At 37.2% G+C, this 144,179-nt stretch overlaps 1 protein-coding gene and 1 pseudogene across 6 annotated transcripts; one reads left to right on the forward strand and one right to left on the reverse strand.

Annotated features, from left to right (window-relative positions):
* Positions 1 to 29,270: 29,270 nt before the first annotated feature.
* CPEB2 (cytoplasmic polyadenylation element binding protein 2) lies at positions 29,271 to 100,706 on the reverse strand. Of its 6 annotated transcripts, XM_044226101.1 has the most exons (12): positions 98,983 to 100,706; positions 95,780 to 96,061; positions 94,869 to 94,958; positions 86,887 to 86,977; positions 69,971 to 70,021; positions 60,312 to 60,335; positions 46,566 to 46,736; positions 45,319 to 45,408; positions 40,626 to 40,744; positions 40,235 to 40,349; positions 37,462 to 37,643; positions 29,271 to 32,733 (listed from the first exon to the last, which is right to left on the reverse strand). In XM_044226101.1, the coding sequence occupies exons 1-12, from the start codon at positions 100,669 to 100,671 to the stop codon at positions 32,506 to 32,508; spliced, it is 3,132 nt and encodes a 1,043-aa protein (XP_044082036.1). In that variant the 5' UTR covers positions 100,672 to 100,706; the 3' UTR covers positions 29,271 to 32,505. The 6 variants fall into 6 exon arrangements, with proteins under 6 accessions (XP_044082036.1, XP_044082039.1, XP_044082037.1 ...); XM_044226104.1 differs by lacking the exon at positions 94,869 to 94,958; XM_044226102.1 differs by lacking the exon at positions 60,312 to 60,335.
* Positions 100,707 to 118,194: 17,488 nt separating this feature from the next.
* LOC122889797 lies at positions 118,195 to 118,653 on the forward strand (annotated as a pseudogene).
* The last annotated feature ends 25,526 nt before the right edge of the window (positions 118,654 to 144,179 follow it).

The raw sequence follows: 144,179 nt of genomic DNA on the forward strand, positions 1-144,179 counted from the left end.
TTAATTCTTTCAAAGAACCAGCTCCTAGTTTCATTGATTTGTTCTATTGTTTTTTTTTTTTTCCTATTTCATTGATTTCTGCTCTGACCTTTATTATTTCTCTTCTCCTGCTGGGTTTAGGCTTTCTTTGTTGTTCTTTCCCCAGCTCCTTTAGGTGTAGGGTTATGTTGTGTATTTGAGACCTTTCTTGTTTCTTGAAAAAGGCTTGTACCACTATATATTTTCCTCTCAGGACTGCCTTTGTTGTGTCCCACAGATTTTGAACCATTGTATTTTCATTATCATTTGTTTCCATGATTTTTTTTCAATTCTTCTTTAATTTCCCGGTTGACCCATTCATTCTTTAGAAGTATTCTGTTTAGTCTCCATGTCTTTGGGTTCTTTCCAAACTTCCTCTTGTGGTTGAGTTCTAGCTTCAGAGCATGGTGATCTGAAAATATGCAGGGAATGATCCCAATCTTTTGATACTGGTTGAGACATGATTTAGTACTGAGGATGTGATCTATTCTGGAGAATGTTCCATGTGCACTAGAGAAGAATGTGTATTCTGTTGCTTTGGGATGGAATGTTCTGAATATATCAGTGATGTCCATCTGGTCCAGTGTATCATTTAAGACCTTTATTTCCTTGTTGCTCTTTTGCTTAGATGATCTGTCCATTTCAGTGAGGGGAGTGTTAAAGTCCCCTCCTATTATTGTATTATTGTTGATGTGTTTCTTTGGTTTGGTTATTCGTGGGTTTATATAGTTAGCTGTTCCCATGTTAGGGGCATAGGTATTTAAAATTGTTAGATCTTCCTGTTGGACAGACCCTTTGAGTATGTATAGTGTTCTTCCTCATCTCTCATTATAGTCTTTGGCTTAAAATCTAATTGATCTGATATAAGGATTGCCACCCCAGCTTTCTTCTGATGTCCAGTAGCATTGTAAATTGTTTTCCACTCCCTCACTTTAAATCTGGAGGTGTCTTTGGGTCTAAACTGAGTTTCTTGTAGGCAGCATATTAATGGGTTTGTTTGTTTTCTTATCCATTCTGAAACCCTGTGTCTTTTGATTGGGGCATTTAGCCCATTTACATTCAGGGTAACTATTGAGAGATATGATTTCAGTGCCATTGTATTGCCTGTAAGGTGACTGTTACTTTATATTATGTCTGTTCCTTTTTGATCTACTACTTTTAGGGCCTCTCTTTGCTTGGAGGACCCCTCTCAATATTTCCTATAGAGCTGGTTTGGTGTTTGCAAATTCTTTCAGTTTTTGTTTGTCCTGGAAGCTTTTTATCTCTCCTTCTATTTTCAATGATAACCTAGCTGGATATAGTATTCTTGGCTGCATATTTTTCTCATTTAGTGCTCTGAATATATCATGCCAGTTCTTTATGGCCTGCCAGGTTTCTGTGGATAAATCTGCTGCCAATCAAATATTTTTACCATTGTATGTTACAGACTTCTTGTCCCGGGCTGCTTTCAGGATTTTCTCTTTGTCCCTAAGACTCGTAAATTTTACTATTAGATGATGGGGTGTGGACCTATTCTTATTGATTTTGAGGGGGGGGTTCTCTGCACCTCCTGGATTTTGATGCTTGTTTCCTTTGCCGTATTAGGGAAATCTCTACAATAATTCTCTCCAATATACCTTCTGCTCCCTTCTCTCTTTCTTCTTTTTCTGGAATCCCAATTATTCTAATGTTGTTTCATCTTATGGTATCACTTATCTCTCTAATTCTCCCCTCATTGTCCAGTAGTTGTTTGTCTCTATTTTGCTCAGCTTCTTTATTCTCTGTCATTTGGTCTTTTATATCACTAATTCTTTTTTCTGCCTCATTTATCCTAGCAGTAAGAGCCTCATTTTTGATTGCACCTCATTAATAGTTTTTTTGATTTCAACTTGGTTAGATTTTAGTTTTTATATTTTTCCAGAAAGGGCTTTTATTTCTTTGGACAGGGTTTCTCTAATATCTTCCATGCTTTTTTCAAGCCTGGCTAGAACCTTGAGAATGTGACATATTACCAATCTCTGTATAGATTAGGTCCCTATCCTTCGGTACTGCCTCTTGTTTTTTTGTTTGTTTGTTTGTTTGTTTTGTTTTGTTTTTGTGGTGAGTTTTTCCCGCCTTGTCATTTTGTCCAGACAAGAATAAATGAAGGAGCAAATGAAATACTAAAAGGTTGGCAAAGACCCCAGGAAATGTGCTTTACCCTAATCAGAAGAGACCCCAAATTGTGGAGGGGAGAAAGGAGGTAAAAGAAGTTCAGAAAAAAAAAATTTAAAAAGAAAACAAATAAAGAAAAAATATAAAAAAGAAAAAAATATATATATTTGACTGGTGACTAGAACAGGGCCACCCACTTAATTTGGGGAGTATTTTGGTCTCTTAGAAGAAACTACTTCCCCAAATTTTAAAGAATTAAAAACATATATAAGGGTAAACACAATGAAAGGATGGAATATGACTACAAATATGAAAAAAAATTAATTTCTAACAAAGGAGTTGATAAGGTAAGTTGGTTGGGAGAATAAAGAAAAAGAAAGTGGAGAGAATTTGCTCAGGCTGGGGACTAGATCAAGCCTGGTGCTAGATTTAGGGTGTATTTTGATCTATTAGAAGAAGTTGTACCCCAAACTTTTTAGAAGAAAAAACCCTATGTGTATACAAAAAATAAAGTTAGATACAGTGAAGGATAAAATATGACTAAAATAATGAAGGTTAAAAAAAGATTTTCTTTTTAATGAAAGGTATTGAGATAAACTAGTTCAAAAAAGTTAAAAGAGGAAAGGGTAAACATTAAAAAAATTAGCAGAAGAAAAACAAATTAAAAAAAATTAATTAACTTTGCAAGACTAAAGATTCATGGGGGAGAAAGTCATGAATTCCATGCTTTGCTTTCTCCTCCTCTGGAATTCTGCTGTTCTCCTTGGTAAGTGAGCTTGGACTGGCTGGATTTCTTGTTGATATTCTAGGGAAGGGGCCTGTTGTAGTGATTCTCAAGTGTCTTTGCCCAAGGCGGAATTGCACAGCCCTTACCAGAGGCCAGACTAAGTAATCCACTTGGGTTCGCTTTTGGGAGCTTTTGTTCCCTGAACGCTTTTTGTAGAGTTCCAGAGGCCAGGAATGAAAATGGCAGCCTCCAAATCTCCAGCCTGGAGCAGCCGAGAGCTCGGGGCCCCTCTCTTCAGTGCGCTCTCAGAGAAAAGCGCTCAATCACTCCCGTCTCCCTGGCCTCCAGCTGTGCTCTGAGCTTACCCAGCCTGTGACCAAGTGTCTCTGTCTCTGGCACACAGCTCCACCTGGAGTCTCCAAACCCCACAGATCCCTGAGCTCTTCCAGGTTGGGATCTCCCTGGATCTTGTGGGGACCTCACTCACAGAGCACTGCTGTGCCACAGATTATGGTTCAAGGTAACCCCAAGTTGAGAGCTCCCTCCTTGGCTCTGTCTCTTTAGCTGGCTTCCCCACTCTAATACCTGTAAATTCTGCAACACTCAGACACCCCCCATCCTTCTGTGATCTCGCGGGACTGGAGGTCACACTGTCCCCGGGTGGGCTTCACCCCGGTCTAGCCTCTGGAGCGATGTCCCTCAGTGGAGCAGACTTTTAAAAGTCCTGATTTTGTGCTCTGTTGCTCTGCTGCTTGCTGGGAGCAGGCCCCTTCCCCCGCGGTCTATTTTCCCATCACTTTGGATTCACTTCTCTGCCGGTCCTACCTTTCAGAAAGTGGTTGATTTTCTGTTTCTAGAATTTTTGCTCTTCTTCTCTTTGATCTCCTGTTGGATTTGTAGGTGTTCGTAATGGTTTAATAAGCTATCTAGCTGATCTCCTGCTACCTGATGTCGTCTCAGCCTGCTACTTTTCCGCCATCATGACTCCTCCCACCAGATTTCAAGTGGTTTATTTTGGATGTGATAACAGAGTACAGGGGTGAAGGAAGAGGGCAAATAAAGTCAGGTAGGAAACAAAGTCAATATAAAGAGCTCAGAATTAGTTGCTATGGTGAACAATTCCTGTTTAGTCCCACTAGCTCGGTGGTTGTGAGAACAAAACAATATACCTCAGCATTTTCCACCAGAGGGGAGCAAGGAAGAAGCAACTAACCATTGTCTCCCATCTCCGTTTCCTGATATTGCCCCATGGGTTATTCATTGCCCACATTTATGGTTTCTCATGGATGAGTGCTGAGAGGGCTGTCATAGGTATTAAAGAAGATCTGGGGCAAAAAACGAGTGAAGATCAGCATGCACATGCATGCAGGTACTGTCAGCCTAAAGCAGCTCAAAACCTGCATGGAATTGTTCACCAGAGCAATGGCGGGGGTTAGAGGTGAGGACAAGAATGTGGGAGTTGGTGTACCAAAGCTCTCATAAACTGTGGATGTATTCCTCTGGCTCCCTCCTTGCTTGTTTGATTCACTCTTTCTAAGATTATAGCTCCTATTGGGATCCCAAGAGTGGGATCTGAGCTAATAACTCCATCTCTGAAAGCTCCATTGAGTAGGAGACCTGAGGTGCCAATATAAAACCTGGTTCTGGACTGGGAAATCTAATATATTGCAAAACCATTAGACCCAGAAGACTGGACATCATAAGTGGGAGAAAAACCACAAAGAACATCTACTCAAGATGAATCTGAAAGCAAAATTATAAAGTATGTAATTAAAAAATTAGGAAGAAGGGTTGATTGCCTACAAACTCAATGAACAGAGGAATTAATTCTTGAGAAATTCTAAGTATTAGAGCCATCTTCTAGTAAGGAGTTTAATGATATAGATAAATCCTCAAAACAATAAAGGAAGACACCATATTCATAAAGAAAAAAACCCAAGAAATTATGAAATAAAAACAAATGTATGAACCAAGAACAGAAGGATTTTGAGGGGGAGATGTCTTTTCAAAATAAACTTTGGGTTTAAAGAAGAACCCTAGATTTCTATGGAATGATTGGAAATATAGTTTCCCTTATCCCCCATGCCCAATTTCCTTTATTACTAACATATTATAATAATATGGTACACTTATCAAAATTAATAAACCGATAGTAACACATCATCATTAGGTAAAGTTCATACTTACTCAGATAGCCTTGGTTTTTACCTAATGTTCTTTTTCTGTTTCAGAGTCCCACCCAGGATACCATATTATATGTATTAGTCATGTCTCCTTGGTCCCTCTTGTAGGCAGCACAGTGAGGCTGGAGGCTGAGTCAGAGAATATTAAAAATACAGAAAAACAACAGATTCGAGATGTGGCTCTTAGACACTGAAATGGTACAGGTGGAAGTGGAGCTCCAAACCAGGTGGGCCCAGAGGAGGTATTACCTGCCACAAGCCAAGAACCAAGAACTATTGAAGGGAGTCTCAGTCATTGAAGCTTGTTTTCAATATCCTTAAAATAGAGTTGACTAGAATTCATCTATATAAAAAAGGAATTATACATTGTGACTTAGTGGGATTCCTTCCAGGGATACAGGGTGGTTCAGTATAGAAAAATCAATCAGTATAATCCCTCATAAAACAGTGTAAAGAAAATCACATGATCATGTAAATTGTTGCAGAAAGGCATTTGACAAAATTCAACAGCCACTAATGATAAAAACTCTCAGAAAAATAGGGAAAGAGAAAACTTGCCCAGTTTGAGAAGAATAGTGCCTAGAAGAATACCTAAATTTTTATTTGACTATGTAAGACTGAATAATTTTCCTTTAAGATTAGGAGCAGGTAAAGTATGCCCCCTTTCACCACTCTTGTATGACATAATGCTAGAAGTTTTAGCCAGTGCAATAAGTCAAGAAAAGGAAACAAAGGGTATACATATCAGAAAGAAAGAAATAAAACTGTCCCTAATTGTGGATGACATAACGTTTGTGTAGAAAGTCCCATATTTGCTACAAAAAACCTAGAACCAGTGAGTGAGTTCAACAAGGTCACATGTCACAGGATACACAATAAATATACAAAACCACTTTTATTTCTATGTATTAGCAATTGACACATCAACACCAAAATTAAAAGTACAATTCCAGGGGCACCTGGGTGGCTCAGTTGGTTAAACCTCTCTCAATTTCAGTGTTGTGAGATCATGCCCTGTGTTAGGCTCTGTGCTGGGTGTGGAGCCTGCTTAAGATTCTCTCTCTCCCTCTCCCTCTGCCCCATCTGCTTCTCTGCTTTGTTGGAAAAAAATGTATAATTACATTTACAATTGCTCATTAAAAAGAGAAATACTTATCTGATAAAACCCATGTAGGACTTATATCCTGAAAACTACCAGATGCTGATGAAAGAAACCAAAGAAGTGATAAGTAAATGGAGAGGCATACTGTGTTTAGGGACTATAAGACAACATTGTAAAATGTCTGTTCTTTCGGATTTATATATGTATATAACAATTCCTTTTAAAATCCCAGCAAGATGTTTTGTAGCTATAGACAAAATTATTCTAAAATTTATATGGAAAAGCAAAGGAACTAGATTTACAAATAATTTTGAATAAGAAGAATAAAGTAGGAGGAATCTATCTGATTTTAAGACTTAACATGTATCTATAGTAAACAAGACAATGTGGTATAGGCAGAAGGATAGACACACAGATCAGTGGAACAGAATAGAGAGCCCAGAAATAGACCCAAACAAATATGCCTGACTGATTTTTGACAAAGGTGTAAAATTCAGTGGAGAAAGGTTGGTTTATTAATAAATGGTGCTTGAGCAAGTAGACATCTACAGGCAAAAAAAGAAAATAAATCTAGACCTAAGCGTCATACCTCATATAAAAATTAAATAAAAATAGATCAAAGTCTTAAATGTGCAATGTAAAACAGTAAAAATTTTAGAATAAAAATGGAAAAAATTCTGGGATCTAGGGCTTGACAAAGAGTTTTTAGACTAGACACCAAAAGTACAATCCATAAAAGAAAAAAAAATGAAAAATTTGACTTCATCAAAATTAAAACCTTTCATTCTGAAGGAACCTGCTAAGAGGATAAAAAGACAAGCTACAGAGTGGGAGTAAATATTTGCAAACCACATGGCTTGCAAAGAACTAGTATTCAGAATATACAAACAACTCTCAAAACTCAACAGTAGAAACCATACAATTAGAAAATGGGCAAATGGCATGAAGATATATTTCATGAAAGAGGATAAGTTATAGCAAAAAGGAATATCAAAATATGTTCACGATTGTTCATAAGGAAGTATAAATTAAAACCACAATAATATATTTTTGCACATCTATCAAAATGACTAAAATAAAAAAAATAGTTACAATGCCAAATGCTGATGAAGACAGGGTGAGTGAAACTGGGTCATTTATATATTGCTTGTGGAAATGTAAAACGATATAGCTGCTCTGGGAAACAATTTGGCAGTTAAAAATCAAAACAAAACAAAAAAAACAAAGCATACAACTATCACATAACCCAACAATTATACCCTTGGGCTTTTATCCCAGAAAAAGGAAGACTTACTTTCATACAAAACCCTTAACACAAATCTTGATAGCATCTTTATTTGTAACAGACAAAAATTAAAGCAACCCTTATATATCCCTCAGTGGGTGAATGCTTAAACAAACTACAGTACATCCATATTATGTAATACGACTCAGCAATAAAAAGGAACATACTATTAATGCACATAACAACTTGGATGTATCTTCAAAGGATTATGCTGAGTGAATAAAGCCAATCCCCAAAAGTTACACACTGTATGATTCTGTTTATATAACATTCTTGAAATGGCACAATTACAGAAATGGAGAAGAGATTAGTGGTTACCAGGGCTTAAGGAGGAGACAGAGGCAAGAGGGAAGTGGTTTGAGCTATAAAAGGGCAGGGCAAAGAATCTTCATGGTGATGGAAATGTTCTGTATCTTGACTGTGTCAATGTCAGTATCCTGGTTGTGATATTGTTCTCTAGTTTTGCAAGATGTTGCCATTGGTGGAAACTGGGTACATGGGCTCTCTTAACTGCATGTGCATTTTATAGACACACACACACACAAACACACATATTTATCTCAAAATAAAAAGTGTAACTTAGAAATAAATAAAAATAGAGTTGAAAGTGTTTCTGCTTGGATAGCAGTCTAGCTAATGTTTTTTTCCATCCCAATTGCAGTGTATAATTCTACTCCTGCTTAAATTCCAGTTTCTGCTGTCTAAGAGATATTATATATGAAGCAACACAACTCATGTTATATTGAAATAATTTCCCTATTTACAATTGTGGGTGATCAAACCAGAATCTAACTTAAATGTGAGTGTTCAGTAATTGAGTGCATGTGAAAGTACCAATCACTGTCTGGCACAAAGAGGAGTTTCATTATCATCTGTTGACTTAATGTATTCACAGAGAGTTGAAGGAAGCTACAATCAACCATTAAGATCCCCTCATGAATTAATTTATTATGTCAGTCCCTTTGCAAAATGAGCTCTAGCATTTTGTAGCTGTGTGATGTTGTATGAGTTACTTAACTCCATTTTTTGGTCTCTTCATCCATGAATGGAGATTTTTTTCATAATGAATATAAAGTGCCCAGCTTAGTTCCTTTCACAGAGTAATCGTTTCAGTAAGTGCAATTGTTTATTAATATCATCATCATTATCGTGTTTACAGGAAAACCCAGGAGGGCTAGCTCCAGAAGGAAGGTAGAAAAAGGGGAAGAAGATGGAAGAAGGGTGTCATGGGTTGTGTGGTGTTGAGCCTTGGACAGATTGTGGTTGGGAAGGGGAAGACAAGTGGGAGGAAGCCAGCAAGGACTGGGATGGGAAGACAAAGAGCTAGAAGATACTGGTGAGAAACTTTATTGTCTTTCTATTACTATTCAGCCCAGACTGATTTTGTATTTCAAACCCAGATATTTGAATGGTGTTCCCTTCTCTTCTGCAGCTACTTTGAAGAGAAAATTGCCTGTTTTGAGTTTCCTTTATTTAATCAAATTCATTTACCAAATGTTGAGTACCTACTATGGCCTGGCCTCCTTCTGGGTATTTTATCCCACTGTCATGTAATTTAGAGCTTTGGGAGATGTCTGTTTCAATTTCCACCCTCGACAAAGGGTCTTATTTGTGAAAAGAGACCTGAAGTCTAATCCAATGAAATGAAGCCAGGATAAACAGTGTGGCTTCGAACAGGTACATAAATCCCTAAACACCAGCTTTCTCATCTGTAAAATGGGTAAAAGTACTGTCTTCCCCAGGAGGTTAATGTGAGAGTTAACTCAGCTAATCCTGTAATGCTAGCATGATTTCCAACACAAAGTTACTCTTACTTGAACTTACTAGAACTGACTGGACCTAAGCTTCATCTCAAGTCTTGCACACATGCCTGTGACCACCAAATATCTCCCTCTTTCTTCTTTCTGTATAGTTTTCAGATTGAAATTCAGATATCATTTCCATGTCATAGGGGTTTTGTGGTCTTGTGCCATCTCTTTTATATCTCTGAGGCTGTTTCCTCATCTCGTGGGGAGTATTAATACAGTGTAACAATGAGACGCATGGCCTCTGGAGTCCGGCAGAGCTGCACTCAAACCCTACATGCATCATTTATTAGCTGTATGACCTTGAATAGGTAACTCGGTCTCTGTGCCTCGGTATTATCATATGTAAGTGAGAATAATAATGGTATTTATCTAACTCGATTATTAAAGGAACATAAAATGTAGTGTATGTAAAGCCTTGTGCATAAGCGCTCAAAAATTTCTTTTCTCCTCCTCCTCCTCCTTCTGGTTCAGTGCCTGGCATTCCACTAAAGGTAGCTGTTATGATTACATCCCTTGTTCCCAAGAGCAACATACTTACAAGTGCTACAAGAATATGAAAATTCTGTAAGTGATTACAGAGAAGAATTTACTTCTGCTGCATTTCCAGACTATGTGAGGTCTGTTGTCCCCCACCTACTCAGCGAGCTTAGAGGAAAATGACAAATCTCTAGTATTTATTTCACTATCCCCAGAGCATTTACCATGGTATCCACAAAAGCACAAAATGGGTTCTATTGGAGAAAGTGTGGATGGTAGAACTATAAAAAACAAGAGATAACTCTATAGCCCTTTGAATCACTTCAGACGTGCTCCATTCCCTCCCCACTCCCCATTTGGCTGAACAAATTAAAAAGGATTAACCTTGCTCAAGAACAGTTTCCCAAAGGGTTTTAGCTAGAGAGCTTGATGCTCTGAGCTGGAGAATGCCAACCTACAAACCACCTCTCATGACACAGATATTGTGCAGAGTGGCATTTGCCGAACGGTGAGGAGACAGGCTCATATCTAACAAGTCACCTTGTCTTCTGACCATTTCTTAAATGGTATCAGGGAAGTGCAAATCAAAAGGTGAGGTGAAATAAGTCAATCAGATACCACCTCACACTGGTCAGAATAGCTAAAATGAACAACTTAAGAAGCAATAGATGTCAGTAAAGATGAGGAGAAAGGGGAACTCTCCTACACTGTTGGTGAGAATGCAAGCTGGTGCAGCTACTCTGGAAAACAGTATGGAGGTTCCTCAAAAACCTGAAAATAAAGCTACCCTATGTCCCAACAATTGCATTATTGGGTATTTGCCTCAAAGATGCAAATGTAGTGATCCAAAGGGTCACCTACACACCAGTGTTTAGAGCAGCAATGTCCACAATAGCCAAACTATGGAAAGAGCCCAGATATCCATCGACAGATGAATGGTTAAAGAAGATGTGGTATATATATACAATGGAATGTTACTTAGCCATTAAAAAAAATGAAATCTTGCCGTTTGCAACCACATGAATGGAACTAGAGGTATTATGTGAGGTGAAATAAGTCAATCAGAGCAAGACAATTATCGTATGATCTCACTCTAATGTGGTATTAAAGAAACAAAACAGAGGAGCATAGGGGAAGAAAGAAAAATAAAACAAGATGAAATCAGAGAGGGAGATAAACCATACGAGATTCTTAATCATAGGAACCAAACTGAGGGTTGCTGGAGGGGAGGGAGGTGGAGGGATGGGGAGTAATTGGATGATGGGCATTAAAGAGGGCATGTGATGTAATGAGCACTGGGTATTAAACAAGACTAATGAATCACTGAATGCTACCTCTAAAACTAATAATATATAACATATATTAATTAAATTGAGTTTAAATAAAAAAATTTAAAAAAGAAGCATGTCTCCTTGAGCATCCTGATCTCTATTTTCAAATGACAGCTAAAATCCAGTGAATTTTCTAATTTGTTGTAGAAGAAGGGAGGGTTTTAAAGGGACTTGCTGTGGATTACACTCCATTCTGCAATATGGGTCATTCTTGAATCTCATGTCATCAAAAAGAGCATTATGGAAATAATTACTTCCATAGGAAGAGGAATAATGTACTAAAACATTTCAGACTTACAATAACAAAGGTTTTTTTTTCCTTGTCAGGAATTTTATTTTATTTTTTTTTAAAGATTTTATTATTTATTTGACAGAGAGAGATCACGAATAGGCAGAGAGGCAGGCAGAGAGAGAGAGGAGGAGGAAGCAGGCTCCCTGCTGAGCAGAGAGCCCGATGCGGGACTCGATCCCACGACCCTGAGATCATGACCTGAGCCGAAGGCAGCGGCTTAACCCACTGAGCCACCCAGGCGCCCCCCTTGTCAGGAATTTTAATAATAAAAGTGTTTTTGTAGCTAAAAATATATAGCTATAAAACTTAAACATGACTAAACAAATCTGGCATTTGATACCTTGTAGCCTTTACAAAAAATAATCTCTTTTTCCATTACCATCAGTACTTGTTACACGTCCTCATCATCTGCATTTATTCACTTACCAATTGACAATCACAACTTCTTCTGTGTGCCAGGCACTGCTCTAAATGTTGGGGCTGTGATGGTGCCCAACATAGACACAAGACTTCTTACTTGAGCTCCCTGGAAACAATCAGATTAATATACCGATTCCGGCATGCAATGTGCTGGGAAGAAACCAGACAGGACACCAAAATGGGGTGTGAAGGAGGCGCTCGTGGCAGAATGCACTGACACAGGAGGCCCTCAGTGAGCTGAGATCTAAAGACTGAGAAGAGGTAGAGGAAGAGCATTGCAGGCAGATGGAAGGGCTGATGTCCAGGCCCCCAGAGGATGAGAGCTTGGCACCGTCAAGCTAAGAGACATCCAAACAAGGCAGCTGGGCTGCACATGACCTAGTGTTTCGTGTATAGACAGAGCTGCCCTGACCAACAGGGCTTTAAGCTATCGCAACTCGGTAATGCAAACTGAATCCCCTCCCCCACGGTACACCGTTAGGAAGAGTCACACTGTAGGAGAGATGTCTCAGACACTGGAGCTCCTCCTGGCTCTCAGGTCTTCGGACTCAAGACTGAATTATAACATCGGCTTTGCATGTTCTCCTGCTTGAAGGCATAGCTGTGGGATATCTTAATCTCCATCATTACAGGAGCCAATTCCCATAATAAATCTCCTCTTATATATCTCTATATGTGTTCTTGGCTCTGTCTCTGGAAGATGATTACAGTTGTACTGCTGACAATACGCCTTACTTGGTAAGTTCTCTCTTTAGAGGTTATTGGATAAACAGGTAGGGGCAACATCCAGCTTCACTTCAACTTGAGTAGAAATAGTTTTCAAGGGGCGCCTGGGTAGCTCAGTGAGTTAAGCCACTGCCTTTGGCTCAGGTCATGATCTCAGGATTCTGGGATCGAGCCCCATATTGGGTTGTCTGCTCAGCAGGGAGCCTGCTTTCTCTTCTCTCTGCCTGCCTCTCTGCCAGCTTGTGATTTCTCTCTGTCAAATAAATTAAAAAAAATAGTTTTCAAATGTACCTTAAAACATGATAAGATGCTCAAAGGTGTATTTTCTAAAATTGCACATGTCCGATTGTTTCTAATTAAAATTTACTTTAAGTTTCAAATCAGACAAACTTGTGTTGTTTTATATATTCATAGAGGTCTAGCTTTAAGCTTCAATTATTAGAGCTGTGTCCATAATTGTAAGAATTATAATCTTTTGAATTGTAGTAGAGCTTATTCAGAGATGTCATATTACCTTCTGTACCTTGGTATTTTTACCATATTCCTGCCATTCGGTGTATGATGCCAGGTGCTAAATAATTCCGTTTTTCTTTAATCTCGGGTGAGTAGGGGGGAATGGCAGACCCAAATAGCCAAATAAGAGGGTGGTACTTGGTCTAGAATTCATGTCTCTGAACTATTCTTTCTAATACCTGCCTAACTCCTTCCTTAAAACTGTTCTGATAATTTTCTGGAACATAGCAAGTGGCCACCTAGTTATTAAATGGTGGCCTTTCCAACCAGCCCCACATATCATTGTGGTAAGCACGTCTCATCATCAGTCTTGGATGCTGGGAATATAGCCATCATCACTTCCCATGTGGGTCTCAGTAGTGGGGCAGACACAGGCCATAATGTGTCCACTAAACCAAGGCAAACTTGGGAGGACAAGAAGAGGGGAAAATGGCAGATCCCGGCTTGAGTGGATGTAGGGTGGAGAGAAAGCTAATTCATGGGAGGCTTGCTAGAGGAGGTAGCCATGCAGCCAGATCTTGAAAACCTCCATCATCTGGCAGCTTCAAGATCCAGTTAAATCTCCAACCTCACTGTCTCTCCTGCCCAGTTTTTTGTACCCTAGTGAAGCACAAAGCAGTCTGTTTTGAACTCTTAGCTCACTCCCTTCTCTCCCTGAAATGTCCATCTCACCTCTTTTCTCTTGGTTAAGTCCTAGGTATTCTTCAGAACGAATCTAGCTTTGATCTCTTCCGTTCTTTCGATCATTAGATTGGGTGGCTTAAAGTGCTCTGCGCTCTTGTGGCCCATTATGTATATATCTCATTTACCATGGTATTGAGTTACTAGTCTGTTCCTAGAACTCACCATTAAACACCTTGTCTTCTATCTATAACCTATCTATCTATTTATCATCTATCTGTTGTTGAAACACAGTTACTTGGTTTTCAGGTGTACAATACAGTGATCCAACAAGTCTATACATTATGCTCACCACAAGTGTAGCTACTGTTTGTCACTGCCTAACACCATTAAGGTATCATTGACTATATTCCTTATGCTGTACCTTTCAGTCCTGCGACTAATGTATTCCATAACTGGAAGCCTGTTGCCTGTTTCTCCCACCCCTTTTCACCCATTTTGCCAATCCTCCTCTTCCCTTTTGGAAACAAACAGTTGGTTTGCTTTATTTATAGGTCTGATTCTGCTTTTTCTTTGTTTATTCATTTGTTTCTTTAGATTCCACATATAAGTGAGTTATATGGTCTTTGTCTTTCTCAGTTCAATTTGTTTTACTGAGCACAAAACTCTCTAGGTCTATCCATAACACCTTCAGAATGGCTAAAATAAAACTTAAAAAAAAAAAAAAGGACAAGAAATCACAAGTGTTGGTGAGGATGTGGAGAGAAAGGAACCCTCACACCCTGTGAGTGGGGATGCTAACTCGTCCAGCCACTGTGGAAAAAAGTATGGAGTTTCTTCAGAAAATTAAAAATAGAAATACCCTATGATCCAATAATTCCAGTACTGAGTATTCATCTTAAGAAAATACCAATTCAAAAAGATGTATGCACCCTATGTTTATTGTAGCATTATTTATAATAGCCAAGATATGGAGGCTACCTAAGTGTCCATCAATAGATGATGAGTGGTTAAGGAAGATGTGGTGTATGTAATACTTGTCTTATTCATCTTCTCATGCCCCTGTTTATGTATCTGTCTACCTAACTTCATATCTACTATTAAGTGCTTGATAAATGCTTCCAAATCCAACTGTAACTTCATGTCAAAACTCTTCTAAAAATACTGCAAGCTTGATTAATGTGGCCCGGAGTGAAGTTTAACTTTACTCCAGACGTGGTTGGAAAACTCTACCTTGCTAACCTCTGAATATAGTGTCCCACACAGCTCTCATTTCCTGGGAATGGGCTGCAGCATGTCGTTTTAACAGCTTTTGCTGATGTGGCTATTGCTTCAGTCACTGACATTTCACGTGTCGTGTCCCTTCCTCCCACACTTTCAGATAACACATTCTCTGGCCTGTTCTGTCTTCTGAAAGACTGAAGAGATGAAAGTGTTCAGGTAGATCGAGGGCTACTATAGAATCTAAAGCAGTTAAGTAAGAAGTAGTTTTAGCAGTTGTACTTTTGAAAATGCAAGCTTAACAACAATCGACTGTGTGGTACTGACATGAGGACAGACATATAGATCAATGGATCAGAGTGAAAGTCCAAAAACAGACCCTTTATTTTTGGTAAAGATGCCAAGGTAATTCCATTGGAAAAGATAGTCCAACAAATAGTACTGGGCTAATCAGATTCCTGTAGGAAAAAAATTAACTACAAACACCCTATTTAAATACTAACTTAAATTGATCATATACCTAAATGTAAGAACTAAAACTATTAAACTCTAGAAGACACCATAAGTAAAAGTCTTTGTGATACTCACTGGATAAGGCAAACATTTCTTTTTTTTTTAAATTTATTTATTTTTCCAATTTATTTATTTTCAGAAAAACAGTATTCATTATTTTTTCACCACACCCAGTGCTCCATGCAAGCCGTGCCCTCTATAATACCCACCACCTGGTACCCGAACCTCCCACCCCCCCGCCACTTCAAACCCCTCAGACTGTTTTTCAGAGTCCATAGTCTCTCATGGTTCACCTCCCCTTCCAATTTACCCAAATTCCCTACTCCTCTCTAACGCCCCTTGTCCTCCATGCTATTGGTTATGCTCCACAAATAAGTGAAACCATATGATAATTGACTCTCTCTGCTTGACTGATTTCACTCAGCATAATCTCTTCCAGTCCCGTCCATGTTGCTACAAAAGTTGGGTATTCGTCCTTTCTGATGGAGGCATAATACTCCATAGTGTATATGGACCACATCTTCCTTATCCATTCATCCGTTGAAGGGCATCTTGGTTCTTTCCATAGTTTGGCGACTGTGGCCATTGCTGCTATAAACATTGGGGAACAGATGGCCCTTCTTTTCACGACATCTGTATCTTTGGGGTAAATACCCAGGAGTGCAATTGCAGGGTCATAGGGAAGCTCTATTTTTAATTTCTTGAGGAATCTCCACACTGTTCTCCAAAGAGGCTGCACCAACTTGCATTCCCACCAACAGTGAAAGAGGGTTCCCCTTTCTCCACATCCTCTCCAACACATGTTGTTTCCTGTTTTGTTAATTTTGGCCATTCTAACTGGTGTAAGGTGATATCTCAATGTGGTTTTAATTTGAATCTCCCTGAGGGCTAATGATGATGAGCATTTTTTCATGTGTCTGATAGCCATTTGTATTTCTTGATTGGAGAAGTGTCTGTTCATATCTTCTGCCCATTTTTTGATGTGTTTGTCTGTTTCGTGTGGGTTGAGTTTGAGGAGTTCATTATAGATCCTGGATATCAACCTTTTGTCTGTACTGTCATTTGCAAATATCTTCTCCCATTCCGTGGGTTGCCTCTTTGTTTTTTTGACTGTTTCCTTTGCTGTGCAGAAGCTTTTGATTAAAACGCTTCAAAGTATAGGGATAGAGGGAACATTCCTGAACCTCATCAAATCTATCTATGAAAGACCCACAGCAAATATCATCCTCAATGGGAAAAAGCTTGCAGCCTTCCCATTGAGATCAGGAACAAGACAAGGATGCCCACTTTCACCACTCTTGTTCAACATAGTATTAGAAGTCCTAGCAACAGCAATCAGACAACAGAGAGAAATAAAAGGTATCCAAATAGGTAATGAAGAAGTCAAACTCTCTCTCTTCACAGATGACATGATTGTTTATATGGAAAACCCAAAAGACTCCACCCCCAAACTACTAGAACTCATACAGCAATTCAGCAACGTGGCAGGATACAAAGTCAATGTGCAGAAATCAGTGGCTTTCTTATACACTAACAATGAAAATACAGAAAGGGAAATTAGAGAATCGATTCCATTTACTATAGCACCAAGAACCATAAGATACCTGGGAATAAACCTAACTAAAGAGGTAAAGGATCTGTACTTGAGGAACTATAGAACACTCATGAAAGAAATTGAAGAAGACACAAAAAGATGGAAGACCATTCCATGCTCTTGGATCGGAAGAATAAACATTGTTAAAATGTCTATACTGCCTAGAGCAATCTATACTTTTAATGCCATTCCGATCAAAATTCCACCGGCATTCTTCAAAGAGCTGGAGCAAATAATCCTAAAATTTGTATGGAATCAGAAGAGACCCCGAATCGCTAAGGAAATGTTGAAAAACAAAAATAAAGCTGGCGGCATCACCTTACCTGATTTCAAGCTTTATTACAAAGCTGTGATCACCAAGACAGCATGGTACTGGCATAAAAACAGACACATAGACCAGTGGAACAGAGTAGAGAGCCCTGATATGGACCTTCAACTCTATGGTCAATTAATCTTCGACAAAACAGGAAAAAATATACAGTGGAAAAAAGACAGTCTCTTCAATAAATGGTGCTGGGAAAACTGGACAGCTATATGTAGAAGAATGAAACTCGACCATTCTCTTACACCGTACACAAAGATCAACTCAAAATGGATAAAAGACCTCAACGTGAGACAGGAATCTATCAGAATCTTAGAGGAGAACATAGGCAGTAATCTCTTTGATAACAGCCACAGCAACTTCTTTCAAGATACGTCTCCAAAGGCAAAGGAAACAAAAGCGAAAATAAACTTCTGGGACTTCATCAAAATCAAAAGCTTCTGCACAGCAAAGGCAAACATTTCTTTAACAAAACACCAAATACAGAAACTCCAAGTAGAAAAAAAGATAAATTAGATTTCATTAAGATTAAAAATGGTTGCTCTTTGAAAGACATAGTTAAGAACACAAGAAGGCAAGCCACAGACTGGGAGGAAATTTTTCCTCAACGTATGTTCAACAAAGGGCTTATGTTCAGAATGTATGTGGAACTCTCATCACTCAAACAAAACAAAACAAAACAAAACAAAACCTCATGCATACCCCCTCCTGCAAAAAACAAACAAAACCAAAACTAGACACATGGAACTTAGACACTTCACAAAAGGAGATATTGGAATGGCCAATTAGCACATGAAAAATGCTCAGCATCACCAGTTATCAATACACATTGGACCAGATGGACCTCATAGATATATACAGAACATTCCACCCTAAAACAGCAGAATACTCATTCTTCTCAAGTGCACACGGAACCTTCTCCAGAATAGACCACATACTGGGTCACAAATCAGGACTCAACCGATACCAAAAGACTGAGATTATTCCCTGCATATTCTCAGATCACAATGCTTTGAAACTGGAGCTCAATCACAAGGAAAAGTTCCGAAGGAACTCAAACACCTGGAAGCTAAAGACCACCTTGCTTAAGAATGCTTGGATTAACCAGGAGATCAAAGAAGAACTGAAACAATTCATGGAAACCAATGAGAATGAAGACACTTTGGTCCAAAACCTATGGGATACAGCAAAGGCGGTCCTAAGGGGAAAATATATAGCCATCCAAGCCTTGCTCAAAAAAATTGAAAAATCCAGAACACACCAGCTGTCTCTACACCTTAAAGAACTGGAGGATCAACAACAAATCAAACCAACTCCACACATAAGAAGGGAAATCATCAAGATTAGAGCTGGGATCAATGAGGGAGAAACCAGAGATACAGTAGAACGTATCAATGAAACTAGAAGCTGGTTTTTTGAAAGAATCAATAAGATTGATAAGCCACTGGCTACACTAATCCGAAAGAAAAGAGAGAAATCCCAAATTCATAAAATTATGAATGAAAAGGGAGAGATCACAACTAACGCCAAGGAAGTAGAAACAATCATCAGAAGTTATTATGAACAGTTATATGCCAATAAGCTTAGCAACCTAGATGAAATGGATGCATTCCTGGAAAAATATAAACTACCAAAATTGAACCAGGAAGAAATCGACAACCTGAATAGACCGATATCTAATAACAAGATTGAATCAGTGATCAAAAACCTCCCAAAAAACAAGAGCCCAGGACCTGACGGATTCCCTGGGGAATTCTACCAAACCAGTTATCAATAAAATGCAAATAAAAACCATAGTGGCTCAGTCGGTTAAGTGTCAGACTCTTGGTTTTGACTCAGGTCATGGTCTCATGGGCCTTGAGATCAAGCCCTGCCTTGGGCTCCTAGCTTGGCAGGAAGTCTGCTTGAGATTCTCTCCCTCTGCCCCTCCTCCTGCTTATGCATGCTCTTTCTCTCAAATAAATGAATCTTAAAAAATGAACAACTAAACAAACAAAAAACCATAATGATATAGTACTTCTCATCCACTAGAATGACCAATTAAACGATCAGCAATGCAAAACGTTGGTGAGAATGTGAAGCAGTTAGAACTGTCTCACAGATGCAAAATGGTATAGGCACTTCAGAAAATAATATAACAATGCCTTATAAAGTTATCTGTTTGTTATATGACCGAGCAATTTTCACTTTTGCATAGGCATACATGTGAGAGAAATGGAAATATATATTAACAAAAATGTGTGGACATTGTTCATAATAGCCAAAAATTGAAAGAAACCCAAATGTCCCTCACCCAATGAATGGGTAAACAAATCATGTACCATGGAGTACTAATCTGCAATAAAAGGGGAATGACATATGCAGTAACATGGATCAATCTCAATAACCTAATTCTAAGTGAAAGAGTCAAGTGCAGACTATTATGTACTGTATGCTTCCAATGACATGAAATTCTAGCAAAGGCAAAACTGTGGTCAGAGAAAGTAGAAGTGGTTGCTGGAGGGCAGAGATAAGGCAGAGCGAGTAGGACAAGTTTAATGACTTAAAGGAACTTTTTAGAGCAGGGGAAATGTTCTGTGTCCTTATTGTAATGGTAATCACAATTATATGCAAGTATCAAAATTCATCAAGCTGTACTTTGAAAACTTGTGAACTGTATAATACCTTTATAAGAGAGAGAAAAGAGAAAATGATACAAACTAATGCTTACTGGGAAAATTTATCATTAGGGGAAGAGATAAAATATTAATGTACAAAATATGGGAAGGGAAAGTAGAGGCAATCTTGTAACAGAATGTAGCAGTGTGATCTCAAATGTTCTACCTTCCTGGGATATCTGCAAACCAAACCTGGCAACAGCATGACTCTTGCATGACCTCCTGTCTGAAGGAGTGTGTATTTCTCAAGAATAGTAGGTAGTGAATGGTTTGTCATCTGATAGAGAGGGTTAGAAATATTCACAATGCCAAGATTAATACTAACCAATTGTTTCATTCAAATAAAAACAATGTTTTATACTGATACTTAACAGGAGATGGCACTTAGTGAAATTCCGTTGTATACAAATACACCTTTCTTTATAAGATTGAGGTCAAGAAAAGACATACATAGGACCAGTTGGATTTGGTCTTTGGGGATGTGCTGTACATGATATTTCTCAAGTGCACCAAGAATAATGAGCTTTTCAATACATTTGTTGAATGGTTCCTACCATTGGTTAAATCAAGTATTTCATATGACTGACAATAGTAATAAAAGGACTAAAGGAGATATTTTAATCCTTGAAATTCATAAGTGTAGGTAATTCTCAGTGGCAGGTACCTTTGAATGGGCTGGAAATTGGTACTGGATGCTGGTTATAAATGATAAAAATATATGTTGCCCATAGTCTAGAACAGGGATTGGTGCACTGTTTTTGTGAAGGGCTAAATAGTGTGTGGCCATGTGGTCTCTGTTGCAACTATTCAACTCTACTGTTGTTGCGTGACAGTAGCCATAGACAATACGTGCATGTATTCCAGCAAAACTTTGTGAAAATAGACAGTGGGCTGGTTTTGGTCCATGAACTGCAGCTTGCTCATCCTGGTCTTGAGGGATGATAAGCATTAAATGCATCAATATGTATTAGGCACATCATCATATAGTGCCATAAGTGTCTTGAGAGCAAAGAACAGGTCATCATGCTAGAGAAAAATGAGGTACAAGGAAATTAGCTCCTGACCAGGTGGAAGGGCGCCAACAAAATAACATATGGTACAATATATCTTCTCAACCCCAAAATTGTTAGTAAAGTCTACATTAATCCAGAAATCCTTATGCTAAGGGGATTTCTTATGGAAACCAGTGGCTGAGCTCAGTAGTGCACCCTGGTTGATATGTGGTTGACTTTGAAACAACACAAATGGAGGAAATGGCAAGGAGGCCCCCAGCTGACATTGGGGTTCCATATTAGGTAGGCAGGGAATAAAAGGGGACTACTTTGTTAGAGATACTCCTATGTTGTAATATCTTATAATATCTAAAAAAAATTAATATCTAAAGGTAATGTAATATCTAAAAAAAAAAAAAAAAGAGCATGACAAATATTGTCTTTTTGAGGCATTTTCAAATGGATTTCCCAGCACTGAGGACAGCGCAAACTCTGTGATAAGGACTCTGAAGATATCTCTAGAGAGACCCCAAATCATTTTAGTTAGCTCACAATGATATCTCACTACACAGGGTTTGTGCACACACAACTCTAGATGTGAAAGGATCAACATATAAAGTTTTTGGAAGACTGTATAGAAGAATATCAACCTGATTTTAGGGTAAGGGCACATTGAAAACAGTGACCACATTAGGCTACATAGAAATTAAGAACATCTATTCATTAGAGAGTGAAAAGGTCAACCATGGAAATAAGAGGATATATTCAAGACATACCACTGACAACAAAGGGCTCATGTCCAGAATTATGCTCCTACAAATCAGTAGGAAAAAGAAAATAGAAAAATAGGTGAGAAACTTAAGAGCACTTCAGAAAAGAAGACATCTGAATGGCCAATAATCACTTAAATAATAAATGTGTTCAATCCTATCAGTAATCCAGGAAGAGAAAACTACCCCAAGATTGGCAATAAAATAAAAGTCTAGACTAGGATGTGGATAATCAGAGCTTACATAAATTGCTAGTGAGTGTATAAACTGGTATAACCACTTTAGAAAACAGCATTATTTAGTATGTGGAAGCTTGCATACAGAAAATAGCATTATTTAGTATGTGGAAGCTTGCATATCCTATGACCCAAGAAATCCACTCTTGGGTAATAGTCTCTTGAAATGGCGCACTTGCACCCAAGGAAGTATTGTAGTATTTACAGTAGCACCTTTCACAATATCCAAAACCTTAATCTAAATGCCAGTCAACAATGTTACATATTTATACCATAAAATACTGCCTAACAATGGGATTGCCTGGATGGCTTACTCAGTTGAGCCTCTTTGACTTGATTTCAGCTCAGGTTATGATCTCAGGGTTGTGAGATGGAGCCCTGTGTTGGGCTCCATGCTGGGAGTGGTGTCTGTTTAAGGTTCTCTCACTTTCCTCTTCCTCTGACTTTCCCCTCCCTCTCTAAAAATAAAATAAATAAATAAATGAATAAATAAATAAATAAATAATGATGTGACTGAAAATGGCAGCTACAGACAACACAGGTATATTTTATGCAAAATAATGTAGAGCAAAAGCAGATACATAAATACGTAGTTACGATTCCCTTTATTAATAGTTTAAAAACTATACTGTCTTGGCACTCATGCTTGGATGGTAATACTAAGCAGAAATATGAAAGCTTGGAAAGGGTTTACATCAGAGAGGATGGGAAGGATGTTTATGCCTGAGAAGACACAGAAGGGTTTCTGGATACTGTCAATTTTCTTTCCTTTAATTTTTTCTTTTATTATAGTAAAATATACACAACACAAAATGTACCATCTTAACCATTTTTAAGTGTACAGTTCAGTGGCATTAAATAAGTCCACACTGCTGTGCAACCATCACCATTATCCATCTGTAGAACTTTCTTCGTTGTTCCCAGCTGACCGTCTGTACTCAATAAATAGTAACTCCCATTTCCCTCTGTCCTTAGCACCTGGCAATCATTCATTCATTCTACTCCTGTCTCTGTGAATTTGATTACTCTGGGTACCTCACCTGATGAAATCATAAAGTCTGTCCTTTGCAAAGGGTTATTTCAATTAGCATACTGCCTTCAAGATTCATTCATGTTGTAGCACATTTAAGAATCTCCTACCTTTTCAGGCTGAATGATACCCCCCTGTATGTATCTACCACATTTTGTTTACCCATTCATCTAACAGCAGACATTTGGGCTGTTTCCACTCTTTTGCTACTGTGAATAATGCTGTGATGAACAAGAATGTACAAATACCTGAGTCCCTGCTTTCAACAATTTTCTATTTTCCTGACAAAAGTTTTAAAATTATTCATAGTGCCAATTAATGCTTAACTCATTTTCTATGTGTACATTACATTTCATAAGGATTTTAGAAAAAATCCTATAGATCTGGAATTCAGTTACCATGGAAACTCACTTTCTGTTTTTGCCTTTCTTCCTGTGATCCTCTCTCTCTTGTCCTTTCTATGAAGCAAGCAGTGCTTTCTTGCCTGTTTAAAAATAAACCTTCTAGTAAGGTATGAAACCTACAGAAAATTGTACAAGTAATAAACATTAATGTGACAAATTATTCACAAAATGAACAGTATGGTTTGAGTGTATGTGTTAGGAACACGAAGGGTGTGTGCTTGGAAACAAAATAATGTACATTTCAGGACATCAACAAAGTCATTTATTTATTTATTTATTTATTTATAATGAACTAATTAATTAACTTATTATCATCTACCTAAGGAGGTCAACAAAGCTTTAAACTGAAAGATAGCTACTTAGATCTAAGGAGGTAAATAACATGATACTGTAAAGCATTAATACCTGGAGTTTAAAGTGTTTGCCTCTCAGGATTGAGTATTGGGGTAAAAAAGTATGGGGGCAATATGTTATTGTTTTCATGATTTATATATTTGACTTTTTTTTAAAAAAAGATTTTATTTACTTAATTGACAGACAGAGATCACAAGCAGGCAGAGAGGCAGGCAGAGAGAGAGAAGGGGAAGCAGGCTCCCCGCTGAGCAGAGAGCCCAATGTGGGGCTTGATCCCAGGACCCTGAGATCATGACCTAAGCCGAAGGCAAAGGCAGAGGCTTAACCCACTGAGTGACCCAGGCACCCCTATATATTTTACTTTTAAAAATATATTTGTATTATCTATTGCCATTTGAGAAATAATTTCCTATTTACAATAAGTTAATCAACATCTATAATCTATCCTCCTCCACTCTAAACAAGACTTTTGTCATCATTTCAAATGTTCATCTAGGTTTTTCTGTGTCTTGGTTAAATACCTTAACTTTTAGTATGATCTTGATATCATGTTTTAAAACATGTTTCTACTATTCGGACTTAATTTTGAGTTGTGGTAAGCTTTTTGGCCACATTTTATTTCCTAGCTAAAAATTAGACTGGTATCTTTACCCACAACAGCATCTGCTATCCCATGTTACAATTTTGACACCAGTTATACACTTTTCTAACACACCACCAAGCAATTCTCTGACTCCTGAGGGATGTCCTACAGTTTAACCCAATTCAAACACTATCTACTTGGAAATAGCATCAGATGCCAGAGATTAAGGATTGAGCTGGACAAGACTGCCCACCTCCTCTCATTTCAGACATCAAAGTCCAGGCTGTCACCTGTGCTTCTATTTTTTTTCTTCATTTTATTTATTTTCAGAAAAACATTCATTATTTTTTCACCACACCCAGTGCTCCATGCAAGCCGTGCCCTCTATAATACCCACCACCTGGTACCCCAACCTCCCACCCCCCTGCCACTTCAAACCCCTCAGATTGTTTTTCAGAGTCCATAGTCTCTCATGGCTCACCTCCCCTTCCAATTTACCCAAATTCCCTACTCCTCTCTAACGCCCCTTGTCCTCCATGCTATTGGTTATGCTCCACAAATAAGTGAAACCATATGATAATTGACTCTCTCTGCTTGACTGATTTCACTCAGCATAATCTCTTCCAGTCCCGTCCATGTTGCTACAAAAGTTGGGTTTTCATCCTTTCTGATGGAGGCATAATACTCCATAGTGTATATGGACCACATCTTCCTTATCCATTCATCCGTTGAAGGGCATCTTGGTTCTTTCCATAGTTTGGCGACTGTGGCCATTGCTGCTATAAACATTGGGGAACAGATGGCCCTTCTTTTCACGACATCTGTATCTTTGGGGTAAATACCCAGGAGTGCAATTGCAAGGTCATAGGGAAGCTCTATTTTTAATTTCTTGAGGAATCTCCACACTGTTCTCCAAAGAGGCTGCACCAACTTGCATTCCCACCAACAGTGTAAGAGGGTTCCCCTTTCTCCACATCCTCTCCAACACATGTTGTTTCCTGTTTTGTTAATTTTGGCCATTCTAACTGGTGTAAGGTGATATCTCAAACTACAAACTACTAGAACTCATACAGCAATTCAGCAACGTGGCAGGATACAAAGTCAATGTGCAGAAATCAGTGGCTTTCTTATACACTAACAATGAAAATACAGAAAGGGAAATTAGAGAATCGATTCCATTTACTATAGCACCAAGAACCATAAGATACCTGGGAATAAACCTAACTAAAGAGGTAAAGGATCTGTACTTGAGGAACTATAGAACACTCATGAAAGAAATTGAAGAAGACACAAAAAGATGGAAGACCATTCCATGCTCTTGGATCGGAAGAATAAACATTGTTAAAATGTCTATACTGCCTAGAGCAATCTATACTTTTAATGCCATTCCGATCAAAATTCCACCGGCATTCTTCAAAGAGCTGGAGCAAATAATCCTAAAATTTGTATGGAATCAGAAGAGACCCCGAATCGCTAAGGAAATGTTGAAAAACAAAAATAAAGCTGGCGGCATCACCTTACCTGATTTCAAGCTTTATTACAAAGCTGTGATCACCAAGACAGCATGGTACTGGCATAAAAACAGACACATAGACCAGTGGAACAGAGTAGAGAGCCCAGATATGGACCCTCAACTCTATGGTCAATTAATCTTTGACAAAACAGGAAAAAATATACAGTAGAAAAAAGACAGTCTCTTCAATAAATGGTGCTGGGAAAACTGGACAGCTATATGTAGAAGAATGAAACTCGACCATTCTCTTACACCGTACACAAAGATCAACTCAAAATGGATAAAAGACCTCCATGTAAGACAGGAATCCATCAGAATCCTAGAGGAGAACATAGGCAGTAACCTCTTTGATATCAGCCACAGCAACTTCTTTCAAGATACGTCTCCAAAGGCAAAGGAGACAAAAGCGAAAATAAACTTCTGGGACTTCATCAAAATCAAAAGCTTCTGGGGTGCCTGGGTGGCTCAGTGGGTTAAGCCGCTGCCTTTGGCTCAGGTCATGATCTCAGGGTCCTGGGATCGAGTCCCGCATCAGGCTCTCTGCTCAGCAGGGAGCCTGCTTCCTCCTCTCTCTCTCTCTGCCTGCCTCTCTGCCTACTTGTGATCTCTCTCTCTGTCACATAAATAAATAAAATCTTTAGAAAAAAAAAATCAAAAGCTTCTGCACAGCAAAGGAAACAGTGAACAAAACAAAGAGGCAACCCACAGAATGGGAGAAGATATTTGCAAATGACAGTACAGACAAAAGGTTGATATCCAGGATCTATAATGAACTCCTCAAACTCAACCCACACGAAACAGACAAACACATCAAAAAATGGGCAGAAGATATGAACAGACACTTCTCCAATCAAGACATACAAATGGCTATCAGACACATGAAAAAATGCTCATCATCATTAGCCCTCAGGGAGATTCAAATTAAAACCACATTGAGATATCACCTTACACCAGTTAGAATGTCACCTGTGCTTCTGACTGGCTATCGATAGACTGGAGGTCCCACAACCTCCTCCCTGGGTTTGACTAATTATGGATTTATTATAAAAGGTTATAACCTATAGAGATGGAAGAGATGCATAGGGCAAGATATAGGGAAAGGGTGTAGAGCTGCCATGCCACTTCTGAACTGAGCTACTGTCCCCAAATTAGGGGACACCACATGGTCACCAAGCTGGCAGTTCCCTGAACCCTGTCCTTCTAGGTTTTTATGGAAGTTTCATACGACTTGGTGTGACCGATTAACTCACTGGCCACTGGAGATCTATTCAATCTCCAGCCCCAGGCTCCTTCCCAGAGGTGGTGGAACAGGTGGAACTGAAAAGTTCTACCCTCCAATCACATGGTTGTTTCCCAACCCTTGGGTGTTTCCCAAAAGTCACCTCCTTAACCAACTCAGGTGTGACTGAAGAGTTTGTTATGAAAATCAGGACCTCTTTATCACTCTTATCACCTAGGAAATTCCAAGGATTTTTAGGAGCTCTGTGCCAGAAATAGAACAAACACCAAATATATGTTATAAATTACAGTATCAGTATGTCTTCCTGTTGCTGGGATATTTTGCTGTTATTTCTTCTTTTTGGTGGAAAAGATCTTCAAGTAATTTTCTGAGAAATGGTTTGTAAGTGCTCAGGTATGAGTTCTTTTAATTCTTTGTTCATACAAAAATTCCAAGTGCTAACCCTTATGAGAAATTCTTAAGTAAAATCATTTCAAAGACATGAAATTACTTCAGCAGTCTTTCCCCTTGCCCTAGATACATATTTACTATGGTCTACTTTATATTACACTGAATTTGAATTAGCCTGATTTTTCACCTCAAGGGCTACAAAATGGCCTGGCAACCAAAGATCCAGCATTGTTAGTGTACAACACTTGGTAGGCATTCAAATTTTATTCTTTTCTTAAATAACAAGGGGATAAGGGGCACAGGAAGATAAATAATCTTTATGTCAGTGGCTGGGGAGTGAAGACAATGAGAGATTCCTACGTCTTAAAAGATAGGCCAGGATGCAGAAGAGGCTCTTCATTTTTGTTATGGAAGATTTATTGGGCAAAAAAGGAAGTGAGTTTCCAAATAGAAAAATGGTAGCATATGTCAAGATGCAGGCATGCGGAGATGCATAATTTGCTTGGAGGACATGGGTGACAGTGACAGGCTCTGAGGTGCTGCTAATGTCAAGATTAGCCCATTTAAGGAGTTTCTGTGATGTCTTATAGAATATGGAGAGATACTAAGTTTTCCCCTCTCTGGGATACCTATGTCTGCAAAGGTAAAGGAGAAAAATTGACTGCAATCAGTGATTTTAAAAATACTTTCTAAAAAAAGGAACACCCCCCCCCACTGCACACAAGTTTAAGAATTCTAGCGTTTTTAAAGTTAAAAGGAGAGCTGTTTTAGCCATCAGTAGGATGAAGAACTTATCCTGTACCTCTTCTCCTTTTTTGTCAATAATGTGGCCATTGAAGAAATGATAGGCTGTGCTGAAAATAAGTAGAAAAATGACAAGTGACTTCCAACCAGAGGGTGTCTGAAGAAGCATCCTGGAAACTGCACTTACAGCAAATCAGTAACAGGGTTTCATTGTTTGAATGCAGCATCAGTTTAAATATGATAAACACTGATGATCGGGGATGATTGCAACACCACACTAGAATTTCTATGGAATATATGTCAGGGATAAGGGTGAAGGTGGGGAGGACAACTGATGCTAGGTATGTTTGGCACCAAAATACTGAGAAACACTGGGCTACTGGTCCCTGCCAGGGTTTCCTCTCCTGACACTTATCTACAGGGGGCCCTGGTCTGCATGACATATTCATGTCACAATGCTCCCTCAATAAGAGTTTAGAGGCATCAATGAGTATTTTTGTAGATCTGAAGAATAAGATTCCACAACTATGCCAATAACTTAATAGTTTATTAGTCAGTCAACAATATTACAAATATTTAAAAATTACTTAATATAAATAGTTGGCAGCAAACTATTCCATTACAGAGTTAAATTACCAGTACAACAGACAGACTGGAGATTTAGACATCTGGAAGATAACAATAAAATAAACTAAAATATTTTAACGAAAAAATTTAAGCTGAAGGCGTTTACCTAGTGTCCATAAAAGCATGGGTTCTCTTTTTATTTAGAAAAAAATAAAAAAAGGCTTTAACACCCCATTAGGAATATAAAATAAAATCAACTGAAAATATTAATTTGCATATCAAAGAACCATTTATAATTACAATCCAAACACTCCATAAACCACTTGTGCGATTCTATACAGAAACTGGGAATTAGAAACTAGTTGCTTTAATATTACAAAGATTTCAGCTCCAAAAATAATTCAACATAAAATAAACTTTAGCAATTAGTGTCATAAAATTATATATTTCCACATAAAAATACAAAATAATATTAATGACAAGAATATGAAAAATTATTCCAAGTATTTTACTACTATTAAAATAAAATAAAACCCAAAAAAACAAAATAGAAATATGCATGAAAAAAGTCTCTCCTTTTGTTAGCAAAACACTATCCAAAATAACTACAATCATTTACATCAGTACAAAGATTTCTGGATTTAAAAAATAGTTGCAATGACAAAAGGGGTATCTTTTCTGACAGTAAAAAATGACACTGTGGATAAAATCTGCAAAATATGCAATGAAAAAAATAAATTTGCATTAAAAAGGTTTACACTGTTATTTTTTTTTATACAAACATTAGAAACAGTATTGCACATCACAACACAGAATCGAGGTTAGTCAGCCTTCCAAAATGTGTTATATTCAAGTTTTGTAGCATCTTTGAGGAGAGGCTCTGTGCAGCCAGATGCAACAGGGATAAATATCAAGTGTTTTCCATACACAAATATATAAATGCTAAATGTTTCCTTCTTAACAAAAAGTGTGGATTTTTAAAGTTTTTTTTTTTTTCCTCCACAGTCATACTTTTGGGCAGCAATATGAACATTTAGGGAACACAAGTGAAGAAGCTTTGAAAATACAAAAATACAATCAAAATAATTTTCTACAAAAATAGTAAAATAAATATGATCTGTAAATTTAAAAAAAAAAAAAAAACTCCAATACAGTGTTCAACAGTTAGGAAATAAGAATGTAGTACATAAAAGGCAAAAAAAAAAAAAAAAAAGAGGTAGGGGTGAGGTGGGGAGGGAACAAAAGATTAGACTGACAAGCTTTAACTATAACAGAAATGAAGGTAAAGCAAACCATACATTTCTGCCATTTTTACCCGTGGCAAAAAGGGGGTTCTGTTTCATTTCCCTTCATTCCCAATATTTATTCCTGTTTAAGAAGGGAAAGTGATTTTCAACATCTCCAATTATTTTTATCATAAAATTTATTTTAGTGTTCATTATTTAATACATGAAAAGGCTCTTCAATTTTAAACATTAAGCAGAAATTATGAAAATAAAGTTAAAAAATCTGCGAAATTAAATATCTAAATAATTAACATTGCAAAACTACTGATTTCTTTTCTAAATTCCAAAAATTGAGGTATAGCAAAGGAGATGTCATCAGTCAAAAAAAGTGTGCCATAAAATAGCTGACTGTTGGAAAAATCTCTCACAGAGATATAAAAATAGTGCATAACAAATGTCAAATGGATCAAGGTTGGCAGGGTTAAGGTTAGAAAAGAATACTCCAAAAATCTGGAGGATCATGGTTAAGTAACAAATAGGGAACATCGACAAATAAATTAGTAAAAAGCTCTTCTGAAAACAGCATCAACTTTAAACATTAAAAACTTGAACCACAACCACAATAAAACAGCAGAGTTAGACATGAACCACATATTTTTACAGTACAAAAAAGCACACCAGAGACAACCAATATTAAGATCAACACTTTGCTCACGTGAAGGATTGTCCCAAGGGGTTGCTATAAGGCAACACCCTTGTAATTTTCTCTCTTTAGAATCAAGAACCTTAGCTCTGCATTTTTAAAAAACATCTACCATTGTTGGGTGCTTTGCTTTGATTGCAGAGTAACTTTTACACTAAAATATAAGGGCTAGTTGCATTAAAAATGCTCTAAAGAGAAAAAATATCACGAATGATATTCTAATAGTGTTCAGTACCAAGAGAAACTCATTAACTATTGCATGTTTCCATGCTACTTTCTCAAAAAAACTGCAAGCAAAGTCATTACCAAAATTCCTTCATCAAAATCTAAAAAAAAAAAAAAAGCAATTCTTAACCGTTAATAACAATGTTCCATGCAACAGTGACCCCAGTTTAGACAGAAGACCCCAATATACATAGGTCAAACACATAAGCAAGTTTAAGCCAGATTTCACCATTGTCTTCAAGGTAAAATTGAATTTTATGCAACTAGCCATCTGTATATTTCCCCATCTCCATTTTGACTTTACTTAGGTTTACTAAAGTTTTGCATTCTTCTATAAAGTTCGTTTGTTTAGATATGGGTTTCCTGTGGGTCTTACATTTGGTGACTGGTTAGCAGTGTGCTGGCCATCTTTGGTTTATAAAGGATGTCTTAACCGTGAACTATCAAAGGGGCTAAAATCAACCTTCTTTAAAATTCTAGTATTTTTCTTTTACTCAATCTTTTATCTATACTATATCACTGCACATTAATTAGAACCGCACATCACAAAATTGCACAGGGATTACAAATATTACATCCAGTCTGCATAAAATCGAATTCCACTACCGACCAGATCACAAAATGGCTGCACTCTCTAATCTAAAACTAATTTGCATATTGTACACATGTAGGACAAATTTTTTAACTTGAAGTCACAATAATGCATGCAAGTTTGCTTTTTTTAAACAAATTTTATAATTTGTTCATGCTACCTAGATTCAAGAGAGCTTTTTTGAACATTTGCAATACCTCACCTCTTGTTAGTTAATAATTCTAGTGCATGCATAAGGTGTATACAGGTAAGTAAACATGCATTTTTTTTCACATTCTAAAACTATGGCAGTTTAGGCCATATTGTGCTGCCTGCATTTTATCTGCAATGCAGTGTGTCTCTAACGTTTTCAATCCCGTATTAATAGGTGGCATTTACACATAACACCTATATAGCAGCAAAGCTAATACAGCTTGTGATTAAAAATGTTTAAAAATAGCTAATAAATCAGATTATCTTGAGGTATTATTTCTTGCAAGTCAAAATGGAGAGCAAAAAAATCAACCCTAATTTTTAGTTTATGTATACACTGAAAATAGCAACAATAAAAATAAGCATTTGTAGCAGACATATTCCATCTTCACTATTATTTTGCTACCTTTGGTAAATTACTGGGGCAGATCTTGAAGTTAAAAACCCACGTTTAGAAATAAGTGCACGCTTCACCCACTATATAGCAGCAGACTGTTTGCCCCTACGCAAAACATTCTCATATCTAATTTTAACTTTACATATAAAAATAACTTGGAGAAAATACAAAAAAACATTTTATTTTAACATGAAAATATCACAAAAATTAGTAAGCCTGAGATGTAGGGTTTTGGTGAAAAACAAGAGGCTTGTAGTGTTTTGGCTGCTGATAAAGATGCATGTATTGGTAGCTGGGGTGAAAGCAGAAGAATGCACTTATTTCTTCCGCATGTCGCGTCTTCAGACACAGTAAGCCACATGCACCCTTTCTTTCCTTGTTACACAGAGGCCGGTGTGCTATTCTTAGTTCCAGCGGAAGTGGATCTGACGTGGGCGATCAGCACCTTCCTTTACCAATGGCTTATGGAACTCACGTCCTGCACGAGAGTGGATATTTGCCCAACAAAACTCACAGTAATACTGCAGGCAAGTGACATTGGCACAGAAAAAGGGAGCAAATTTTCCACCACAGCGTGCGCCCTGGCATTCATCACACATCTGGTCATCTAGCACATATGGCTTTACCTCCACCTGGAAAGAGAGAGGAAAAAAGTCTTCCATTAAGTCTGCTTCAGAAATCATTTTAGTAAATTTAATGTTCAGGGTGTTCTCGAGGAAAGGACCAGCATTAAACACCGAGAAAGTAGGCAGTTTCCTAGTGAAATAGCTTTACCATGTAGTAGGTTATAAAACAAAAACAAAAGCAAAAACAAAAACCAACAACAAAGTCATTCTCTTCTGGCACTAATCATCTTTTTCTAAGATGTTTCATGTTCATAAGTGATCATGTGATTAAACGAGCACTTAGTTTTAGTTTGGTAATTTTATTTTATTTTGATATATTTTCTTCCAAGGACTATAAACTGAGCGGTATTTACTGTATTTTTCAATGGCAGAAAATACTTTTAAAAACTATACATCTAACTGATTTGTAAAACATTCTACCTTTACCTTCCGTGAAGTAACATCTTTAAAACACCTGTGTGTTAATATTTTGGAGGCAGGGTGATTATGAGTAAAAAAAGAGAAGGGCATGGAAGACAAATGGTTTTTATACCTTTTCCCCTTCATTCCAGTAGCACCTGAGAGATGGCCCAAACCCCAACAACCACTGATTATGTACCTGCTTATAACTACTTGGTGCACACATACCAGAACTGTGGATAATCTTATTAAAGGCGTATCTAGACTTCTGTGAATTTATGAGATACAAAGTCAAAGAGGCCCACTGAGAAGGCCTGACTCAGAAGACCTCAGACCCCAGTCAGCTGTGAGGGCTAATTTAAACCTCAGTTTCCAGGTTTGTAAATTGAGAAGAATCCTAGAATCGCTTCACAGTGCTGTGAGGATTAGATTATGCAGTAAAAGCGTCTAAGGCAGTGCTTGGCACACAGCAGAGACTCTAAGCCAGTACTGCCTACTAATAATAACTATGAATGGAGGGCTACTACCTTTGTCTGACTTAATGTGCCAGGCAGCCCAAGACTTCAGGCTTTCCTGAAGAGAGGGAAAACTGAATGTTTAAAAGGTTTGGTTAGAGATAAAGAAGTGTTTGCCAAAGGTAAACAAATAACAAGCCAACAATTTCTATCTGAATGTATTAACACTTGCATGTGTGCAGAAAATGCACATATAAGGGTATTTTCTGAAGCATTATTTTTCACAAGAGCAACAGCGAATAGGGAAAGACCTAAAAGGTGATGAAAAGGACTATAAAACAAACATCTGATAGAAAGATAATGAAATTAAGTTGTTGTTTATATTTGCATTTCACTGATTAGGGCTGGATAAGCATTCTATGTACATTGAACATTTGGCTTTTCTGAATAGTCTGTATCTTTTGAATATTTTCCCAATGGAGGTTTTTTTTTTTTTTTTTTCCAAGTGAATCCTCTTTGCCAGTTAAGGATTTTTAACCTTTTTTCCATTGGCCTTTGATTTTTTTAAAGGATCTTTGACACTCGGTCTAAAATTTTTATGCTCAATCTTTATTTTTTAGTTTTTTTCTATTATGGATCCTATCTTGATTGCCAGTCTATTTCTGATTCATTATCTTCATTATAATATTATGTAACTTAAAACTAACTATACACACACACACATAGATATAACTACATAATATTGTTATAATAATATATAATAACTATAATCAAAGAAATTACCAAAGAATACCTCAAAGTGCCATGAGAATTACTGAATTTCATTTTACTAGATGATAATCAAAATGAGCACAAGGAAAGTGTCTGTTCAATACTTACTTAGTAAGAGGATCTAGCAGAATATCTAGCACAAAGTAGAAACTATCTGAATAAATATGGTACATTTACATATGTTTTCTTGATTATATCTCTTGTCTCTACTGTAATTAAAGACAGTGTCTGTGTGGTTTACTTCATTTCCATAATACCTCATAAAATTCTTGGTGCTTAGGAGTTACTGAATGTAAAACTGCTGAATTAAATTTCAAAATGCAATGATTTCAATTATTTGTATTTCAAACTTCTAGATATTATTTTATGAAGCTAATCTAATTACCTTCAAAATCACAGACTTTAAAGATAGTAAACTGGATTTTAAACTTATGATTTTAGAATATTCTGATTATTTCTGATTAATAACCTCTAAAAACGAGCTCTTGTATGTGTGAAAAGGTGCTCGGAGTTTCATTAATTCTGTGCCTATTCTTACTTTCCATTATGATGTCCCTCCCTAATTTCACTTCAGAGAACCTATCTGGAATACTCTGCCACCTGGATTCACAACTAATGAAATAATTCATATTTAATTATCCAACTTGAACTTCAACACAACTCCCTTCAGTAAGTACCAGAAGGCACAGTGAGTATTATTACTCATGGAGTAACATACAAAATTACAATGAATTACACTTTTGTGGTGATGGTGTTTCCCAGTTTTTGGGGAGATAGGAATTAAACCTCAAAGAGCTCATGAGCCAAAAGATCAAGTTGAGTGAACAATTTCAATCCTTCCCAAATCTCTGGGTTATCAGTTATAAATTTAAAATTAATCAGTTGTTATGGTTTAATAACTACATTCATACTAGAGACATGAAAGGTATAAAGATCAATTGCGTGTGTGTGTGCGCATGAGCAAGCTCAAATTCTTTAATTCTTTTCTTTTTTTTTTTAAAGATTTTAAGTAATCTCTACACCAAACATGGGGTTTGAACTCATAACCCCAAGATCAAGAGTTGCATTCTGAACCAGCCAGACAGCCCTCAAATTATTTCAGATATAGTTCAAAATATACCTTAAGCAGCTCAGATCTTAAAAATTAAACTTTTCTCTCAGGCACTGTAATGCCTTTTTAAGAAGGCATGCATGTGTTTCTGAATTCACTTGCTGTGCATCTGAATTGCTCTTTAGGAATCCATATTCTGCCCCAAATAACTGGTCCTTCACTATCATTTTGGAAACAAGAATGAGGCAGGACACTGCAAGGATGTTTTCCCTATGCTCCTGCATGCTAAATAACTATAATTATATACAATGTACGTAATCTCCTCAGTTGACTAGATCACTTCTTTGCAAAAGTCAGGGTTAGACTAGATACATGGTCTCAATCATGGCTGCACATTAGAATCGCCTGGGAGCTTTACAAATTTCGGCTGCCCCTGAACAGTTGTAACAAAATCTCTGGGGTCGGGGAATGGGGGAACCCAGCTGTCAACATTTTTCTAAATTCCCAGGTGACTTTATTCTGCAGCTGAGGGTGAAAACCACTGGACTACAGGAACTCCAGTTCAACAAATTTTCCTGCATGGTGTAATTAAAGCAGACACCTTCCACTTAGATGGTGAGACTGTGTGTGTTGCAAAAGTTTAAGTAACAATGCAAAAAAAATCACTCTGCTTGTATGAACTGAACCTATGCTGTACTTTTTTTGGTTTGTTTTCTATATGGGATGGCTTGGTAATTAAACTATTGACTACTTTTAGAGTCCACAATTAGTCAATCCATACTCCTAAACCAGCTCCACTGCCTCCAAAATAGTCTTTTAACATATACAGACAGCCTCAGAGAAGAAACTTCAAGAAACTGTTACACTGGGGAAAAAAAATACTCAAGTTATATCTTTTAATTTGGATATACAAAAAGTTAAATTACCTCTAATGCTTAGCATATCTCATCTGTAATACAATGCAAACATGATTATTTTAAAATATTGCTTAGCTGTATATATGCACTATGAGCAAATTTTAGTATGAAATAGATTTGCAATTGAACAACTGAGTTTGGGTCACTCCTTTTCCCTATTTTCAATGGTAATCAGTACTAGGAATTATTCAATGGGGTGGCTTTTAGTTAATGAATATTCATAGGACTTCCTAAAAATTTTTACTGTGATTACCTATACAATGCAACTGAAGAGTAAATGTTTTAAAGTTTAGGATAATTATTTTGTGTGTTTAATTGTTTTTGTATATTTATCATTTTGTATACTTAGGGAAATATACAGTATTTTTATTTTAAATTTAATGATAAAAGATAAAAACACTTAAATAACAGTGCCAAACTTTAAATGCTTCTACATATGAGAATTCATTTAATCCTCAAAACAATTGTGAAAAAGATACTATTATTGCTTTCCATTTGATAAATGGGGAAAAAGAGGCATACTGAGGGTTAATTTCTTGAGGATTACAGAGCACATGGTGGACATAGCATCCTGGGCATGCTGGCTCCAGGGTACAGGCTCCCTCTGAGCAGGGAGCCTGATGAGGGGCTCAATCCCAGGACCCTGGGATCATGACCTAAGCTAAAGGCAGACACTTAACGGACTGAGCCACCCAGGTACACCCAGGGTACAACTCTTGAAAGAAGCCCTGCTTCTATGGTTAGAAAGGTGTTAAAACCTTACTGGTGGATTTTTAAATAAACAACAACCACCAAAAACCCCACAACCTGATGTGCTTTTACAATGACATTTAAATTTTGTATACTGTATCTGAAGTTCAAAGTATGGGGAACGCCATTGGGCTCTTTGCTCAGTAGGGAACCTGCCTCTCCCTCTGCCTGCTCCCCTCTCTCTGACAAATAAATAAATAAAATCTTTTAAAAAAAGTTCAAAGTATGTTCAATAATTTTACATTTCAGTGGTATTTTGATATAGTACTCTTTAAGATTTAAAGATGTATAAAAAAATAGAGTGAATTATATTGTCAACTTGGTAGGATAGTAAGCTCTGGATCAGCACCTTATTATAGGATGTTAAATGCTTTCCCAATATGCAACTTACGCGTTTATCAATATCCCCATGCTGAAGCTGAACAAACCGAGCACTGATGGCAGCAATATAGCTCTGCTGATTGGAGAAAGCAACTCGACCAGCACCTTTTGGGTATTTTAGCTCAGGATCTGTATCAATTCCTGCATAACAAACTCCACCATACAGCCGGTCCATGATCATAGCAAGTTCCACTTGAAAAGGAAAAGAAATTCACATCAAATGTGAGAGAACACAGTAAATCAACAGTTTTTAAATAACTTTTTTAAAAAGGGAAAGTCAATAGGATAAATAGTTTTACGCTGTTTTCTTCCATCCAAGTACTAACCAGGTCCGACCCTGCTTAGCTTCCGAGATCAGACGAGATCAGGCGCGTTAAGGGTGGTATGGCCGTAGACTACGCTGTTTTCTAAATCCAATCCTTTCACCTGCATATTGGACCCAATATGCTCTCACTACAGAATTACTTGGCAATTCTCCTCTCTCCTTTATCATCAGTTTTTCCCTCTACACAGGATCATTCCCAATCTTAACAAAACAAAACAAAACAAAACAAAACAAAACACAAAACCCAAAACAAAACTCTTAATTCTGTTTTTCTCCCTCTCAGTGACTGCTTAATTTCTATATTCTTCCTTTACAGCCAAATTGTTACATTTTTTTTCTTCTACTACCTCATCCTTCTCTTCCCATTTCTTGTTCAACCTTTATAACTAGACTTTCATCCCTTGTTAACTCTATGTTAATTGCTCATGCCACTGTCAAGTACAATGGTCAATCTACCTGGAAGCAGTACGGGAACATACGTTAACGTCTACTTTCTGAATCTGGCTTTCAGGAAACATTTTTCTACTAATTTTCATCCGACTTCACAATTCCTTAGTCTTCCTTGTTGGTTCCTCTTCAACTCCTTGACTTTTCGATGTCAGAGTACTCTAAGTTTCAGTCGTGGATTTCTCTTTATACCTGTGGGCTATGGTGACTTTATCCCATGTCATGGCTTAAATACCATCTATCTGTCTTCATGTCCTAAATTCCTGTCTCCAGCCTCGGCCTCTTCTCTGGACATCGAAGTCATTGATACAACCACCAGGAGATGGTCAACTGGAGTTGTTGTCCTGGACAACTCATACTGACATTTAATAGACCTTCACCACCTAGTTTGAAATGACACTCCTGATCTTCCACCATCCCATTAAATCTGCTCCAATGAGTTTTTGCTAACTCAGCTGGTAAGCAATAGAAAAGATAAAGTTCCTAAGATTCTTGGCTTCAATCCTTTCTATTTTCTGTTTTCCCCACTACATATGCAATCCTATGAACCTGATTTTCTAGACCTATCTAAAATCCAATCTCCTCACCTCCATCAACTAACATCCTATTCCAAAGTCTCATTATTTTTCATCTGGATCATGGCAATAGCCTTAACTCTTTGTTTCTGATTTACTGTCGAAACAGTAGCAAGGCCCCTCAGAACAGTAGCAAGAGTAATTCTTAGATATCAGATATAAATGGCATAACTAAAATTTCTACTTTGGAGCTCAAAATGGTACCACAAAGTTGCTTTCAAAATCAAGACCACAATTTCTCTTCTCCAGGGTTCTTTATCACAGTAGAAGGTGTGACTATCTACATAGTGGCTTAAGACTAAAAGCTGAGATTCAGTCTTTGAGGTTACCTCATAAATTGTCTGGGACATGTGTTTATTTTGCTCTCTCACCACTGCTACCTCCAATCTAAGCTCATGTTATCTTTCTCCTGCCCTGCAAGAATGGGCTCCTAAAAGGGTCTACTCATATCTACTCAACCCAGCTGCCTCCAAAATATGTCATTAGCTACAGTTATCTAAAACTCTTCATTGGTTTCCCCTTGCTCTGAGGATAAATACTGAATTAGCTTATCAGACAGATTTGTATGGTCTGACCCCTATTCACTTTTTCTATGCCTTTTTGTGTCTCTCTCCTCACTTCTTAGACCCTTAGTCAGCCACTCTGGAATTCTTTCAGTTCCTCCAATGCCCTCCGCTTCCCTCCACTAAAGATCTTTGAATATGCTCTTCCCTTTGTCGGAAAACACACTCCTCACAACCCTCCTGCCACCTCAACTCTATTCCTTCTGCTGTGTCAGCTCAAATGCAAGGATTTCTAAATATCAGACTACACCACATTCCCGTGATGTTCTTCTACTCTCTGTAGTCTTTCTTTGTAGCAGTTATATTCTGTAAGTATTTATACATGTGAATGGTTCTTTTAATGTATGTCCTATACTGACTGGAAAAGGATGTTCTCAGTGGTGGAAGGTACTAACACACTTCACAGGGCACAGGGAATCATAAAACATGCTTGTACAGTGGGCATACAGGTCTGTAATTATGTTCCTAGATAACATTTCTGGTAAATCTCTGGTTTCTTGTTATTGATGAACAGAAGTTTATTACTTATCAAAGCACTATTTAAAAAAACAAAACGTACTTCTTCAAATATCAGAGTCTACCAACATAAAATAAACAGACCCAAAATTCTTTTTAGAAGTCAGAAGTATTTGGATCCTTCTTATAGAGTCTGCTTGAAGTTAATTATTAATATTGATAGATGAGTGTCTACTTCTCCATTTACTTGACAATTTTAAGAATACTTCTCAGAATTCTGTAGCAAACAACTCTTGGAGCATAAAGAATCTGCCCTTTGCCCACCCAACAGTACATAACAGCTCAGAAAAGTTTACTGAATTCATTCATATTTAATTTTTATTTTAAAGAAGCAACATTTGTTAACATTCTACTTACCAGCCCTTAATGGCCTAGGAACACCCCCAACAAAAATTGTTTTTCGAGGATCCAAAGGCTGAGAACCATCCATCACAAAATCACTATCACTTAAGTTCCAAGGACGGATCTGAACCTAGAAAGAAAATCACATCACTGTAATTGGTCTTATTCTCTTGACAGCTAATGCTACTTTGTGCCGGTTAACAGTGGTCCTTTTATTTTTCAAAATTTTGTACAGCTGGATTTGAAAATACATTATTTTTTTAAGCTAGATACTATAAGTTATTGGGATTTTTAAAAACTGAACTCTTAACCTGGTATTTTAACTTTTTTTATCATTAATTACTTCAAACCAGTTTTTGGAAAACTCGTATTTGTAGCTTAAAGTTCACATACAGTATTTACTTACTGGTTTGTCCTTAATGGTGGGACTGGAAACACACAGATAGAGTTTTCCATCTTCTTCAATACAAGCATCAATTAGTGCTTGAACTGAGCTCTCTTCTTGAAAGAGAAGGAATGCATAGCCTGTAATAACCATTAAAAATGAGGCAATATTGCAAAGGAAGTGATTTCACCCCAAATTTCAATATTATTTAGAAAACACATGCTTTTGCAAAAGAAAAAAAAATTAACTATCAGAGAGAACCAGAATTATTAGACTTTCTATAGGAGAGCACAATATCCTATGGAATACACACAAAAACAGATACTCATTAATTAGCTATCTTATATAGAGTGCTTTCTATCCAGTGCTGTGCTAAAAGCTTTACATAAATTATTTCATTTGATTCCCACAGCAAGTCTCTAAGACATTATTCCCATTTTATAGAAGAAAAACCTGAGGTATCCAGCATCAAGTCAGTCATATGAACAAGCAGTTGGTGGAGTAATTTCAAACCCAGGAGAGCTCCCAAGGTCTCCCAAGATACTGTCTTCTTCAAGAACTTGGCAGGACTAACCCCTCGATTATATTAGAAGGTTTCTAAAGAGGCCCTCAGGGTAAGACATGTTCTGGTGCACAGTTTGGGCTAGAACACACTTGGAAAGGCGTAAGAATTTCCCTAAGGAAGGGAAATAACTACAAGTCAGCATGTCAACTTCAAATTTGTACTAAGAAAACTGCCTTAAGGAGGCTGGAGCAAAATGGGTCCTCCAGCATGGGTCAGGACCTTAAAATCAAACTCTCTACTGGGATAAACCGTGGAACACTTCAAGTAGTCTGGAGACTATGTTTGGACTTTGGAACTAAACTCTTGCTTATTAGATGCCTGTACCTTTGGGAGATACACCTTTCCTCCTCTCTTTGTGATAACAGACCGTCATTCTTCAAGCAGAACAGACTTCGGTATAAAAAGAAGGTATCAAAATTTATACTGGAAGTTCACCATTACATGATTATTCCTAGAAGCTGATAATTAATTGACCCAAATACACCCCTTTCTTTGATGAGATTTCTATGCAAACAAACCTAGAGAACTATAATCTGGTTCTAATATGAAGAAGTCATCAAGCAGGCCATGCACATCTATCTATTCCATTAGACAATGGTAAATGTGAGATCATGTTTTACACAAAAATCAAAACACATAGATTTATTGCCAACAATGGCTGTAATTGCCACAAAGGTCTGATGTGACACAAAAGTGCTTCATTTTAAATTATAATTCCTGATTGCATAAATAAGCCATGAAATCAACCTATGCAACAGAAACTTTCTAAGGTATGATTATGCAAGATTAAAAAAACACATTGCAGACATTTCCAACTGCTAGAAATAATTTAAATATGCTTGAAAAAATAAAAAAATGAAAACTTGTTTTAAGTGAAGGCTTTAGTTTTGACACAAGTTAAAGATTTGTAAGTTGTAACTCTTTTGTAATAACTGAGAGGCTATAAGACCAATTTACAAAATATTTTAAATTCAGCAAATTTAATGTTATTTGTGATATTAATTTTTGATATTAATGTTTTAATTTTGGTTAGTTTTAAAGTGATACTTTACATTCAATATTTTTTTTTTAATATTTTGAGAGAAAGAGAGAGAGAGAGCACATGAGGAGGAGGGTGGTAGGAGGGATAAGCAGGCTCCCACTGAGCAGGGAGCCTGACATAGGGCTTGCATCCCAGGATCCTGAGATCATGACTTGAGGCGAAGGCAGACGCTTAACCAATTGAGCCACCCAGGTACCTCTACATTCAATATTCCTACTATTAATGATTTGTGTAATTATTAGGTAAGAAATGTTTGTATCACACAACTAATTAAGCAACATGGCAGGTAAATTACGATCTAGCTAAGGCAAACCATTAAATATTAAAATACTCTTACCAAAAACATACTGTACAGCAAACTAATACTCACATAGGGTGAACCTCATTCACTGTAAAAGAAACATATGTACACATGTGGCTCCATCTCCAAGGTCTCATGTCGCTGCCTTAATTACAAGGCAGCTTCACTAACTGGATGCTTTGTGCATCAGTGTTTCCAAACCATGGAAGATGAATTACAACAATGTCAAAACTGCTTAAAAGGACAAGGTTTGGAAACACTGGTCTTTGGCAATGACAATTAATTATGATTGTACCCCAAACTACGATTTGCCGGTGCCGCTTTATTCAGGTCTTTTTGCTTTGTTTTCAGTTTGAGAAAATAAACTAACCATTACCACAAAAACCACAATGACACCAACAATGGCAACAACAGCAACAAAGACAGCAACTATTCTGTTTGATTAAATTTGTGCCAACACATCTTTCTAGGCTTAGAGTCCATCATCCTGTTACATGAACAAGAGGCTCAGGCAAAAAATGTGTACCTGTCTCCACACAAACCAATTCTCATTCCTTTCTAAAACTGTATTTCAGTTCCTCCCTGGAACTCTGTTTGACTCCTTTATGTCTCTGGATTACAAAATACCTTCAGATTTCGTTCAGAACTTCTCAGTGAACCTTCCCCACCTACTTCAGGTTAAAGAAGCTTCTATTCTATAGTATTTATAGGTGTTTTTATCATGTGTTAGTCAGTTATTATTCTGTGCATTACCAAGAGTACAAAGATGAGTAAATGCAGAGTATTACAGACTATGGGAAGAATTGGATTTTAGCAAAATCATCACGGATTTATAGAGTTGTAAAAATGTAACATTGTAGCTGTGAAAAGGGCTATGAGAGAGTGGAACAGTGCCAGGAGAGCCTACAATGGGAGTATGAGAACCATTAGGGGCATCCTGAAAGTATCCTGTGAGCAACCAATGTTTGAACTGAGACAAATGAGGATATGTGGATGAAGACACATCAGAAGGGCATTAGGGCCAGTGAGAATATCATACATAAGAGCCCTAAGGCAGGAGAGAGCAAAGCCGGTTTTTGGAACCAGAAGTGAACAAGAAGTAATAGGGGCAGAAGAAACCAGAGAGGTGGGGGAGGTTGGGCAGGGCAAACCCATTTTTACCTTTATTCTAACTGAAAGAAACCATTGAAGGGTTTTAAGCAGATGGTCAAGAGATAGCAGTATCAGATGAGTTTTCAGAGAGATTACTCTGGCTATACTGTGGGGGAAAAACTGGAGAGAGGCAGAGGTATGGACGGACTAGTCACATTCCTGAAGTGGACCAGGATACTGGTAACTTAGGCAGGAATATTAGAAACTAACTGACATTTTTACTGACCATTCAAAAACTTTACAAGAAGCTAAAAGAGTGAAGCATTAGACAACAGATTAAAACTCAGTTTAAAACTCAGCAACAAATTAAAGCTCAGCAAGAGATTAAAACTCAGACGAACAAATGAATGTCTATATCTATATGGAGCTTATTTTCTCTCTAAACTAAGTATCAGGACGTCCAAGACCAGTAAACTCTAAATTTGGGCGAAAATTTAGAGTACATGAAGAAAGGTCCATAGCTTTAATCAGACTTTCATAGAGATCTGGGATTCAGAATCCCTGCTCAAAAGATGTTCTTGAGTCCATAAATCTAAGATCTAAAGGTATAAAACAGAAACCACTGGGTTATTTCATTTCTCTAAAATCTACATGAACTAGTAATGGAGGTACTAGAATTCTCAGTGACAAATAAGTGAGATATCCCATATAATGATCAGAAATCTTTAATTAGTTTTTGTATACCAATAACTATTCTAACATGTTTCCTTTCCCAGAGCCCAAATCAGACCATTAAATAGATCTACTGGAGTCTTTTTTCCAGGTTTGAAAATTTGCTCAGCCATGAGAATAACAGGGTTTTTGTTTTACTAAAATTTCATTTCAATGATGTTCAAAGAAAAGCTTTAGCTTTTTAAACCTCCCCCTTTTTATTCCCTTTAGAGAATCTGCCATTAGCAACCTGACTGGATTCACGTTTAATTCTCTCCACTCACCTCCCCTGCTCATTGTGGGCAAGGGGAACTTACCTCCTCTCCCCACTAATGGTGGCCTTGCTTTTGGTCAGATGAATGATAGTGATTTGTTATTCTTGTGATATGGTGACAAGCCATAGTGGGTATCCTAGCAGTGAGTTACCAGCACAACTAGGTATCTTCTTCACATCTGATCTCTCTATATAATGGGGTTTGGACCAGTCACTTTCTCCTCTAGCTAAATTAACCCACAAAGTAAATATTACTCTGCTGTTATCTGTTATTGTTTGGAACACTTATGCAAGTCTGGCAATATTCATACTATTCATGCATTTATATTTTTCTCTCACTTCAAATAGTTCTTAATTTCATTGCATAGAGGGACACTTTTTTTACACATTGGTACCCAAGTTACTTAGAAGGATGCTTCAAACTGAAAACAAAACCTCAAAACATTCATTGATTTGAGTGTTTGAAATCACTGTCAAACCATTACAGAGAAAGCACAGCTAGTGTCTAATGGCTCCTGACTGGGTTAAAGTGAAACTACGATAGCCCTCAGATCCATTCTTGTCACTTGATGCATGTTACCAGCCTTCACAAATTACTCTATTAGTTTTTATACAAAGGTGTGATGATATGCAATTCTAAAAGAAAAGAAAACACAAAGTAATTGGTACTGTCTTATTTGCTCTCATAAAACTGATTCCCTAGAAAATATTAACAATAAAAACTCTTACCTTTTGGTGGAAAATAGGACTTGCTTTCTGCTTTATGAGGCCAATCTACTACCAAAGGCCCAAATCTTCTGAAGCTAGCAGTTATTTCATCTTAAAAAAGTACAATAATACACAATAGGAATTAGTTTTAATACTTCATTAAAAAAACCCATATTTTATAAGTTAAAGATTTAATATTTAAAAGTACCAAGTACTCTTAAGATAAACATGAAAACTGAAAACACGTCTAATATCCTTACTGACAGAATATATGAAACAGATATTTTAGCCAAAAGAAATTAATAAATTTAAGTAGCACGCTGACCAGAGGAATCAATTTAGTGTGAGTTTTAAAATTTTACCTAATGTTGTGTAGATACTAAAGGACTGATATACCAAATCATAAATATTATTGGCTTGAAAAACATGCAAACATTATTTCAAGTTAAATAGAGAGACAATTACTGCTTGATAAATAAAATCTCATAGGGAAAGAACAGGTCTGTTAGAACAAGACACAAAGAATTATCTTACTCATTAAGGTCTGACACATACCAGGTAGCTTCACTGAAACAAATACAGGTCAAATACAATGATATGCTCTAGGTTATTTTTTCGTATGCAAACCTTATTAAACTAACACTTAGGACAGGTTTCTGAATATTCGAATAATTTAAAAATTTCTCAAAGTGTAGCAAAATCCTCTTAGTTGTGAATAAGAGTGGCAGGCTTCCCACAACGGTACAGACATTGGACAGTTTCGTATTTTTAATCTTTACCTTGAATTATTTTCTTTTGTTATTATTACAAATGGTGATTTTTACATCTGTTCAGCTTTTAGATAACCTGAATTTCCTGTTTATGTTCTGTTTCCATTACCCTTTTGGGCTTTATTACCTCTTTCTTACCTATTTCTAACAGCCTATTTATCCTCAGGGAAATTAAACTTCTGATTGTCATGCACTGCAGGCATTTTATTTTGTGTATTTTGGTAATATGAAAGATTTTAAGTTTTATTAGAAAAACTTTCTGTATGATAATCTTATTTACAAAAAAATACAATAAAGATATGCATTTTAACATATAACAATTTTTTAACTGTTTAATTACCTATTTCATATTTCAACAGGTGACAAAATATTTAGACAGAGATGGATATCTATCCTGACTGAAAATCTCAAGGTAAAAAATTCCATACCCCCATGCACATTTTATTTTAGGGTTTTTTTGTTTGTTTGTTTTGTTTGAAGCTCAAATTATCACCCTACCTTCATCAATATCTGGAGGAAGACCACCAACAAAAACTTTTCGAGAGAAGCGTTCTATTCGTTCTCCATTTTGATGAGCTGAGTAACATGTGGGTGAATTTAAAACACCAACTTGATCATTATGACCATCATCAAGCAGACCATCATCTATTGGAAAGAGGGAAGAACGACCTAAAATATAAGAACAAATATAACTTGAATCTCAGGTATAATGATAAAGTTGGGCATTAAAACAGCAATGACAAATTCAAAGGTTTAAAACATGAAGGTGACACAGACATAAAAAAAATAGGGGAAATTCAGATAGTTTAAGCTTTTAATTACTGGGATTCAATAGAGAAGCAGTCTGAAGAATGACTTAGAAATAAATGTAGTCATATGACAACAATTATACTGCAAACAAACACTGGATCATTTCAATGTTTTATGGAAAGCAGTAAGAATCTGATGTATGGGGACAGTTTAAACTGGATGTGTAACAGAAGAAACCTTTGAGAAATTGGTGGCAAAAGGGAAATGGCACAGACTAAATAGATAAAAGCACATAATAAAAAGCCACTTGCAGACCACAGTTAAGTAAGGACAAAGGCAACAAATAAGACTTGCATATAAGGCTTTGAATTAATTGATTACACATGCAGATGGGGCGTCTTCAAATGTGCAAAACAGAAAAAGGCATCCCCCTCCAGGACTTTGGTGCCCATCTGAGCTCACCCTTCAAGGGTGCAACCCTTTGTCCAGGGCACGTCCTATATAATTCTCTGCAGCAATCCTCATGCTATACTCCATGGGGATCGAAAAAATAAAATGACCTAATAAAATATAGTACCCTGCTCTCAGAGAATGTACATTTAGAAAAGATAAGATCTATACATATAACTATGGCACATATCCCTAAAGAAAGCTTTAAAATACTTCAGAAGAATTTTGTTGGAGGAAGGGAGTAGGCTGGCTAATAAACAGGTAATTTCCCAAGTGAGACTGAATGACAATTGTGGTAAAAAGGGAAAGCTAGTGGCATTTACTCAGTGCATTAGGAGGGTAAGATATTTCCAAATAGAAATATTTATTAGAATATGGTTTTGAGTACATTTTCCAAGTAGAAGGAGAAACATAAGAGAAAAGAAGAAAATATGAATTTAAGAAATAGGGAGTAGTCAAAATTGACTACTACATGTTGGAAATAAGGAGAGTACAAGTAATAAAACAGCTTTGAGGCTAGTCAAAATACTTAGCTTTGAATGCCAGGCTAAAGGAGATGTTTTATTTAGTGTATGGTTAAAACAAAAAACTGGATTCAGGGGCTCAAGCAAGATAATTTTACTGGTGCTTTGGGAAGACTTATAGCAAATGGGGTTAAAGTGATAAGAAATGAGCAGATCAGGAAGGATGGACAGGGAGATAACTATAGCAGTAAAGAGTAGATAGATATCTGGGAAACAAAAGAGAAAACTGGAAAGGAGGAACTAAAAGAATTAGAACATGAATGATAAGAACCATTAACTAAATGTAAGGACAGTAAAGACCAAAAAATAGTATACAAAAGGGTAGATATGGAAGGAAACAATCAACAAAACAAGAAATATAACTCCCATCCCTTTGGAATGGGAGAGGACATTTGCAAATGACACTGACATTCTGATAAAGAGTTAATATCCAAAATATGTAAAGAACTTATAAAACTGAATACACAAAAAAACAATCCAGTTAAAAAATTGGCAGGACACCCAAACAGACATTTTCCAAAGAAGACGTACAGCTGGCTAACAGACACATGAAAAGTTACTTATCATCACTTGTCAGGGAAATGCAAATCAAAACTACAATAGATTATCACCTCACATAGTCAGAAAGGCTAAAATTAACAACTCAAGAAAGGACAGGTGTCAGCAAGGATACAGAAAAGGGGAACCCTCTTACACTGTTGGTGGGAATGCAAAAGGGTGCAGCCACTCTGGAAAACAGTATGGAGGATCCTCAAAAAGTTAAAAAAAAAAATTTAAAAATAAAACTATCCTATGAGCCAGTAATTACAGTACTGGGTATTTGCCCAAAGGATACAAAAACACTGATTCAAAGGGATACATGCACCCTGATGTTTATAGAATTATCCATAATAGCCAAATCATGGAAAAAGCCTGAATGTTCATCAACTGATGAATGGATAAAGATGCTGTATATCTACGTACAATGGAGTATTATTCAGCCATCATGAAGAATGAAACCTTGCCATTTGCAATGATGTGGATCGAGCTAGAGAGTATTATGCTAAATGAAGTTAGTCAGACAAAGACAAATACCATATGACTTCGCTCATGTGTGGAATTTAAGAAACAAAACAGATGTAAAGCTGCATAGGCTGAGAGGATGTTCAGAATTAAATGTAAGGGAGGAGATTGCAAATTGAGTGGAGAAAGGTAATAAGCCACATTTCTGAGCGTCAACTTTATAGAAATGGTATTTGAAGGTTCTCTGTAATATCACTGAAGACAACTCCAGAGAGAAATGATGAGGTAGCTCCTTGGTAAACTTACAAGGAAGTAACGGAACATTCAAGGAGCTCAAGAAAGGAGTGGTAAGAAAAGTATAAGAGAAGCCAAAACATTATTGCCAACACAGTGCCAAAGCAAAATGTAATAAAAGATAAAAAAAGGAGCCATGCAGTAACAGTGTGAGATGTTAAGGTAATCATTTTAAAAACATGTTCAAGGACATGCACGATCTTTGAAAGTAAGCAATTTTAGGAAAGTTGGATGGGATTCATGCTACATGTAGAGTTTTATAATTACACCAAAAGATGACTCTTTAGAAGTTTATTAGAAAAGGTAAAAGAGAAAATAAGGATGCAGAGAAATTGTTCTTCTTTCAAGATGGAATGAAAGGTTTTTTGTTTTTTTTTTTTGTTTGTTTTGTTTTTGGATGAGGAGACAATGCATAGAATCTATAGCATGTGCCTATTCAACATGAAAATGTCATCAATACATCATCTTAAAAAAATATGACACATAATGATACAAGTGATATAAACAAAGACAGTGTGAAATGTGATGGCCTGCAGAAGAAAACTGGGGTTGGGATGTGAAGGAAGGGTGTTATATGCTTGTGAACTGTAGGTAGCTGGACACTGGAAGTAAGTATTTAAAGTTTTTAGCACCAAAAACAGGGAGGAAGATCCAATTTGTATAGGAATAAAGAATTATTATACAGATTCAAATTCAATTTAAATAAGATGTTCTGAAAGATGTCCATGTTCACTGCTATCAGAAATAAGGACCAATGTAAAACAAGTCAACAGTAGTGTGATTAACTGAAAGAAAGCCCTTCAAAAGTATTTTATCTAACTATTTAACAAAATAAACCTTATCAAGATCCATTACAAATAATATTGTGTATAAGTGGTTCAACTTCTAAAGTTGGACTTTAATAATTCTATATTTTAAAAGGAATAATATGAGGCAGAAAACATGCATATTAGCTAGTTTTTAACAGAAAAATTACAAATCCAAATTTTATACTTATTTCAGACATGTCAATACATTTGAAATTATTTCACTTTCAAGTGCCCTAACACACATGTGAATTTAGCAATTCCATGAATATAATAAAAAGTCTTTCTAACAGACTTTTATCTTGAGCAAAATTATAGATCATAAATATTTAGGGTCTAAATAGAAATACCAAATGCAGTAACAAAGGAAATCATTACCTAAGAGAGGTGACCCAAAAAGGTTTAAACTTTTTGTATTAACTATAGTACTATATGCATATTCATAATATAACTACATTTTAACAATTCTATATTACTAACTATAACAGTTTTAACTATAATAAATTATAGTTAATAAAATAACTACCGAAAATCTATAATGTATATCTAAAATCTAGTAAGCGGAGCTCAGCCGAACAAAGGATGTGTAATACAAAGTCTAAGAAATAAGAAACATCACACTCTGGACATACTAACAAGAATTTTCATTACTAGGGACACCTGGGTGGCTCAGTTGGTTAAGCATCTACCTTTCTCTCAGGTCATGATCCCTGAGTCCTGGGATCCAGCCCAGCATCTGGCTCCCTGCTCAGTGGGGAGCCTGCTTCTTCCTCTCCCTCTGACACTCCCCACCCCTGCTTATGCTCTCTACCTCTCTGTCAAATAAATAAATAAATAAATAAATGAATAAAAATCTTAAAGTTTTTGCAGGATGCTTGGGTGGCTCACAGTTAAGAATCTGCCTTCAGCTCAGGTCATGATCCCAGGACCCTGGCATTGAGTCCCACATCAGGCTCCTTGCTCAGTGGGGAACCTGCTTCTCCCTCCTCCCGCTTGCCTGTCGCTCACCCTTGCTCTCTTGGATAAATACATAAATAAAATCTTAAAAAATTTTTTTTCATGACCACTTTCGAGAAGCCATATAAACTATGGAATTGAGTAGTATTTAAAAGAGAAGTTAACTGAGTATATATCAACAAAAATATCACTTTTTATCTTGCCAATTATCTTTCCCTATAACCTAAATTAATATGACTATAAAAGGAGAACCACTAAATAATGACATCTTTCATGTGTAGTACAGTTTAAACATGCTTTGTAAGAATGATACACCAAATATTTAGTGCCTGAAAACGACTGGCAATAAAGGTAAAGTTATATATGTGGGGAGAAATAAAATTTGATTATAAGAGTATATGGACTAAACTACAACAGTTTTCAACCAAAATTAAAGTACCTTTCTCTTTTTTTTTTTTTTTTTTGCACAGAAACTAAGGATGTATTTTCAGGTTTTTATACTTCAAAAGACTGAAGCGGAATGATAATGAAAACAGTATAGAATTTGTGGGAGGTAGCAAAAGCTATATACTTAGAGGAAAATTTCCTTACTTAGAGAAAAAGCTATAGTTTTAAATTATATTTAAACTATTAGAAAAACATATTAGAAAAGAAGAAATGCTTAGATAATCCTCGTTTTTGCCACGAAAAGATAGGAAAAGAATAGCAAATTAAATACAAAGAGAGTTGGATGAAGGAAATAAAAAACTATAATCAATGACATACAAAATATAGACTAAGATGAAAGCAAATCAACAAAGCCAAAAATGGCTCTTCAAAAACTTATAAAATTGACATACCTCTAAGCAAAGTTTATTAAGAAAAAAAAAAAGAAAACTCAATTTACCAATACTAAGTATGGAAAAAGGGACATCAACCAACACAGAGCCTATGTACATAAAAGACTACACTTCCTAACTAGTTTTGCAAGAACATTACAAGAAAAGAATACTATCAACATCCCTTAGGAACATAGGAGGCAGAAATCTTAAAGAAAATCCTGATATATTGATTCTAGAAATACACACAAATGGAAAACACATCATGATTGAATGGAGTTCAACCCCAGGAATATAAGATTGAGTCAGTAAAGTGTGCCACTCTTCATCTTGGTGTTGGGAACTTGAGCCGAATGTTCGATGTAGAGCTTACTAAAACAAATAAATGGAAAAATATATAAATAAGAATATACTGATAGAAGATTAAAATTCCGCTTTGCTGGTTTGCACTTGATAAAAAAATATAAGCAAAAAATAAATTACTGTAATTCACATTAAGAAACAGAAACAGAATTATCACACAATCATTTCCATGGATGTCGGAAATGCATCTGATAAAGTTCAACAGCTATTCATGATTAAAAACGTTCAGCATACTAGAAATAGGCAAGAATTTCCACAATCTGATAAAGAGCATTAAAAACCCAGATAGTTTTCAATGATAAACTATCAAAATGCTGTCCCCCTGAGGTTTGGAAGAATGTTCACTATTTCTATTCAAACTATACTGGAGGTAGAACTAGTACAGTAAGATGAGAAAAACAAAGTGTCAAGTACTCACAAGGCAAAAATAAAACTGTCTCTGCTAAGAACATGATTTTATATGAAAAATTCAAAAGACTCAAACTACTAAAAATAAGTGCATGTAGCTAGGAGACAAATACAAAGTCTACTTAAAAAAAATGACTTATTGGGGCACCTGGGTGGCTCAGTGGGTTAGGGCCTCTGCCTTCGGCTCGGGTCGTGATCCCAGGGTTCTGGGATCGAGCCCCATATCGGGCTCTCTGCTTAGCGGGCAGCCTGCTTCCCCCTCTCTCTCTGCCTGCCTCTCTGCCTACCTGTGATCTCTGTCTGTCAAATAAATAAATAAAATCTTTAAAAACAAACAAACAAACAAAAAAACCCCGACTTATTTCTAGATGATAGTACTAACTGGGAAAAAGTTTAAAATAATGCCATTCCCTATATCATCAAAACTCATCAAATCCTAGGAATGAATTAAACAAGAGAGATGCAAGATCTTTACACTGAAAACAAAAATTTGCTGAGAAATTCTACAAGACTAAATAGAGAAGAATCAACATGTGAGATGTACATTCTCTCCAAATTAACTATGAATTTAATACAAGTCATTCAAAATCCAAGCACATTTTGTCTTCTAAAAATTTAAAGGAAATTCTGAAATGTGTGATAAATCAAAGGATTCAGTTTTAAAAAATCATATAAAAGAATAAAGTCAGAATTATACAACCAGATTTCTAGACTTATCAGTTAGCTATGATTATTAAGAATGTACCACTGATTTTAAAAATACACAAATACCTAACTGAAACAAAATAAGAGTCCAGGAAGAGACCCACAAATTTACAATCACTTAATGTTTTCGAAGGTTATAAGCGCAGTTCATTGTGGAAAGGGATATTTTTTTTCCGGTAAATGGTGATGGCCCAATGGAAATCCAGCTGGAGGGGTGATAAAAAGGAACCTTGATCCCTACTCTCACATTTAAGACTTAAATGTGAAAGATAAAACAACAAAGATGCTAGAATTTCTTCATGATGTTTGGGGATAGGCAGATAGGCACTAATAAAAAAAGTAAACAACTGGACTTCCATCAGAATTAAATTCTTAGCTGCTTATCAAAAGAGTAAAGTGAAAAGCAAGCAACAAAATACATAAAGAACTCTCTTAAATGAAACGGACAAAAGACTTGTACTGAATTAAAAATGGACAGAAGAATTGTACTGAAAGAATATAATGGATGGCTATAAGCATATGAAAAGGTGTTCAACATTACCCTTAGTTATCAGGAAGATGAAATTAGAACAATAATGAAATGTCACTTTTATGCCTATCAGGATGGGTAAAATAAAAAAGCTTAACAATACAAAGTCAGTTTTATACTCAACTTGAGTATAAAACTGGCAAACTAGTTGGTAATTTATAATAAAGTTAAACATGCATTCCATTAACTAGCAATTCCACTCTTAGCTATACATCTAAGAGAAATGACTGCTTATGCACAACACACACACACAGAAAAGAAAAAGGGAATAAAAATGTTTATGGTAGTTTTTATTTATAACAGGTTCCAAATGCAGTCAACTCAAATGTCTGTCCGTCCATATTTGGGAAAGGGACAAACTGTGGTATTATCTACACAATGAATCCATTCACTAATAAAAAATAAGTAACTACTGATAGTAATTACCCTTCTATACAATCTTACATCTTACAATTTCCCTTTGAGATTGAAATCTGTTAGTAGTTAAAAATAATTTTTCAAATGTTTTCTTCTTTTAAAAGAAGAACTAGATATGGTTGTTCTGAATTGTTTTTTTTTTTCTCTAGATAAATAATCTTAAAGGTGAGATTTCCATGCTGTTAAAACCAGCAACAACGGACGCTGATTAACAAGCCCTACATTTAAAAAAGAATTTTAAACTATAATTATAGTTGCATTGTTTGAAGGGTTAAGGTTTTTTTCCCCTCCTGTTTTTTGAAATCATCACTTGATCTTGACATCAAACACCTCATTTATATTCTTTGGCTATTGTTAAGAAAATCTTGACTCAAAATTCTTGACCATACTACAACATAACAAGAATGAACCATTATACAGAAATCCTACTTCAGTTATTCTAACTTAAAATGTATATACATCCATATTTGTTTGCAATATGTATGTGTAAATATACATATATTTATAACACATGCATTATATAAACATGAAAATTAATACAATGTAATACAAGATTAGGTATAACCAAGATGAGAGCAAGATTCTAACTAGGAGTTCTTTAAGAGATTTACAAAGAATGTGATAGTTTTAGATAGAAAAATGTGGAGAAGAAAAAAAAGAGGACACTCTTTATAGGTAGAAAAACACCTGCTTAAGCAAAAGTACAGAAACATTCCAAAGGCCATATCAAGGTAAAATATAGAAAACTGGAGACATTCTTTTAACTATGTGCTCAAAAGCCCTACTTAAAAATGGAAGTAAAATATCTTATAGTAAGTTAGTCACCTAAAATGCACAATAAAAATTTTAAAGTTAGGGGTGCCTGGGTGGCTCAGTGGGTTAAAGCCTCTGCCTTCGGCTCAGGTCATGATCCCAGGGTCCTGGGATCGAGCCCCGCATCGGGCTCTCTGCTCAGCAGGGAGCCTGCTTCCTCCTCCCTCTCTCTCTGCCTGCCTCTCTGCCTACTTGTGATCTCTGTCAAATAAAATAAATAAAAATCTTTAAAAAAATTTAAAGTTAAATAGTTACAATAAAGCTCATAAAGGGAGTAATAAGAGATGAATGAGAAATGAAGGAGATGAAAAAAAAAAAAAAAGAATAAATGAAGATTGCCCAATCACTGACAATGAAAGAGTCTAAGATGGCTTCCACATTACCAGGGCTCTTTTATCAGGTAACCAAAATCCTTAGAGTAAGAAACACAGCCACTACCATACACACAGCTTACCGATATGAGCCTTGTTTGTTATGGACAATTAAGATTCAAGTTACTCATTTCAAAATATTTTAATAAAGTGGATTAGAGAATTGAAACTTTTCTATATTCCCATTAAAAATGTTTACTCCACGCAATAATAAAAAAGTTACATGATGAGCTTCCTAAACTGAAGAAGGGCAATGAGCAGGCTGCTTGCATGACAGGATGGTTGGCCCCAACACCTGGTTTCCTGGTGTTGGGCAGGGATGTACTACACACATGCCTGCAGTCAGAGGGGGTTTGTAAGCAATTACTAACTTTACTTTGGTGGCTATGTTAATTGTCCAAATCACAGCTATACTAACTTTTCAGATTTTGACTTTATTTTGGAAGCTCAAACTAAAAAAAATTCTCACACATCCAAAGGAGGAGGCAAGAAAGGAAAACATTTATACAAAGTTAGGCAATTTACAATTTGAATCTAAGCATAGGTCTTTGATCTCAATATGTTATCCTGTGCTTTCATTTACAAACTGTTATTCTAAAAATAAAAAAAAAACTATATAAATTAAGGATGAATATGAATATTCTTCCCATCTTCTAAGATCCTAGCAGTCACTCTATTGGGGTAGAAAAATCTACCAATGTGATGGCACGATTTTTATTTAGTATGAAAGAATCAAAGAAAACCTATTAAAACAATAGAGCCAGATCCAACACTGAACTCTCTTAAGCTCCAACTGTTTAATCAGACAGAATCACTGAGAAGGCACGCTTTTCCTAAAGAACTAAGGAAGAAGCTATAAGGTACTCTGACCACCTAAAAATATTTTGCCCCAATAACAGGCAGACAGGATGGATAAGACATTTAATTTTAATAATCAATTATAGCCTAGTATGTCTCTGTAAATTACTTTCTAGATATATTTGACAAGTTCACTGAAAAAAAAAATTTTTTTTTAAAGATACTGATATGGCTGGGTATAGGTGTAGAGTAGGTAGTTGGCCCCTTCAGGGAGGAGAGGTAAACAAATTTTTTCTGTAAAGGGACAGACAGTAAATATTTTAGATTTTGTAGGCCACACTGTTGTATACACTGTTGTAACTACTAAACTCTGCCATCACTGTAGCTCCAAAGCAACCAGACAAAAAGTGAATGGGCATCTCTGTGTTCTAATAAAACATTGTTTATAGTTTAGAAGTTAGCCTGCAGGCCAGTTTGCTAACCTCTGTCTTCCAGTATTACTCTGGCTTTTTTTTTTTTTCCATGCTTTGGAGATTTTACCCATTCTCTGACAGTTATCCAAAGTATTTATCAAAGATAAAGAATTTCAGCCTTGATTTCATCATAAAAGGATTTGATAGTGGTGATACTTCGGGGTCATACCCTTAATCTGACTACTTCACAAGACTTAGAGTCAAACAAATTTGAATCAAATCTAAGCAAATCAGAAAATCCTGGGTCAATTTTAAAGCAATATATGGTGTAATGTATTACTAATAATTCCTTGTTTATTACAGTGCATAAATCTGAATGGCTACACAGTATAAATACATCCAAACTCTCTAATTGAACTTCCATAATTTCATTCCCTTTAAAATCATTTCTCCTATTTCATTCCCCATACAATCTATTAACTCAAGCTTTGGGATTACCTGCTAGAACAGATTGGATTGTGATGTTTAGTCCTATCAACTAAAATAGGCTCTATTTCTATTACTTAAAATATCCTATATATTTTTATTCCTTTGGGAGCATAGTAGCCCTTGAATCCTTTACTACAGGGATAGATTGCAATGTAAAAATATTTGAAGTGTAGAGATAGAATTTAAATTACATTTCATACCTCCCTTCAAACTCCCACCTTAATCCAACCCCCGATCAGTGTGTTTACTCTTAGAATAGAATGGAAGAAATGTTGGACAAGAAATACAAAAGACAGTTTTCCATATATTAAAGTCAGCTCCCCATATGAGTCTTCCTTCTTCCTAATCCTGGTCCCCAGGCAGCTCTGGAGTAGAACTTTTTATGGCTCCCAGGGTACAGAGATACATAGGACTTGGGGGCAGGTCCCAAATGAAAAAGAAATACTTGCTCTTTCTTAATTACTTCCAATATAATTCAATTTTGACTATTCCTAAAGTATATTTTATATATTAATATCTAGAGCCAGGTTGATTTAAAGTTGTTCTTGACATTAAGAAAATTAAAATATACAAAGTCATTTTGGTAGTAATTTGGCTTGACTGTAGTCAACTGGGAAATCTTTTAAATGAAAACAGCTCTTCTATGTCCGAGTTTAAAGGTGAGTCAAAGGTGGCAAGTAAGAACAAATAGTTCTTCCTAAACTGCTCTACAAAGTAAATATCTTGTGAAAATAATGCTGTTCACCCACCACTGCACTGGTAAAGAGCAATGTTTTATTTTTGGTAAGAATTATATTAACTCATTGTGACACAACCCACATGAGCAGTAGATCTGATATGTATCTGACTTTTCTTTTTTTTTTTTTAAGAAAAGAAAAATGATTAAGTAAAACTAATTAATGCAGTTCCTTTGATGGACCAAATATTAAACACGAAGCCCATATGGGGGGTATATCTTGGTAGTTAAAAGGTTATCAGTGTGATAATGATATTGTATCTAGCTTAGAAAAGGGAAAAAATGAGTAGAAAATAGGAAGAGAGCCAGGCTACTTCTAGTCCTTTATGAGTCATTCCTTTGGTATGTGTGTGGGATTCTTTTTTCTTTTCTTTTCTTTTCTCTTTTTCTTTCATTCCTTCCTTCTTTCTTTCTTTTTAATGTTTTATTACTGTGTCAAAGTACTTTAAAATTCAAATTAAAACCTGTCAATAGGTATTCCTAGTGGGTATACTTTTCATCTGGCCATCAAAATTGAAATTTTAAAAGAAGATTATGATTATTCACAGAGGACCAACTAAAAAATTACTAATGCCATATAATCTGAAAGGAAAATTCAGGCATTACCCCTTCTTAAGTCAAGTAAGTGTGATGACTATCAGTTCTATCCTAAAGAAAGCTTCTCCAGAAGCCTTAAACCATGTGAGTCTTCTTTTTTCCAAAGCTGGCAAGGAGATCTGAAGTAGTATATTTCTATCCTCTGCGAGCCATAAAGAATAGTAGTAAGTTCTTATCTGAAAGCAGAAAACTTTGCTTTTTCTTAGTATCATAATCATAGTCTATAATTACTGAATTGAGATAAAAGAAGATAAACAACAACATGACTTCTGATACCGTGCCCTTAAGAACTTCCTAGATCATAATATTTATGGTAGAGTATGCCAAATTAAACATAAATTACTAAGGTTAAAAGATGATAAGTGTATAGAAGGAAAAGATCCTTAATTAAATTGCTCTAGAGTTTCAAAAATACCTAAAAATCACAGCTTGATAAGTGGGGTTTTTTCCAAAAGAATTGAAGCTCCGTATTAAAATAGCACAGTGACACAAGACAGTCGTAGATATGAAAATAGGTATTAAAATTCTAAACTTTCCTCCTCTTCTCAGTTGCTAACAACCTTTAGAAGGTAACATAGCTTTAGTTTTCTGAGTTTTGAGTTTCTATATCCTGTAATATTTTAGTTAGAAAAGTAAAGAACCAAGAGATTCAGTCAAGCATTTGAAGAAACCAGGTTCCAAAAATGAAGTTAAATTCAGACAATGTGAAATACAAAACTGGACACAGTACTTAAGAATATATAATACGGGCGCCTGGGTGGCTCAGTCCTTAAGCATCTGCCTTTGGCTCTGGTCATGATCCCAGAGTCTTGGGATCCAGCCCACAGTCCGGTTCCCTGCTCAGCGGGGAGCCTACTTCTCCCTCTCCCACTCCCCCTGCTTCTGTTCCCTCTCTCACTGTCTCTGTGTCATATAAATAAGTAAAATCTTTATATTAAAAAAAGAACATATAATATTTATTTCTCTCATCAGTGATAGCAGAAAGTTTTAGCTTGCTTTCACAGTGCACATACTCATGACTACGTGAAAAGAAACTGAAGCACTGGCACATATTTATAAAATTTATCAAAAGGCACTATTACTACTGTCTATCCTCCATGGCTTAAAAAAGAGATTTTAGGGGTCAAGGAAAATCCTTTTTTATTCACTTTGGTACTTACAACAGCTATTTAAAATATCATGATCATTGCAAAGTTAGAGGATAATCTAGTGGTATAAAATTACTTTTGCTTCTTCTCATACCATCTACTTTGCTCCCTCCCAATCTGCACATGAGAAAGAAAATCCAAGTTTAAAACACAGAACATGTCAGCTGCTGTCCGAAGAGGTTTAGTAGTCTATTCTCTCACAGTCATCGTTTTGTCGTCAAGATAGCAAGAACCCAGAGTGGAAGAATGGTGCAGGAGAGAGAGAGAGTGTGTGTGTGTGTGTGTGTGTGTGTGTGTGTGAATGAGTGTGTGAATCTGCCTACATGGTGTAGTGAGAGGGAGAAGGAAAGCATTATATTCTTAGAAGACACAGAGAAATATTAGCAACATGATTTCTATACAACAGTGTTAACAACAGCCTGTTTGTTTGGTATGTACTTTTAACTGGGTCAGACATAAAACTAATAAACTAGAGTTATAAATTAAATACCAAAGACAACCAGTTACAGATTTAGAGAACGGAAAAATCATATTGCATTGTCACCTTCACTAGTATTTATTAAAGATATTTCTCAGGCAAACTATAAATAGTAGATTTTAAAAGGTATAAAAATTACTTTAAACAGTTAAAATCTGGGCAGTTTAAAAGGAAGACATTTATTAAGAACCGTATTAGTATGAAAATGTGCTTTTAAAGGTTAAGAGATTTAGGATTCAAAACTGAAAAGTGCGCAAATCAAAATGTAACTTTTCTGTGAGTTTTCAGACAGTGCATAAAAAATCTAGGCTAATTATAGTGTTGATCAGTAAAACCCAATTAAAAACAGTTATACCATAGCAAACAGAAATGAATTACCTCGTCTTCGCCCATAACTCCTTGCTGCATGTAAACAAAGGACAAATTGTAAAATGTCAGAACTAAAAACAAGCCCACCCATACAAATATTTGTGATCTGAAAAGCTAAGTGGGCATCTTGTAATCAGCACGATTTTGTTTTAAGAGCTAGGACAATGTCACTGTATAATATCTGTATGGTGTTTTATGATTTACAAAGCATATATATATATATATAACTGTACAAAAAATAAACAGGAAATAAATCATCTATTTTCATGCTCAAATTCATGAATATTTCTTTCATTTGATCAGGACAGTAATATGTAACACCTTAAGTTAAATGGCATCCCAAATAATGAATGGAAACAACCAGAATTAAATATTTATTTTCCTAATTATAAAGAATGATATAGCAGATACAGTCCAGCAAATAGCTATTCAAACCCAATTCACATTATACCAAACCTGTGTGAAAAGTATTGGAAGACACAGAAGAATGAGAAGCTATAACAAAGTTAAACTGATACTGTGAAGCCTACAGAGCTTAGATAGAACGTAAACAAATCAATCCATGTTCAAACTTGCTTAGTTGAAGAAATGACTAATGATACACTATAGCTAACAATGCTCTCAATCCTTTTGGTACATTTTATAATCACTAAGTGTTTATATCTCTATCCCCGAGGTAAGAGGGATTCAGCCACAAATTATTATTATCATCATCATAGAATAGCACATTTGTTAAATACTGTAAAAATATAAAGCAGAAAGGCATTTCAATCTACATTATTAATTTACATAATTCCTTAGAGAAAAAATACTGCAATTTATTCTCCATAAGAAACTACCAGTTTGATAAAATCCACAACATACTTTTAAATAACCCCTTCCCCCCAAAATCTGAGTATACAATGAGTATTTTTACCCTGGAATCGGGATAATCAAAGCAATAAACCAAAATAAAAAATGACTATTAAAATTAAGGTCTTAACCCAAGTTTCATGAATTTTTTAGGCTTGGGAAACTTTCTTTCTGAATAAATCTCAAATCAAAATATATATTGAAAGTCAAGAGAAATACAGTTTCCTCCAAAGTATAAAGCAAAGATCAAGAGAAAACACTTCACATTAAATACATTCTATTATAGAACTTATACAAAATATAAGCCTTTAACACAAAGAAGTATGTCCACAGGTGAGAATATAGGATTAATTACTAAGCTTATAGTAACAGTGGGAAAAACAAACTTGTCAATCCTTAGTCATTTACACTTCAAGAAAAAAGTCAAATACAAGGCTTACATCCGTCTTTTGTTAAAAAAAACAACAACAACAACAACTTCATTTGCATCTCTCTCTCTCTGTTTTTATTCAGCTAGAACTACTGTAGATAGAACCTTTTTGGGAGCTCCAATTAATTCACAGCCTAGAAGGTGAACTGACCTATACATTAGTTTATATGTAAGCTTACATGTGCGTTTATGTGTAAATTCAGCTTACTTACTGTATCATACAAGTAATATATTGTTTATATTATTTATAGCTTATCTAACCTATATATTAGTTTAGGGGAAGGGTAGGGGTGGAAGTAACATTTTTGCTGTGGAAGTCTTCTAAGACTTAAAAAAGCCTTAAAAATATCAGGGTCTCAAGAGATTATACCTACAATTATAATTTCTCAATTTGACTATCAGGTGTCGTGATGTTTTTTTGGAGTGTATAATCTTGGGTGGGAGCTATATGTAGAAGAATGAAACTCGACCATTCTCTTACACCGTACACAAAGATCAACTCAAAATGGATAAAAGACCTCAACGTGAGACAGGAATCTATCAGAATCTTAGAGGAGAACATAGGCAGTAATCTCTTCGATATCAGCCACAGCAACTTCTTTCAAGATACGTCTCCAAAGGCAAAGGAAACAAAAGCGAAAATAAACTTCTGGGACTTCATCAAAATCAAAAGCTTCTGCACATCAAAGGAAACAGTCAAAAAAACAAAGAGGCAACCCACGGAATGGGAGAAGATATTTGCAAATGACAGTACAGACAAAAGGTTGATATCCAGGATCTATAATGAACTCCTCAAACTCAACCCACACGAAACAGACAAACACATCAAAAAATGGGCAGAAGATATGAACAGACACTTCTCCAATCAAGAAATACAAATGGCTATCAGACACATGAAAAAATGCTCATCATCATTAGCCCTCAGGGAGATTCAAATTAAAACCACATTGAGATATCACCTTACACCAGTTAGAATGGCCAAAATTAACAAAACAGGAAACAACATGTGTTGGAGAGGATGTGGAGAAAGGGGAACCCTCTTACACTGTTGGTGGGAATGCAAGTTGGTGCAGCCTCTTTGGAGAACAGTGTGGAGATTCCTCAAGAAATTAAAAATAGAGCTTCCCTACGACCCTGCAATTGCACTCCTGGGTATTTACCCCAAAGATACAGATGTCGTGAAAAGAAGGGCCATCTCTACCCCAATGTTTATAGCAGCAATGGCCACAGTCGCCAAACTATGGAAAGAACCAAGATGCCCTTCAACGGATGAGTGGATAAGGAAGATGTGGTCCATATACACTATGGAGTATTATGCCTCCATCAGAAAGGACGAATATCCAACTTTTGTAGCAACATGGACGGGACTGGAAGAGATTATGCTGAGTGAAATCAGTCAAGCAGAGAGAGTCAATTATCATATGGTTTCACTTATTTGTGGAGCATAACCAATAGCATGGAGGACAAGGGGCGTTAGAGAGTAGTAGGGAATTTGGGTAAATTGGAAGGGGAGGTGAACCATGAGAGACTATGGACTCTGAAAAACAATCTGAGGGGCTTGAAGTGGCGGGGGGGTGGGAGGTTGGGGTACCAGGTGGTGGGTATTATAGAGGGCACGGCTTGCATGGAGCACTGGGTGTGGTGAAAAAATAATGAATACTGTTTTTCTGAAAATAAATAAATTGGGGAAAAAAAAAATATCAGGGTCTCAAAGAGATGCGAGATCGACTGTGGAAAATCTAATAGAAATTTTAAAAGAGATAACAAGACCAGACCACAGAAGAATCAATTCACTCTCAAGTCTTGACAGTTGCATTAGGTGTGGAAATGGTCAATAGGCCCCAAACAGTCACAGCACCTGTCTGAGGAGTCAGGCTTCCTACTTATCTCTAGGCATGATGTAAATGGTATTAATCCAGTAAAAATTTGGTTAATGGGATCTCATTCATGGGTATAAAAGGTGGATCATTTATAAAGCAAATAAAACTATTCCCATCAAGTTTAAAGTCAAATTATGAATTGTAATGAAGTCATAATATGTCAAATAATTCTTGACGTATTGAAAAAATTAAATACCTCATAACCAGTTTATACTCTTAACTGTTATATTCTTTGCTGAGGCTTTTCAATGCTAAAATAGTAAAAAATGTACAAATGTTCATAACATCTTAGGTTTCATCTCATTCCTATGCTTGAAACACATTATTTAGAAAACTTCTCCGACTATCTCATACCTGAGGAATTTTAGAATCCTGTAAAGAGCTATTCTACTTATTTTTTGGACAACTCTCAAATTCCAAATCCCTACATTACCAAAAATAGACTGACTGAAGATGAAGCTAAACCATGTGAAACATTTCTCATCCCCTGTCATGGAAATAACCAATCTGCTACCATTACACTAAACAATGGCATGTATACTCACTTTCCTACCAGTGTTCTTATGGAAATTTCTGGAGTAGGTTCCTCTATAATTCTGATTCAGCATTAAGAAAGGTCCCCAGTGGCGCCTGGGTCGCTCAGTCCTTAGGTGTCTACCTTCAGCTCAGGTCATGATCCCAGGGTCCTGGGTTCGAGCTCTGCATTGGGTTCCCTACTCAGCAGGGGGCCTCATTCTCCCTCTCCCGCTCCCCCTGCTTGCGTTTCCCCCCCTCAAATAAATAAATAAAATCTTCAAAAAAAAATTAAAAAAAAAAAAGAAAAACCCCCAGTAAGAAAAGAAAATCATTAACTTATGTTTTAATTAAAGAAGACTTATTGTTTTAAAAGATTTTATTTATTTGACACAGAGAGAGAGAGAGAGATCACAAGTAGGCAGAGAGGTATGTAGAGAGAGAAGGGGGAGCAGGCTCCCCACTGAGTAGAGTGCTCAATGCGGGACTCTATCCCAGGACCCTGAGATCATGACCCAAGCTGAAGGTAGAGGCTTAATTAACCCTCTGAGCCACCCAGGAACCCCAAAGAAGACTTCTTTAAACAATATGCCCCTCCAAACTCAATTTAGAATATGACTAAGAAAAAAAAATGAGCAATTTTTGTGTAAAAACTGTATTTAGAATATTAAATTTCAGGTACCTAAGTTTTATAAAGCATTTTACAAAAGTACAAGTCACTCAAAAGGAATTGGCTATTAAAGAAACATATGTAAATATATATATGTGTGTGTGTACATATATTTGCTTGTTAGATTCTATGTATTTTTCTTCATGGAGATAATAAGAAGGCTGTGAAAAAAGATGTTTTCCATACAAGTGACTTTATAATTAATTTGGTCCTGGGTTATCAATAATCTTATTTAGGTTCTAACCCATAAAAATGAAATAGGATTCTGACATCCTTTTTGGCATCTTTGTGTCCTTATATATTGCCTCTTAGCTACAGCTGTGGTACATGAATTACTGCAGATGGAGGAAGAGATGGGTAAACATACTAAATTAGCTGGAAATACTTAGGTTAAAGTTCTCTTGGTGTGAAACTAAAGAAATTCTTATTTCTTGCCCTGTGAAGCCAAAACCAGGGAGAGAAATACACCCCAAATCATAGTCCTTTTCAAGATCCAAAATAAATCAATTATCTAGTCCACTTACATCCATCAGCATAAAAAAGAACTGATTACGTACTCAAGTTTACTATTATGTGTATGACTTAATACAGTACATTTAGAATATCTGCCCTCAGAAACACAATTTCATTTCTGAGTAAATTTTCTTAGTTAAAAGATACACAAACCTTCTTTCCTCCCAAAAAGCAAGCAACCTCTTGATTACAAACATGGCTGTATGTGGTTAATCACAGCAAATTTAAATTTCAAACTAACTTGAATCACCCCATACTTCTGCTGTTCTTCTTTTGAAAAACTGTATGTTCTAATAAACATATAAGCTATTTTTCCTTGGGAGAGGGGTGAGAGGAAACACAACATGATGCAAACAGAAAGAAATACTCGAATGAGACATCATTTTTAATTGGTCCTTACCACTATGAAAAACAGGGTTTTTTTTTTTTTTTCTTTAAATTATTTATTTGAGAGAGAGAGAGAGAGAACAAGCAGGGGGGTAAAGAGGAAGAGGGACAAGCAGACTCCCCACTGAGCATGGAGTCCGATATGGGGCTGGATCCCAGGACCCTGGGATCATGACCCGAGCCAAAGGCAAATGCTTAACCGATTAAGCTGCCCAGTGCCCCAACAGGGTGGTTTTTTTATGTTGTTCTTTCTTATTGATAATAAAATACACGAGATTTATACACTTACAAATATAAACACTCGGGCTATCATTCTAACTTCAGATAGTATTTAACTTTTGTCTTTTAGACAGTCTACTCATTCCTACACAATGTGACTTCCCTAAAATGCTTCTGGGTGTTAAATTTGGACTCTTTACAATATTATTCAAGAGTGGTGGTCTCCACCAGTCAATTCAACTTGATTTCTAGTTAGACTGAGGAACATGATGTGTTCAGGAGCCTACCTGCAGTTATATTTCTACAGCATTTTTTACTGTTATTTTTTTTCTATCAACTTCATGAGACATACAGATGTGGGATTATACCTCTTTTTCTCTAAATTAACAGAGGCTCAAAAGTTTTACCTGGTCTGACCTACTTCATCACCTTTACCCCATTACCTGTTTATTTCTTAAAGAAATATTTCAAAGTTTAACTGTAATGGCAATTTACCAGGAAGATAGAATCATGAAGCTTTACATTTGCCTTATCTGCATAACAACTGTACTACTATTTATGTATTATTCTTTATTAAATGGACTGAAGCCTAGCACGTAGTAATAGCTTAGTAATGTCACAGATTTCTGCCAGTTCTGTGTTTTCTAAGGAATGATCTTAAATTGCAGTAGTCATGCATTTATTTTAAATATGTATTTGTGTGCCACTAAAGTCATTTTGGGTACCACAAGGGACATGTGCACCATACTTTAGGAAACACTGCCTAAGAGAGTCATTTTGCTTTTGACACAAATTTTGTTCCTATTATAGCTCCTTCCAAGTGGTTCTGGTTTGGTTTCCTGCAATAATATAAAACAAACCTTCTTTGGTCACTATATATAACTTCCTTCACTTGAAAATATTGGTTACATCTTTTAATTTTATATTCTCCAACACTTTCCTCTATTCATGGGACATGAATGTATTCTTTCAAAATCATTTTGTCACCTTTCATCATTACCCACTGCCACAGCTGTTCTAAACACTTTTCATGAATGAATTTCTTCACATCTCAAAACAATCCCCCTGATGCAGGAAGCATTTTTATCTACTTCTAACATAAAGAACTGAGTTAAACTGAAGTTAGGCAAACTGTCCAAGGTCACATAGCTAGTAATAGCAAAGCTAGATAATCTAGCTCCAGAGCCTGTAGTACAAACTATGGTTTTTTCTTTCTCTTTAAGTTCAGTTACCCAACATATAGTACATTTTTAGTTTTTGATGGTGTTCAATGATTCATTAGTTGTATATAATACCCAGTGCTCATTAGATCACATGGCCAACTACTGTTAACTATTGCTAAACCACCAAAAAAAAAAAATACTGATCTATAATTTATTACCAAATATTGATTTTCAAAGTCAATAATATTTGCTATGCTTGTTGGTTAAGTAATACAACTTACTTAATCAATTGCTAATAGTGAGTTTCAATCTGTAAACATATTAAAAAATAATAATTTAAAAAGTCTATGTAATGAGATGCTGTAATATCTGTCATCAATAATATTTGATAATAACAGTACAGGTGAGGGCTTGGTATCAATATCACTTAATTCCCATTTTTCCCAGGGAGATAATATGTTATGAATATAGTTAAATTACAAGAATTTGTAAAAGCAGCTCAAGGAAAATTTCCCCTTACTATTTATTGCCATTTGCCTATTTCTCTCTTCAATAACTTAGATGTCTATCAAAAAATTACTTAAATCCTTAATATTCAAATACCTCCTTACCCTATAAATATACCCAATGTCCTGATTCCTGCTTCCCCCGTAACAATGATCCCAAATGAGCAAAATACTTTTTTTTTCTCTTGGATCAAACTGTCCTTACTGACCTAAACATATTTTGATGTCCTAATTTCATTATCTTTTCTCTCCCCTAGTCCCTTGCCAGAAAAAGTTCAGAATATCCAGGACAGCTTACTGTATCGAGTATGTAATGTGGCCCCAGAGTGGCAGGCTATGAAGAGTGCTCACATAGTGAAAAAGCAGATTTATCCACAAGATTCAACTCCTGCCTAAAATAAAATATTCTTATGTCTACTATGTGATGAAAGTCTTCTAACCTAACATCTAGGTTGTTTAAAAAGGCTTTTCTCAAGTGATAGAACCAATTAATTTAATAATATTTAGTTTAACCATGGGGCACCTCAGTTAGGTGTCTGACTCTTGGTTTTAGCTCAGGTCATGATCTCAGGGCCCTGGGATGAGCCCTGGATGGTGCTCCTGCTCAGTAGGGGGTCTGCTTGTCCCTCTCCGTCTGCCCTCCCCCCACAGCTCATGCTCTCTCTCTCTCAGAGGTAAATAAATAAAACATTTAAAATAATAATAATAATAATGTTATTATTATTCAGTGTAGCCGAAAGTGTAAGTTATAAAAATAGTGCAGCTTCTAAGTTCTTTGCTCGAATATAACTGATGTCTTCTATTGTGATTACAATATACTTCTGAATCGCCCTAGTGTACTATGCATAAAGAAAACTCAGAACATCTGTGAATGATCTAACAAACTGTCTCATACAACAGCACCTTCTTAACATGGATCTTAACAGAGTATGGATCTTAACAGAGTATGAGAAATATACATATTCTATTTTTTCCACTGAATTGCCTCTTTTAAAAGTTATAATAGAAATGTGAATGATCTTTATCACATAGACTGTCCCAAAAGAAAATTATTTAAGGAAGTGAGGATAAACATATAGTTTATTGTTACCTAAACCCACTTTACTTTATGAATCAGGTCATGAAGATAAAAATTACAACCCATTTTCAGTTTGCAAATTCAATTTCAACACTGTAAGTTTTCATAACAGATTTAGAGACCAGCTACTGAAATGGCATGTTTTTTTTAAATTCCACGGTAGAAAGAAGTTGACTGAAGAAGTACTGGAATGCAATTTCTAGTTAAATCTTTCTGGTCAAAGTCTATGTAAGCACTATAATTCGCTGAATTCATGCATGTGGCCTGCTGGACTGTTGAAAGGTCTCGCCCAGACATGGCCTCAGCCTAGAAAGCACAGTCAGATCCCAGAACCCTTGACAATTCAACCTCTAACCATCCTTTAAGATCCTAACATATAACCCAGTGCTTAGACTAAGCTGGCATGTGGTGGGCAATGTAATACGTAACAATCCAATTTTAAATGAACCAATCAATTACATCACCAGACACTTTGCTTCTTCAGCTTTTCTCTCATTCCAAAATCCTATCTCCCTTGACAATCTCCCAGGTAGCCTGGACTTTATTCCCACTTTCCTGTCACTATAGTCTTTACTTAGTATTAGTTCACACAGTTTAGCTTTACACTGGCCTTTTTTTTTTAGACTTTGTTCCCTAACTTCACTGCCATCTGTTCTCAACAAAGCTTTAGTTAAAATAGAAGAGCCAAGCCATTCTAATTATATAATTATGTACTTTAAAGTACTATCTCTACTCTTCCTTCTTCCTACTTCCCTCTCTTTATCCACCCTCTTATTTAAAAATACCTTTGTGAAGGATATTTTCATCCTCCATGTCTACTCCCACAGTCATGGATGTGCTAAGTACTGTGATTCTGAATACAGTGTTTGTCCAACAGAAAGAAAACAAAATTTAATGAAACTTAATTTACCCTGTTTCAGATTCTGGTGAAGTTCGTAGTGTAAACTTTCTAGTTAGAATAAATTAAGTCAGTGTGAGCACCATATTTGCAAAGAATCACTAGTATATTCACTCCTTGGTTAACATAAGCACCAGTACTATACTAAGTAACAAGTTCTATGTACTTTGCAAACATCATCTCATTTAATTCTCATAATAAACCCTAAGATTGTTATTCCCATTTAATAGAAGGGAAACTAAGGTTCACAGAACTTACTGAACAAGGTCTCACCATAAACTAGAAAGCCAGTATTCAGACTCAGGACTCTGTCCAAAGTCTGTGATCAACAAATTAAATCACACTGTCACAAATACACTACAATGACTGCTCTGACAGCCAGAAAACATTCAAACTCATAATTCTGCTTTCTGCACAGAAACTATAGCAGTTATAATTTATTCTTATACTTATAAAATAATTAACTTCTGTGTATGGGGAAGGTATAGAGAACCATGTACTCAACATATTTTTTTATAAGAGTCAAATTGGAAAAATAAAATGTTTTTATAAAACTTACCATTTAACATCAACAGATTATCAGTTCCTGGATGTGGATAGCTCAATCGACCTTTAAAAAGACAAGAAAGGAAAGTTTGAAGATTATGGAGCTATTTGAAAAAGCAGAAAAAGGCAAGAGGGATAGGGAGGAAATTACTGACAACAGTGTATTTCTTAAATTAAAAAAAAAAGGAATTTCTTAACTCAAAACATATTAACCCAAATCATCTTTGAAATATGAAACCAAAACACAAAACACCTAACCTTAGTTCCATCATAAGAGCACAATGTGACTTAGGAGCAATGCCTAGAGAATAAAGCCTATTTGTTTTTTGAGATGTAAAAACAATGTAGGTATCCAAGCTTAAAAAAGGATGTAAACATTTTTTAATATTTTCAAAACTGTTTAAAATTCTCTCCACAGCTTTCTTTGTCCAAAAATAAAATCTGAAGAAAAGGAATTTATATTCCTAACCAAAAGACAACCAAAATATTAAAATAAAAAAATGAGCACCAAAACTCATCACAACTTGCCATTAATTCAGTATGATTTTATATATAGTTGTATTTAAATAAGGATGTTTGTGGGCACCTGGGTGGCTCCGTTGGTTAAGCAACTGCCTTCGGCTCAGGTCATGATCTTGGGATTTCGGGATTGAGTCCCACATCAGTCTCCCAGCTCCACGAGGAGTCTGCTTCTCCTTCTGATCTTCCCTGCCCCTCATGCTCTCTCTCACTGTCCCTCTCTCAAATAAATAAATAAAAATCTTAAAAAAAATAAATAAGGATGTTTGATGAAAATGTCTTCAACATACTATTACAAGTGACATTGCAAATTTAACCTGTTCAGTTTATAACTAATCCAAAACAATTTTTTTTAAAGATTTTGTTTATTTATTTGACAAACAGAGATCACAAGTAAGCAGAAAAGCAGGCAGAGAGAGGAAGGGAAGCAGGGTCCCTGCTGAGCAGAGAGCCCGATGGGGGTTCGATCCCAGGATCCTGGGATCATGACCTGAGCCGAAGGCAGAGGCTTAACCCACTGAGCCACCCAGGTGCCCCAATCTAAAAAATTTTTAAAAAAGTAAAATATTAAAGCTTAAGAGCACAGTAGCCTAGTAGTGTTTCCTTTGAGCCATTCTTCATTCAAGAGTTTTGCACTCAATACATACAGAAATGATAGCAGTACTGCAGACTGCTATGGAAAGTAGAAAAGGCAAGTCTGAACATACTATGAGGCTCATTCAGCATTTCTACATCATAGTGCTTGTTTGACTGTATGCCAACATCGAGGATCATCATTATTTTTAGCCCATTAAAATAGAAGACTTTCCTCTAATGCCTGAATCTCTGATGGACTCTTAGAAAGGTCCATTAAAATCTATTGAGAAAACAAATAAAATTAAATGTCTGTGCGATGGCACATCAGTAGCTTTCAGAACAGCCCTTTAAAGACTCTGACAGTTTGGGATGAGATGCTACCAGAATAGTGACCGATAAATATCCGAATGAATCTGACGTGATTAATAAGGAGTACAGATTCACCGCCATCTACCTTGACCACCTCAGCAAGCACTCGAAACTGTAAAGTCCTGTATTACACCCAAACATCCCATACAAAATACAGACTGTCTGTTGGGGTTTGTTTAAATTATGAAGCTAAAAGATTCAGTCATCTACCAGTGAAGGAGCTAATCCAATTCTGACATTAAAATACATACATACACACACACACACACACACACTTCATCTGGGCTCTAATTAAACTGTGGCAGATTCAGACTCAATGTGGTGAAACAAAACAAATGCTACTGTTCTTTAAAAGACAAGTGACCACCTCTTATTTACTCCTGAATTTCATGCAGCATAACCTCAGTTAAATGAATAAAGTCGTCATACTCTAAAAACATGAAAGTAAGTTTTTTGTTGTAATACTTTAGTATGCAGTGAGAAAGAAGGCAGCATGTACAAAAGGTACAAGATACAAAGAGGGAGAAAGCAGACTTTTTCTAAACAGGACTTGAACAGCACAGAGCATTACTTTGTCTGAACTATCCAGCTTATTTTGGAAATATGCCTATTTCTAAACATCTTGCTGCAGATGACCAAATTTAGAGAGCAATTTAAGGCCATGAAAAAGTACTGTTATTTTTGACTTGAGATTGAAAATTAAGAACCCTATGAAAGTGGTAGCCTGTATTGCTATATCCACTCTAACAAGTTCATTAAGTCTTATATACCTACAGTGTGTAGGATGCTGAGGACACAACTATGTGTCTGCTTATGATGTGGTACGAAAGACAGGAACAACTTCAACACAATCTGCCAAGTGTTAAAAGAATCACGTACAGTATGCTATATAAAAAACAGAGGCGCATTTAACCAATGAGGGACTAAGGCAAGACCTTCTAGAGAAGTAAACTGAGCAAAGCCTTAAGCCTGGCTCTGTTTCAAAAGACACTCAACTTTCAACTGCCATGTATTTATCCTCCAACAGGTTGAGTGCTTGCTTTACCTATCCCAAGATACAAGTAAGAAGGCATTTTCATTGCTTATAGCCTTTTGACTTCCTGGCTCTGAATGGGCTTAAAAGGCATACCTTATGTATAAAATTCACAAGGTAGATACCTTTTTGCAGGATGTACATTTGTATATATGTTCCAAAATATAGTTCTCCAAATAAGAAAATCTCTCAATATAACTAATCAAATACTCCAAAACGAAATAAGCAAACTCAGATTCACTTTTCAATTATCCAATCCATTTTCCTCTACCATAGCAAAATATCAGTATATCTTAAGTAACTTTTACAGTTCATTTTACCTGGGACAGTACTAAAATTACTATCACTAAGAACATGGTAATTTATAGAAATAACTAAAATTTGAGAGCTTACTCTGTGCTAAGAGCTTTTCTAAGTTCTTTACAACCAATTATTTAACCCTTACAGCAATCGTGTGAATTAGGTACTATTATCTTCTATGACATAAAAGGTTACAAAATTCACTCAAGGTTACATGGTTGGCACACAGCACTGGTAAGACATGATCCCTGGGCAGAGTGGCTCCATGCTCCTAATCACGATCTTGTAATGACTTCCTAGTTGATAAAATAATACAGAGGAAGGTATGTATGGTTGGTCATAGGGCAAATTGTTATCCTAAATCCATTAAAAGTATTCAGAGAGTGACTATGTAGTGTATGATAACTTATCCTTTAACACAGAAAAAAAATCACATTGCTGTAAAACCAGTTTCTCCCTATTATCTAAAAACCCTGTGGAACAGAGACTGCCAGTTGTACACTAACTGCTGTACATGTCAATAATAGGAACCCCAAATTCTACCGAGGCTCAGGGATGCCCAGAGTTAAAAAACTACATTTTCCAGACTCCCTTGTAGTTAAAGCAAGCCATGAGAGTAAGACCTAGCCAATGGGATGTAAAACAAAACTGGTGTATACTGTTTTTAGGAAGTATCCCTAAAAGGGAAGATCTTCCCTTCCCTTTCCTTTTTTTTTTCTGCCTGCTGGGATGCAGATGTGTTGACTAACCTGAATCAGCAATACTCATTATGAAGCTGCAGCTGGGTGGTTAAGGACAGCCGAACACAAAGACAGGTGCTTAGATGCAAGAACTTCACGCTACTTCTATGGGTGTTAACATTTTTGTAAGAGAAAGAGACTATCTTGTTTAAGCTACTTATGTGCTTTCTGTTGTCTCAGAAGAACCTACCCTTACAAATAAAGCCCTCTAGTCTAAATTTATGCAAATTGAATTTTAGATAACCAAGTTATTATTTATTATTGTGAAAATATGATATAATAATTTCATGATGGCTTTAATATATCTATTAATTAATGAATATCTCCTACTCTTAGCACTTCTTTCACATTGATACTATGAAACTTAAAAATAGATACTTTTGGAAAATATATATTTATTCTTAGGTGTCAGTGAGTAACTACAGGACCTATGCTATCTTAAAATTTGTCTTGTTAGTCTACTATGGTTTTAATTATCTGTATAATATATAAATAAGAGGCAATTCATGTTGGCCATTTAAAATGTATATTCAAAAAAATACAGAAATATGACAACTGCATCCAATTTATCACTTATATAGATGAATTACCATTACTAAAACATAAAGCAAAGCATTATTTAAAGACATGCAGTAACTTAAGCCAGCATTAAAGACTATTTCATATATATTTAAGTTCCTTCTCCAAATTACCTACCTACTCTCAATTAAAAAACTTAGAAAATAGAGATGATAAAATAATACACCACTTCTCTTAGGATTTAAACATACTTTCACAACTGGAGAAATGCGAATTAGAAAGGATAAAATGAAGCAACCACTTCTTAACATCTCTTAATGTTTATGTAGGCTCCAGTTGAAAGCCCAGTAACAAGTGAGCTCTAGTACCCTCTTTGCTAAAGCATTATATTTCCCTTTCCAGATACCATATACTCTTGGTTTGTTCTCACTAGCTACTCCTGAAATCCTCTTTGCTATGTCTTCCTCCTCAACTTTTAAACACCAAGGGCCAGTATTCACTAATGGGACTTCTCTTTCTACACCGCCTCCCTCAGTGATGTTATGTACTACCAAAGCTTCATACATCATTATCTAAGCAGATGACTCCCACAATTATATCTCCAACTGCAACCTTTCACCCCATACTTTTCCAGACTAGCATAGAGCACTGTCTTCCTTCCATATGGATGCTCATCCCCAAACCCTGGCTTACCTCTACACTTCATTCTATGTAATCTGTGTACAAATCCATCAACAAATCCTGACTGCTCTATTATAAACACAGACCTGGATTTTACTGCTCTTCATCAGCTCCTTCTTGGTTTCCCAAGCCCACATCATTCTTATCTCTTCACAGAGTACTAGAATAGCCTGACAGTCTAGTCTCCATTCAGCAGACCCTATGATACCTTTAAAATCTAAATGAGTTCATGTACTTCTATTGCTCAGAATACTCCCATGCTGGCCCCTCATCCTCTATTATTCTAACCACACTGGCCTCTCAGCTATTACTCAAACTTGCCAGGCATATTCCCATTCCAGGATCTATTTCTTCTTCTATTTAAAATGCATTTGCCCAGATATGATCAAAGCTATACCTCTCCCTTCATTCAGGTGTTTTAAAAGATGCCGTCAGAGAACATTTTAAAATAGCAGCTTCTTTCGCTATCCCTTGACACTGTATTTTTTTTCTTCGTAGCACTGGCTCTTTTTGTCTCCATCCTTCATTGAAACTGAAGATCCATAAGGAGAGGACTTCATCTTTTTTATTCTCTACTGTATCTCTAACATCTAAAACAAAGTCTAGTACATAACAGGCCCTTAAGTATTTGTTAAATGGTTGAATGAAATATCTTATTGTATTATGTAACCCATGAGCTCAGTCAAAAGCTTAGTACTAAGTATGTGTTTGTAGGTGGGGCATGGAAGGATGTTCTCTCAGTAAATGGAAAAATTATACAATTAAGTTTTTATTAGTTTATTTTTCTAAACTCTTTAAGAATGAGGAGCGGGAGAAAGATAAGTCTTGCTTTTTGCTCCGTCAAGATAGACTTCTCCCTTCTCCACAAATTAATTTTCTTTAAAGAATACATCTAAAACATGACCTCCAAAGTTCCAATATTCACAGTTAATGATGCCAACTCATTCCTCATCAGTGATGATAAAATTACTAAAGAACAATGTCACGCATTCTGCCAACTCCTTTTAACAACAAAAAAATTAAATCACATATTAGAATCATAAAGATACTAGGGTAGAATTAATATTAAACCAAATAATGAGAGGCAGTATGGTACAAAGGTTAAAGCACAAACTCAAGAGTCCAACCATTTAGTAGCACTGAAACTTGGACAATTATTGTTAGTAAGCCACCAGAGTCACCCAACTGTAAAATAAGAGTAACTATCTACATCTTAGCTGTGAGAATGACATATATTAATACCTACATATAGAATCCTCAGGCCAATGTTTGGCATGTATCAAGTATTCAATATGTGTATATATGTGTGTGTTTATTATACACATGAACAAGTTATACAAATGAAAATATCAAATATTTCCTTCTTACATGCTTTAAATATAAAGCACTATTTCCACTAGTTTAGTCATCTCTTCTAATATTTCTTCATTTTCTACATTTTACCTGTATTTCCAAATCTAGTTAGAAAGAAAATGGTTCACAGAAGTCTGGTAAAATCCACTTAGAATGTGGTCATTACCAACCTTGAATAACTCCAATCTCTGTTCAGATCCAAGGGGCAGGACAGTCATTCCTGACCTCATTCCCAAATCTCAATGCATGCCTCATAAAAGCCTAAGAATAAGATCATACAAATGCAGAAAAGACCCTTAGATCCAAAGTACCAGATCCCAGGAGAGCAAAAGAATCATTCCTTAATAAAAGACACCAATCTAAGTGAGTTTTCAGGAAAATTAATCTAGTTAACTCTTAAAGCAGGGTCCCAACATAAATTTTTTTTACTGAATTATTTACAACCTTTAAAACTTTTATCGAATCAATACTAGAAAACATATAAGGAACACTAAGGGATACAAAGTATCAAAAACTTGTTTCAAGTGAAGTATAACTGCAAAAGATTGACAACAACAAAAGCCTAAACTTAAATCATTAATCATGTGCTAAGATAATGTATCACCATAAAGTTATTATAATAAAACAATTAAGATATATGTAATTAATATTAAAATCAAGTTGAACTAACTAATGGTTGCAAAACTTTAAATTGTGACACTTTCATAAATGAGAATAATATTAAGAATAACAAATGGGCAATCAAGCATTGCCAGTGGCAGTATAAAGTGGCATAAAACTTGAAGTTTTATGTTAAACTTAAAGTTGGCAATATATGTCTCTAGAGCATCAAAAACAAACATATTAAGTATATTTTTGGAAATAAAAACAGAAAAAACTCACTGATTTTTATTTAAAAATTTGAAATACCTAAATTTCCAATTATAGGGGAATGGTTACACAAACTACTTTAAATGCATATAAATACCTTTTTAAAAAGTCCTAAATAAATACTGATGAAGAGTAAGAACTACTACAGAAAAATGTTTAATCGTTCAACCAATAATTTATTTGGCCCTTTCTATTTTTTTGGCACTGTAATTAATGCTGTTTCAAGATAAAGCAAAAACAGAGGTGTTCATGGCTCCCATGACACAGTATCATGTGAGAGATATGTACACTGAAAAAAAGGGACTGAATCAAGTATGAGCAAGGTTCCATTTAAAAAGGAGTATGGTTAACAATCTTTTACAGAGTAATCCACTAATGATTATAGAGTGTTAGGGAGGCTTCACTAAAGAAATAGGTAGACTAGGGATTACAGAGATTTCCAAAAGAACATGGTGGTCTGAATGCATGTGTGCATCTTTGTTTCTTTCTGAAGCCCCTAAAATGACAGTACAGAAGTTTTAGAGGCATAACTTCATCAGGACAAAAACAATGAGACAGGATCACAGAAGAATTGTCAATAAATTTTTGGAAACTGTGAACATGAATGGTTGAGTGGTCACCTGCCTTTGTAACCAGAAATCACTGACAACACTGAAACCTCAATTGGTGTGAATATGGGAAAACTACCCAGAAACAAGCTGTTTACTGTAACAGATAGCTGGAAAGATTCAGAAATAAGAAGCTCTAGTTCTCACTGACAGTAGATGTGCAGTAGAGAATTAGAGAAACACACAGACCCCCTCTTCGGCTTTCCTAAGGCAGCTAGAAATCAGGTCTCTAACTCCTAGGCAGAAGAATGGAAGACATATATCCAGTGTTCATGTCCTGAACCCAAAGAAAAGACCTAAATACAGACTTGGTGACAGTATTACCTTGTTGGCTTATAGCAATGCTTATTAGTTTATAAACCCCAGCTACATACACAGAGCTTCCAATCACCATTTTTGTGTCTTATCTTTAAAAATGAACAGACAGGAAAGGATCATAATAAGATATTTGATGAACACCTCCAGCAGGAGTAGAAGAACAAAACCAAACAAAAAGAAAAGAGGAACTCAGAAGTATAAACAATACAAGGAAATGGAAAAATAATCTTCAGAAACTACAATATAGTGTTCAAGGACAAGCATACCAGAGAAATCTATGAAAAGTTCTGTGAGTTTTTTTTAAAGAGGGTCTTAGAAGTTCTTCAGAGAAAACTTTTGAAATGCAAAACAACAAAAGGGCTGAAGAATAATAAATGAGGAAATGTCTTCAAAAGCAAAACAAAAGATAAAACAATGAGAAACAGGAAAGCTGAGGAATATAGGAAGTTTACAGGAACAGTAATTCTTTAAAGAGAAATACTAAAAATAGAACGGAAGAAATTATCAAAAATACCAAAAATGTCCAAGTACTGAAAGAAACGAATCTCCAAATTAAAACGATCCAAAGACTGGGGTGCCTGGGTGGCTCAGTGGGTTAAGCTTCTGCCTTTGGCTCAGGTCACGAACTCAGGGTTCTGGGATCCAGTCCCGCATCAGCTCTGCTAAGCAGGGAGTCTGCTTCCCCTCCATCCCCTGTCTGCCTCTCTGTCTCCTTGTGAGTTCTCTCTCTGTCAAATAAATAAATTAAATATTTAAAAAGAAAATAAAAAGACCCAATGAGGGGTGCCTGGTGGCTCAGTGGGTTAAGCATCTGCCTTCGCTCAAGTCATGATCCTAGGGTCCTGGATGGAGCCCCAGGTCCATGGGCTTCCTGCTCAGCAGGGAGCTGCTTCTCACTTGTCCTCTGCCCCTCCCAGCCTTGTGTGCCTGCTCTTACTCTCAAATTAAAAAAAAAAAAAAAAACAGGGAGACAAACCATAAGTGACTCTTAATCTCACAAAACAAACTGTGGGTTGCTGGGGGGAGGGGGGTTGGGAGAAGGGGGTGGGGTTATGGACATTGGGGAGGGTATGTGCTTTGGTGAGTGCTGTGAAGTGTGTAAACCTGGCGATTCACAGACCTGTACCCCTGGGGATAAAAATATATGTTTATAAAAAATAAAAAAATTAAAAAAAAAAAAAACTTAAAAAAGAAAAAAAAAAGACCCAATGGATGTGCAGTGAAGGAAATAAAAAAATGGAAGGAAGGAAGAAAGAAACAAAGGCAGGCAGTCTCCCTCCCCTGCACACTGAACGATCCAGATATCATTATTATGAAATTTCAGAAACACAGACATGAAAATATTTTAAAAGCTTCCAGAAAGAAAGACAAAAAATTTAAAAACACAAAATAAGGCAGTCAGTCATACTTAAGAATGGTAATACACTTATAGTAACCATGTAAGATAAAAGACAATGAGGTCACATTTTCAATATTCTCGCTCAATTACCAATATATAGCTCCACATCAGCCTATCATCTTACATAGTACAATAAACATATTTTTATAGATAAGAGATATAAAATGTATGTCCCACCAGAAGGAATACTGTAAAAAAGGCCCAATAAAACAAAAGTATAGAGCATTAAAAAAAGGCTATGGAGATCATGACAGGGATTCCAGAGGAAAAAGGAACTCCTAGTGTTATGAAGTCCCACAGTGACAGTTATGAAAGGCTGCAAGATGGATGCCTTCAATGGCAGGAAAATTAAGAAAATAAAATCAATCTAAGATTATTTGAGGCTTTCAGATATATTGAAAGAAGCTTCAAGGTTCTATTGATAAAGTTTGGGATGAATTAGTGACAAGTACTTTGATAACAAAGCAATCAAACCAAAAGAGACAATTATTAATTCCAGGAGAAAGATATAAGGGGGAAAAAGTTACATTATGATCAAAACATATGAGGTTCATCTATAAGTATTTGCACTGTCATCCCAATATACCTCCTAATTTAAACCAAAATGGTCCATAATCATTTTGAGAGGACGGAGCAGGGTTAAGTGTTGGGGGATGGGTAAGCCAAAGTACAGAGTCAACAAATAATACCTAAATTGTAGGAGATTTATAAACCTAAGCCTATTATTTACAAATAATTACAGGAAGCATCCATTAAAAAAAAAGTTGAAAGTAGCCACCTCTAAGGAATGGGAATCTGTAGCAAATAGAGAAAAGACGACGACTTCTACTTTTCGTTATATAAGCCTTATGGTACTATTTGACTTTTTAACCTAGGTACCTGTATTTTTTAAACCAATTTTTAAAAAAATTAACCAGGTTTGAGGACTGATAAGGATTTGATTATTGCAAGTAGTTTAAGTTTATATGTAGAAAACGAAAAGAGTAGAAAAATTATATACCAAATTATCAAACATGGTTATTTTGGTTTGTGGAAATAACTGATGATTGAAAAAAATTTTTTCCAGTTTTCCCAGATTTTCTTTAACAAACATGTATTACTTTTTTGTAATAAGAAAGCGAACATTTAAAAAAGATAAAGTCCTATACTCTGGAGGGAAAACCTTCGCTAGAGAGTCTCAGATGCCCTTCAAATACTATAAGCAATTAAAATCCATAAGCCCAATTATCTCAAGTACTCACTTTTATCATGACAAATTCTATATAAAATATATTTCTTGTATTGTTTCCAATTTAAAAGTAAAGTTATAAGCCCATAATAAAGTCCTAATGAAGATTTGTGGTAAAAACATGCTTTTAGTAAACCCGTATATGCTCTGAATAAATAACTCTAATTTTTAGAAAAATGCACTGTGGTTTCCGATGGGTTTTAGTTTAAAAACAAAACAAAACAAAACTGCAGCTCGTTGTAACTCAAATTGTTTAAATAATCAAAACTGCCTGGAAGAAATAACAACTCAATTATGTTTTCAAATTTAATAATACTGTTGCTAATTATATAAAAATAATATTGTTGCTAATTACCTACTGTTGCAACTACCTGAGAAGAAATATAAATAAAACTTAAAACTCTCTTTTCAGGATGCCAAAATCAAGTAAGTTTTCTAAAACAAGAACTTTTACAAACACATTTTCACAATTTCCTTCTTAATCTGCAGGCATTCTCACTGACTACAAAGATAGAATCTTGAAAATTATACTTTCCATAAGATGAATTAAATCCTGAGTAGCTGGAGGATAAAATATTATGATTATCAGGCATATGACAATAGTGATCATCTTAAAGTCAAAATAATTTAACAAAATGTACACAGTTTCTATATAAATGATTTATTTCAAAGTTGTTAATGACTTTTTTCTTATTTATCAAAGATCTGTGGTCTACATGAAAACTAAAAGGCACGGGGAAAGAATATGTAAATTTGACTCCTTTTTAGAATAAAAGGAAAGATTTTCTTTAAAGACTGAAAGGACATACAGCAATCCCTCACCTTTTTTTGAAGATATTTTGTTATACATGATTTTCATTTATACTTTCTAGCACTTATGAAAATTCTGACTATAGGAAACACAAGTGGGCTGACAAAAAATAAAATCAGTTCTGAGAGATGCATTCCTCTCTCTACCAGAGGATCAGTGAGGTCAGTGTATGAGGAACTTAAGAAAATAGACATAACTGCTTGGGCATATATACTACTGGTGTAAGTTTTATTTTGCTTTGTTGTATTTTAATATCATTAAAGCTTTTACAAGTTTTCATAGTCATTGATCTCTTTGATCTTGTTCCCCTATTCCGGAGTTTCTCCAAGTGTGCTATTTATACAACCTGGAGTGCACAGTCTCTTGGAGTAGGGTCCTGAAACCTGCCTAATAAATACGCTCTTAGAGTTTCAGAATTTCTGCCCAGCTTGAAAGTTAAGTTCTAAAATGTAAATTCTCACACCACAGACTTTTAGAAATATATACAAGTTACTCTGTGACTTTGTACTTCAAATTTACATTAAGGCCAGCTGAAGAAAATCAGAGGGAAATGAACAATAGAAGAAAAGAGGCAAGAATTTATTTGATACTACGGCAACCACTTATTGCGTAACACAGAAGTAATTCCTTATTTTCTCAGAACTTATCTTCCTTAAAATAGCAGAGATTCTACTTCAGGAGTCTTGGAAAACAAAAGTTTACCAGTCAATAAAAAATGATGCTGAACACACAAAAATACACGGTAAACAAAAAGTTTTAAAGGCATCCACTTTTAAACATGTATCGGCATAAGATCATATTCAATCCATTTACCTGAATTCCTTTAGATTGTTCAGGGAACATTGGTAAAGTCATTGTGACTTGCTAAAACAGATCTTTCTAAGAACTCTTACATCACGGTATTTCTACAGTTTTCAATTTTTTTTTTTGTTGAAATTAAATGTTTTTGTTTACTCTTATACTTTTGGGGGGTATGCAATTTTTGGTAAAAATGCTTACACAGTAAGACCTTTTTGCAAATTGCTGAGGGCAGGGAGGGAAGAGAGTTTAACAATAATCACTGTCTTGTTCTTTTGCTTAAAGCACAATGAACTGACCCACACATACATAAAAAGATCACAGATCATTTAACATAGGTATTCAAACACAAAACTGCAGTATCACAAAGCATGATTTACTTTAACCATAAAAGAATACATATTTGTTCTTCCTTTGAAAGGAAAAATATTTGCCAAGAATGAAGACAGTCATCAGAAAACAGGATGTTAATGTCAAGAAACCACTGCAAAATGAATAAAACTGATCAGTATGATTAATACTAAGAAAAGCATAGACTGGTGTGTTAGTGTTCCTGATCTGGAGCAAAAGATGGCACGTGTTCCCTAAGGCTGGCTGAACAGTTACATCCCATCAGCATTGGGCAGCCCTCAAGCTATGCCAGGACTTGTTTGCTTTCAGTTCCTCCAAAGTGACAAGCTCTTCCATGATCCCTGGCCCCTCTGTCTAGTTGACACTTTCCCCCAATATTTTTCATCTTTGTGCTGGCTGTTCAAGCTTCAGGTCTTAGCTTACTTTACTCCACAGATAAATTAAGTATTTCCCTCCCCTTACATATTACCTCCCCAAGCACCTTATCATCTCACTCCACAGCATTTCTAACACTCTGTGGTTAGAGGCATGGATTTTACATATATAGATATTATGTAAGTATATTACATGTATGTATGTATATTATACATATGATAAGGTCCCTCTTTCCCTAGCAGGCTATAAATCCCACAAGAACAGAGACTATGTATGTTTTACACAATTACAGCGCCAAGGTCTTGGACCCTGCCTGGTATAAAAGCAGACACACTTAGTGGAAGAAGTGCATCCAGAACTCCCATCTTTGTCTGCTGTCTCTTCACACCTGTAGAGCCACAATGACATAAGACCCTTCCTACCTGCTATGTTAAACCACAAAACCTTAACATCAAACAATGGAGGTTCCCTACTGACCTGTAAAAATCACTTGAGGGTGGGAAAATGGAAACAAGCTGTAGAGAAGTATTTGGGGCTGCAGTGTGGTTGGGAGGACCCTTTGTTAGTTCTATCAGTCAATTCTCAGGCCAGTAACTTGCCAGACTTCCTTGGGATTCCAGAGAGCAGCTTCACTGCTTTCCTTGCAGCTGACACTAAATCTTACCTTGAGTAGTTTTTTCCAATGCAAATTTATAGTTTCTGCCTTTCATCTCTGTGGAAGCCAGCCTCCATGTTGGCCTCAATGACTGATACTTGCCTCCCAGTATTCACATTTCTGGAGTAGCAGAACCCTCCCCAGCTGAGCAGGGATGGCCTATGTAGCTATTAGGATGTCATGGAAATCATGGTATGAAACTTCTGAAGCTAGGTCATAGAAGACATTGGGACATTCACTTTGAGCTTTATCTTTGCTCTGGGGGATCCAGCAAATACACTGTGAGGACACTCCAGAAGTACCATGGAAGGGTCCACATGGTGAGCAACTGAGTTCTCCTGCCAATGGTCTGGGTTAATTTGCCAGCCACATGAGTGAGCCACCCTGGAAAAGGAACTCCCAGCCCCATTCAAGGCTCCACATGACTGCTACCTCATAAGATGCTTAGCCAGAACCAAGCAACTAATTTAACTCCCAAATTCTAACCTACAGAAATCATGTGAGATAATAAATGTTTATTGTTGTTTTAAGCTGCTAAACTTAGGGGTAACTTGTTATACAAATTATACATAATACATAACAATATAAACTCTCATCACTTAAATTCCTGTGGAAAATATTCTATATGAAAATTTTCTAGAAACTTTAATCATTAATAGAAAGGGAAAGAAGAAATTAAAAAAATTTACCCTAAACTCCCTTTTTCCTTTCCCTTAGGTCCCATAAGGAAGACAAAGCAAATGGCAGACTCTCTGAAAACATTTAAAAAGGATAAAATAAGATTCATTCCTTTTTTTCTTTCCGAAAAAAAGAAAAGAAAAGGACTTTTCTTGCATTAAACAGAAGACAGAATTTTCTGAAAAGAATGAAAAGATGAGACAGAAGAGATGGGACAGAGGCTGAAGTGCTGTCCTGAAGATGAGGAATGGAGAAACGCAGAAAGTTCAGAGATTGGCTGCTTCTGTTTTGTCACAACCTCGCTTTAAGCAGAGTTTACTGAGGTCCCTCCCAAAGAAAATAGGCAATGATCAGAATATGAGGAGGAAGATATACAATAGGATATCCTAGAAGGCAGTGAAGTCTGTACTAATAAAGAAAAATATGTAGCAGCACTTGGGTTTCAGGATCACTTTAAATAAGTTTATGATGGCAATATGCAGAAGTCTTATTTCTATTTCTATGTAGAGAAGATGCCTCAATTTTTAAATTTTTTTTTCTCTTTTAATTCCCTCCCATAGTTAAGTGTGGAACGTAAGATACTGCAATTAGAAACAGAGGTTTGGGGGCGCCTCGGTGGCTAAGTGGGTTAAAGCCTCTGACTTCAGGTAGGGTCATGGTGCCAGGGTCCTGGGATTGAGCCCCCGCTTCGACTCTGTGCTCAGGAGGGAGCCTGCTTCCCTTCCTCTCTCTCTGGCCTATATACCTAATTTTGATCTCTGTCTGTCAAATAAATAAAATAAAATAAAATAAAATAAAATAAAAAGAAAGAAAGAAACAGATTTGTTACCATAATTCCAAAAGGTGGTACTGACCACATTTTCTCCCTTCCCATGGCCAAAGATAATTTTCCTAACAAAAGAGTTCTGAATACATTTGAGATTTTTTTTTTTAATTATTAAATTCCTCTTAGCCTTAGGCTGTTGCCATTTTCTTTTCAAAGTCTTCTAGGTTTCCCTCCAGTTTTATTATAACACAGACTTTAGAAAAAAAGAAAACCTGAGATAATTCTCCAGCAGAGAATGTTTTCTCTTAACATCTTCAAAAGACCTTTTTAAAGGACTAGGAGAAACAACAATGAGAAATGTTTCATTATTCACTGGTAACAGTTAATAATGACTTTATCTTGGAGAAGAATTTCTAAGAGTTTTCTTTCTAGATAGGCCAAAGAAATAAATAGATAAACTTATTTGTAATCATAAACTGCTGGATTCTATTATTAAACAGAGGATCTAACTAGAACTGTCAGAGCAACAAGACCCCAGTATACAGATACTAAAAAATTTGGATTGGTTTTGATTAGAAGCCCCCCAGATCCCCACAAAAACCCAAAGTATAATAGTCTTTATTAGTTTGTTAACAGTGTGTGGCAATGGTAATTCTCCCAATCACTAACTCTTGAGCTTTTCAAGCTCCTTAAAAATAAAGGAATTACAAAAGACAGGAAATGGCTTTATAAACAAAATCCAGAAACACAACAAAATGTTTAGGTATCTGATCAGTATTGCCAACACAGCCTCAAGAAACCACCTTGCTTTGGCGCGCCTGGGTGGCTCAGTGGGTAAAGCCTCTGCCTTTGGCTTGGGTCAAGATCCCAGGATTTGGGATGGAGCCCCGCATTGTGCTCTCTGCTCAGCAGGGAGCCTGCTTCCTCCTCTCTCTCCCTCCCTCTCTCTCTCTCTTTCTGCCTACCTCTCTGTCTACTTGCAATCTCTGTCAAATAAATAAAATCTTAAAAAAAAAAAAAAGAAGAAGAAGAAGAAGAAGAAGATACTACCTTGCTGCCAACACTTAAGTTCTATAATTTTAGGCTAAATCTTTCAAGGGAATTCTTACTTGGCTTTATAGAACTAAAAATGTGGAAAAAATTACCAAGTAGCCTATGGTTTTGATTCACTGAGAGATGCTGAGCCAGAACCAACCAGTTAAGCTGCTCCTGAGTTCCTGACCCACAGAACTGTGTGAAGTAATAAATGTTTGTTGTTATTTTAAGCTGCTAAATTTTGGGATAACTTATTATGCAGCAATCTCTTATCACCCAAGTAAGTGCACAGTTTGCCAGATTTTCGCCATGAATATAAAAGGCAACGGGATATATTATACAAAAAAATATAAAATAATTAGTAACATGCAATATACAAATGAAAACATGTATGTTAATGAAATATTGTCAGATACAGTTAACAATAAGACTGATCGGTGGAGCTGATTATTTTTCCTAATCTGCCTCAAGTTTTATGAAACCCTCAGAGAAGCTACTACAAAAGATCCCCCTTTAAAGACCTATGACAGTAGAAGAAAACTGGGGAAAAGAAGTTAACTCAGAGCAGTTATAGGTTGGAATCACTGCAAATTGTATTCAGGTATTATAAGGATTTTTTAAAAAAATTCTATATTTGGTAGAGTTCTAGAAAAGTGACTATACCAAACACTTAGATCCTCCAGAAAACTGCAAAATATCTCTAAATAGTGGCTTTTTCTTAGATAACAAGTCAAGAGACCCGGGCTTACATTTCTCTCTGCATAAATCAGCATAAATCTAAATAAGCTACAAAGGAAAAAGTAGGACATTTCACAAAGGTTTTTATTAACAGACATAATAGAATCTTATAGATGACATAGGTGCTACTTAGTGCTAAAAACATATAAACAAAGGTGAGATAAACACAATTCAGTGCATGATATAAGAAATTAAAAAAAGTCACCTACCCTTAAGAGGATCATGTTCTGCTCTCATAATATCAATAAGGGAATTCTCCAAAGAGTGCATGTTCAAACTGTCATACATTCTACTTCGATCCTAGAAGAGAAAAAAAAAAAAAGACTCAATATGATGTATACAGCTATTTTAAAAACTGGTGATAAATATACCATCTAAACCTCCTTACATAAAATAGGACATCTGATTAATATAATATTACTAATCACTTACATTCCAAGATAATACCAGTAACTAAGGATCCCATGAGTTATTCTATCTCTTGTACTGGAGAATATTCCATTTACTATATTCATCTCAAAAAAACACACATCAAGAGTAATCTTATTTCACTGGAAGTATTAATAGAGTAAAATAATTTCTATTGTTACCTCAACTTATAAAGATTGCCGAAATGTTATACACAAAGCGTTTTTAGTTGTTATTTAACTTCTAAGCTTTTCTCATATGTCTAGGAAGACACCAGCATTTAAAAAATAAATAGTTCAGGGGAAAGGAATTAATCCCATCATGGCACCATACTTTAAATATCTATCAAACAGTGTACATTACTTGACCAGTCAGAATTTCACAATAATACATAAACATCCTATACAGTTTTGATATTTCAAAAGCATGAACTACTATCAGAACAAAGACTAACACCTCGAATACTTATATCCAAATCTTGCTCCCTGAAGTCCTCACATATTGGTCTCTGCATTTCTAAATCTTCTTTTCCTCCACACCCTGCAAAGAAGGCAGGGATGGAGGGAAGAGAGTGGAAAGTAGTCTCATCTCAACAAGTTTCCTACCTCAAGTTCCAGAACAAAGTCTTTTTGTAGATGGAGGTCTTGTTTGCTGTATGTTAAATCTGTCAATCTACTTACCAGAAGGAATTTGATTCTTTAATGCCTATTAATTTATACTGTTTTTCTGCCCAACACATCCTCAATGTACTTGAACAAATACACATGGGGAACTACCACAGCAAGCTCTGGCCCAGGCCCCTTAAATCATCAAAATGTCAGTGATGACTCCCACCCACTTAAATGTGTGTTGGTGTTTGTACAAGTATTTGTACATGAAAGAGAGGAAGGGCAGGCCATTTCTAACTCTCAAAAAATGTTTGATACTTAAAAAGAAAATGGAAGAGCAAGAAAAATGGGGGAAAATGGTCTCCACAGAAATCATAATTAGGCACTTCTTAGCCCAAGTCTGTGAACTTCAAGAATGACCATGAAATCTCCGAGATTATATATAATATTCTGTATGTGTGTGTACACATTTTTTTTTTTTCCTGAAGAAAAGGGCTTCATCAGTTTTCCATAGGAGTCCATAATCCAGAGACGATTCAGAGTCAGTCTTTTAGGAAGCTAAAGAAAAACACAAAAAGCTTTTCCTGAAAATATGTTGTTTTATTTGCTCCATCAAACAGAGTAAATGAATCAGGGCTGTGAGCTTTTAAAGCCAGGGGGCCAGAATCAGTGTTGTAGACTAAACAAATTGTTGTTGGAATTTAGAAGTGTGTAAAGTAATACTAAAATGGTGGACTGCTAGACCAGTTGCTCTTACTCCAGCTTTATCACCATACAGCTGTATTGGTACTCCTTACTTTATTTTTACATCACTAACAATGACTTTGCTTGGTGGGGGAGGCACAGAGAATCACTGAACTAGAATAGTGGTTCTTTCACTTGAACATGCTTCAGAATCATCTGGAAGGGTTGCCAAACACACAGATCGCTGGAACCCAGATTTCTGGGACTCTGTTCAGAGTCTGAAATTCAGCAGGTTGAGAGTGGCCCCTGAAAATCTGTATTTACAATAGGTTCCCAGGTGATACTTAAGATATCTAGTCCAGCGATAATACTTTAAGAAGTGCAGAGCCTCTTGATCTTGAGTAAGCTACTAAACCTTTATAGGCTCTGTTCCATCTTCTCGAAAAGAAAAAAAAACTGTTTCAGACTAGACAATGCCTAAATTCCACCTTAAAAATACAGAAAAGCAAAAGACTCAAAGTACTAGGTAATAAATGAAATAAAACTGGAAGAGAAGACAGCATGGCCCTTGGGCAAAAATGACATACAATTTTAGTAATTCAAATATTTCCATTTCAGTGCTTCTACTATATTATGTTCGTAACTAATTTGTTGATTTTCCTGCCTTACTAACTAAACTAAGTTAATTAGAAGTAGGGACCTTCTAATTATGGAATATAGCTAGCTCTCAAATGTTTATTGAATGAGTAGTACTTTATCTCTACTATAAAAACTTTGCAAATTTTTTTTTTTACCTAAAAAAAAGTTAGAGTTGAGCTCTGTGAGGGCAAAGACATTTTAGGACCATTATGTCTTCTTAGAATTCTCCATGGAATAGGTACTTAGATGTTAACTGACAAAACTAAGGCAAGATATATTAAAACATATTTAAAATATGATTAAAAAATGTAAGCTATCATGATAAAAATTATATATATAATTAACTAAAAAAAACCCTCAGGTACTACAGGTTCTAAGATATATTAGAAATACTTTATATTCTATTTACCTTAAATTCTTGCAAAGAAAACATGCATGGTTCAGGGGTATCTTCTCAGGCTGCTGTTTTTTGAATGGAATCAGACTATACCCCATCACAGTGGACCTATGAACTTAATTAATGGTAAGTATTACCATTATACTTAACATAGCGTAACATAACAAATGATGTTATGATGTTTCTCATGCCTTTTTTTTTTCCTGTTCACACACTAATTCCATTCAAGTAGTGTGATCTTGCTTTAGAGCAAAATTTAAAGTAAAATTAATGAAGTAACTCCATATTTAAAGCAATATTTAAGCTAAGAAGGGAAATATATAAGCAAGCTATTCAATAAATATTGGTGACCACTAGGTAACCAAGAGACAGTGGTTATTCAAAAAATCTGCATGTATATATAGCTTTAGCTTTAATATCTACATCCAACTCATGAAGTGATGCCCACTTCCTAAGGCCCCTTATTTTCCCTTGTATTTCAAGACTCTCATCATGAATCGCACTCCTGCTTTAGCAAAGAAAATAACATTAAGCTCTTATAAAACTATAAGCTTACTTATACTTGGGGAGCATCAGCTATATCCCACATGATTTCTAAAGCACTGAACACAAAATAGCCTTAAGCAGGCAAACAGCGCATGACAACTCAAAATGACTTTCTAGATTTAATGAAACCCTATAGGCTCATTTTCAAAAGGTATAGATAATTCCACTGAATAAAGTATGGGGATTAGAACACAACTTCTGGGAAAAAAACAACAACAAAGCAAATCTGATTACAAAACAAATAAGGCTATTAGAAAAATTTGTCTTCACACAAACTGCCACTGGTTTAAAAACTAAATGTAAATCCTATAACTATTTTAAGGTAAACATAAGCACACCAAACTGATTAGCACACATATGGAAAATCATTGCAATGTAACTTATATCTATTACTACATGACTATTTGAAAACAGCCAAGATGTTTCACAAAAGTAAGAATCTCTGTGAGGTAATTTACCCCAATCTATTTAAAATATGAAAATTATCTGGCAAAGAATCAACTTAAATGGGTTTTCAGAAACTGAGATTACAGAATCCCACAGCAGTGAGCAGGCAAAATTGAAGAAAACATTTTCGGGAAAACTATAATCTATTATAATATTTTATTACTTTCATAAACCCAGACATTTGCCATAAAGACTTAGAGAAGCAACAATACAGTCCTAGAAAGACTGAAAATGCAGAAAGAACAAAGTAATCCTAAAGAAGGAACTTAAAAAAAGATTAGACATGCTAAAAAATAAAGAGGTCAAGAATATTAAAATTAGTACAACAAAAAGAACTTGAGCTTAATTAAAATAGGACTTTTCAATGGGATGTTATATTTTTACTTTGATATATTCAAAACTCTCATTTCAAAAGGAGTGATCAAACAGAACATTTTCCTCTTGAAAATGAAATATCCACCTAAAGAAAAGGGAGATGGATTATAGGAAAACCCTATACTGTCATATTTAAAGATATATCAGATGCTTTAACAAATATCCTTCTAAGTAGAAAGGTCAGCTTTTGTTGCAGTGTTGTGTTGAGTTTTCCAATTTTTGCTTTAAAATAACAAAGTTGTACAAACTCACTGTATTGTCCTCAATCTTCAGTAAATACTGATTTTACATTCTTGATGACATACTGCTACTGCACTCTACTGAATTAGCAGCAGATGACATGCTACTGTCTTACTGCACAATGTCTTCGGTCTCCTACTCCCTCTTACCAGTCTCTGGTTGTTCCACACAGACACCCCTTCTTCATTCGAATGGACTTGCACCTTCTCAAAGGCAAAGAACAGAATTTCTCTCCATATGTCCCCAGGATAATTAAAACACTACCATATACATAACGAACACACATTTTTTTTGAAACTTCCTTTATTAATCTGAACCTTGACAAAGTGCTATGACAGTGACTCTGAACAAAAATTAAAAAAAAAAATTTTAAAGGCCTGAAATACCTAAAGCTATACTAGTATCCACAGGATTAAATGGAAAGGCAAGTAGAAAATATGTGTATAAGAATGTATCAAGTACAGTTAAAGAACTGAATGCAGGATACGAAACTTAAAAAGCATCCATTACCTAAGCAGGTACAAAAGAACCCATTCTTTCTCATTTTCAGTAAGTGTTAACAGTTTGTTGGCTACCAATGCCCCTTGAGGTACATCTCATTTAAGAACCACAATTTAAGGAGTGCTCTATTAAATGAAAAATTAGATTTGGTCTGCTACTATATATTGTTTTTTGTGTAAAGTGAATAAAGACACCAAATAATGTATTTTTCTGAGAGGCCCTCATTATTATCATCTATCATGTTCTCATATAACAGTCTATATATCAAAGACTGGTGGGACATATCGTCAATTAATTCAAGGTAGTTTATGTGACATGCTCAAGAACTTCCACAGGAACAAAAATCTACAATTGAATATATTGATAATCTCTTAGCTAGAGGACAGGCCAACATCCATCTTATAAGGCTTCACAGCTATATTACACCTTTAAAGGCATTTTGTTGCTTTGTTTACAGAAAACTGATGTACCATACATAAACCTGTAAGTAATAATCTTAGCTACCAGTATATTTATTTTTTTTATTTAAAATATTCACTTTTTGATTTAAAATATTCAAGTATTAATGAATATATTAGAATCCCAATAGCTAATTGAAAATTCAATTTTAAGGCAATTAGAATTCATATATTGGAGTATGACTTCTTGCAGGGGTAACTACCTACCAGCATTTTAAAGAAAAGTACTCCTAGTTTTAAAGAAATTAACATAAATACCTAAAAATTCATTTTAAAGTCAGAAACGTGACTTTACCTTGAATTACTTTTGTTTTTAAAAGTTTTGAATTTGGAGCTTTTCCATAAGAAGATAATTATTTGAAGTAAGGAAATGCCAATCAAAAATTTTATATGTAACTGAGTAAAACCAATCTGCAAAACTATTTCTTTCCTATTTGCTGAATGTTAACTACATGTCCAGTTCTTGGGTATAGGTAAGGCCTCAAGTATCCAAGTATAGGAACTAAGACTCCAGTTCTAGAATTTAATATATTTTTTATGCCTAATCAATTTGAAACTAAAAGAAATAAAAAGTTAAATGTTTTAAAATAATGTATTTTTTAACTGAGATATGTTAGTATTAAAATGTTCTATATAATGAAAAAGAAAAGTCAGAATGAAAATATTGCCCCAGATAATTTTAACTTTGCCAAATAGTGAGGAACTATCCAGTGGTTTGAGACACCAATTGAAGTTTGTAGCTGTTGCTGTATTTTTAAGAACCTCAACTTCAAATACCTCAACCTTTTATAGAAAGACAGAAATACAAAACAAATTTTGTATTGTAGGTACCCTTAAAGTCCTCAAAAGAAAGAAACACATTGATTTTAAGACCATTTGGGAGGTCATACACTATCCCTTGACTGCCTCAATCCAATTCCCTCCCTTTCTCCCCAATAAACCAGAACCTTTGTATTCTAAAACTAAAGTGTGTGTGTATGGGGGGTGGGGGTGGTGTGCACAGGGAGGAAAAGAAATGGCCAAAATAGATCAGAGAAAGTATAAAAGCTGGCTAGAAAGACCTTTCATGATCTAGTTCAAGGTTCTCCTTTTATAGATAAGGAAACTATGACCCAAAGACATGAAAGCCCATAGACTGTATCCTCAGATGTCGTAAGGGCTGAGAAAAGGGAAGAAGGTTCAGGTTTCAGACCTCTTTCCTCTAGTTCAGTTCACTTCCCACTATCTTTTTCTTCACCACGCTCTTCAACTTCATCAAATCACACCTCTGGTGCAAGGGACCAAAGGGAATGCCAATATCTCAGCAGTTAGCCAAAAAAAAAAAAAAAAAAAATTACCTTTAAACACCTAAATCCTTTTATATAAAATAAATTTACCTAAAACAGGTAAGAACAGAGTGGCTTTGACTGAAATCTAATTAGGAGCGCTAGAGACCCTCATCTTATAGCAGCCCAGGGGCTGACTTCCCTTTCATTATCACCTCTATCTACTCTCTAGCCCTCCACTAACTGAAACCATCTCAATAACCACATTTCTCAACATATGACCCCTCTCAACATTGTCCCCGTATGACAGCTAATCTGTCTTCTCTCTTCTCCATAGTTAAATATCCCTCATGTGTCCTCTTGCTTCTTTCTTGCCCATGCTCTTCAAATAATTGTCTTTTCCTCTCTAGAAACACATCCCTTGCCACCTTCAAAATGATTATCATAATTTTCCTCTTCTAAAATACCATCTCCTAGACATTTACGTATTCAATTTGAACAATATAAAAGTGCTACCATAAAAATGTCACTAATATGGCCTAACTAGGCCAGAGTGGAGAAGAGCATAGAAATAGATGGATAGCTAACTTAAATTATTAATAAAACAATAAGTCACAAATTACATGAGATAACTACTTATTTCTATGTGGCAATCCTGGTAGGACCATTTTGGTAAAGAATTAGGACTTGTCTAAAATAACTGCTAATAATAGATTACTGAAGTTAATGCTAATGCTCCAGGTTTGAAAGCTATTGACAAACATATTATTAATCTATTTATAGAGTCCTTACTTGTAAAATCATCTCATGTTGATAAATTAACTAAGGAAGAGCCTTAGCTAAAGATAACATAGCTCCATTCAGTAGGCTCCCACAATGTCAATTCTATGCTCATTCAAGCTTCAGCTCTGCAGTAAAGAATCCTCATGTAGGACTGAGTTTTCTACTTGTCCTGTAATAATTCTCATCACCGGTACCCAGTATGAATTCAAATTTAGTCTGCAGGAAAAGAGATAGCATTTTGTAACCACAAAGGGCTTAAAGGAAATTTAAGACCGATTCCTAGCTTTTTGATTTAGGGTTTTTCTATAGGAAACATTATTTGGAAGAAGGTAAGTATACAACAGTGGTAACAAATTTTAAAATAAAAAAATATTATTCATGAAGTTTTTCTTAAAGATAAAATAATTGAAGCCAGGACCTCTTTAGAAATATACCTCAAGACAAATGTAGATTTTGTGACAAAAATTTACTAAAAAATTCTGTAAAACACTGATGAAATGTAAAATTGAATATATGATTTTGTCCCCAACTGAAAATAATTCTGAAAGATAAAATCTGTTAAGTTTGACTGATGTTTAAAGTCAGGTGCTCTTGGGTATATAATTCCTTTTTCCAAAAACAAATTCTGTTTTGGAAATATAAGATAGTTATGAATTACTTATAAATTTGAAAATGAAGCATTTTATATTAAATAAGTGACCTTTTAAAAATAAATTGCTTTAATGTTCTTTGACATATACTTAAAAAGGTATATCTGGAAAGTAAATAATAAATCTTACTCATAATATAAACACTAAACTCCTAGTCATAATCCTGAAAAATATACACTGTGCAGCCTACCTGGTCTATTCTGGATGTTCCGGCTGCAGTGCACCAACTATCTTGGAGTGAATCTGAGCCCCAAGCTGGTAACTGCAAACTAGATCTCACCTTCAATAGCATAGAAGTTTTCATCAGAAATAAGCAGTTCTCTTCCCCACAACCACCCACAAAAAAAAAAAAAAAAAGGTAAGAAAGAAAACAAAAAACAATCAAGTTCCTTCTATCTTGTATCTTTAGTCCTTTAAAAGTCTTAGGGGGACAAAAACCTCATTTTAAATAATTATAGGGACCTTTATTAGCTAGAATATCTGTAAAACATTAAAAGATCTGAAAAAAAAAAAGGTCTAATCATCATAACTATTAGGCCACATTTAGAAAAAAAATAGTCACTGAACCAGGGAGGACAAATTTTAAGTTGATGCAAAAAGCCCTAATATTATTTTGCCATAATCCCAGCTGTACTAAGCATATTCTAATATATATATATACACACACACACACACACACACACACACACACACACATACACACACACACAGCTGATGACAGTCAAATCTATGCACAATTACTTAACATTTTAGTTTAGCTATACTGGAGAAGAAATTCATTTTGGTGGCCTATTAAAGATAAATAAATTAAGGCATTCTTGAGCTGCCAATTAAAAGCTTCAACATATATTTAAGAAATACAGCAGGTTTTTCTAGATTTTATGAAGCTTCTTTTCTACTGTATGTTTAGAGAATTTTTTTAGTCTCAATTTTCTCTACATAAATACTTTATCCTTTGTCAATTAAATTATATGCTTAAAAATAAAAGCTTTTTAATGTTTTAATCTGTTACTTTTACCACACTACCACCACCACCACCACCCAATTTCTTACTTTGAATAATAAACATTAGAAATAAGACCATTTACATACCATTCTTACCTGTAAGGGTAAGAGTGTATTACTATTGTTGTCTGTTCTGAACACATTATCTTCAATCCAAGATTTTGGAGTCAGTGATGGAGTAGAGCGAGTAAATTTCGGTGGTGCTATGACATTACCAGAAAATGGTTTCTTCAATGGAGATATCTGATTCATAGTTCCTGGAATTCCCATGTTTCCAGTTCTACGATGATCTCTGCCATGCATTGCTCCCCAGGACATACTTCCAGTGCCCCAGCCACTGCTCTGATGGTTGCTCCAAGGAGATTGTTTCAGAAGAGGCTGAGAAAAACACATCTGTTTAAATTACAGGCATTTAAAGAGTTTATAATTCAAACTCAAATTTAGGCCCACGCTAAGAATATATATAATCTTAAAATCTCTAAAGGCAACAGAATCTATCTTAACAGGTTATAAAAGTAGTAGGTTTGAGATCTTGCTATATAAAAACACATTCATTTAATGCGAGGTGAGTTTTCATTCTCTAGCCCACTTTAAATTATAATGAACCAAGCAGATATTTCATGACAATTATTAAAATAGAACCATGCAATTACTTTTCTTCCCTTTCAGAATCGTATATGTAAGAAGAAAAAAAAAATACTTGAAAATTGAAATTAACTTTGAAGATTCCTAAAGATGTAACCTACATTGTGATCGCAAAACAACCATATTCTGCTAGGCATACAACCAAAAATATGGTCCTTAATTAATAAAGGTATGAGTAATGACAAGAATAAAATATTTAGACTTTATGATTCCAAAACAAATTGCACCACTGCGACAGTAGATAATGGTAACATTTGGTGGTGTTTTCTTGCATGAACTAAAAACGCCTTTTAGTATAGGGACAGTATAGAAAATAGGTCTTCTTTATATTGTTTATTTAACTTTCAATGTATTTTATTCCAACTTTAATGTACTTTCTTTTAAAGTGTTTTTATTGTTTTTTAACTTAATTATCCATGAACAGTTGAGCAATTATCGGATGTCACCCATAGGTGGATCCACTGAGATATACTAAAAATAAACAACTATATGCTTTGATTATTCTGGTAGAGATCTTAACACAAATCTCCATTTGGTTCATTCATTTTCAAAAGTAATTTATACTCCAAACTAGAACCTATGACAAAAAAAAGCTGAGAACCCACCAAGAGGCAATTACTGTAAGTTTTTGAAAAGTATTATTTTCTAGCAATTACGTTATCAGTAAGCTTATAGCTAACATTTAGCTAAAGGAATTATGGACTATGCAGTTGCTGTAAGTAAATAAGCTTGTAGAAGTATACTTAAAATAAAACTTCCTTCTTAGAAGGTGAAAAAAAAAAAAGAACTTGATCTATAGTACCTATTTAAAAAATGCCAATACAATCATGAATATACACTGCCCCCTCCATATAGTTCAAAGGTATAGCTCAGGGACCATGAACAAATCACTTCATTCCTGAGGGGCCTTACTTTCCTTATTGGTACAGTAATCAAGTTCTCTTCCAGTGATCTAAAATTCCGTATGACAGCTATGTGACCTCTTAAACCTCACTGTAAGAACCATCTTTTGACAAGAAGCAGATTATAGTTAAATATGAATCATGGTATACTGTCTTCTAATGTTCCATATCATGGCTCTAAGAATATAAAACTATCTATAAATAATTTTCTGTGGCAAGCTTCCAGTTTAAAAAATTAAGACCCTGACACACAAAAGATAACTAACTGCTCGAGATTATGGAAATCATAGGAAAGTGGAATATTATTTCAAAATTCCGTATTTTTAATCCTCATAGGCCACGTTCTCGTTTCTCCGGGAGACACCAGTGATTTAAAATAAAAACTGTTAACTGTTACTCCGGTTGATTTAAATAAACTCTTAACTGTTACTTTGGTTAGATAGTATTCACCTTTTAAAAGGTTAGCCCTTGAAAACTTTAACTGGTCACAATGGAAAAAGTTATAGGAGTAAGCAGGCACTGGTGAAGGTCCAATTTTGCTCCTCTCTCAAACCTTAATCACGAAAATGACCTTAAACACATTAATCACTACAATAAATGTTGACTCGATCAAAAAAGAACAACAAAATACTCTTTCAGTGTCCATTAACCAGCCCAGCGGTCATTCAAACATTGTATTGAGAAGATAACAAAACAAGAGCTTGAATCAGAAAGGACCCGGATGAATAAAAAAAAACAAAAACAAAAACAAAAACAAAAAAACCTGCCCGGTGTCATTTCGTAATTGCACTACCCACTTAAAATATACACACCTCAAATTCAAGAAAAGGTAAGGCCACCCCCCCCAAAAGGGGAGTCCTCTCTTCGAGGTATATAACACGAACCCCGGATTCAAGTTTAGTTTTGTCTTTAAAAGCCACCAAATATTCCTAACACAAGAAGAGGCGCAGAAACTAACCCAATCTCCCCAATTTCGGAGCGTCTCGGCTGTAACCAAGTCAGCCCCCGCGGGCAGGCTCCTCTCTCCACTCGTCTGACAGCTCGGGACCGAGCCCGCGGCGCTGCTGCCTGGGCTCTCCCGATCCTCGGCCCTCGGCCCGCGCAGCTGCGCGGCGGGCAGGGCGTCCCGGCCGGTTGTCGCGGCCGGCCACCCCCTCCCCAGCCAGACCTTGCGCCGGCCGGTGCAGAATGAAACAGACTTTAAGCCCTTCCGTCCATCCCCTCATTGGACGTCCGGGAAGAGTCACCGGCTCCCCACACGAACCGTCTGCGGTGATCATGTTCCTCCTTCCCAAGTTCGTTTCCCACGGCCGCTCGTCGGAGGCTGCCACCGGAGCCCGCGGGCCCCTCGTCCCCCGCCCGTCCTCGCCTCGTCTCCCGGGCTTGCGGATCGAGAACCGCGGCCCTCTGGGTCAGGGGCGCCCGCTGCGAGGGACCGCCGAGCGGGCGCGCCAGTCCGTCGCCTCCGCCGCCCTGGGTCCGGGCGCCATTCGGCCCCTACCCCAACCCCCACCGCCGCTCCGGGCGTTCGAGGGGGCGCCCGGCCGGGGCGACTTCCAGCGTGAGCCCCTTACCCGAGCCTCGTAGCCCACGGTGGCCACTGCCCGCCCGCCCGCCGGGGACTGGTGTCCGAGTCCTGTCACCCGTCTCCGTCCCCCGACCCCCGCCACCAGTCCCACTCTCGCATGGGCGAGTAGCCCTCGTCGTCCCCGTCCCGGCCCCGCGGCGCAGCCGGGCCGCCGTCCGCCGTACCTGGTGGTGGTTGTAGGAGTTCCTCTGCTGCAGGAAGGCGGCAGCCGCCGCCTGGTGCTGCTGCTGGAGCTGCGGGCTGACGGGAGACCTCCGGCTCTGCGGCTGCTGCGGCGCCGCGGGCGGCGGGGGCTGCTGCTGAGGTAAATTCATGGCGGGCGGCGGCGGCGGGGGCACGGCGGCAGCCGAGAAGGGGCCGCCGAACCCGCTGCCGCCGCCGCCGCCGCCACCGCCGCTCGCCGGCACGCTGAGTCCCGCGCAGCCGTGCGGGGACACGGGCGAGAAGCTCGGGAAGAAGGCCGGGTTCATGGACGACGGCAGCCCGGGGTAGAAGCCGTTCTCTGAATCGGGGCTGGGCGGCGGCATGGCGCTGAGCGAGCCGCCGCCGCCGCCGCCGCCGCCGCCACCCGGGGTGGCGGCCGAAGAGCCGGGCTGCTGCGGCTGCGGCTGCGGCGGCTGCTGGGGCGGAGGCGGCTGCTGCTGCTGGGGCGGCGGCGGCTGTTGGGGTTGGGGCGGCGGCGGCGAAGCGGTCTGCACCGACCAGGGGGTGCCGAAGCCGGGCAGTGGCGGCGGCGACGCGGAGCCGCCTCCCCCTCCGCCTCCGGGGGGCCCCCCGCCCCCGCCGCCGCCCGGGTGCGGAAGGTCCGGGCTCTGCAGGCTGCTGAAGGCGCCCGCGCCGAGCGCCCCGCCGGGCAGGAGGTTACTGGGACTGTTGAGCAGAGGGTGGTTGGGGGACTCCATGGAGCCCGGCGCGGGGTTCACCGGCGGCGTCGAGGGGGCCAAGCCCGCATTGGGGGGCTCGGTGGCGCTGCCCTCGCCCGCGGCCGGGGTCTTGCGAGGGCTGCCCGCGCCTCCGTGGCGGCGCCGCGGGGCTGCGGGCGGCGAGGGCTGGAGCTGCGGGAGCGGGGGCAGATCGGCCGGGAGCTGCCGCTGGGCGAAATCCTGCGGCGGGAGGTGCTGCGGGTGCGGTACGCTGAATTGCTGCTGCTGCTGTGGCTGCTGGCGCTGGGCGAGCTGCGCCGGCTGGAGGAGCGGGCCGGGCGGTGGCGGCGGCGGTGGCGGCGGACTGAACCGGCCGGGGCAGTGGAGCGGCGGCGGCGGCTTCGAGTCCGGAGGGTGGGGAAGGTGGGGAGGGCTGAACTCTTTCCTCTTCTGGCAGCTCAGCTGCTGCTGCTGCCGCTTACTGAAGTCCTGCGGGGAGGAGGTGCGGCAGCAGCAGCAGGAGGAGGCGGAGGAGGAGGAGGGGTGGTGCAGACTCGGTTTGAAGTCCTGGGAGGGGAGGAGGTGGGTCACACCCGCGTTCGTGCCGCCGCCGGGGTGGTGGTTGGGGAGTTTCTCCGCGGCCGCCGCCCCCGAGAGCGGCCGCGCCGGCTGCTGTGTCAGCCCCAGCAGCAGCTCATCCTGCATGGTCTGCTGATGCGCCAGGAACGGGGAGGAAGAGGAAGCGGCAGCGGCTGAGCTGCCCGCGCCGCCGCAGCCGAGGATAGGAAAGGGGGAGGCGGCCTCCGAGATGCCGGTGACAGGCAACGGCGGCGGCGAGAGCGGGCCGAAGGGCGTGGCGGAGGACTGCGGGGCGGCGGCCGTGGCGGGCCCCACGGCGTAGGGATTGTACGTCCCGCTGCTGAATAGTGACCCAGGGCTGCTGCTTCGGAGCGGGGCGGTCTGCAACACCCCAAACCCGAAGTCCCTCATTTATCAGGCCGGCGGCAGCGGGAGGAGACGCACCCCGTCCGCTGCCCCGCCTAGGAAGCTGCCGAATCTGGGGCGGCACTGCCGTGGTGGAAAAAGGGGGAGTCAGTGAGAGGGACACCGTGACTGAGCCAGGGGCACCTACTTCGGCCCCTCCAGCCCTCGCGGCAATCACCGCCGCCTCCCGAGTCCGGCTCGGGCACCGCCACCGCCGCTGCCGCCGCCGCCGCCCTCCCGGCTTAAGAACTCCGGAACGTGCGTCAGCGCCACCTCACAATCGCACCGCCCCCCCGCGGTGCGTCCCGGCACGCGCGGGCGCGAGGCCGCCGCGCCCCCGCTGCCCCGCCCCCGCCCCGCCCCGCCCCTCATTAATATGCAGACTTGGCCCGGGCGCGCTTGTTCTCCCAGGAGGGAGGGGGAGCGCGGGAGCGAGCGGCGTGTCTCCTCGGGCCCCTTCGGCATCTAGGGAAAAGGAGAGGTCTGTGGCTGCAGTGGGCAGCTGACTCCGGTCTAGGAGCCCGCCGCGCGCGCGCACTAGGGCGAGCGCGCGCGGGCGGCGCCGACCGTTTCTGGGCAACGGCCCCTCCCGGCGCGGGTTCTGCGCAGAGGCTGCCCTGGGTCGCACGCGCTCCGTCCCGCCCCCGTCGCCCTCGCGGCCCCGCCTCCTTCCTGTCACCCCGATCCCTCCCTCGGTCACATGAGACTTGGCCACTGGTACGCGAGCTTGTTGGGGCTGTGGTGCCCCGCGTGGGAAACTGAGGCGGGGAACCCGACTGGGATTGGCTTCCAGTCACCGCGGTCGCGTGGAGGCCTACACTTTGCGAGCGCAGCCGGGACAGTGGCCCTTCCCGCCCTTCGGGGCTCAGCCCGGTGGTCCTTAGACCAGTAGGTCCTGTGGGCGCTGCCGGCCTTGCAGACCGCTGAGCGGCTCTCTCCACACCTCGTGCCCCACACGTCCCCTACTTGGAGCTCTCGTCGTCGCCCCAGAAAGCGCCTTCTCAGGCTTGTTTTTAGCTTCTCATGCGGCATGCTGTTTGGACCTTCTGCAGCCGCTGGAACGTATTTTCTGCAGGGCAAACATGAAGCCTGGCTGTACACCAAACGTTTTCACTTGGGCAATGAGGAGCAAAGTCCCAGGAACTTAACCGGGCTCCGTGTGGCTGTCTACACACATAAATGCGTATAATAGGTTAGGAGGCGAACTCCCATGGTAACCCTGGGCCAAGTCTTCGTATTTCATAAAACCATTTAATGTGCCATCATCAGGACTGCTGTGTGTAGGACTTCAGCCCGCCATATTTGCTCTGACTCTTCCGTCCCTGCCTCCCCCCTCTAACCCCACTTCCAGGGAGACTCAAATTTAAGCATTTCCTAAGCCTTTATGAGTTTTTAAGGGAGATTTCTCACATCAGGGAAAAAAGGAGGTTCTGACTCAGCAACAGACTTGTTGAGGCTTGCAAAATGGAAGGGGAGGGAGCTTTCCATGGTGGAGCTCCTGTTGGAAGCAATAAAAGAGGAACTAATCCTGTGTATTTCCTTTTCTAAAGAAGCATTTAACATAGAGAAAAAAAATTGTGCGAGGATCTAGATAAAGAATGACAGAATGATCCTGTTTTGCAATTTTAACTTTTTCTTGGCACTTAGAGAAGTGAAACTATTGAAATAATCCCAGAATAGAGACCAACCCCAAAAGCAATAGATGGGATGTCCAGACTACTTGATTTTTAAAAAATTTTTTAGTTGAGATATAATTGACCTAAAAGTATTGGTTTTAGGTGTTCAACATAATGATTTGATATATCTATATGTTGAGAAGTAATTATCAAAGTAAGTCTAGTTAACACCTGGATACCACCACACATTAGTTACGATTTTTTTCTTTTGAGACTCTACTTGATTGTAATCTACAACTGGACTAAGATTAAATAGTGTTCTAGATTATAAATGCACACTCCTACTGATGTAGGCAGAGTGTACATTTTCATGAGTTCTCATTCTCTATTCAATTTCTACTTTTGTTACTTCAGTGTTTCAAATTTACATAAATTGGAATAAGCAAGCTAGAAAGAGCATCATTGCAGAAGGAAAATATGTTTCATGTATTACCTTTATGTCTGATATATGAACTACATGATGTCTGTCTAAAGAACTACATTTGATACTGCCTTTACAATATGAGAAGAAAGTATTCTTAAAAAACTCAAAACGGTTCAGAAATTAGGTGTATAGAAAACTGGTTTGAGTTAATAATCTCAAAACAATTTTTAATAATCAGGCAAAATATAGAACTGGAGAAGTACTTTTATTATTTTAAATTACAGTGTCTAGAAAATAACTTGAGCTCATTACAATTAAAAATGCAAATGGCCATTTCCACAGTACCTATTGACATATTCTTAACGTTTATTCATTAATGTGTTTTACAGGGAAAAACTACTTCACAATTAAAGACTTTAAGATTGTCTTAAAAATGAACACATTTTTTTTTTTCCTAAGTGAAGTTATATTTGGAATCATCTGCAGATCCAACAACAAATCTTGAAACAGGAAGAAAATGTAGGCATGAAAATTAGCTCAATCATCCACTAAAATTGCACTTAGTGTAATGTATGGAGGAAAGAGAGCATACATTTACAAGCCAAATGCTGCCATTCTGGGCTAAAGTTTGAATAAAAACAAGATTTCTTGGTGTTCTAATACTTGTTTGTTTTGGAGGATTTAGAGATCTCCAAAAGCAGAGAAAAGCCATCATGCTTAGTGTTATGTAATAAGGTCAAATTTCATTTTAAGTACACCAAATTCCAAAATCTACCTGTCAGTCCCCTGCTCACCACTTTAACACCTCAGAGTGTTGTGAGGACCTCATTTTTTTTTTTTTTTTTTTTAATAGAGAAGACAGTTACATCCTGAAATCTCTGTCTTTTAATTTGGTGAGCATGCCATCTTTGAAAATATTCAAACGGAAAGGTTTCCTATTGTGGAGGTGGAGGTGAGTAAGAGGGGAGGGATTATGGTCCTCTAGCTGCTCCAATGCCAAAATCTTATGCGGCTATATTCTTTGTTGACCATATGATCACTCAGTCCCTGACCTTATTTGACAGTCTCTTGTTCATTTCCTACTATTCTCCTGGGCCAATGTTTTAAAAAATATTTTCGCTACAACCTAGGACACACACATATACCTGTGCACCTGAAATAAAGCTTTAAGCAATTCTTACTTTTTATACATGCAATAACTCTATTTTTAAATTCTAGGTACTGTGTTAAATCTCTAAATTGATCTCAAATCACTAAGTTGATTTTAAGTCCCATGATTAGGCTATGAGCTGAAATTTATTAACAGAGTCCTGGAAGACTATTTCACACCTTCTTTTCTATCTCAAAGCCTCCTGACACCATCTCTCCTCCCCTCATTTTCATCTGACCTGGCTTTCTATTTCCCTGAGAAAATAGAAGCTGGTTTAGGAGAGCTTCCACAGGTCCTCAACTGTACCCTTTCCCAGTCACTGTGCATTTGTTCTTACACACCTTCTTCCCTCCTGCTACGCAGAGGGCCACCTAGACTCCACACTCTCATTTAAGGCTATCCCCTCCACTGATGCACCAGAGCCTTCCCACACCTGCTCAGGACATGGCTTCATAGACATCCCAGTCTCCTAGCTATCCCACATTTAACATGTCTAATATTGAACCCCCCCCCATCTTGGTAAATGGCACTCCATTGTTATAGTTGCTCAGGCCAAAATAAAAATAATGATAATAATAATAATAAGATCACCCTTGATTTTTATTTTTCTTACACCATATTCAAACCATTATTGCATGTTAATTGTCCTACCTTTGTATTGTATCCAGAATCCAGCTATATCTCACCACACCCACCACAAGCCAACCAGACCAGGCCAGGCCGACGTAATCTCTCTCTGTTGCTCTCACCGCCTAACTAGCTTCCCAGCCTCTGATCTTGTCTACCTACAACCTATTCACACAGCAGCCAAAAGGCTCCTTTCATTTTTAAAAAAAATAATATATATATATGTGTATATATAAAATTATATATATACATTTATGTTGTGTTAGTCAGCATACAGAACTTCATTAGTTTTTGATGTAGTGGTCCATGATTCATTGTTTATATATATCACCCAGTGCTCCTTTCAATACGTACCCTCCTTAATACCTTTCAAAATGGAAGACAGATCATGTCAACTTCCCTGACTAAATACTTCTTTTCCTAGAATAACAGCCAAGACATTTTCAGTAACCAAATGGTTATTCACGATTGCCTCCTGCCTTTAGTAACCCCTCTTACCATTTCTACTCACAATAGAATCCTTATTTCTTTGACATACCAGGCCAACTCAGCCTCAGGTCTTTGTCTTTGTGATTCTCACTGCCTGGAATACTTATCCCCTAAATACCAGCAGAGCTTGCTCTCATATTTTTCGTGTGTCTGTCTCATTTCTTTCAGGTGTCTTCTCAAGCTCATTTTCCCAGTGATATCTTCCCCAACCACCATTATAAAATAGCAACTCCTTCCTTCACTCCAGCCTCCCTATTACTCGAAAGTGGTTTGATTCCCCCCCACCCCAATCTGCCACTCTGTGTACTTACATTGTTTATCTGTCCTCCCTGTTAGATGGCAAATCCCATGAGGAAAGGTACATTGTCTTGTTCACTGCTGCAACTTCCACAGCTAGAACGATCCTGGCACACAATAGGCACCCAAGAGTTGTAAAATTGAATGTGCTGCTCCACAAATGAATAACAGCTTTAGAAAATAATAGCTCTAAGTATACTATAGTAACTTGAGGGTCTTTATTTGTTGGCAAGTGTTACCCAAACACCACCCATGCTGCTAGGAATTATAAGCAAGGCAAGATAGTTCCAGGAATTGACAGGGTATGTGTGTGAGGACACACAGATAGGGCAGCTCAGGGGATAGATAAACCTGGACTCCAGGAGGCAAGACTTCTGTTTTAGGAGCCTAGAGGATTCCAGGCTTTAGAGACTGGGATTTTGAGGAAGGAGACTGAAACGCAAGGGTTCATCACAGGAACTTGAGCAAAACAAAATGGCCATGAGGCCTACTTGATGCTGAACTGTCAAGTTGCTGGTTGCCTACTGCTGCTCGGCCTGTAAATGGAAAAGGGTTAGTCTTCATTCGAGGCTCATTGGCCTGGCTTTGAGTTGTGGGAAAGAGTAGAAATTAAGACCCATACTGACCTTTTCCAACTTCAAGTTGTTTTATTGACACATCCCCCAGAGTACCACTATCTTTAATACTTCTGGTTCTTTTTCTACTTTTCCACTCTTCCCTTCATGCTGTCCTCTATTGCTTTCCTTCTTTTTACATATTCCTTACATGTTGTAGTTCCTTATGCTTATATTCCTGGTCCTCTTCTCTACTTCTGTATACTCTTTCTAGGTGACTTTATCCACTATCATGTTTTCAAATATCATCTATATGATAATGTCTAACCAATCTCTGTCTAGCCCAGAGGCTGAATTCATATTTCCAGCTGCCTCTTAGTCAGCTTGACCTGGATGTCCCTCAAACACATGAATTCAATATGTCCATACCAGAATTTATTTCCCCCCAGACCCACTCTTCTTTTGCTCCTTATCTGGGTTGATAGTGTCATTATACAAGTTGCTCCAGCTGGAGACATGAGTCATCCTCTTTCTTCTCTCTTACCCCCCAAAAACAATTGGTCACTGTACTCTGTCAGTTCTGTTGTAGAAATACTGCTCAAAAGTTGTCCCCTCAGTCCATTCCTCTACCTGTGCCTTAGCTCTCAATCTTTGCTCTATCCTGCCCTTGTGCAGAGCCTCTTAGCCAGGTTTCCTACCAGTTCCTCTTCTGAATCTCTTCCCTTTAAAGGTGTCAAAAAATAACTATAATCCCATCACACTTCTAGGTCAATAAGGACCTCCCTAGCTTCTACAGTATCACATCCAAACTTGCGAGTGAATAGGACCTTCAAAAGTTATTTGCAACTTGCCCTTTTGCTTTTATTACCTGTCACTCCTCATAGTACCCAATCCTCTGGATCAGACATGTCTTTTCATAGCTCAGTTCCTTTGACCATGATGTGTCTACTTTCTGGAATGCCTCTTACCTGTTTTCATCAGCTAATGCTTCCTTACCATTCAAAACAGAGTTCCAGTGCCATAGCCTTTCTTGGCTCTCCCTGGACAGTGACTTAAACCCTCTTCTACATTCTCTCACAACTTTGTTGTAATTTTTTTTTATTAGAACACTTGTCACATGGACAATGATTATCTATTCTCCTTGGCTATCTGCCCTTTTAGACTCTGAGTTGCTCTAGGTCACACACTTTTCCTTGTATCTCTGCATACTTTTGCCTGCCATTTTACCTGAAACACAAGAGCTCAGTAAATGTTTGTGGATTAATGAATTGCCCAGTGAATGCTGTAGGAAGGAAAGATGAAAAGGAGAACAGAGAAAGAAGGAAAGAAGGGAAGGAGAGAAGAAAAAAGCAAAGGAAAAAAATGTCTCCAAAGCATACTTATAAGGAGATATACCATTCTCTAGAGATCATAATATTAGTGACTTATGTTCGCTTGAGGAAGAAAAAGAAAACAGATAATAACAACAAACAACAAAATTTCATTCCCCTTCCTATTGTTTTCTTTCTGAAAACACCATTCTGGCTGTTATGCTATCCAAGGATGAGTCTACTGACAAAGGAAAATATCTAGAATCTCCCTGCTGCTGATGTATAGACTCCAAACATAGAAGGTCTTCACATTTTTTGACACACTTTGTGGAGCCTGAGACATTTGTCATCTAACTACAGTACTCCCACTTGGGAAAGGAGCCATCAACCTCTGCAGTAAATCCTGCCACATGCTCATTGGCACACAGACTGACTTAATGGTTCTATCAATTCTTGACTTATATTTTTAGGTATAGTCACCTTGACTAGATTATAAATCATTGGAGGCAGTGGCTATATCTTACATATTCCTTTCTTTTCCTAGTTCTTCTTGATTCATTTATGTACCCAGAAACTATTGAGTGTCTGCTATGTGTCAGACACTGTACTAGACCCCGGAGATACAACCATAAGCAAAATCAAAGACATATGCACTATTCCATGGTATCACAGAGGCTGTTGATACAGCTATGATAATTCCTGGCCCTAATTGTCTAGACAGAGTCATAAACAGTGAGATTCTAGGCCGAAACTGACCTACTAAATTGGAGTCCTACATGCTGCACCATAGCCTTGCTGGACTGACTGGTCATGGGTGGAGCCCCAGGATGAATATGAATATTGAGCTAAGGCAAATTCAGCTGAAAGGCAGAAGAAATCACATGCTGAAACACATTGTAATCCTAGTTGGAAAAGATTTTCACTTTTTATCTCCTTACCTTGTCACAGTATACTTGGTGACTAGATAAAGCAAATAATATTCCTATTTTAGAGTTGGAAAACCAAAGCCCAGAAATAAAGTAATTTGCTTCCTGTAGTTTGCAGAGCCTGGGCTTAAAGCCGCCATCTCCTCATTGCTCAGTTTGCTGCTCCATTAGCTGTCCCTTGGGCTGTCACCTGAGATATGCAACATGTCTGAGCCACATGGACGGCCCTAAGAACAATGGTTGTTACTTCTACTAAAGCGTAAGGGTTGGAAAGTGTAATGCTTTAAAAGTTTTCAGAAACACCTTGCTAAATGAATAACAATTGACAGTAGTGATCTCAGAATGAAAGCATTTTTGTTTTCCAAATACATAGCCCACAAAAACTCAGAAATTCTTCTCAAATGTGCATACTAATTTTTCTCTTGTTAGAATAATAAGGCCTGGCAGTATATATTGGATATATTGCATTTGATTCTTTTCTTTCGTTCTGGAAAGCTAACTCCTTCACTTGAGAAATTATTCTCTGCAAAACAAAGTGGAGAAGCATTTTGACTAAATATTGAATATTTAAACTTCATGTAGATGAAGAATATTACATCTATCAAATTTGATCTTAATATTTTTAGAATCTTAGAAAGATTAAAAGTTTAAATTTTTTTGGCAACTCTGAATGTTTGGTAACAAAGAAAAATCATAAAGTTTATTTTGTGCCAGGCATTATTACTTCCCTTTTTATACAAAGATTAAGTATAAAGGCAATGTCTAGATAAGATTCAAGGTAGATATTTAATATTAGCCTAGGTAAGTGCTTCATTCTTACTGTTATCTATTCACTTTTACTCTGCTCCAGGTGGGACTGTAGGAGTTTATGTCATCTTATATCCAAAATTCATGTATAAGTATAGGCCATTGTATTAAATTTGCAGAACATAACCTATAGCAAGAAGAAAAGTAGACCTCAATTTTCGATAGAAAATATGAAAATAAAAAATTTTAGAAAGTTTTCCTAAGTACATGAACCATATATATAAATACTAATGTTTTTTAGGCCCACAGTTGATCCATATTTCTCTCACTTCAGAAGACAGGGAAGAGGGATATGCTGGACACATAGGGGCTCTTGAGTCAGAGACCTGGCTTTCAGTCCCAACTCCCTCTGTCACTGTGTAACTTTAGCAGTACAGTTTTGGAGACATTAGTTTTCTCTTCTTTGTGAAAGTGAAGGGCGCAACAACCATCATCTGTGAAGTGTGGGTTGTGAAGTGATTAGTAGTATTTTAAGCAGAGAGTCTTCTATAATGTTTGGAACAGAATAGTTTTTTTTTTTTTAAACGATTATTTATTTACTTGACAGACAGTTATCACAAGTAGGCAGAGAGGCAGCCAGAGAGAGAGGAGGAAGCAGGCTCCCTGCTGAGCAGAGAGCCTGATGCGGGGCTCAATCCCAGGACCCTGGGATCATGACCTGAGCCGAAAGCAGAGACTTTACCCACTGCGCCACCCAGGTGTCCCCAGAATAGATGTTTAGATAAAGGAACAAAAACTTTTGGCTATTATATGCCTTGCAACTTAAAGAAAAGAGTAGACTCAAAGGCCAGATAGAAGAACTCAGTGGTGGTCCTAGGGTGGGGGGTGTAACAAAAGCAAAACCAAAACAAAACAGAAAGGTTATCCAAAACATGCACATAAATGATGGTAATGGCTTTATCCCTAAGGAAGACAATGGATGTAAACAGGGCATACTCTAGCTTAAGGACAGAACTGAATTTCAGTATCCATTCTGATACCTACAATTTAGAGTTTATTAACCCGGGCAGGTTAACCATTCTCAGTCTCACTTTTCTCCTCTGGTATGCAATACAGGGAGCTGTGCACCAAAAATACCCAATGCTTCTAAGAGCACTGGTCTTCAAAGATAAATCTAGATCATCTTGGTCCCATAGATACATAATATGAGCCCCAAATGCAAGCTGTATATGTAATGTGAAATTTTCTAGTAGCCACATCTAAAAAAAGAAAATGAGGCAGGTAAATTTAACTCGAGTAATATATTTTAACTCAACACATGCAAAATGTTATTAGTTTGTCATGTGATTGATATAAAAATAATAATTATTTTTTCTGGATCAATTGAGATGATTGTGGTTTCTGTGTTTTTTTCTGTAAATATAATGTAATACGTTAATCTCCAGATGTTAGACCAATCTTGCATTTCTGAGAAAAATCCCTCTTGCTTATGCTATTAAATATATAAATCTGGATTTGGATTGCTGGTATTTTGTTGAGGACATTTTCATCTATATTCATAGAGGATATTGGTCTGTAGTTTTCTTGTGATGTCTTTGGTTTTAGTATCCAGGTAATATTGATTTCATAGAATTAGTTGCGAAATGTTCCTTCTTCTAATTTTTTGTAAGAGGAATATGTGAAGGATTGGTATTAATTCTTCTTAAAATCTATAGAATTCACCAGTAAAGCCATCCAGGCCCAGACTTCTTTGTGGGAAGTTTTAAAATTGCTAATTCAATCTCTTTGTTATAGGTATATTCAGATTTTTTATTTTTCTTCTGTTTCAGTTGTCTGTGTCTATCTGGAAATGTATCCATTTCATCTAGGTTTAATGTGTTGGCATGCAATTGTCCATAATATTCCCTTACAATCTTTTTTATTTATCTGAGGTTGATTTCCAGATCCTCTCTTTTATTCCTGATTTTAGTAACTTGAGTCCTTTATTTTTTTCTTTGTCAGCCTAGCTAAAGATCACTTTGTTGATTTTTTTCAAAGAGCTAACTTGGTTTCATTGGTGTTCATTATTATTTCTATTCCCTGTTTTATTTTTTTGTTCTCTAAATCTTTATTACCTTCTTCTTTCTGCTTGCTTTGGTTTTAGTTTATGCTTCTTTGGTTTACTATTGGATTGGATTACTGATTTGAGATACTTATTTTTTTATAAATACAAGCATTATAGCTCTTCCCCTCTGATTACTGCTTTAGTTGAGTCTCAAATTGTGGGATGTTGTGTTTGTTTTAATTTATCTCAAATTATTTTGTAACTTACCTCATGATTTCTTCTTTGATCTAGTTGCTGTTTAGATGCATTTTGTTTAATTTTTATATATCTATGAATTCTCAAATTTCCTTCTGTTATTATGACTTTAATTTCATTCTATTGTGGACAAAGAACATAGTTTGTATGATTGCATGCTTTTAAATTTATTGAGATTTGTGTTATGGCTTCCTAACATAAAGTCCATCCTTGAGGATGTTCCACATGTACTTGAGAAAAGATCTACTTTCGTGTTGTTGACTGGAGTCTCCTATAGATATGTGTTACATTTAGTTGGTTTATAGTGTTCAAGTTTTCTATTTCCTTGTTGATCTTGTGCCAAGTTGTTCTATCCAGTACTGAAAGTGGGTTATTGAAGTTTCCAAATATCACTGTTGAGTTATCTATTTCTCCCTTTAATTTATGTATCTTATTTCATGTTTTGGAGGACTCTGTTGTTAGGTGCATTTGTTTATAATTGTTTTGTATTCCTGATGGATTCTCTCTCTTATTACTACATTTTTTTTTCTTTTTTTGGCTTGTAGGAACAAATTTTGTCTTTATTTTGTCTCTCTTTTGTATACCGGTTGCATGGTATATATTTTTCTTTTTACATCACACTTATTTGTATCTTTGAGTCTAGTGTGTCTCTCAGATAGCATGTAGTTGGATCAAGTTTGCTTTCTTCTACCATTCTCTGCCTTTCAACTGGAGAGAGACACATTCTTATTGGAAAAATGGTGCCATCATTATTTCATAATCTGTACACTCATTGCTCTATTACATATTGGTTAATGAGAACTAGCATATTGATTCATCTTTTACAATTCATGAACATTGATTATATCAGATCTATATTATTTTAATCTTGACTACTTTTCATAACCTTACAGGATTCGTTTTGTAATTTATTTCTCAATGTTTTTGTAATATTACAATGCTTATTAGCACATTTATTTGAACTAAAAAGATAAAGGCAGAATTTTTCTGAAAGAAAGTGTAATTTAGCTTATTGGTTTGCCAGTAAGATACATGATGGACAATTTTCATAAAATGAGCTAAATATGTAGCTCCACAATTTTGATTTCATGTATATGTATAACATCCAAGGAAAAAGTATAAGGGAAATGTGAGTTCAAAGAGAAAAAGGAAAAGTCTAAAATTTGCAAAAAAAACCCTTAAATATATTTTTAATAGCTGGTCATGGGTATTAGCTTATTATAATATTCAAATTTCATTGGCTATATTTAAAATGATATAGTCATTATATTTAAATATATGCTAAAATGACATCCTTTACAACAATGATAAAAATTGAACTTTGAACTTATGATAAAAATTTTTAGATGACTTGAAATGTACAAGACACAACTATTCAAATATAGAGGATTTTTTAAATGTTCAAACTTTCTCTAGGTGATTCTTGAAAAATGTTCAGACTAGGCACAGAGAGCAAAGTTATTCCAAATTCATCATCTCTGGTTGCCTTATTTACTGCTATATTCCCAGAGCCAATCAGATCCCCATGATTGAATGAATGAGTGAATGAATGAATAAATGAATGAATGAATGAATGAATATCCTGAATAGTAACATTACACATTATATACTTTATGCTTTAAAGAAGGATAGCCCTGGAGGTAGATTTTTCCTTATCTGGGTTAGATAATTATTAGTTGGTAGGCAGAGAGAGCAGGGTCCTGATGGAAAATGGGGGAAAAAAACTTCATTCCTAACTTGAGAAAACAGCCCTGAGTGACTAGCTTTACCCCTGTCAAGCCTTAGGAACCTGAGAGAAAGACTGAGACCAAGATTTAAGGGAGGCTAACAAAGTATTATGATCCATACATAGCAGTCACCTTGAATTCTTTAAGTATTTTATAAGCATCTACTTCTTCTCTGGCACTCTGTTGGGCACTGGGCATGCAATGGTGAAGAAGACAGGGTACATGAGGAATACATTTAAATTAAGAAGTCTAATGAAATGGGATAAATGCTTTAAGAGGAAGAATATATTAAACTACTGCTATTTGACCACTTTTGACTTACCAAAAACTGCTAATTCGTTTGGTTGGATCTACAAGGAAGTATAAATCCAGATGAAAGAATAATAGATCTTGAGGGATTTACTAATCAGGGAAAGTGATAATGCAGTCAGTGGCATTTGGGCTGAACACTGAAGGATGAGAAAGAAGAGAGTGGATGAATGGATGGCAGATAGGACATTCAAAACAACAGGATCAACAAGAGCAGAAGTGGAGAGATATAGAGTATACAGATGCGTTCTGGAAAGGGGCCTTGTATTTTTTTTGTGTGTTGAGGTCTGAGAAATATGGAAAAAAGTAGAAAGGAGCCTGAGACTTAGGTTAAAAGTCCTTTAGGCCTAAGAAGATACTGTTGGATCAGCAATAGGAAGCCACTGAAGATTTCCTAGAGGGATTATTGTGAACAGATACCAGCTTTAGAATAACTCAGGTGGCTGAATGGGGAGAGAGTTGGGGGAGGGGAGGTTGAGACTACAGGCACCAAGATGCTGAGGAAGCTCTGTAATAGTCAAGATGAGTATAGGTGTGTATAGGAGTCGTGAAGTGGGCCATAACATTTCTCTGATAAAATCATCATAGTTTGGTCAATGATGAGGTTGAAGGGTTAGTTGAAATAGGTATAGGGTCAGGTACGGGGGAAAGAAAGTAAGCTACATGGAGGTATCCTGCAGTGAGAGTGGAATTCTGGGCTAGGGGTTTTGACTCTGTTCATGCACTGTTGGTAGGTGAAGCCATGACAGTCAATGCAGTTATCAAGACATTCTGTCTTGGGAGAGTGGGGGGAAACCGAGTAAGAGCAAAAGGACAGAACAGGGAGTTAGGAGTGAGTCTGTGCCCTAAGCTTTACCCCTTTTTCCTCCATCATAACACTTGTTTACTTGAGTGTCCACCCTTTGCAAGTCTGTGAAACCTCCAAAGGTGGCATGTAGATCTTATTCATTCCTCAGCATCCTACAAGCTCACACACAGTCAAGGGGTAGCCACTTAAAAAAAATCCTTTCTGGATCATACCCAAACTTTTATGGAATGCTGTCTAAGTTCTAGGCATTGTTCTAAGTGCCATGCTGGTGCCCTTCCATTTCATATTTAACAAATGTGGGAACTTCTTCAAGGTCACAGTGAGTGGGAGCCTGGATTTAAACTCAGGTGGTCTAACACAAGAGGCCACCTGCACCTAACTCCCATGATATAGAACGAGTGGAATCAGAGTGACATTTGCGTGTCACTTTTTAGCTTAGAATTGTCTACACAGCAATGCTTTCTAGAAAATTCTAACATCCTCAGAGTAACACTTTGTGAGATGGAGGGAAAGCACAATATTTTATTGAGTAAATGATAGCTAAAGTTAACTGAATTCATGAGGAAACACAACTAGGAAATGGCAAAACCAAGCCAAACCCCTGTCTTCTGAGTTACACTTCATGTCCCGTTTCAGTCTTGCTCCTTGTGAGTCCAGTTGTTTCCCCTATCCCTCAAGAAGATGGAATGAACATCCTCTGGATGTCCAGAGGAATCTGGAGAGAGGGGCTGTGGAAAAAAGCAAGAAAACTCTTGCTAGCATAGTCTCACTTTTATTAATAATAATGAATATTCAAATTTAGGCACAACCCACATGTAAAAAAATGTGGTTTGTTGACTTTAAATGTAAATGAAGGATGATCTATTGACTTGTTATTTATTCACCCTTCTTGGGGACATAATCTGGAATCTGTCCATGGTGAAACATCAGGCATCCCTTGATAGTCTAAAGGCCCCACCCTCTTTAGAGCCTTCTGTGGTTCATTTATTAAGGAGGGTAAGTATAGCCTCTTAATAAGAGAATGGAAAGGCCTCTTAATAGGAAACCAAATCTCTGTAAGCATTTGTTTAACCTAATCCCCTATGACACATCGACTCTTCTCTGATGGCTGGTCTCCTTAGATAGGGAAGACTCACAAAAAGATTTCAGAGGAACTGAAAATGAGATTGATAATAAGCTTTATATTTTTGTTCAGCTTAGTCCAGTTTAGAAAAAAAATGTCCTGGTGCAGCTGACAGATATTGCTTTGTTTTTAATTTTATGAATCATAGGCAAGGTTACTCTGCCATTTCTCTGCCATTATAGAAGATTGGCTAACTTGCCAAGTTTCACCATTGCCAATATAGACTCTGAAGCAACAAATACCTCAGAGGACTCAAAGATGAAAAATCTCCTGTTTTGTAAGTTATGTGTGGACATATTTATACAAAAACTGAAACTATATCCTCTATGTAGCCAGTATATTTAATCCCATGACTTCTAAAATAAGCAATGTTATGATAATTAAAATAGAGGAACCTACATTCTTCCTATTTTAGGAAGGGTGGAATGAAGAAAATGAATTCAGAGTTCTTGTCTATATGTTAACTAACATAATTTAACTGTTAACAACTTATAATATTAAATATTAACATTTACCTAGTACTCGCTTACATGCAAAGTACTATTCTAAACATTTAATCCACTTTACAACTCTATGGTAAAAATTCCATTATTGTCCTCATTTCGCATGTGAAAACTGAGGCAGAGAAGTGTTAAGCAGCTTGCCTAAAACCACAGAGCTAATAGTAAAGTCAGAGTCTCAGAACTCCTACTCTTAATCTGCTGCGCTAAAATTGTTGTGAATCCAATGACTTTGTCCCTAGTGAACTGAAAAGACTTCTAAGAAGTGATGGGACTTTAGAAAATCTTTCAAAGGTAGGAACAAATTTAGAAAAATGGAAAGCTAGAAAATTTACAGTGTTTGTAAGTAAACCCTTCCTTGTGTAGCTCTGAGGGATTCTTCTACTTACTCAGATAACTGAGTCTCATTGAAATCTGGAGCAAGGTCTCACTTTGCAGCGGAGTCACGATGGTGTCTCAGGTCTATGAGAAGCTGATGGCTTTGTGTTGGGATAGTTTTCCTGTTGATCTTATTGAAATGGGAGCCATCAATTCCCATGAATGCATTCTTGCTCACTGATGGCACCCCTGAAACACTGTACAAATGGTTGTCATTCCTTCTTTCTTCCCTTCCTCCTTTCCATTCCTCTGAGTCAATGAGATTTCTTAAAATAGTCAGGTTCTATGCCAAGGGCCAATTATTAAGTAAATACATATGTAAATAGATAAGGCAAGGGCTCATGGCCTTTATGAAGACTCAAACATGGTTTTAAAAATGTCCATCTGAGGGGCACCCGGGTGGCTCAGTGGATTAAGCCTCTTCCTTCAACTCAGGTCATGATCTCAGGGTAGTGGGATTGAACCCCACATTGGGCTCTCTGGTCAGCTGGGAACCTACTTCCCCCTCCCCCTCTGCTTGCCTCTCTGCCTAATTGTGATCTCTCTCTGTCAAATAAATAAAATCTTTTTAAAAATGTCCATCTGAGAAAGAAAAGGGGTGCCTAGGTATCTTAGTCAGTTAAGTGTCTGACTCTTGATTTTGACTCAGATTGTGATCTTAGGGTTGTGAGATTGAGCCCCACATCAGTTCTTCACTGGGTGCAGAGCCTGCTTAGGATTCTCTCTCTCCCTCTGCCCCTCCCCCTCTCCTTTCTTTCTCTCTCCTCTAAAAAAATGGCCATCTGTTCATGGTATGAGTAGGTCCAAAAGCAGAAATGGTTATTTCAAATTGGGACATTGGGAAAGACTTCATAGAAGAATTTGTACTTGAACTAAGACTTAAAGATATGTAGCTTGGGGGTGGGGTGATCAGAACAGAATGAGAAAAGCACTCCAAGAAGAGGGATCAGCAAGAGCAACAAAGAACTGAAGGAGTAAAACGATAGGGCATGTTGGAGGAAATGGAGAGAAGGTTGCCTAAATGGGGGAAGGGTGTGAGGTGCAGCCGGTAAAACAAGGTTGGAGAAGCAGGCAAAGGCCAGACAAGGATAGACAAAGAGGCATTTCATCACTGAAAATTCACTTCCAGGACCTAAACACCAACACAGTGCCTGTGCATAATGATCGTGTTTTAAAAATTACCTGCATGTTGTCATATAATATCTGAGCTTCAAGATTTCAGGAATACTGGATGCTTTTATGAACATTGTGATAGCCTCCTAACTGGTCTGTCTCCTCAGTTCCACTCCTGCCATCTCATAACCCTTTCTTCTATGGTGTTTGTTGCACCCAGGTGCATCCTTTAGTTGCTTATGATCTTTCAGTGTTTTCCTTGCCTTGGCCAAAAGGTGCTGCATAATCCATGGTGAACTTGTACCACTCTCCCCCTCTCCCACATGCTCATCCACCCTGGTCTTTCAGGTTCCCAAATACATCCTGATGTCCCCTGGCCCAGCAAACTCTTCTCCCAACTGCATGGCTGACTTGTCCTCTTTTATGTTTCATCTAAATGAAACATAGAGCTCTTCATGGACCATCTGCCCCAATGTACCTCTCTTCTCAGGCCATCCTTTATTTACTTAATAGCACTTATCACCAATCCATAAAATTAAATTAATTGATTAATTTTATTATCTGTTTATTTCACAGAATGTAAGATCCATGATAGATTAATGCATGCCTTGTTTTGACTTATCCCTGGCTGGTTCCTTAGCACATAGAACAGAATATACTCTCTAAAGAACAGTTCTGTGTTAAATGAATGCAAAAATTATGAATCTTTGGTATGTAATTTAAAAAAATGATAATGATCTTTTCCTTCTTTTCCTAGAGAAGAGAAAAGGCTAGGGGGACCTGGGTGGCTCAGTTGGTTGAACATCAGACTCTTGATTTCCGCTCAAGTTGTGATCTCAGGATCCTGAGATTAAGCCCTGAGTTTGGCTTTGTGCTCAAAGCAGAGTCTGTTTGAGATGCTCTTTCTCCCTCTCCCCCTCCTCCTGCTCATGTATGCCCTCCCTCTCTAAATAAATAAATAAAATATTAAAAAAAAAAAGAGAAAGACTAGATTAGTGGTTCCCAAACTGTATTAAAATTAAATTAAAATTTAAAAAATTTTAAAAAGGAGCCAGATCAGGTTGCCAAGACTTAACTATTAAGTAAGTCTACATATGAACAACATTAAAAAAAAAAAAAGCACTTTCACCCCTCTCTTCCTTGTTGCTGCCTGTGGAGGTGACAACCATCTCTTACTTGCATCATGGTCACCCTCAGACCTCCACTGATGAGTAAGATCATTAAACCGAAGGCCAAAAATTTTATCCAGCACCAGTCAGACTGATGTGTCAAAATTAAGAGCAACTGATGGAAACCCAGAAGCACTGACAATAGGGTGTGCAGAAGATTCAAGGTCCAGATCTTGACGCCCAACACTGGTTACAGGAGCAACAAGAAAACAAAGCACATGCTGCCCAGTGGCTTCCAGAAGTTCCTAGTCCACAATGTAAAGGAGTTTGAAATGCTGCTAATGTGCAACAAATCTCTCTGTGCAGAGGTTGCTTTCAATGTCTCCTCCAGGGATCACAAAACCATTGTGGAAACAGCAGCCTGGCTGACCTTCAAAGTCAGTAATCCCAATGCCAAGCTATTCAGTGAAGAAAATGATTAGACAGCTTATGTACATGTAGTATTTGTGTTAATAAAACCATAAAACTAGCAATAAGTGCACACTTGCTACGCCTATCATCATTTTACCAGACAAAGAGGTAGAGAGCTAAGGCATTCCAGTATGATGGCTTTGAACAAAATCAATAAAATTGTTGAAGGAGAGTAGCCAATAAATAATTTGAAGAATTTGGAAGGTTTAGACAATGGAGAGTTTCATGTGCTATGCAAAAAGATTCAGACTTAATAGTACAGGGAATGAGGAGATCTATGGGATAAAAGAGCTATAAGCAGGCAAGATGCATGGTTCCATCTGTATGTAAAAATTATCATCTGTGGCCCGTGTAGGAAATAGCTTGGAGGGAAATGAGATACAAATCAGGGAATCAACTTAGAAAGTTGTTACAACAACTCACAAACAAGGTGTTGGATCAGGGATGGCACTGAGGAAGAAAAGAAAGGAATGGGTTTTTACTATTAACTCTTGGAATGATTTCTCTGAAACTTTAACAAAGTCTTGCTTCCAGATTTGGCTTGTCTCATCTACCTAGGGGCTTTCAAATAAATTTTCATATTATTTATTTGTTGGCCTCTAAGAGACCTTTTTTGATGACTCTATTTTTTTTAAAATATCACTAAACTATAGAGCTTTCATTGTGAGGATAAAAAGAATAAATGGATGTGAAAGCATTTTGCAAAGTATTACACAAATGGAAACTATTTTTATTCCCAGTAAGTCAACTTAGTTTACAAAGAGAAAAAAAATCACTTCCCTACATGTAAGCTCCCATAAGCAAACTCCCCAGGCAGAATGAATCACTCTTATAACCATAGCACTTTTTTGTACTTCTATCATAACACCTCCATTAATTATAAATTGTTTATGCATTGGTTTTTCCTTGTAGCATATAAATCCTTTAGAGGCAGAGAGAGAGTCTTATGAATCTTTGCAACCTGGTTTGTGGTAGACAGTAAGTGCTCAGTAAATGTTAATTGCATGCATGAATGAATGATTAGTTCCCAGGAAAGGATAAAGGCAGGTTGTAGGCAGCTGATGGGGACTTCAAAAGTAAAATAAATAATAGAGTAAATGTGTTAAAGTGAGAAGATTCAGAATGATTTGTGATCATATATTTTATTTTAGTCTAGAAGATATACATAGATTTACTAAACTGCCAAAATATGGTATCAACTTGCTCTCAGTAAAGTTAAATATTTTGTAACACTGATAATTAAACATCCTTTTGCAGTATTGTATTCTTTACCCGTTCATTTAGCAAATTCTTTCCAGTGGCTGATAAGTATAGGACACTGTGCTATGGTTTATAAGTAGTCATATTCCTGTCCTCATGAAGTTTGCTATCCAGTGGGGGAAGGAAGGGAAGATGACTGGCTCCAAACCATATTTTATAATAATTACCATTTATCATTTCTTATATTCATTACAACCTTATCAGGTAAGCATTATTATGCTCATTTTCCATAAAGAACCTTAAGCTAAGAGAACTTTATTAATTTATCTGGGCTTACTGAACTAGGAAGAGACTGAACCTTATCGACTGATCACAAGGAGAAGCATCAAAGGTTATTTTTTCATTTCAGAATCTAGATTTTCTGGCAGTCACTGAGATTAATTCAACAAATATTAATAGAATGCCAACAAGGACAGATGTGTAAAATGATAATAAGTTATAATGATAAAGTTCCCATCCTCGTGGAGTTTTTGGTTTGGGGGAAGGGTTTAGAAAAATGAACATAATCATAAAGTGGGATTTTAACCAAGACTGACAGATCTTGTGGGGAGATATGGTTCTCAGGAGCTAAGGAGTATTGTAGTGTGGTGTGAAAAGTGTCCTGGGCTTGGGGGTTAAAGGCCACTATTTAAGACCCCACTCTAATTCTCCTGCTTGGGGACTGAGGGTGAGACACTTAACATTCTGGGCCTTACTGTCTTTTTATTTTTTTCAAGATTTTTATTTGTTTATTTGAAAGAGAGAGATCACAAGTAGGCAGAGAGGCAGGCGGTGGGGGGTGGCGGGTGGCAGGGGAAGCAGGGTCCTTGCTGAGCAGAGATCCTGATGAGGGGTTCAATCCCGGGACCTGGGATCATGACCTGAGCCTAAGGCAGAGGCTTTAACCCACTGAGCCACCAAAGCACCCCGACCTTACTGTCTTTGTTTATTAAACATGAGTGAGATTTCTACCTCATTTCAAGAATTAATGGGTTCAGATAAGGGAAAGCAGTTTCTAAAGTGCAGTACAGATGAATGATAAAGAAAGCCAATTTCCTAGAAGCATCTCCTTGGTGTAAGAGCCATCAAATAAGAGAAAGCATAGAGAAGTGATTTATATATTCCTCTCCCTAGTACATAATCTGGTGCCTGTCACATAGTAAGTGCTTAATAAATACTTACTGAGCTTAGCTCCTGAATTGGCTTCAAGAAAACAGAGAGGACCAAATCTTTATTCCAGCTAGTGGGGAGGACTTATTGTACCCAACTTCATGGCACCTTCTGAAAACACGGAGCAGCTGTCAACAAATACATTAGTTATAATCCAAAGTGCCATTTAAATTGGGGATTTTTGTTTGTTCATTTGGTTGTATTTTTAGAGGTTATATATGTGGCTATGTATGTGTGTCTAAAAGAACTTATTTGGGGGGTTGTGATGACCAGTCTTCATATCTATTTGGTTCTGTTAAGAATCTATTTGCTCCTCTCTAGTGGTAAATTCTCACAGCATGAAGCACTATTGGGGTCTAGAATAGTACCATATATTCTCCATGGATGTCTATATTTCAACAGGTATTATAGACATAAGCTAGGGGATAAAGCTTAAGCCCAGTAATGCTATGCACTAGCCAGAGAAAGGATTTATTTGAGGAAGGTTGGATTACTTAGCAGCATCAAACCACACTCCCAGAGGCAGTTATCTATCTGCTTATGAAGACTAGCTTTTTAGTTTGGATCATTGACCAGACATATACATGCCTTTGCTACAGATATGAACAAATAAGTACCACCTGCAAGTCTTAATCTTGTATGTGATTACAGTGTTAATATTAATAAAATCATCTAAACTTCTTTTTTCTAGCTTTTGCATTTTATTTAATGTGACTTAAAACTTTTTATAATAAAATTTTAATAAAGATGAATATTTATAACTTCAACTTCCATGAAGATGGATGATTTTTCTCTCTTCCTCCCACTGAGTACAACTAATAACCCCAGACATCATGTATAAAGCAAACACAGAATATCTGTTAGGTGAGAGAAGAGGGCAAACTGTCTAGGGGCATAAGAACCCAAGGAATGAGTTAATGATGTCCTTGGATTTTCTTTTTGCCTTGCATGTACCAAAATTGGAATTGGAGAAATTAGAACACTGGAGAGCTAATCGGTGCAGGGAAAAGAAAGCCCCAACAAAAGCCTGCTCTCTGAAACCAAAAGACCAAGAAAAAGGTAGTCTCATATCAGATAATTTCTAGATAGTAGCTGCTCTACTCTAGCCAAACATCACAAGAAAGAGATTGTGGCCGCCCCCACCCCCTAGCCATGTCAGCAAACACCAAGGGTAGCCCAGGGCTGCACACTAGCTTGGATATTACAAGGCACCCTTCCACTCACTGGATGGCATTAGAGAAGGACTTTCATTCCTGCTAAGTAGTCATGAACCCCCCTCGGCCCCCCATTCCAAACCCAGTGTCATGTGTTAAACTTAGACTTGTACCCACATCCTGCAATAATGAGGTTCACCTCCCTCTCCTCTCCTCAGTTAAAATGTCACTCCAATTCCCCTAGTTGTAGGACTGTGGGAAAGACACTTAGCGGGCTCTTTCAGAGGAGCTAGTGGATAGAGTTTACCAGTGTCTAGTGGTAATGAGGCCATAGAACCTCTGTGGTGACTTTGGAAGGTGTGTGTGGAGTATTTATTTAGCACTCTTACTCTTCCCCCTTGGGGAGAATTGGGGAAGGCCTACTGGGAAGTTGGATATCGCACTTTTTCCCAGTAGTATCATGGAGTCTCCTGCCCTGTCCTCCTCAAGTGTCAGAGGCCAAGTGAGGACCTAGTCTATCTCAACCTGGCAATACTGAGGCAACAACCCCGCCTTCCTCTACCAGAACGATACCATAGAAAGCTCACAAAAACAGAAAGCTGAAGTAAAAGCTGGAGTTTCTTAACACAATACTAAGAATGTTCAGGTTCCATCTGAAAATAATTTATAGTACCAAGAAACAGGAAAATCTCAACATCAATGAATAAAGACAATGAGTGCTAATACCAAGATGACAGAGATGTTAGAATTTGGGAAGTCTTCATGTATTATTTCTTTCAGCTTTCTTTTCTTTTCTCTCTTCCATATTCTGGTGATATAAATGTTAGAACATTTACCATAGTCACACAGGTCCCTGAGTGTCTGTCTCTTTTCTTCCATTTATTCTCTTTGTTGTTCAGATTGGTAAATTTGCATTCTTCTTTCTTCTAGTTCACAAATTCTTTTTTCTGTTTCTTCTGTTCAGTTGATGAAATTTTAAAGCAGCCATCATAAAAATGCTTCAATGTGCAATTATAAACATGTTTGAAACAAATTAAAAAATGAAAGTCTCAGCAAAGAAACAGAAGCTATAAAGAAACCTAAACTTTAGAAATTCAAAATACAGTAACCAAAATAGAAAACTCAGTGGATGGACTCAACAGCTGAATGGAGGTATCAGAGGAAAGAATCAGCAAATCCAAAGAAAGAAAATAGAAATTACTCAATCTTGACATAGAGAGAAGATAAAGTAAAAGTGATCGGAGACTCAGGAACCTGTATGACAAAAACGAGGGACCTAGTATCTCTGTCACCAGAGCACTGCCAAGAGAGGAGAAAGGGGTTGGGAATGCAAAGTGTTTGAAGAAATAGTGGCTTCCCAAGTTTGGCAAAAGACATAAACCCTAGAGATTCAAGAAGTGGAGTGAACTCCAAACAGGATGAACTAAGAAAAAAATCGACACCAAGACACATTATGGTCATACATCTAAAAGTCAAAGAAAAACTCCTAAAGCAGTGAGAGAAACAACATCGTTAACTATATAAGAAACACCATTCAAAGGACAGCATATTCCTCATTTGATATCACAGAGGCCAGAAGAAAATGGCATGACATTTTTTTAACTGCTGAAAGAAAAGAACTATTAATCCAGAATTCTTGATCTGTAAGAATATCCTTTAGGAATAAAAGGGAGATATTCTAAGAGAAAGGAATTTGTCACAGGAGAACTACTCTAAAAGAATGGACAAAGATGTTCTTTAAACAAACAAAAAAATCTTGGAACATCAGGGAAGGAAGAAGGAATGTGATAAGCACAGATAGGGGCATCTTTTGAGTTTTAAAATTACATTTGACGTTTGTAATAGAAATAGTAATACTGTCTGATATAGTGCTAACGGTATGAGGAAATATTTAAGGCAATTGTATTTTGAGTATAGTAGGGTAAAGAGACATAAAAGGAGTAAAATTTCTGTACTTCATTCTAACAGGTAAAATGTCGACACCAGTAAATTGTGATAAATTCTGTATCTATCACATAGAGCAGCCACTAAAAAAACTGTGCAAAAAGTTATACTCAAAGACACCATAGATAAATCAAAATTGATATGTGAAAGTGTTTCAGTAGACCATAGGAAGGCAAGAAAAGAAAACAGAAACAAGAAACAGAACAAACAAAAGATGAAATTAATTGGCAAACCTAAGTCCCAACATATCAGTAATTATTTTAGAGGAAGCAAAACTCATAGAACTGAACAAATAAATCTAAAAATCCGCAGTCATACCTGGAGACTTTAACATTCGTCTCTCAACAACTGATATAATGGCTAGACTGAAAATCATCAAGACATAAGAGAACTCTACACCACCAATCATATACAATAACAAACCACACCACCCAAGATAGAATACATATTCTTTCAAGCACATATAAGACGTATACTGAGTTAGTAACCATTTGCTGGGCTGTAAAACAAAAACAGCAAATTTATGAGAATGAGAATTATTCAGAGCATGTTCTCCGACCACATGGAATCAAACTAGGAAACATTAACAGAAACGTAACAAGATCTCCATTTAACAATTAGAGAACACATTTTTAAATAAACCACGAATCAAAGACAAATTCTCAAGGGAAATTAAAAAAAAATACATTGATGGGGCACCTGGCTCAGTTGGTTGAGCATCCAACTCTTGATTTCTTTAGGCTCAGGTCATGGTCTCAGGGTTGTGAGATGGAACCCTGGATGGGGCTCCACGCTCGGCGGGAAGCCTACTTGAAATTCTCTCCTTCTGACCCTGTCCCCGCTCACACACTTTCTCTTTCTCTCTCTCTCTCTCTAAACAAATAAATCTTTAAAAAACATTTAACTGAAGCAAAATTAAAGTAAAATATATCCAAATTTGTGAAGTGCAGCTAAAATAGTGCAGAGAGGAAAATTTATAACTCTAACTGCTTACATTAGAACATAGGACAAATTCAAATTAATAATCTAAGCTCACACATCAGGAAATTAAAGGATGAGAGAAATAAACTCAGAGTGAACAGATGGAAGAAAACAATAATGATGAAAGCAGAAATTAATAAAATTGAAAACAGAAAAGTAGAGAAAATCAATGAACAAAGAACTGGCTCTTACAAAGGATCAATATAGGGGCACCTGGGTGGCTCAGTAGATTAAGGCCTCTGCTTTCGGCTCAGGTCATCCCAGATTCCTGGGATCAAGCCCCACATCTGCTGTCTGTTCAGTGGGGAACCTTCTTCCCTTCCTTTCTCTCTGCCTGCCTCTCTGCCTACTTGTGATCTCTGTTTGTTAAGTAAATAAATAAAAATCTTAAAAAAAAACATCAAACAAAAAAACCAAAGGACCAATATAATTGGCAAGCCACTAACACACCTAACAAAAACAGAAAGGTGATTTAGATTGCCCATGTAAAGGATGAATTAGAGGATATTACTATAGATCCTGCAGGCATTTAAAAGATTTAAAAGGACTCCATGCAGAAAAATTTGCCAACTTCGATGGAATGTAGCAATTGCTCAAAAAGCACAAACCATCAATTAATTCAGTAAGAGAGGTAATCTGAATAGCCCAACAACACTTATAGAGATTGCATTGGCAATTTAAAAACTGTCAAAAAAGAAATCTCCAGGCCCAAATGGTCTCACTGGATTATTCTACCAAACAGTTGAATAATTAAAATCCATTCTACGGATGCCTGGGTGGTGCAGTAGATTCAGCTTCCCACTCTTGGTTTTAGATTGGGTCATGGTCTTGGGGTTGTGGGATCAAGCCCCATGGAGTCTGCATGAGATTCTCTCTCCCTCTTTCTCTAAAGTAAATAAATAGATCTTTAAAAATAAATCTGTTTCACACAATCTCTTCCTGAAAAAAAATTAGAAGGTAACACTTTCTTATTCATTTTCTGAAGTTAATATTAACTCTGAAATGAAAACTCAAAAAAGACAGTACAGAAAAAGAAAACTATAGATGAATATCCCTCATGAACATAAACATAAAAATTAAAAAAAATTAAATCTCTAACAAAATATTTAACAAAATATATTCAACATAATAATAAAATATACCAAAAATCTTTAATAAAGTGTTTAATGTATATTAAAAATAAATATAATTAAGCAATATATATGAAAAATTATGCTTCATGATCAAATGATATTTATCAAAGAATGCAAGACGTTCAATATTGAAAAACCAATCAGTGTAACTCACTATATTGACAGGTAAGGAAAAAAAATTATATGATCTTGTCAACCAATGCAAAAAAAGCATTTGACAAACCTCAATACCTGTTGATGATTAAATTTTTTTCAGAAAAATAGGTATACCAGAGAACCCTCAACTTGATGAAAAGAACCTACAAAGTATCTCTAGTTACCATTATATTTAGTGTTGAATGACTGAATGATTTCCCTTTAAATTGGGAAAATGGATGTTAGCTCTCATCACATTTAATCAGTATAACACTGAAGTTCCAGATGGTGCAAATAAGACAAGAAAAGAAATAAAAGGCACACAGTTCAGGAAGGAAGAAAGAAAACTCTCATTTGCATACGATTGCCTACATAGAAAATTTTAAGGCATCTACAAAAAGAAAATAATAAAACCCTAAACCTCTATAACCTCTCCTAGAACTTTAAAGTTCAGAAAGGTGATAGGATACAAGATAACCATACAGCAACTAATTGGTTTTCTATTTATTTATTTACTGATATATAATTGACATATAACATTTTATTCATTTCAGGAGTACAACATAATGATCTGATATTTGTATGCATTGTGAAGTGATCATCACAGTAAGTCTTATCCTCTGTCCTCCTACAAAACTATAATTTTTTTCTTGTGATAATAACTTTCAAGACCTAGTCTTATAAAGTCCAAATATGCCATACAATATTGTTTATTATAGCCATTATGCTGTACATTACATCCCTATGACATTTATTTTCTAACTTGAAGTTTGAACCTCTTGTTCCCCTTCATCTGTTTTGTCCACTCCTCCAACCTCTGTCCCCTGTGGCTACCACCAATCTGTCCTCTATATTTATGAGTTTTGTTTGTTCATTTGTTTTGATTTTTAGATTCCACGTGTAAGTGAAATCATACAGCATTTACCTTTCTCTGTCAGACCTATTTCATTTATCATAATATCCTCAAGTTCTATCATGTTGTCACAAATGGCAATATTTCATTGTTTTTTTTTATGGCTGAGTAGTATTCCATCATGTATGTGTGTGTGTGTGTGTGTGTGTGTGTGTTTGTATTACATTTTCTTTATCTGTTTATCTATCAATGGGCACTTAGCTTGTTTCCATATCTTGGTTATTGCAAGTAATGCTTCAGTGATTATAGGGGTACATATATCTCTTGAATTAGTGTTTTTATTTTCTTTGGAAGAATACCCACAAGTGGAATAGCTGGATCATGTGGTATTAATATTTTTATTTTTTTTAATTGAACCTCCATACTGTTTACCACAGTGGCTGCACCAATTTACATTCCTAGTGCACAGGACCCTCTTTCTTCCACATCCTCACCAACACTTGTTATTTCTTGTCCCTTTGATACTGGCAATTCTGACAGGTGTGAGATATGATCTCATTATGGTTTTGATTTGCATTCCCTGACTGTAAGTGATGTTGAACAGTATGTCTTCTTTGGAAAAATGTCTCTTCAGAGCCTCTGCCCGTTTTGAATTGGGTTATTTTTGTTTTTGAGTTGTGTGATCTTTCGTGGTTACATGTAAATTTTCGATTTGTTCTATTTATGTGAAAAATGGCGTTGGAGTCCACAATAGTCAAAATATAGAAAGAGGGGCGCCTGGGTGGCTCAGTGGGGTAAGCCTCTGCTTTCGGCTCAGGTCATGATCTCAGGGTCCTGGGATCAAGCCCCACATCAGACTCTCTGCTCAGCGGGGAGCCTGCTTCCCCCTCTCTCTCTGCCTGCCTCTCTGCCTACTTGTGACCTTTCTCTCTGTCAAATAAATAAATAAAATCTTAAAAAAATATAGAAAGAGCCTAGATGTCCATCAACAGAAGAATGGATAAAGAAGATGTGGTGTACAACAGAATACTAAGCAGTCATCAAAAACCTGAAATCTTGCCATTTGCAATGACGTGAATGGAACTAGAGGGTGTTGTGCTAAGTGAAATAAGTCAGTCAGAGAAAGACAATTATCATATGATAACTGAAAAATGAAACAAGATGAAACCAGGGAGGGAGACAAACCATAAGAAACTCTTAATCTCAGGAACAAACGGAGGGTTGCTGGAGGGGAGAGGGTGGCAGGTATGGGGTGACTGGGTGATGGATATTGGGGAGGGTATGTGCTATGGTGACTGCTGCAAATTGTGTAAGACTGATGAATCACAGACTTGTATCCCTGAAACAAATAATACATTATATGTTAATAAAAAATGCCATTGGAATTTTGATAGGAATTGCACGGAATCTATAAATGGTTTTGGGTAACATGAACATTGGAATGATATTGAGTTTTCTGAATCATGAGCCCATAGGAAGAGTGCAGAGGAGTGGGGGAGGAGTTGAAAGGTGTGCTGCCCAGGAACAGGGGTCAGGCTCCAGCAGGAGGGGTGGGGACAGGCAAGCTGATCAATAGGGCTGGCCAGCAGGTAGGGGAGAGTGTGAAGAGGGCTGCCACTCACACTGGTGCTTCAAGCTAGAGGGGGAACACCCAGAATGGTGCCTGCCAGTGCCTCCATCCCCAGATAGAGTCCTAACAGGCTTCTGCTCCCCCTAGATGCCTTAAGATTGGCAAGTGAATCTAGTTTAGATGTGATCTAAATGCTGCTTTTGCTCAGGGTCACTGAGTGAACAGGTCTGCACATGAGCCCTCTAAGAGTGGACTCTCCATTCCCTCCAGCTCCGTGTTTCTCCTGAATGCAAGCCCTGTTGGTCTTTGAAGCCAGATGTTTTGGGGGCTCATCTTTCCAGTATAGATCCCAGGGGTTAGGTGCCTGATGTATGAGATCTCTGGTGACTCTTCCCGACTGTGGGTTGCCAGTGGCAGGGATGGGATTTTTGGTGATATTGTCTCTGCCTCTCCTACCCCTCTAGATGTGGTCTTTGTATCCTTTGCTGTGGAGGATCTGTTCATCTAGTTTTCAGGCTTTTCTCAAAAGTATTTTTTGTGTATGTACCTGTAGATTTGTTGTATCTGAGGGAGGGGTTCAGGATCCTCCTAAGCTGCTTTATATCCTCACTGAACTGCCTCATGTTTTTATAAACTAGCAATGGACAACACAATTAAAACACAATACCATTTGCAATTGCTTACAAAATTGGTACAGGATATGAATGTTGAAATATTACAGGACAAAATACTGATGAAAGAAGTCAAGTAAGAGCTAAATACATGAAGAGGAATTCCATGTTCATGGATTGGAAGAATCAGTATAGTAAAAATGTCAATTCTCCCCTAACTGATACAGTGATTTAATGAAATTCCTATCAAAATCTCAATATATTTTGTAGAAGATATTATTCTAAAATAAGAAACTAAGATAGCTAAATTAGAAAGTTTGCTGTGGGAATGACATTATTAAGGGGAGGCAAAGGTGAGATGCAGACTGGGAGAGAATATTTGAAAGCCAGTTATCTGACAAAGGACTAATATCTAGACTATATAAAGAATTTTCAAAACTCAACAGCAAAGAAATGACCTGGTTAGAAAATAGGCAAAAGTCATGACACAATAAAAATTAAAAACAAAAATAAATAAATCTTTAAAAAATAAAAGAAAAAGTAATGAATAGACATTTCACCAAAGAGGATAAACAGATGGAAAATAAGCACATGGAAATTGTATAGCATCCTTAGTATTAGGGAAATGCAAATTAAAATCACGAGATATCGCTATACAGGTATCAGAATGGCTCGAATAAAAGAGAGTGACAGAACCAAATGCTGGTAATTGTATAGACACTCTTGAGAACACTGGCAAGTTCTTTATAATGGAAACATGGAACAACCATGTAATCCACTCTGGAGCATTCATCTCGGAAAATGAAAGCTTATGTTCACACAAAAAGCCTATATATGAATGTTCAAATAAGTTTTATTTGTAATTGGCCTTATTGATAATTGGACACAACTCAGATAGCCCTTAAAAGATGAGTAGAACAGAATAGGTGTACACACTGTGGTACATCCATATACTTAATCAGCAGCTACTTGGTGTCAGGATTAAATGCATCTGTGACTAAAAATCTTGGAAAGTTAATTATTTTTTAAGAGATTTTATTTCTTCATTTGACAGACAAAGATCACAAGGAGGCAGAGAGGCAGGCAGGGAGAGAGAAGGAAGCAGGTTCCCTCCCAAGCAGAGAGCCCGATGCGGGGCTCGATCCCAGGACCCTGGGACCATGAACTGAGCCGAAGGCAGAGGCTTTAACCCACTGAGCCACCCAGGCACCCTGAAAAGTTAATATTTTGATCATAATTTTGTATATTAGAAACTTGAGTTTAGGTAAATTAAATGGCTTACTTAAGGTTATCCAGGACAAAGGCTGGGATTTGCAACCAGGGTGTTTTGATAATCCAAAACCCATTTGTTTTCCACTGTAGAAGGCTGTCATAAAGGTTAGGTGAGGGGCTCTGTGTGTTTGTTATTATTGGTAATCTGGAAGGATGTAACTAATGGTGTTTTATCTTGCTTGAAGATTGGTTCAGTCAGCAGACCTTCAGTACAAGGTTATTGCCTAAGAACAGATTTACCTTTTGTGCACATCTGTTGCTTTTACCCAGGCATCTGCAAAGTCATGTCCTAGCTTCTGGGTCTTACTTCTCTACGAATGACCGTGGGCTCAAACAAGTTTTCTTCTGTTGACTCACTGTATCATGTAAAAGAATTAATTCTTGTCCTTTGTCGTAAGTCTGCAACTTGTGGGACCTATCACACTCAGTTGCTCACAGAACCACCTGAAATGACTTTGTTTTGCAATGTGTATCCCTGCCCTTCAGAGTCAACCTAAACACAACTCTCGCTGTCCACAATTATTCAGCAGGCGTGGCTGAAAAAGTTGATGCACCATCACATTTCAGAGCCAGAAGGGATCAGCATTCAATTAGAATAATCACCTCATTTCATAGAGAGGTAGTGACTTGTGTAAGTCACACATATACGTTTAAAATGAAAACATGAGTCTTAGATCTCTTGGGAAGCTCAGATCTGACTGTTACCAACACTACTTTCTGTACCCCATACTGTGTGAGTTCTAGTTGCTATTGGTTCCCAGGTTTTGTTCATATTTTATGAATTGACCATCAAGAAAATATTGATTTCAGAACAAAAAAGCAAAAAACTCCTAAGTTCTTAAACTGAGAAGTAATGGAAGCTAAAAAGTATAATGGGAATACATAAAACCTTATGATTAGATGATTCTAGAAATTGCTAACATCATGTGACTGGAGAAATACAAGAATTGGAATTAGCAGGTCTAGGTTAGATGACTTGCTATGTGACCTAAGTGGCTCTGCATCCTTAGCGGTGCCTCTTAATTTTGATTCCTCCAACAAACTCTTATTTGGTGTCTGCTTTACACTTTTTATTTTGCTTGGCTCTGGAGATTCAGTACTGATCAAAATAATAATAATGCCTGCCTCTATCTAAGTCACAGTGTTGGTTATGAGAGAAATGAGATAGTAAATGTGAAAGCTCTTTGTAAAGTGTACAATTCCATAAAAATTATACATAACCTGATACCATTTCCAGCTGCAAGTGTATGTGGTATCACAAATGGAGCTTTGAAGATAATGAAAATTCCCTGAGCATAAATTGAAAATACATTTATATTGTGAGATTGTGAAGTCTAGAAATCAAAATTGGACAGAATGCTTAATAATAAACAATTGCAATGTGCCAATCACTTGCTTATCATCTGTGTTCCCCACTCAAATATAAATGCAGAAACTTTTCTCTCTCTTACTACTATTATTTCAGCTCTTTAAACACTGCAGGCACACAATATGCACAACATATCTGTTGAATAAATTAATAATTTAATGAATCTCTTTTTGTGTATAAATGTTAATTTTTTAGGGTAAATGACAAGAAGTAAACTAGGGGCATGAGCTTATATGCGTTTAGTCTTGATAGATAGTGCTAAATACTTCTGATCAATTACTAATTCATCTTTTAATTGCTTAGTTAATTTAAAAAGATATTTTATGCCTCTATGTTTTGACCACTTTTATATCCGGCTAGCATATATGTATATGTGTGCATATATATATATATATATATATATATATATATATATTGGGGGGTGGGGGGATAGCAGTCCCCTCTTTTAGGAATTATGCCTTCTCTTACTCTTCTGGTGGGAGTTGTCAAGTTTATTATATTTATCTTCTGTTGCAATGCGCGTTGTATCAGGAGTCGACCCAGACTCAAGCTGGGCCAGTCTGGAATCCTATCTCTTAGGTTATCAGTTATTGGTCCAGATTTAGTCTTTGGTTCTAATTAGGGGCAGTGAGTCCCTTTCTTGAACTTGAAACTTGAATTAGTCATTTTCTGTTGGTTGAAGCCATGAGACATAGAATTCAGAATTTGCTGGTTGGCATGTTTTTCACCAAATGGAGAATACCAGTTGACACCAAGAAAGGGAAACCTGAAGCCAACGTGGAGAAAGGATCAGAAAGGATGAGTCCAAATGCAGTCAAACTACATGAACAACTTTGAGATTTGAAATATCACAATTTATTTTTAATGATTATAATAATAATTTCCTTTTTTGTTTGTTTGTTCAAGTTAGTTCAATCTGGCTTTCCCCCATATTTAGAGCCAAGAGTCATAATAGTGAAGGCTGATGCACAGTATCTTGACTCCTACTATCTCGTATGTGGCAACTTATAAAAGTACCCATTTTCCCATTTATCTGTCTATGAGGTGTGTTATCAATATTGGAGATTTCTTGTCAATATGGTTGGTAAAAACAATGATACCACCTCATTATTTAAGTCTATGTTCCCTAAAAACTAGCTAAGTTGGGAATGTTGTCACATCTTGATTGGTTATTTGTAATTCTTCTGTGAATTGTTCATGTATAATGACCAATGTAGTTGGTCATTTTTCTGTGGGATTGTATTTTTCTTATTAATTTGAAGGAATTCACTAAGTACTATAGCTATTGATCTTTGTTAGTTATGTACATTGCAATTATTTTTTCCTAGTCTGTTATAGGTTTTTCAAGAATTTTTTTCATGTATATATTATCATCTAGAGGTTAATAATCTGTATGTATTCAAATCTATTATACTTTTCCTTTATGATTTCTTATTTTTTTTTGACTTTTTAGGAGGTCTTGTCCTACCTCCAGATTATTTTTAAAAATCAAAATTCTTTGGATGCCTGGGTGGCTCGGTTGGTTAAATGTCTGCCTTTGGTTCAGGTTGTGATCTCGGGGTCCTGGGAATGAGTTCCTCATCGGGCTCCTTGCTCAGTGAGGAACCTGCTTCTCCCTCTCCTGTTGCTCGCCCTGCTTGTGCCTGCTCTCTCTCTCTCTCTCTGACAAATAAATAAAATCTTGAAAAAAATCCCCCCCTTTTTTTTGCAGGTCTGTACATTTATTTTCTACATTTTATTTTACTCTAATCAAATCACTATACTTTGCCTTTTGCAAAAAATAACACTTTGCAAGATAGCTGTTGCTATCTCTACTTTTCATATTAGAGGGCAAATGAGGTTCAGAAGGTTGTCTGGGTCATCCACAGTAAATGCTGAGATTCTGACACCAAGGTCATGCTCTTTCAACCTTGTGATGCCATCTCTGAAAACCATAGCTGAGAAAACTGGTCATTTATAATTACTGGAATTTATCCTCTTTATCTTTTCATTCATTCTCAAAGTGATTTGAGTGGCTAACATTGCAAATTAATATAATAGTACAGATATATATTGTGTAAGGGAATTGATGTGAGCACAAACTATGATCTAAGTGGATTCTGTTCCTAATTATGTCCTTGATTAAGGATGGATGGATGGATGGGTGAATGAATGATAGCATCACTTAGGGACTGAGGGTGGCAAGGATCACACTGACCCCATCTGTGCTGGGAGAGCCAAAGTTAAGCAAAAGCCAAGATTTGGATTAAGATGAGGAAAAAGCTGGCTGTCAGCTATGTGCAGCAGCCTGTCAAGGCAGAGCTGGCTGTCTAGAGGTCTCAGCTAAACACTACTGTTCCCATAATCATGGCTCACTTTTCTGAATTCCCAAAGCACCTCCAAAGACCTCTCATAGCTCTTTCTCCTTGTCTCTTTGCCCAATAGTCTATGTCCTCCCACGTTTGGCACTGAGCCTCTGTGTTCCATGCCCCTTTGCCCTTGCAGAGCAAGGTATTTAGAACAGAGCTGTGGTCAGCCCACAGGCTGAGGGCCAGCGGGGTTTCTGACCTTTAGGATGTGGTTTGTGAGCTCATTTCAAGAGGGAAAAATTTGAAAATCACCATATTATTGATGGTTTTCAAAGAAGTCTCAATATTATAATTTTGGTGGCTAAAACCAATGCTACATTTCTTAGTGAAAACCTTCTATTCAATAAAGGGATAGGTAATTGAAGTTTTAAGAATATTTTTGTTGTTGTTGTTTTGTTTTGTTTTTGGTGAAAATTAATATAGCTGTTTTCCTTTTGAGTGGAAGAAACATGGCCTCTAAGTAATACATACACACACACCCCTCATACACACATACCCATATGCACACACACACACACACACACACACATTATGCCTAAAGTTGCCTTCACACAAAAGGACGTTGTTCACCACTGGAGTCCAAGCTCAGCAAATGCCTAATCCAGTAAGGATTCAATGCATTATTTTCCAGACACATTCAACCAGCAGTATACCAAATTTTCCCATTGATGGATCCCATCAGAGGGCCAACACTGGCCTCAGTTGCTTCCTCCTCACTGGTCCCTCAGGAGCTGAAATGCATGCAGTAATGCCTGCCATCTGCCCAGTACAGTGTCAACTTCTCAGCAGTGTTCTTTAAATGATGGCCTAACCAAAAATTGCTCAGCAGACATTGCTTCCCATGTGTATTTTGTTCATATAAATGCAGTCCCAGGGACTGTGGTGGCTGTGACCTGGATCTCCCTTCAAGCGAACCTGCTGTGGGGAGCTCAGATGAGAGCAGCGATTGCGCTGTTCCCATCTTAATGGTGCTAAGGCCGTGTTTGACTTATATTCCTCCTAGCCAACATCTGAGCATGGCTGGGGCACCAGAGCCAGGCCTTTCCTGCCCGTCATGGGATTCCTTCAACAGGCAGTATTTGCTTGTAGACTCCCCGACTGCCCTGGCTGAGACTTTCTGAGAATCGGACAGTGGTCTGAGGCTCTTACCAGTCAATCCTCCTTCCTTACCTTTCTCTGACAGGTGTTTTACATGTGTCATAGTCTGAATGCTGTTCCTGTTCACCTCTGCTCCTTTCTCCTTTATCCAATAGGTGTTTCTCCCAATAACCTCTTGTGTCTACTCTTGGTGGCTGTCTCTAAGAGAGCCTGAACTGATACACTAGCTCATCAAAGAAAAAAAAAAAAGGAATTTTTGTTCAATAAATATGTTCAATAAATATTTTGTAGCATTTATGTCATGCCAGGCATAGTTCCAAGCATTTTACACATACCCAATTGTTTAGTCCTCCCATCAGCCTTGTAGTGAATTATTATTTCCATTTTGCAGGTGAGAACACTGAGGCACAGAGAGATTATGTAAACGTGTCCAATGTCACAGAATGATTATAGCAGGGCTGGGATTTATTCCCACTGCACTATGTTCTCTTACGTTAGGAGTCCTTTGCTGTGCTGAGATTGCAGTATTTAAAGATAAGGTTTTTTTTTTTTAAAGTTTTCATTTAAATTCCAGTTCGTTAACATACAGTGTGATATTAGTTTCAGGTATACAATATAGTGATTCAACACTTCCATAAAGCTGGTGCTCATCACAGGTGTACTCCTTAATCCCATTCCCTATTTAACCCATCACCCCACCTGCCTCCACTCTGGTTTGTTCTTTTTTTTTTTTTTTCTTTCTTTTTAAAAGATTTTATTTATTCACTTGACAGAAACATAGTAAGAGAGGGGACACAAGCAGGGGGAGCAGGAAGCTTCTCATGGAGCAGGATGCCTAATGTGGGGCTCCATCCCAGGACCCTGGGATCATGAGCTGAGCAGACACTTAATGACTGAGCCACCCAGGCGCCCCCTCTGGTTTGTTCTCATAGTTGAGTTTGTTTCTTGGCAAGCTTCTCTCTTCTTTCTCTCTTCAATATATCCTCTAAATTTTGGTCCATTACCTTGGATTAGCAGCTAAAGAAATGACATTTTCCCCCAATACTAAAAGTAAACTGTCTGCACTGAATTTGCCGAGAAAGAAAGTCTTCAGTGTGGCAATTTCCTATTTCCAAGAAGATTTTTCAGAATTTTGACTAATTTGCTAACATTTGAACATACCCCTACTCTCTTACCCTGTAACTTAACTGAAAAACTTAGCTTGAATGAAGCAAAGTCTGTGAATTGTCATTCTAAACAGCTAACTTCTTCAGACTACTGGGGGTTAATTAGCAAGAAAATGCTCTTCTCTAGAAAATGTGCTAGGTAATGTGCATACTTCTAATAATTTAAACCTCTGGGCCACCTGTCAAATTGCTGCCCATTTTAGAAAGAAAAAAAAAAACTGAACTGGACATGTTGAATAAATTGCCCAAAATCAGAGCTAGAAAGTAGCTGAGTCATATGGAAACCAACACTTATCAATTAACTTATGGTTTTTCTTTATTTGTATTTGTTCACATCTTTTTAAACTTTACCAGCTGACTAGAATCTATCTTTCTTGAGTCCCAAACTTTAAATCAGAAATAGCCTTGCCTTGCTGGACTGTCTTCACTATGGTAGTCATACCAAGTTTAACCTTTTCATGATGTCACAGGGACATCTTTATGAATCATAATTACTTTAATGTTGACATTTATGAAGTTATTTATGATTTTAGATGAGCACATCTGTTATTCAGTTTTTTCATTCAGCAAGTATTTGTGGAATACCCTCTGTAGTAGGCAGATTTCTAAAATGGGCACCAAAATTCCCTGCCCCTGGTGTAAATGTTTCACATAATCTCCAGTACTATAAATATGATAGATTTTGCTCCTGTAATTGGATTATATTACTTGGCAAGTTAACCTTAAGATCTGGAGATTATCCAGGTAGGCCTCACTGAATCACATGACTCCTCTGAAACAGAGTTTTCCAGCTGGCTAGAGAAGAGGAAGTCAGATATTCAAAGCACAGGAAGGATTTAACATGCAGTTGCTGCTTAGAGATGGAGGAGACCACGTGGTAAGGAATGTGGTTAGCCTCTAGGAGCTAAGAATGGGCCCTGTTGACAGTCAGCAGGGGAATGAAGACCTCAATCTTACAGCATCATGGAGGTGGAATTAAGAAAAGGAAGAGAAAAATGAAGGGGAAGAAATCAGAGTGGAAGATAAGCCATGAGAGACTATGGACTCTGGGAAACAAACCGAGAGGTTTAGAGGGGAGGGGCAAGGGGGATGGGTAAACCTGGTGATGGGTATTAAGGAGCGCATGTATTGCATGGAGCACTGGGTGTTATACACAAACAATGAATCATGGAACACTACATCAAAAACTAATGATATGGGGTACCTGGGTGGCTCAGAGGGTAAAGCCTCTACCTTCAGCTCAGGTCATGGTCTCAGGGTCCTGGGATCAAGCCCCACATCCCGCTCTCTGCTCAGCAGGGAGCCTGCTTCCCCCTCTCTCTCTGCCTGCCTCTCTGCCTACTTGTGATCTCTCTCTCTCTCTGTCAAATAAATAAATAAAATCTTAACCCCCTCCCAAAACCAAAAAACTAATGATGTACTATATGGTGACTAACATAACAACAATAAGAAAGAATGTTTGGGTTGTTCCTTCAGATCACTTTGGTCAAGGGAAGTCTCTTTGAGGCTATCATATCTGGAAAGGCTTGTATGACAAGATTCTGGGGGAAAAAGTTGCCGATATGTAGAAAGGACCATGGCAAGGGGCTTCATGTGGAAAAGAACATGTGATTGGCAGAGAAAAGGGAAGCATAGCTGGGACTTGGATAATCAGACTGCCAGCAGAGGAGGTTGGAGAGGCCAGCTAAGGCAGGACTTTGTGGGTCTTGGGAAGGAATTTGAATTTGATTCTAAAATGTGTTGGTAAACCATTGGAGGACTTTAAACAGGTTATGACATGATTTACATTTTCAAGATATTGTACTGTGTGGAGGTAAGTAAAAACATTCCAATTAAAATGAGAAATAGAGCAGGACTTTTTTTTTCATGAAACTGAAATATTTTGCTAGCTGTTTATGCATAAAATATATTTAAATTTTTAATGCATTTTTGGGCTCAGGGATATTTCCCTTTTAACTTATCGTTCTTTATCCTCCCTTGTATGTGTTTATGCTCTTTTTATTGAGAACATTAGAAAAAAATTACAGAGAACAATATCCAAATATCCAACTATAAATTCACATTTTAACATACTGTTCATTCAACATAGTGTTCATTTCAAGTTCCTATGTTTTTTACCAAAATAAAGAAATAGTATGTGTAAAAGTAAAGCCCATTTTGTCCTTCATTCCTATCCTATTTTCTTTCTAAGAAGCTAAATGCATTATAGATGTTGTGTGTACCCTTGTAGGCCTTTGTTCAGTTTTTATTTTTTTTACATACACGTGTGTATTTTTTAAAAATTCTGTATTATATGCATTGGTTATGTGTCATACATTTATATAAAAGTTAAAATAAATGTAAAAAAAAGATTGCAGAGGGCATTTGGTAAACTGGGCAACTATTTCAGAATTGACTATAAACATTCAGATGAGTAAAGATGGTGGTTTAGACCAGCACAGTGGTGGTGGAAGTAGAAATAAATGTACAGACATGAGGTATGTTTCAGAGATAGTGTTGCTAGATCTTGCTGATGGACTCGATGTGAGAGAAGAGAGAAAGTGTGGACTCAAGGTATCTCCTTTAGTGTGAGCAATTGAGTGGATAACACTGACTAAACTAGGGAGGATCAGGGGCGCCCGGGTGGCTTAGTCAGTTAAGGTCTTTGGATCAAGCACCAGATCACGCTCTCTGCTCAGTGGGGAGTCTGCTTCTCCTTCTCCCTCTGTGCGCTCTCTCTCTCTCTCTCTTTCTCCCCCTCCCTCCCTCTTGCTCTTTTCTCTCTCTCTCAAGTAAATAAATAAAATCTTTTAAAAAACAGGGAGGACTGGGTTGGATGATGGAGAATCAGTAGTTCTATTTTGGCCATATAAAGTTTGAAATACCTATTAGACATCAAGTGGAGATGTCAAGATAGTTGGGTTCATAAGTCTGGCGTTCAGAAAGGAAGTTAGGACTGGAAATATAAATGTGGAGATAACCAGCAAAATGAATCATGCTTAAAGCTTTGAGATTACCTAGGGAGAGACTGCAGATAGAAAAGTGAAAAAGGACGAGGACTGGCCTCTAGGGTACTCCAACATTTAGAGATCAGAAAGAGGAACCAGCATGGGAGGCTGAGCAGGACAGGCCAACAAGTGAGAAGACAACAGGACCGTCTGGGGTCCTGGAAGCTGAGAAGAGAAAGGACAGGTCACGGTGTGAAATCATGTCAGTGACCCCATCCAGCTCAGTTACTTTTGATCTCCACCACAAGCCTGTGCAGTATGCAGTGACAGAATCACTGTTTTCGTTTTAGAGATAAAGAACAGCTTTGAGAGAGTAAACTACTGTTCTCAAGAGACCTGTCTAATCAGGGGTCCTTCAGAGTATGTGGTTCCTGACACTGGCCCTTCAAGGAAACTCTGCAGCTGCCCTATTTTTTTCCCATTGGGTTGTATTAGAGTAATGTCCTGAGCCTCTGGTACATTTAACCCTCTGTGCCTCTACAAAAAACAGATGACAGGTTTTTATAGGCTTATGACCAATTTTTGTGGTTTTCCTGGCTCCCTAGTTTGTTGAAAGGATGCCAACTAGGTGTTCTCCCTGTCCTAAATGCCCCTGCCTTGAGGGACCCTGACTTTCCTTCTCTTATTTTAAATTTGTTGAACACTTAATGATTTACACCTGAATTTCAAATGTGCGACAGATAACCGAATGCACCCTAGATGATGATAAGTATGTATTAGTAGAACTCTTTAATGTTTACATCGTGATTGACCCTGTTTAATAATTGTATATAAGGTGATAGTAAGTGAAACATAATGCTAACCTGGGGCTTTGGTATTCTTGCAAAGAAGTTTAGGGCTTGGAGTAATAATATTACTGAATTTTCTCTTTTCTTTCATGGCAAATTAATTTGTACCAAAATCATCTCTTTATTACTAGTTCTGGAAAAGGAAGTTAATTTACATTTGGCTTTAATCTTTAGGAGGTAATCACTGGAATCAAACAGCCTCAAACCCATGATTGAGAATGTTATTCTTTTTGGTCTCTGCTCAGTTTAAGGAACACTCAGCTACTGAGAAGAAAATAATTAAACAACAAAAATCACACAGAGTAAGGCACTAGGAAAAAAGCACATTTGCAAGATATGGAGGTTGAGTTTACATATACAATGATTTGGTTGGTTTGGTAGTGTGTAATGAAATTAAAAACATTTGTTTTATGTGTAAACCTCAGCCAAAGTTTATAAGGAAACTCAATGGACCGGGATTGTTTTTAATGAAAAATTTTAAGATACTAGTTTGGATGTTTAATTCATAATAATTTAGTTCTTTCCAAAATAAAATGACACTTATTTGTCATCTTTTTACTCAAACCGTCTCCTTGATTTTCTGCCTAATGTAGGAGGTAGTCAGATTATAATATGAAAAGAGTAAGATGTCTTAACATTGTAAAGTATTTAGAAGCCCTCTTCCTCCTTCTGTGGGGAAATACATAATTTCATTTGTAGAGGCAGTGAGACAGCAAGGAAGGGAACTTACAATTTTGAAGTCCTATTACCTATGGGGTACCATCTGAGGAGTTTCCATTGGCAGTACTTTGGTTTTGATTTAGGTATATTATATCATTTCTTCCTTACGATAAAGAAACAGAGGTTGATCATCTGGCCCCAAGATACAGAGCTAGTTAACATTAGGACTCAAATATAAACAAAGTGGCCATGTGAATCTGTCAGATACAGGGCTTGTTCTGGAGCACACCTCCATCTTCCAAAACAGGCTTTGCCTTGTCACTACAACTATGGCTTCAGAGGAAGGCAATGTCATCCTCACTGTCCTTGCAAAGGACTTGATTTCCTCAAATGCCCTTTTGGAAGAAATGTATTCATGGAGGAGAGAGCCATCTGAAGTATCTGAAAATCAGTGTTGAGTTTGCTAGGGCTGTCATAACGAAAAACTGTAGAGGAAGTGGCTTCAACAACCGAAAGTCATTGTCTTGAAGTTCTGGAGGCTGGAAATCCGAGAGCTATGTGTCAGCAGTGTTGGTTCCTTCTGTGGGCCCGTGAGGGAAGAAACCGTTCCAGGGCTTTCTCCTTGGCTCTGTCTTCACAGCATCTTCCCTCTGCGCATGTCTCTGTGCAAATTCCCCCTTTTTATAAGGTCACCAGTAATACTGGATTAGGGCCCACCCTAATGACCTAATTTTAGCTTGATTAACTCTGTAAAGACCATCTCCATAAATAAAGTCATATTCAGAAGCACCGGGGGTTGGGAGTTTTTTGAATTCGTGGAGGAAACAATTTGACCCAGAGCAACTGGGTATCTTTAGCTCATTAACATATTAATTCATTGATCCTTCACACCAGACCAGACACTGTGCCAGGAATCAAAGTGTCAAGACAGCCAGTTCCTTACTCTCTATCAGGGAAGATGGATATTAATGAAGTCCTGCAATAAAATGTGAAGAGTGATGTAATGGGAGGACTACCAGAAGCTGTAAGAGGTGATTAGGAATTGGCCAGAGGAGGGAATGCAGGGTAAAGTGTTTTCAAGCCTCCCCCTCAACAAACCACAGGGGGAGAAGAGCATGATAGCATCCCTCTGGGGTTAGGGCACGTAAATCTAGGGGTTAGGGCGATCCACACAAGTGGGATATTCCTTTCACTGAGGTTTCCTGATCCCTCTTTCAAAGCATGGATGCATTTATATTCTATTATGTATAGATCCATGGTGACTTTAAAAATACATAATCAATGTTTTAAATCCTGCACTACCAAGAAAAAAAGCCAGACCTAAATTGCTTCCAACCTATCACCAGGAAGATACACCATTTTTATGTCCTGTTGTATCTCCCAGGGTACTCATTTTATCCTAGTTTGAGAAACATGGCTTTGATCAGGGTAAATTTCATGGTTGGATTAATCCCAGGCTCTCAAGGGTTTGGCTTTGCTTTGGTTTGGGTTAAAAATCTCAAGGCAGCTTACATTAAATTTGAGTTGGTGTTGATAGATGTTTTAAAATGCATTGTTATATATACTAAAAGGATGTTACTGATAGTTCCATAATATCATTTAGTGGTCCTTTAATGAAAAACCACAGGAAAAATATTTTCTCTGAGGACTCTGGGCCAGAAATAGCTTTGCTTTTCCAAAGTATACTACGATTCTTTTTAATTGATCGAAATTCCTTCTTTGCTTTGGCTGCTAGGAAATTCTAAACTAAATTACCATTTCATCTTTAATATTTGTTTGGGGACTTGTGCTGTTTGGAACCTGTCTAGTAACACTATTGTTTTCATATTACTATTTTACCTTTATTATCCCTTCACCTTAATTTTTAATTTATAACATATTGCCATTTTGTATTATTATATAGTATATATAATTATATATACTATAAGATAATATTGTAATAACATGATTGTGTGACATCATGGTATCTGTATGATTTTTTAATGCATTCTAAGTGCAGCAGACATTTGGACATTGCTGTTTATATATCTTATATCCTCCCTTTTCTTCATCATTATAAACTATCTCAGTGTACATTCACTGATGCATCCTTTCCCATCACAGCCTGTGGTTTCAGGGAGGCTGACTCCATCCTCAGCTCCAGAGGTGGATACAAGCAGTCTGGAGATAATCCCTCCAACCATGCACAGTGGGTCAGGAATGCAGGCCCTAAGACAGTCAGCAGCTGGCAGGTCCTTGGACTTGAGGGCCGATTCATGAATGGGCATGTGACCTACTTCAGGCCAGAGAGGCAAGAGGGGTAGTTTCTTGTGCCAGACATTTTCTCTCTCCACCTAGGAAACTGCTGGAGTTGAAGGGAAGTGAAAACACCGAGGAAAGTATGATCCCCAAACTGCACGAAGCTAAGCTAGTGTCTCTCAGTTAATAAATCCTGAAGTCTCACTGGTCTCTAGGCTTTTTCTTTGCTGCTCAGGAAAATTAATAATAAAAATAAAAATAAAAATAGATGTCTACCACAGAGTCTATTCAACATACTGAATTTTTTTTAAAAAATGCTAGAAAAGGCTAATATTATTTGAAAAATTATAGATTTGTATGTTTGTGTGTGTGTGTGTGTGTGCCTGTGTGCCTGTGTGTGTGTGTATCAAAATGTATAAATGTATTGTTTAAGCCATTCTAAATTGTTGTTTTGTCATTAGTTTGTTTGTTTGTTTCTTTTTTAAAAATTAAATTGATTTATTTATTTTCAGAAAAACAGTATTCATTATTTTTTCACCACACCCAGTGCTCCATGCAATCCGTGCCCTCTATAATACCCACCACCTGGTACCCCAACCTCCCACCCCCCTGCCAATTCAAACCCCTCAGATTGTTTTTCAGAGTCCATAGTCTCTCATGATTCACCTCCCCTTCCAATTTACCCCAACTCCCTTCTCTTCTCTAACACCCCTTGTCCTCCATGATATTTGTTATGCTCCACAAATAAGTGAAACCATATGATAATTGACTCTCTCTGCTTGACTTATTTCACTCAGCATAATCTCTTCCAGTCCCGTCCA

The sequence above is a fragment of the Neovison vison genome, chromosome 11, assembly GCF_020171115.1.
Source record: "Neovison vison isolate M4711 chromosome 11, ASM_NN_V1, whole genome shotgun sequence".
NCBI classification, from domain to species: Eukaryota; Metazoa; Chordata; class Mammalia; order Carnivora; family Mustelidae; genus Neogale; species Neogale vison.

Coding starts and splice junctions, on each gene's coding strand:
- CPEB2 (XM_044226101.1), bottom strand. CDS start 100,671: ATGAGGGACTTCGGGTTTGGGGTGTTGCAGACCGCCCCGCTCCGAAGC. Junction 46,737..60,311: donor GAGTTATGGGCGAAGACGAG/GTAATTCATTTC, acceptor CTTATATTTTAG/GTCGTTCTTCCCTCTTTCCA. Junction 40,745..45,318: donor GTCCTATTTTCCACCAAAAG/GTAAGAGTTTTT, acceptor TGGTTATTACAG/GCTATGCATTCCTTCTCTTT.